The sequence below is a fragment of the Cottoperca gobio genome, chromosome 21 (assembly GCF_900634415.1).
Source record: "Cottoperca gobio chromosome 21, fCotGob3.1, whole genome shotgun sequence".
Taxonomy (NCBI): Eukaryota; Metazoa; Chordata; class Actinopteri; order Perciformes; family Bovichtidae; genus Cottoperca; species Cottoperca gobio.
The window spans coordinates 13620686-13764864 of NC_041375.1; the positions used below are offsets into that span (position 1 = coordinate 13620686).

Here is a 144179-nt window from a genome sequence, read left to right on the forward strand (position 1 = left end):
GACGTTGAATCACATCCTGTGAAGGAGTGCCGGAATAATAGTTTGGTGCATAACTTATTCCCGAGAAGATGCTTCATCCGATTGATGTCTTATACTTTCAGATTTCAGATGCTGAAGGTGTGGTATCAGGTGCTCCTTCACATGCCAGTGCCTTGGAACAGTGGTCATTGACGGCTTCAGCGAGTTGAGGTTTGTCGGCCTTCCTCAAGATCCTCAAAGAGGGATGGTGGGTATGGACTGAGCTCATACCTCATCACTTCCTCAAGTGACAAATCACCTGTCTGGGATACCACCATGAATCTTTGGAACAGCAAGCTGTGATCGATGGTTGTCAGGAGCAACCTGGACAGCAGATGAATTTCCCAGGGTCTTCGCTTTCTCTTTCCTCTTAATGCAGAAGGAAAACACAGGTTTGCCAATCATTCTCTCGATGATTTTGTTCCCAACAGATTCATATTCATGCACGTTGATGTCTTTGTTTGCCACGATACCATTGATGACATTTCTTAATGCAGGATCCGAGGAGAAGGGTGAAAATGCGCTCAGCTTCGTGCTTACCTTCGAGAGGTCGAATGTGTCTCTTTCAATTCTGGCACCCGTTGCTTCTTTATGCTGTTCGCTTGTTGTGTATGTGAGGTCGTTAAAGTCCTGCATGGCGATGTTGACCTCAGATGTTATGGGGGCTGACATTGTCCACAATGCTGTTCCTCTGTCATCTTACTGCCATGAGTCAAGCCACCGGTGCTTTTTAGTGATCTCATGAGTGTTTGTTCAATGACTAGATCACAGCTGAGGCCTGCCCAAAACTGGTTTGTTTGCCACATACTACTACTAGGTCGTCCTCAGACGGGCCCTCCATCGGTGCTTCCAGTCATCCCGATCCTCCATGCATCTGGCTAGCTCGCCAGTATTTTCTGCTCCCGCATCTTTCCTGAGTACATCCACGTATGTTATTGAGTGACGCCCTCGTGATCGGTGCCCGTGTGTTGGCTCCCACAGCACAAGTTTGCTGGCTGGCAGCTCTTGGTGTCTCTGGCAGTGACCTCATTCTCCTGACCGCTGTTTTCTCACCCACCCTTAGTGCCCCCCTATACAAGTGCGTGTTGGTGACATGCTCATCCTTGTTGATGTCAAGTACCACACGCAGCATTCTCGTGTAGCACCCATCTAGAGATTTCTGCAGGGTGGGCTTCAGGGTCCAGCATTCACTGCCATACAGGAGAACAGACTCCACTGTTACATGGAAGAAGCTGAGTTTCATTTGTCAGGGGAGGTTGGAGTTCCACACACAGGTCATGCTGTTCAGGGCCCTCCATGCAAGCGCCTTCCTCACTTTAAGGTCTTGCTCGGACGAGTTGACCCACGAGCCCAGGTATTTGAAATCATTGACTTCCTTTAGAGCAGTGCCTCCTGTTGTTTTTAGAGGTGGATGGTCCGGGGGGATGTTATATGTTATGAACTCAGTTTTCTTGGCATTTAGGTGAAGGCCAACCTTGGCGCACTCTGTCTCCACTCTGCCCAGGAGTTCCTGTGCTTGCTCTACGCGGTCAGAGAGCAGACTGATGTCATCCACATAGTCCAGGTCCGTTAGGACTAGAGCGGGGTGTCGTCTCGATTTCCTAGGTGTTATTGTGAGGCCAAGTTCTAGCTCCCGTGCACTGATGGCCTTCCTGAGCGCATAGTCTAGGACTATGACGAAGAGGAAGGGGGAAAGGGTGTCCCCTTGCAACACCCCAGCCAGGATGTCAAACTCTTCACTGTTGCCATCTGGGGTTACCACCTTTCCTCTTGTACCCTTATACATGGTCTCTATGGGTATAGGTAGGTAGGTATCGAAAAGAAGCTGTTTGGCCATATTCAATACCATGCAATTCTCTAAAGTCGGCTCGTGCCCAAAGCCTCGGTGTGCCATCTTGAAACTTCTCATACACATCTGGGTGGTTTTTCTCCAGTTTAGCCATTGTGGATTGTGCACCAAGTTGAGACTTCTTTGTATCAAGTTTATCAGTGATCTGTACAATTGCAGCTGATGCTTCAAGACTTTCAAGGGAGATGTCACCCTTCAACAAGGACGAATATATTTTCTCGATCTCGTCGACTTGGATCGCGAACTCAGGATTGTCATCCACTACAGATGCCCCAATCATTTGATGCAGACACTTGTCCACCAGTAGATGGCCATGGAATGCCCTCTGAACAGATTTTCCGGACATCATATTAACTACAGCATTTTCACGGTACACCAGTTCCAGGATATTTTTGAGTCCTGTACCCGCCATCAACGTGCCTATTGCTCCAAGTAGATTCATGAACGTATGAAAAGTACCCAGCCTAAGTACATGTACTTAATTAGATCATTGCCTTTCGAGATAGGGGATATATTATATATGGGCAATTTATTGATTTTACGCCCCTAATTTTTTTCCTCCATCTTGGATTTCAGGTTAAATACTGCCCAGATCTGAAATTAAATGACACCAGAGGATTGCCCACCCCTTAGAACCATGGACTAGAACCAATAATTATGTTTCCAACACAATTATTGAAAAAGTTATAGCTGTTTTAGTGATTTTGAAGCCTGGCGTCGGCCATCTTGGAAATTACCCAGTTTTAACCCATTTCCGGAGGTCTGATTTTGGTAGACTTTTTTTTCTGTTCATCAGTATATCCAGTGGGAATGAAAACCACTGAGAAACCTTTTGTTGCAATTTGTTGTGGGTCAGGTGGTATGTCGACCTGTCATATTAGTTTAGCAGGTAGCACAAAAGTATGTTGTAGTAGTAAGATGAAAATTTCATTGCAATTGGAATAGGTGTCGGTAGATATTTCACTAAAAACTACAATGTCAATCTCACAGTGGCAGAAGCAAAAAGGTCAGGGGATCACCAAAGTCATTAGGACTCTGGGCACCGTGGCGATCTGTTATGCTATTGAGCTATTTCAGTCCGTGGTGGACCGACATTAACCTCCATAAAGCCAGAAATAAATCATACGACTCCATTGCAAACCTCAAAAGAAAAAAATAATATTTCACTTTGGACATTTGTTTATAAAAAATACTCTAAATGTCATCATCACTTCACTTCCAGTGCTCTAAGGACTCCTTTGTTGAACAAATTAACTCCAGACAAGTATTCGATCACTGTTCCCTTTTAAAGGGATGCGTAACAGCACATTTAAAAGGATTTGCAGGCACCTCATGTCTTGAATAATGAGAGCACTTACTATAATGATGAGGATGCTGCTTACACTAGTGCACACTGATAGCTACTACAGTGGATTCCTTGAAGCTGTTGACGACGGCGTGTCTGTTTGAAGCCAGCGGGAGAGGGCAGGCTCACTCTGTGAGGTACAGCCCTGAAGGAACTCTTTATGGCACCTCCAGGGGGACCGCATGTTGGGAAACGCTGAGAGCCTGTGTCATTTACCAGAGCTGACTTCCTTCAGGCCCCTTCTTCTCTGTCTGTTAACACCTTTCGGCCCCTAATTGCTAAATCTAAGTCTCTCCATTTCAGAGTATGTTTCATCTCTACAGAATTCATGCATTGAGAATTACAATGGTGATGTGGTATAATGTGAAATCCTATTCTTTCCCCTGCAGTATGTTAAGCAAGTCTTGATCAATGTGACAGGAGTTGGATTTGCTCAAACTTGTCCTAAGGGGAGTGGGAGGGGGATAATGAGGGGTCTTAAACATCACTTGCATATGACCCAGGGAAGAAGAAGTGAAAGACAATGCTGCAGAGCATTTTTCTGTATTTGAAAGGGAAAAAAGGAGAAAGATTTCAAAGTTGCATTAGTGTCAGAAGCAATACGTACATCCTTTGCCATCTGCGCAGCTTGCTGGTTACGGCGGTAAAAGATCTCCTTGTAGTCGTCCATCCAGACCTCCGCCAGTCGAACCTGGTTACGAGCAATCACTTGTGTGCCCTTGGGAAAAGTGTGGGGGCTCTTGGTGCGGAAAACATGACCGACAATGGAGCAAGGGAGGATCTCCAGCTGTCCACCACACTGCCACACCTGCATGTTAATGGGAGGCAGCACAAACAGATGTACATGCAGTCAGACACGCCTATGCAGACGTTTGGATACTGGAATAACTCAACAGGTAACAATAACAAACCTTCTCCACATCATGGACTTACCCTAAATGACATTTCAATATTCTCACCGCCCCAGATTTCCATTTCTTCATCATAGCTTCCAATATGGTAAAAATATTCTTTTGAGATCGAGAAGAGCCCACCAGCAAATGTGGGAGTCCTACAGAGAAATTAGGTGTTTGATGATTTCCAAAAAGAAACAAGTTTATAGACATTTTGGTATTCTATGTTCGTGTACACTTTTTGCTTACTTGATAGGGTACGTTTCATCCTTCCTCCTTTGTCTCTCGTGATCAGGTAGACTCTCCCAGCCGAATGAAAGGGACCAGTCAAAGTTGCCCCGGTTGTGATTCTGCCCATATGGGGACGGTTTCATGAACTCAAAAGTATTGAGATCAATGGTGGTTATATCAGGACTCACTACTACGGTGTAGTTCTCTGCTATCCTGGCCAGCAGGGGTTCCAGCCATCCATTAAAGCATTCACCTGTTTACACACGCAAATCACACATTACATCACAACATCTTTTTTAACAATAACCAATGAATGGCTAATTTTGGAATGCCAAGGATTTCCTAAAAAAAAGTGTAAAGATTAGGTGGTTGAGCTCTGGGTGTGTAAGTCAGGGTGGTTCTGGCATACAACGGGTTTTAATGTGCGTGTAATGTCAGCGGTGTTGACTCACAGTGGGCATCCAGAAAGGTGAGAGTGTCACCGGTGGCCACGGAGGCACCCAGCAGCCGAGCAGTGATGAGACCTTTCCTTTTTTGCTGGCGCACAACTCGAACAATGCTCAGCCGCTTTAAATACTCATCCAGCTTGTCCTTCAGCGCATCTAAAAGTATAGAACATACATTAGTGATAGTGAAGTTAGAGGTTGAGAAATACATTAATAATAATCAATTAATAATATGAGTGAATCTTTTACAAACAGTCTCAAGAATTGCATGAATGATAAGTAGATACTATTCCCAGCCTTTAGCCTGGAAGGTAAAACAGATGAAAAAGGACAAAGCTGTTCCTTTCATCTTCAACATGGCTGGCTGTCAGGAGGTCTGCTGTACATCTGTGGCCTGATCCCTTCAAATAACTCGGCTTAGAGAGTCAGATGGATTGCATTTCCCCGAGACCTCTCTCCTCACAGCATTTTGTTTCCTTCCTACATCAGACCTGTTTACAAGTTAATGCCGACTCATTTCTAGGAACAACCACTTCTAATGCCTCTTAGGAAAGTATTCACTAGCAGCTCCTCGCTTCCTGTTGTAACCCAGTTCATGGGCCAGAGAAGTACGTTTCATGACACACCAAAAGAGCTGCCCACCCAACATGCTGCATGTAATCGAACCCAAAAAAGAGAGCAGGGCGGTCCTGAAGGGGCCTATTGAATTTTACCATCCACACTGGCGTCGTCCACCAGGATGATCTCCTTGAGGAGAATGGTAGGGGAGGTGTGGAGGACACTGTATACCGTCCTTAGCAGGGTGCTCCAACCTTCATTGTGAAACACAATTATCACACTGGTGGTCGGTAAGGGGGGGCATCGCTTGAAGGTTTGCTCAATACATCTGCAGCGAGAAGGAGAAAGAGCACAAAGATCTGACTGTCCTGTACAGATCCTGAGTGGCACAATAGTGTGGTTATTACATCGGCAGACTCTCCCCTGTGGGGTGTGCATTTCAGCCACGACACTGCATGTGTGGTAGCCTTTGAAATAACTACCATATCAGAGCGGGAGGGACTTGACTTTGTAATTTGCTCTAATAAGATAGGCAGTACATGGACAGGCTTTATGTCTGTGTCATGTACTGACTGTCTACTGACATTTACTTGGACTTGCATGCACTTGGATGTACTGTAATTTGCCAAACACAACTGTGCTTCTCTCTGAACTGGCCACAGTAACTGGGCAGGCGTGCTGAAACAAAGTCCCAGTCTGAGCAAATCATCTCTGTGGTTTCTGCATAAGATTTTTCCCAGTTGCAAAAAGCAAATATGATGAATGTGTTTGGATTAGACCCCGTCTTTATTACACTGATCTGTTTGAGTGTTTCTTAGTGTGTGACTTTAAAAAAGGTACATTCTGGGCCAGCGCATAAAGTAGTTAAGAGTACTTCTTGTACAGCACCAAAGCTGTGTATACACCCACTGTGGTGGGATTACAGGTTTTTTCTTAATTAAAAATAATTTCGAAAATCAACATTATTTTATCTACCATGTTCACTAACACAAGGTTTCTTGCACATTTGGAGTAAAACATTTTTAAGTAACAGCTGTATCAAAAGCGACATACTCTGGTGGTCTCGTGTCTGCGCCCAGGTCTCTGCTCAAGGAGATGCGGTCACTGGCATATAGGTTAAAGCAGTGTTTTTCATCACCCCTTTCCTTCTCTTTCTGCTCCTCAGGGCTCAGTGAGTCTGTGTGGAAAGGTTTCCCAGCTGCTCCAGGAGCAATAGGGTTCTGAGGTGGCCGCTCCAGAGCTGGCCTGAGCTCAGCGGCAGTGTAGTGACCCTGCAGACAGGACACCCTGTCTGTGCTGTCCGGCTTACGAACAGGGGCTCTGATCTGCATTTTTGGAATCACATCCCTGAAGTTATTGACAGCTCCAATCACCATGCCCATCATAGCATCCCGCTTCACTGCCATCTCCCTTAGCCACGGGTCCTCCTGCTGGTTTTGACTCCCAACTTCCCATTGTATGAAGAACAAGAATGTGACAAAGACAAGGGCCACTATCACCAGTTTTACTGGGTGTAGTCGCCTTCGGAGCACTCTGCGGAGAGCTATCATTCTTCTTGAATGGAGAACAGGCAGGCTTTGGACTGATATGCAGCTGTAAACAATATATTCAGATGTTTAATGACGATTAACCAGCATTTATGTCAAATTTGTCAAATTTAAGATATTGGGGTTACTTTTAGTCTCTGAAATAAACAAATCAAGTGTGTAGCAGTTCCTGGAGAAGCTTAAAGTAGCATACTACCATCTACAAATCACACATTTAATATCAGTTTATGAAATCAGCAGCCACAGTTCTGGATTCCTTCAGAGAGAAAAAAAAAACACTTACCATGAGTCGCTGAACTACAGACGTAGGATAGAAAAGCCCTTTAAAATATTCTTTAAAATGTCAACCAATGACATCCTGCTTCGACTGGAGATCCTCTATGTGCTGATTGAACTTTCAAAGAAACCTTTCGCGGAGACAAAAAGATTTGTTCTGTGTTCTGCCTTCACAAAACTTCCGTCTCGTTGGATCCAGGTGCGCTCCTCTCAGGTAGAGGGAGGAGACATGCTTGCGCGCTTGCGCAGAGAGAACTTCTGCGTGTCACAATCCATACCTGGAATACATAATGAGAAACTATCCCGTTAAACAAGTTTGGCGATGTTTGTAGTTTGACGTATGTCCTTTAAGAAAAATATATAACCTATTATTTGACAAAACCACTGCTGAATGAAACATGTATCGTGGCAACTCTCTTGGTATATAGCCTACGCTAAAGTGGACGGCAGTCACTTTGACTTCAGGAGTATAGCAGACTGTGTTCTCCACTGAGTTCCTCCGATTCAATAATGGTGCCATTAATAGGATTTGTTCAACTGGTCATTCACTGGGACAGTTGCTGGGTTACAAATAACAGAGGAACGCGCTACGCCACACACATCCCACCGCATCCAATCAGGTTCTCTGAGAAAACACCACATCTTGCACACAGAGCTTAAATGCATGAACGTGAACACAAACTATAAACGCACATGGTCTGACGCGCATTCGGAAAAGTTATGCGTCCTTTCGCGCGGAGGCGAATCTGCTTAGATTATTAATCACATCTGAGATTCCGTTGATAAAAGTTGTAAAAGTGACACTCACCAGCTGACTCTGTAAAGTTAATCCTTTAATATCCCTGGTTCCCCCCCAGCGGATGTTCCTCACAAAGAGTCGGTTGCTTAAAAAAGGAGTAAAGACGCGGATCCCAGCCGCAGGGAGCCTGCTCTAGTGCCCAGTTTGAGTTCTTTCTGCCTTTGACTTGCACAGTGACTCCATCTGTAGTGACTGTGTTCCCCAGCACTTCCCATCCACGGCAGGCATCCAGTTTATTATGTCCATTAAAATGTACACTGTGTGTCCTACTTTTTTCCAGTTACGCTTGTGAATGTTTGTCTATGTGGCAATTGTTTGATAATGTAAATTGTCTATTTAGAATCTTAATCAGGAGGGTACATGCACTTATTAACGCTTCAGTTAGATCTTAAATAGAAAAGAGACAAAAGAAGCCAACATCATGTATCTAAATAATTTTATTTTTAAACAAATATCCACACGTCCTGACGATATTCATCACAGAATAAAAACAGTTCAATATTGATTGTTAGAAACATTTCGAACAATATGAATATGTAGCTCTGAAGAAACAATACAAATAGGTTGTCTAACAATACATTTTTCAAAAACAAAGCTTGAATGTTGTTTTTATGCTCCAAAATATGTGAGGAGAGAGAATGTTTCAGCTTAAACCCCTCTGCACTGTGTTTTCTCTCAGAATTGCCAGCAACCAACTATTCATGTGTCAGATTTACATAGCAATTTGTTTTAGCAGGTTTTCCCACAAATACATTTATAGAAATAACTGCACATTATTTTAACTTGAATGGATGGATTCAGTCAAAACATATTATTACAGAAACAGTGGTTTTTAATCACTCTCTCTCTCTCACATGTGTTTTAACACTAGGATCTCAGGGCAGCACGAGCTTTGTCCAGGATGTCCTTTCTCATTCTTGGATAAGTTGGATGAGCAGCCAGAACCTGTGGACGGAAACAAAGATTATTCACAGTATAAAAACAGATCTAATCTCTCAAACTGTAAACAACCACAGCTGTCTCACCTTGTGACACACATCTATGGCATCAACATGCCTCTTTGCTTTTAGGTAGTTGAAAGCAAGCTTGTAACCTGAAATGAAAACAGACATTACATGTTAGAAATATAATTATTTTAATCCCTTTTTCCCTCTAAATTAGAACTGGACACGTGATTTTGGTGCACAAACCAATAGTTGGGTTAGTCCGATTTCCATATTTCCAAGCCAGTTCATAGTTGAGTGCTGCATCACGGAACGCCTGCTCTTTTTCCATTATGTAGCCCAAATATTCATAAGCTTTACAGCATGACTGTGGAAAAAATGCAATTATTATCACAAAGAAATTTACATAAAAGAGAGCCTCGGCATTATTACAAAGTAGGATAATTCTCCAAAATAAGGGGAAGAGGTTGTGTGTGAATTGGACTGCCTGTAAACCACATAATATTCAAGTAGTGGCAGGAATTTTAGACAGACCTTATTATGATTATGACATCTCTTTAGGAGGTCCGCAGCCATGTCATACTTCCCCGAATGGATGTAGATGTCTGCCAAGAGCAGCCAGCTCTTCTCAAACTCATCAGCGTCAACAATGCTCCAGTTCATCTTAGCTATGCGTTTAAGCTGGTTCCTGGCTCTTGGAGTCTGCTTAGCATCATATAAGCTGTCGCCATGGCCAACAGTGCCGGCACGTGGTCTTTCTGAATTCAACCAGAGAATCCTGGTTAGACAGGATGAACCTGACAACACATCCCCCCCCACCCCCCTTTCATTTGTTTACACCAAAACCATGGTGACTTCACTTCAGTACGTAAAGTTAAATGTCTTTTTAACAAATCAAATTCACTAAACTACAACAAGCAATGACACATACTGTATGTACTCCATTAAAAGTCCATCCGCCTGATACAGTGTAATGTGCAGTTAACAACCTAAAGGAATGACTGACATTAAGAGGGAATTAATGCACAGCTCCTGGTGTGCGTATATTTACACAAGAGAGAGTGATGTAACTCGTGCGCACAGTCTGGGGCTTACTTACCTCATTGTTTGCAATCTCTGTGAAAACATTGAGGGCTTTCTCTACATTGGCCTTCTGTTTAGTGGCCAGAAAGCAGTAGTTCTCCAGGATGCGGAGCTGCATGTGTCCTCCTGGCGTCTGAGGCTTTAACTCCTTCAGCAGCTTCTCGGCTGTTCTCACAGAAAGCTGCTCCGACTCCTGCTTCTCTGTGGAGTTCCTGGTGAGGGACAAAGGTGAGCATTAGATGTAAGTCTGTGGGTTTCAAACTAAAGAATATATACTGTATTAAGTCTCGAGTATGCTCCTACTGCCACTTACCCAACTTCACCATCTAAATTTTCAAATACTTCTCCTCCCATGGTGTCATTGTCAGGGTTTAGGTAGATTTCAATCATGTTATACACAGCATTTTGACCCCAATCATTGTCTTTCCGTGCTTTGTTGAAGTGCCACAGAGCTTCATTAGGTTCTCCTGTGAACCTGAGCAGCAAGCACAAGTTTAGTCACTAATCTTAAAACAGATGTCGCCATATATTCCAAGGAAACACTCCTCTAAGCTTACCAAAGATAAAGTCCTTTGCAGTAATTGAACCCAGGGTCAAACTTAGTCCTGGAAGAATGTTTTTCTGCCATATCAAGAAATCTGGAAACTTCTTCCAACTTCCCGGCCCTCCTCAACAACTCAATGAGACGTGACAGTGTTGGGTAGTTGTCTGAAAGCAACAGGTGCAAGTTATTATGCTTTCCATTCAGAAAAGTCACATTTACATTCACTGCAAATGTTTTGAATACGTGGCTCTATTGCACCTGGTTTGCGCTCCAGGAGTTGTTGAAAGCGGAAAACTGCCTGTTCATAATCTTGCTTCCTAAACATAATGTCAGCCATCATCTAAGGACAAGCACATGTGAGAAATAACTTCTGTGAACTAGTTCCAACAAACACGGTCATGATCAAAACTGTGGCGAAGGACAGACAGAACAAACCAGAGTTGCATCTTCGTTCAACTGGTCATTCTTCAGAATGATGCTGCATTGCTCCAGGCACGCATCAACATCATCCAGAGTAAGGTACAGCCGTGCCAGCTCCAGCATCACCTAGAAACAAGGAGCGCATTCATTTGAAGTCATTTGACAACATTCTTTGGTAGAATAATGTAGGCTAAATAAATCAGAATCAAACTATCAACTAAGATCACAAAATTTCACAAACACAAGCTCCAGACTCTAAAAGATACCCGTGCTTGTAAACCACAGCTGCAGTGAGTACACAGGACGTTTTTGATTCGGCTGCACTGACCTTGCGATCGGTCTCACAATACACAAGAGCTTCTTTGTAGAATTTGACTGCTCTCTCATAGCCCCTCTGACTTGTGTAGTGTTTAGCGATCTCAGCGCAGATCTCGGCAGCAAGCTGCTTCTGCATGGGGACGGCGTCAGGTTGCTCCAACTGCACCCGCTTCAGCACCTTGGCCTGCACATCCCGGGCCTATACTCAGCAAAAAGGACAACCGTGTTTGTTTTGAAAACAGCAATAAACATCATCCTAAATCATGTTAACTCAATGTATGTCTTTTTAGACGGACCAGCAAGTTCTAATTGGAAATAATCACGCAGAACATTTGATACAAAATGTGAAAAGAGGACACAATCTCAGAGAGCAGACATAGCTGCCACCGCTTACTCTTTGTAGTGAAAGTAGAGCTTCCTCATTTTTGTCAACTTTGTTTTGGATCTTTGCCAACAGGACCAGATAACGGCAGTTATCCGAGAGCGCCTGCAGTTCATTCACTGGGGAGGTCCCGGAGAAAAAAAGTGAAGTTAGTTTACAAATATAAACCCGTTTATTAGCATTTCCATAAACAATATTTGCTTATATTGTCTCTCCATATTTACATCAAGTTGTTTATACTCGTCATCACTAGATGCTCTTGTGTTGCACTTGACGTCAGGAGTGTGCCGTGTGTGAAATACTGTGACGTCTTCAGTACCTGACTCATGGACCAGAGCTTCAAGCAGGACCCTCTCACAGCGCTGGTATTGCTTCATCTTCATCAGCAGCTCGGCCAGGTCGTAGCGCAGCAAGTTCTGCTGCTCCGTCTTCAGGCCTGCTTCGTAGTAATTTATTGCCTGTGCAACAGCAGCCTTGTGTCAACACAGATTGTCTTCCTGTGAGGGAATCATGTTTATGTTTGAATGAGTGTACGACACAAACCTTGACGTAGTTATGAGTCTTGACCAGGGCTTTTCCAATCTTGCTGGCTAAAGCACCAGCTTTAGGGTTTTTCAACAGAGCCTGCTCATAAACCTCAATGGCTTTCTCCGGCTGAGGATAAACAAAACGCAGAGTAAGTAGTGTCGCGTCGTGTTGTTGGTTTGAAGTTTTTGTAAATATTATATTATTATATATATCATTAAGCTTAATACATTTCATTATTTACAAAGTGTTGCAAACATGCGTTAAACACCTTAACCCTTGTGCTGCCTTCACGTTCTGTATACTCCCCTCGTCCTAAGGGTCAGAAATGACCCGCCTCCACTAAACCTCTTATATAAAGCAGCTTCATTGAATTTTCAACGCAAAATCTATTTTGCATTAAGAAACAACCTGTAATTAACCACACACTTTATGAATGTCTTAGTTTTCCCCTTTTCACATTGCAAAAAGACTACATTTTAATAGTGGACACCACTGTTAAAATTTAGTTTTTCTTTAACAGCACACTTGTTATCATGGTTTTCTTTACTAAAGTAGAGGAATATTATTGTCATTTCATTTTCTAGCTTTAGATAGTACTTATGTAGCATACATACAACATGTTGCAATCAAACAGAAACAACAGAAGTGAAATTCTTATATACTGTAAAATAACAATTTAACTGCAAAATAGTTGTTTAAGAATTTAAAAGCTTAGATTGATCTCAGAAAAACAACACCCTTGGCCACACCCTTGACATGAATAAGTTGTTCCTTTTCTGAGATCAATCAGTGGCAGGAATAATCTTTTTGCTTGTGTGTGTGTGTGTGTGTGTGTGTGTGTGTGTGTGTGTGTGTGTGTGCGTGTGTGTGTGTGTGTGTGTGTGTGTGTGTGTGTGTGTGTATAACTGACTGTGACTGTAATTTTAACTGCCGGGTCTGTGATTGTAAAGCTTCCATGAAGTTATAAACGAAAACAATTTTTGGGCTCATTTTAGGAAAAGTAATCACATTTCAAGGTCGTTTAGAGTTTTTTCTCTGCTCCTAAACATCACGGCGGGTCATTTTTGACCCTAAGACAACACAAGGGTTAAGGCTAGGATTGTTGGGAATGTTGGATAAACATACGATTTCTGATTGTCGAGTTGGGAAGATCTATTTTAGCCTTGAATGATGCCACCTTACCTATCATCACAACCAGAGTATGTGTCAACATGTCCCTCCGTCGGACGGCAGTCTCGCCTCCCATAAAATCATGAGGTGACATAACCGCCTCCTCTTTGACTTCCTGCTTAATCTAAAACCAACTCTAGTCACTTAGGTACCATGTCTCCGTTTCCATTGTAAACCATTATTGAACAACTTTCTTTTGTTTGTTTATTACAAATATACAGATGAGACAATTATATAATAATTTAAGAAAATAAGCTAAATGTATTCTTCCCTAACATTCTGGGTTGTGTATGAATGAGAATTATTTCTCCAGTATTGTTGAAGAACCATTAATCCTGTTTCCTCCTTTATACAGCCTACAGTATATTAAATCGTGTCACAATCCGCTGTAGTTCCCTCTGACCTAGTAATAAGCTGGTGGTGTGCTGTTAATGATCCCTTGTGAACTGCCGTGCAGTGAGTCATTTTAAAATACTTATTCTTACCAAGTCCTAAACATAGCTGTAAACATAACTTAGCAGCTTGCCGTTTCAGGATCTTTAATAGTTTGCTCCCCCTCTTTCCTCTCAACACGTTATTTTACAGGACATTTAACTTCTTCTCTAATATTTGAGATGACAACTTGAAAACAAGTGTGCAATTTTCCGGGTATTAAACTCACAAATGATTGAGATAAATGTATTTTAGCGCTGCCAAGAGCGACGGAAGATTTGAGGGTGCCGACAACTTGCGTCTCCGAAATGAAACTGATTATAAAAGATGGGGACACTCTGTGTGTAAACAGTGTTTAGTGAGTTATAGATAATGTTTCATGACATAACCTCTCGAGTTTGATAGCTCACTCCATCAGATATGTGGTCAATTCCTGGCCTGTCTTAAATGGGTTAATATGTTCAGTAGCATTGTGGAGGTACGTTTTCTATATTTTACAGAAAAGCATCCCCTAAACCAGGGGTGTCAAACTCATTTTAGTTCAGGGGCCACATGCAGCACAATTTGATCTCAAGTGGGCCGGACCAGTAAAATCAGAACATAATAACCTATAAATAACGACAACTCCAAATGTTTCCCTTCGTTTTTGGTGCAAAAAAGTAAAAGTACCTTCTGAAAATGTTCAAACTTAATCTTTTTACAAAACATTATGAACAACCTGAAATTTCTTAAGAAAAAAAGGTGCAATTTCAACAATAGTATTAATTTATCATTTACACATGTGTGTTACAACTTACAGATCACAGTGTATCTACAAAGGCTTTTACTTTATGATCAAAACAACTCATTTTCAAAGTCATCCCGCGGGCCACATGTTTGACACCCCTGCCCTAAACTATTCACTATTTCATTATACTGCTTTAAACTGCCGGGCGAGGATTGGAAGAGGGACATACGGTGTTCCTTTCAGAAAGTAATCATCCAAGGTAAGACCTTGGTGCTGAACTTCATTACAGCTCCAAAACAGCTCAGCAGAGGGGAACAGGCCAAAGAAACTGCGAGGCTCCTTTACATGAATTTTAAGAACAGGAATGTAGAAGCATAATGAAACTCAGAACGGTAGTGATTACACTACACGGAGGCTTCACATTTGTTTAACACTTCTATTTAAGATCTCTCTATGAAGGACAGCTTTTCATAACACCTTTGACTTTTTGGAAAAGGTATAAAAGACCCAAATATAACTGGAATTAGACAACACATCAAAAGGAATGTGCTTAATTAAAGCACGTCGCCCCTTTAAACCTATTCGAAGTAAGCCAATATCCAAACACATCAGCTGTTATGGAATAAAAAAAGATCTTATAAAAGACACCGATGAATCACATCACTTACTTCCTGAATGTTCATGTAGGCGTCACCTAGTAAGAGGTATGTGTGAGGGCTGGGCAGCTTCTCCACTATTTCTCTGGAGAAAAGAGAAGAGATATTACATCACATATGGCGGACTTCATTATGTAGACCAGTGGTTCCAAAACTTTTCATGCAGAGCCCCCCTTTTGTAGATAAGACCATATTCGAGCCCCCCTGGGAGCCCTGTCACAAACTTGTCCATGTTATGCTAGCAGGGCTCAAGCCCCTGCAATAGCTCTGCGCCCCCACTAGGGGGCACGCCCCCCACTTTGGGAACGACTGATGTAGACACACAGTATGTCTCTGCTAATCTGAGGTTCAGTCATGCTTTACTACGTCTCCACTGTTGATCCAAGTAGCCAATCAGAGAACAGCAGAAGATCGAAGGCAACTGTGCATATTTCATGTGGTCTTCTAAAACCCTACTAAAAAGACACAGCTGGATGAAAAGTGCACCTTCTTATACTAATGGCCTATGTCACATTTGAAAGTGAAACTGAACCAAATATAAAATATATATTTATTAATAATTTCACACAAAAAGGTTCTGACACTATATGACTATTGACATACCAATAACACTGTCTGTCAATTATGTAGCATAAGAGGATTAGATTACTTAGGTCATTAGTTTAAGACGGTGACGTTATTTAATTAAGTTTCATCCATTCCTGTTCAGACAAACATTTATTCAATGCATTAGGCTTCAGATGGAGTAAAGTCGCTCACATGTTCAGCTGCTCTCTTACATCAATATTTCAGCTGCTCATTTGGGTCTGACATTACTGCTCACCTGTAACAGCTCGCATACAGACGTTTCTCTTTTCTGTGGTTCAGATATATGTCTGCCATTTTCTCCTTGGCTTGGATGTAGTAGGGCTGCTCAGGGGTAATGTTTCTGAGCATGGTCAGTGCCAGCTCGGTGTCACCACGCAGCAGGGCCAGGTCCGCATTGGCAATAGTGACACGTAGCTCCTCCGGGGTTCCCGAGAACTCGTTGATGGCATCTTGCATCACCTTTGCTGCTTCATGCTGATATATACAAATCCATTCATAAGTGTATTTATTTTTTTGTGGAAATCTAAGAACACTACTGGGATGAACACCTTAACAAATACTCACAGCAGAGTACACTGCTTCACTTCTACACTTGAAAACAGGATCATGTACAAGAGTTCATACATCAAAACTCAAAATGTTACCTGTTCTCCGTTGAGCCACAGGGCCTCAGCTAACTCCAAGAAGACGGAGAGACAGTCAGCAGGACTCAGTTCAATCTTCTTGTTCTTGGACTTGGACGAGGATCCAGCTCTGCGAACACCTGGGAGACTCATGGCCATCTGCAGTGTCTGAATAGCCTCCGTCAGCTCACCCATTTTCTTCTTAGCCTGAGCCTTGATCAGGTGGTACAACGGATGTTCGCGAATCTGGAATGGACAAGAAGTCCCGACTTATACACGCGATCCTCGCAGTAAACCAATATCACGTGGTGTAATAGTTCTGTGGTTGAGTTCCTGATTGTAGCAAGATATAACATTCGCCACAGAATTAATTTGAATCATCACAACCCAGCTGAACTCTCACAGAAGACATTGTTTCTGTATTAACATGTACGCTCAAGCCACTGATGCTTGTAATGAGCCCAAACCAGAGCAAGTAAACATTTCTGAACGGTTGGCATTTAACAATACACACTGTTATCTTGTCACTGCTGTCAATATCTTCAATGTTTCTCTCTGTGTTACAGTTAATGTTACAGATAAAAAGGCGACAGAGCTACAATATATTTGCACATTTTGCCATTTTTATTTGACAAATAAGAGCCTGAACACACACTTTCTCTTAGACATTTAGCAGCTAATAATACTTTCCATGTTGATGGTGATCTTACCTCAAAGTTATGGCTGAGGCAGAGCTCAAGAGACTGGGAACACAAGGAGAAGTTGCCCTGCAGCAGATGAATCTGTGCCATTAGCAGATGAGCATCTGCATGAGAAGGACACTGGTCCAGACAGTGTTCTAGACTGCTCTGAGCAGCGTCAACGTCACCTGAATCAAGGAAGCAGTGGTGTTTAAAATAGCATTTGTAGAAAGAAATTAAACCAAAAATATATTTTAAATGCAGTGCTCACCAGACTGATATCTGACTTTGGCTAGCAGGAAGACCCCTTGAGGGAGACCTGGCACAATCTTGACCACAGTATCCAACAATGTGGCACAGTGCTGGAGCTGAGGAACTGGAGGCTGGCCCTGGATTGGAGGCTGAAGCAAGAAAGGTTTTATTTTTTTTATTCTTTATTTTCTTATGATGAGTCTCAATACAACAGGATGCATATTCCTATCATAGTATTACGACGGCGTATAAAGGCCATTGTAGATATATAAAAGGAACCGCATCGCTTCACTTTGCAAGATTGGATCAACCTCATCACATCAAAGACAGCACCACTTGCTGAATATTATGCCTGCAGTGGATGCCCTACTCAAATTATACTTCGCAATCGCATTAAGCAATAAGGAAATACTTGTGTTTTCAGCCCAGAATCACCATCTTATCGAGAGCATCCGGACTTTGAAGAGACATCGCCGTGAATGAATTGGGCCTATTCAGAAGAAAACAACCTACTGATTTGGATGATACCGCCATGTTTGTTCCATACTGTTGCACGTCCTTACTCGTGTGCATGCGGCATTTGTGAATTTTGTGACTTTAACCTCAGAGAGTTTCAGATTTGAGAGTTTTTCTCTCAAATTAATGAATTTATTTATTATTTTAGAGAATATTTGAGTTTTTTTCTCTGAAATTCTGAGATTTTTCTCAAAATATTAACCCCCCCTCCACGGGCTATGTCATTTTATTTTATTTGTTTGGCCTACAATGGCCCCAAAACGCCATTGTATACCATCCCCAAATGTGTGAAATAAAAACACAATCATCAGTGGCAAAATAAATACATAACTGACTGAGGCGTTCTCAGTACTGCCCAAATTCAGGTCTCAGAATTTACATCGACATTTTAAGGACCAACGGACACCGTGTCATTGATGAGTCTCCCAGTCGTACCTTAGGGGGACACAGCGCAAGATACTCTTTGACAATCTCCAACAGGAAGTCGGGGTTCAGCTTCTCAAAGTACTCCACTCCCAGAGGCAGACCCTGCAGAGTGGAGAAGTGTGTGTCCACTGCATCGTTCAACAGATTGGTAACCTCTTCCTGGGGGCGGCGTTTTTTCCCTGCCAGGACAGCACGTAGGTAGAGTAGCTCCTGAGGGCGGACAAAAACAAATACTTATAGAAGGAGAAATGCGAAGATCGTTGGATACAAGAAAAGATGAAAGTAGCAGACATATCCATATGGATCCAAAAACGCAAGCATAAAAACAGAAACTCCCCCAGAAAGAATAACTAAAAGAGGTAAACACTGCAGAACTAATGCAGCAGCTGCTGTCTCTCCTGGTAGGTGCTCTTGCTAATTAATATTCAAACAGTTTATAAAGAATAATACATTATTCTAAACCACAAGAAGCCTCTTTCTCTATGACACTCTTACTAGTGTGAAAGACATTTGTCAGCATTTATAAAAAAGACCGTACCCCTGATTTTCCAATAGATTGTTGAATCTCTGTCAGAAATTCCAACTGTTGTTCTGCGTCTTCAAGGTGGCCGTCTATCAGCTGGCAACGAATTATACCTGCGTAGCAAAAATAAAGTTATATCTTCAGAAATATTTGTTTTTTTAAGTATGGCCCCCGAATGTCACGAAGACAACAGATCAATAACCGTTACACATTACCAGTCAAAGCAGAAACACTCGTCTCATCCAAAGTCATGGCCGTCTTGTACCACTTCATAGCCTCCTTGATTTTGCCCTGAAGCACCATCTGGTAGCCCAACTCTGTGGCTAAATCGGAGTCCCCCGATGCCACAGAGAAGGCCCGTTCCACCATCCTGAATGTTTGCTCAATCAATTTCTCATTTCGGCCACACTATGACAAAAAGAAAACTGTAAATGTCGAAACAAACAACTCACTATTAATGAGAACCAAAACTGTAGCATTAAGAATTTAGAAAGAATACGGAAAAATGTCTCACAACACGGGTGAAGGCTAGAGACATCCTGTAGAGAAGCTCTGGGTTGTGTGGTTCCAGAATCTCCAAGCTGCTGATGAGGTTTGAAAGCAGCTTTACCGACTGCCAAGGAAGATGTAAAAAATTGTTTCCGTAAATTGACCAGCACTGTGCCACAGCTCCATCACACGTGCCAGTGTTTAAAATGTTATTTTATGTCCTGCTGATTTGCATCCCATCCAGATCTTAGTATGAACATGTGACACTTTACCTCAGTAATATCTCCATCTCTACATAAAGAGTGTAGAGCTAGCATCCGTTGTGCCTCCAGATTATTTGCATCCTTCTGTAAAAGCCTGAAATATGACACAAGGTGCTGTGAATGAAGTCCATTTCCTAGATTTATTTGATTAAAAGTAATAGAATATATGATACTTCTGCAGTAGTCTATTTAGCTCCCAGACGTGAACACATTAAAACTAAAAAGGAACTGTGAAAGGCTGTACTATATGCTGCCTGCACCAGTCCCACTTTACAACTTCACAGTGAGGGCACCACAGCGGCTCTAAGCTTGGTGTAACTTGAGAAATCACTCTTCTTCCTGTTCAGCAAACCTGCAGCAGCAAATCTTTAGGAATTGTGTTAGACTTCTGCACTTTGGCTCAAAGTTCCTTCTATGCTGTCTGACACTGGCCAGGGTCCAGAGGTGCGAGCACAAACAATAGCTTAATCAGTATGCGCTGCTTTGAGGCTTTACGCTAGTGTTTCATGTGCACTTGAATGCTGAGCCGTTCGTAAAGGCAACCTGGGTTACTTCTTACATCTCTGGCCGTGATTACGGATGTTTTTGCGCTTTATGATCTCACCAGAGACATAGTAACTAAGAAAAGACGTGACCTGTGCATGATCTGGGAGAAACATTGCAAACCATCATTTTACCTGTGTGCTGCGTCTGTGGTTTGCTCCCAGTCTTGAAGGCTGAGCAACAGCTTCATCTTCTTGATGAGGGCAGGCGAGAACGCAGGGAAACTAACAATGACCTGGTTAACCATCTCCAATGCTCCGGAGTAGTTCTGACGATATTCATAGTATTGTGCCTAGGACAGATGAAATGTCACTTAGGGATGTATCATAAACCGAGGCTAGTAGAACATATGACGTCTAAAAGGTAATAAACCTATCAAGAACCCCAATTGAAGCAATATTACCAAAGTTACAGAGGAATAATCCAAATAATGTACTGTCCAAAAGAACTCAAATATATTTCATATGGTGAATTGAATAGCTGAAATACACCGACCACAGGGTCGGCAGGGGACACATTCAATAAACCACAGTCAATCACAAAGTCAAAGAAACACTATAAGAGACATAGGAAATATGACAAATGATAGCATCGTAACATATTCAGCTGTGACTAAAGAAGACTATTCAATATGGATTTGTAATTCCCATCTCACCTTTCCCATCAGGGCGAAAACATCTGCTTTCTCTTTAAGTCCCTCATCAAAGTACTTTCCAGCCTTTCTGGCGTAGGTGTCTTTACCAGATGTCACATCTATCCAGGCTTTTAAGATTATCCCCTGAACAACAAATAGGTGAGAATGCCCCTCGTATTACATACACTTCAAATTGTATAAAAATGTTAAAGTAATACTGATTTATTTCTCAAACATAGGGCATCAATGCCAATCTCACCTCTCTAGAGCCACTGGAGAGTTTGATCATTCTCTCTGTGTACTCCCTTGCTTTATCATTGCGCCCTAATAGCCAGAGAAACATCCCAGCATAGTACAGACTCTTGGGAGATGCACTTTTACGATCATCTTTGACCTTAGCATCAAGTTCTTGAATTACTTCTCTGTCTGTGAATACAAAGACACTTATTAGAATATTACCAACAAGTATGTCCAGTCCTTTAACATAGTCCGGGCAAACATCTGTGACATAAATAAAAAAAAGGATTATGTTGACTTACCTGGATTTGTCTTTTTTTTCTCAGCATAGACAAGGGCCATTAATGTACAGAGAGACACATCTCGACTCTCTCTTATTGTGTCCAACTCTATTGAGGCTTCTTGAATTTGATCTGTAGTAAAATAATGAAATAAGTGTATGACATATGGCAAAGAGACACAAGTTTAACCAGAAATGGCCCATGATGTTATATTCTAATATTATTTTAAGCGTACCTTGCATAAGGGTACCATATGCATGGAAGAAAATGTAGATGGGATCATTGCTGAACTTCCTCTGAGCAGCTGCTGCAGCGTTTACAGCGTGATTGAAATACTTGTCATAGCAATAGCACCTGATCAAAGACTGTGGGGGGAAACAGAAAGGAGGCACTGCGTTTGTAGGAGTTGTAGGTGGTGATAGCTTGCAGCAAAAGAGCCTACTGCAAGAAACCAATGTTGTTTTCATAACAGAACAAAGTGGAAAAGAAGATGAACCCTTTCATTAGCTTCAGTATGTCGTTAACTTACGTTATTGACGTTAACAAGAATCATTATTTGCCACGACAAACAGCTAGTAGTTACTTTTAGACGTTTTAAAAGGACTGACGAAAAGTCCCCTCTTGTTTGTGGCTAACTAGGTTACTTCTATGTATGATTTGGCTACAGTCCGGACTGGTTTAGCGTTAGCTTTATATCTGGAGCCTTGGGTTGCTACAATATGTTCGCTCACCAAGGTTGTCTCTTCATCCTCCATCTTGGCTGAGACGCTTCGTGCTTGAATAGTAACTGACGTGAAAATGACCAATACAATTTAACCTGTCTGCATTGTACTTTTAAGCATAAAGACAACATGATTGCAGTTTTCCCTGTATTTTCGCCATCTTGCACTAACTCCTTTAGCGTTGCCCGGTAACTTAGTAACAGCCATGTCCATGAAAGTGTTTTTCCCTGGGTGTTAACTTACAGGCACAACATCCTCGCGGGGTGCTTGTATATTATGCCTCTTTTAGTATGATTAGGACATCCAAACCCCAAATATCATTTATATTATTTCTATATCCTTAAGAGTTTTATTTAAAAGTTTTTTGGGCAATTCTTTTGATAAACAGTGTTGGTCTCTCAGCCTGGAAATAAGCCTGAGAGACTAAACCCAGGAAGCCTGATACTTGGACTCATCCTAGCTAGTGTCGCCTTTATATCTCCAGGTGGCGCTGTCATCCTTTTATAAAATGTGATACTACTACTACTACTACTACTACTACTACTACTACTACTACTACTAATAATAATAATAATAATAATAATAATAATAACAATAATAATAATAATAATAATAATAATAATAATAATAATAATAATAATAATAATAAAAATAATAATTATAATAATAGTAGTACTGATGTAGAAGTCGATAAAGCAAGGAAGTTGGAATTAATTGGTGAATTTTACAATACGCCATGATGTATAAGATAGCAAGGCAAACATTTTCTAGGGCATTTGAAGTTTTGAATATTATGGAAATGATTTCAGGCAGCGCTTGGGTCACACGCACCGAGTTTGGATTAATGTGATGAGTAGGCTTGTTGTTGGCATGGTCTTCTGTTTGCCAGACCTACACAATTTACCATCCTCAGTTTCGGAAAAACTTAAAGATAATGTCTAATCGTATCTCACTTTTGTCATTTTGTAATATAAACTATTGTTCAGCCTATCCAAACAAGAACGTTTTTGCACACAGTCTCACCTATGAACACAGCTTTACATAGTTTACCATGTGCAGTGGAAGGCATCCAGCCATTGGTAATTGGAGGCCAGTGTTATGCAACACCATGCATTGACTGTTAAGTTATGAACTCTTGATGTCTACAGTGTTGAGTCCATGACAGGAGCAGCCAGTGTACAGCATGGGTGCAACTGTTCCAAGAGAAACCTTTCCATGCCTTGTCAAATACTATTTAGCACTAACTCTGGCACATAATCATTACTCTCTGCAGCACACATCAATGGAAGAGTAAATCAGGTTGGTATCGAGCTCATGTGCAGCAATGGGAAAAGTCTGTGTAGGCCTACTGTACCCATAGCTTTGAACCCATATTGTTATATAAATATAAAATGAAACATTTTATTATCTATTTAATATGAACTATTTTGTATAGATGAATTCACTAATCCAAATTAAATTAATTGTATTTTACATAATAGGAATAGTAGTTACATGGTAGATATTATAATCAAGGTGTTGTACTTAGCAAAGAGCAATAAATATGCTACTGCATGTGTTGTAGCACTTACAAAGGATGCATTTGAAAACCTATTAGAGGAAAGACAGTGGAATATGTATCCCCTGGGATATAGTGCTATAGCATTCTAATGGCTATCCATTGAGGTTTGTACAGACCATTATTGATCAAAGAGCCATGTCCAATAATACAAGCAGCTCACTTGCAAACTAACTCTTTTATTTATTTCCATATAGTTTGCTTGACATGTATCTTATACATGAATGTACTAATTCAACATTGTAAACATGTATTATGGTATTATGTTGATTGTCAAGGATTTCTATTTTCTTACACATTTTCAGTATTGTTGTAATATGCTACCACATTAAACAGAAGTAGAAAAGGAGGAAGGATTTGTACAATCCTCTGTTGTATTTGACAAGCTGTTGCCTGTAAACTGCTGCATTTGTGTTTGCGTGTGTAGTTTGAGTTACTGAGGGAGTGGCTCACTTGAAACAGTGAGTGTGTGGGATTTAGCAGTTGAGGTAAAAAATGAGTGTGTGAGTGTCTGTTTGTGAGTCTGTGTGTCTGTCTATTAGCACATAGGGAAGGTAGAAGGGTACTCATCACTACCTAATATAATGGGATTCTCCTCCCATCCATCTACAGCAAATTAAATTACAGAGCTGTTATGGCAGCATTCTCAGATTTCTCTTTGACTCGCTTTTCCCCATTCCCCTTCTTGCATGCCAGTGGCGAGATCACAAGCCAAATAGAAATCGTTTCACATATAACATGTCCACATATTATTGCCCAGCTTGCGAGACTGCCGGGGCGGGGACGGCAGACCAACTTCCGACCTTCCACCCTAATGCAGTCTAACAAAGGAGCTTGATGTCATGTTGCTGGGCAACCGGAAAGGAGAATCTGCAGAATCACTCTTGATTTACTGGTCATTAAAATAGGCCCACTGTAACCCCACCTGTTGTCATCAGTGGAGATGTGTGCTGGTTTCAGTCATAGGCTACATTTCACAGTATATTGGCTCTCTTACATCAGTTGAAATTACAAGCAAATACTTTATTTATTTTTTTACAGAATAAGAATATTTTGACAATTACCTTAATAATTGCTTGTTTGTTTCTGATATAATGCCTTGAGTTTTGCTGGCAAACATTTATTCAGAAACAGCTCAACTGTTCTTCTGACTGGCTTCTAAAGAAAACCACATGTGAGCCATAAAGTACTGTGAGTGGGTGTGGCGCACACTGATAATCACATCATTGTGAGACAGTATGGCAGGAATAATCAGCACTTTGCCATCAGCCTCTTGTTTACTGCCCTCAGGATTCAGCAGCCATAATAGGGAAAAGCGATGTAATGAATATTTGGACTGTTATTAATAATTAATAAAAATGTTCTACCCACTTAAGATGCTAATAGTTTCCGGCAGGAGCCACAAAGCACACTCAGAAACCAGATTAAAGCTTCTTGCATAGATGTTTGCTAAAACATAGTGCACACTGAAATGAAAATAACACAAACCTATACACAGTTTCAGTTCTGAAGCTCCCTTCTTGGCCAGGAGCAACTAAAATATTTGGAAGAAAGTTTTTGGCATAAAATGTATTGTTATGTCACGCACGATGATTTGCTTAAAGTGAGACATTCATCGGTGCTTTCTATATCCCAAGAGATTCAATAGATCAATATAAGTTGAATAATTTACAGTTTGACAGCTCATTTGCACGTGAAACAGACACTCATAACTTAAACGTTCACAGGTTCTGAAAGGACACTAGTGCTGATTGCTGTTTTGCAGCATTGTAACAGTCATAAAGCTCTTAACTGTAAAAGATGAGGCTTAATGCCTCTGAGGTTAGCCCTCTACATCAATTAAAAAATGGAAAGTCATCACAACAGTCTGATGATTACTCATCAATTTCATTCAACATGATTATGAACCCTTGCCTGCATGATATCAATGACTTCAGTTTACAAGTCAAAAAAGATGAAGTGCAGTTGAAGTAGAGGGCATTGACTCCTAAAAATGCTGCTATATAAAATCTCAACATAGTGTAAGCATAAGTGTTTGTTAATTCTATTGTTAAGAAAATTAACAGGTGAGCTCTGAGCTCTGAAAAAAAAAACCTCTTAGTGAGAGAAACAGAAATGACCAGACACATTTGTATTCATGCACAGGGAGGGAGAGGTCGTTTTAAGCAGTATCTTTTGAATGTGTGTAGATCTATGTGCTTCATCTGTCATCTACACGTTAAATATGTTTATTACTTCACATTTAGAATTGTCAGAATAAGCTAGACAGGCTAACTCATGTTTACGTAGAATATGTGAACGCAGAATACCTCTGTTCTTGGAAATATAAGAAGAAGGCTATCCGTAAAGGAAGATATTATTTCACACCAGTTCAGTTGGTTTCCTGCATGTGAATATACTGTAAGTGTGCATATCACATTATATTATTTATATTACACACATTTAGTGTTTGAGCAAGAAAATAAATGAAAACGTCAAGATATGTGAGCACTTGTGTAAACAAGGCATATAATGTACCTGCACATAGCAAAAGGACAAATTAGCACGCAATTACCGAGAAGCAATCACACATTTACTACATGTTAAAGCAAAATATATACATGTATACATATATATATATATACAGTATATATGTATATATCTATACAAATATATATGTGTATATATATATATATATATATATATATATATATATACATGATATGACATGATAAAAACAGAGACGTTATTACTGTAACAGAAGACTTAAAGAGACAGAAGGACAGACATAAATGAATACACAGTTTTAACAGAAAACTGATGATAACAGGGTAAATTTTACTGAAGAAAGAAGACAAAACAGCATCATTAAAGCCCAACCTCACTCTGGGAGAATATTTGACGTATAATCAACCTCTTACCCCTCTCACAGTCAGCTCACAAAGAAAGACACAGTACTTACATGAAGGTCCTTACATACACAAAACAATTTATGAATGTTTTTTATATTTAAAGAAATGGATCTTTTAGGCATACTTGAGGTAAATGTAATCTTTATTTTTTGGGCGTTTCAGTGAAATGGGTTATAGCAGTGTCTTGCATGCAGTTTATTTATACACTACAAGCATTATGCATATGAATGATGGGAGATGTTAAATTCTATGTAATCAAAACATTCTTACATTATGCATAAAGTACAGTGTAAGTACTGAACGTTTTAATAACATGCAAAATATACTTACATGAATGGAAATATACTTTTATAACATGGAACAACAGATGTAGTTGTGACACAGTTTAGGGTGGTTTTCATAGCCATGGGAAGAACTGACAAAAATAACATAACTGCAACTAAAAAATGTAAAGAGAAGAAGGAAACATGAGATGTTTGATGCCATGTCCTTGAGACAATCATTCAGAATATTCTGAGCCGTCTTTCATCCAACTGATATTTTATCATGATAAAGATTGAGAGGTAAACTGTGAAAAAACAGTTTACAAAGTACACAAAACATAAACGTCAACTACCATTTTTCCTGTCACCATTTCCAAATACAAATATGCAGTTAAAGGTTGAAGATCAGACTAAAGCTTGTAGTCATATATCAACACTAGTAAAACAGGGCTTTGCCTTCTGGGAAAAAAATGACCGTCCATATAACAATTTTCATTGACATTTTTCACCTCACAGTTCTTGCCAAACGTAAGGTATCCCTGTCTGGCTGACTACAGCAGATCATGGAGAATATACTTGGTTTCATATCACATGTGATAAACAGTAATTGTTCCAAAAATTCCATAATTTAATAATTATCACATTGAGGTCCATCATCAAAAACAAGTAGTAAGAAAACAGACACATTTGGGAAAAGGTAGACACATGAAGGTAGCCTGTGTTTTAGAGAAATAAAAAAATGTGCCGTGATGCTCTTGTCCTGAAAATAGACAATATCACAGATAATCTCCTCCTGGAGCAAAATGCCAGAGATTTGTGGTAGAGCGAGGTCATTTATAACGGTATCATTTACTGCGTGCAAACAACGTTGGCTTTTTATTAAATTTCCGTCTTTGAAAAGCAAAGCTTGGTTTGTAAACTCTGTTTTTAGCACAGGTTTGTGATACAATCTATACATAATTAGCAGTATTGTAAATGGTGCATAGGTACCACATAGCAGGTTGAGATGAAGAATGTGAATGATTTTGATGATTTAACAAAACTGAACGTGCAAAATATTTCTGCCAAGTGTTACTGCTCTGACACTGATAATCAAACGTAATCAATACACTCGGCCGGATTTGTTTGGACTGTAGGCTAAACTCACATATAAAAAAACAGCCAAGTCGTTGACTGTATACTTTGCATCAAGCATGATGGACAGGGAGAGAGCATGATAACAATAGTACACTATAGCATGCATAATCATGGAGAAACAATTCATGCAGGTCTACATTTCTAGTTAACTGCAGCAACTCCAATGCGGTCTCTTCGATTTGTCAAGTGGCGCTATCAGTGAGACTAGCCTTAAAGCAATGCTGCTCACTGTAAAGACTACCCCTGAAGGAACAACCCTTTTAAAAAATGAAAAAAAGTGTATCAAAAATCAACTAAGCAAACTATGAATTCTAAAAAGTAATAAGATTTTAAAAAAATTCTCTGCTTGAAAAAAAAGTAAGTAAAGTAATACAACTGTTAGTGATATAACAATAATTCAAGACACTGGATAGCAGAACTAGCTGCAATAGAAGTTAAGCATTAACTAATTTGTCTTTCAGAACACATCCCCACAACAGCCAAAAGGCATCCTTACTCCTAACACAGCCACAATTGTCCCACTACAGCCTGAATGAGCCAATGTACACCAACCTTCAGTTTGGCATAGATATATATATACTAAGGAAGAGAGTTCAATGGATGTCTAAGTCACTTTCAAAGATTGTAAACATGTTTGTCATTAATTAAAATGTCTTTGTTGCATCTCCAGCATTCTTTCTACTATTGCTCTCTGACATCTTTGCCCTCAACCTCCTTTTCGCTTTTGTCTTTTTCATATTTGTTTTTTCCATTTGTGGTCACACTGTTACATGAGGGTTGAGGGGCCGTTGAAGGTGTCAGTTCAATCTTATCGGCGCTAGAAATGTCTTGGAGTTTGTCTGTGACAAGATCGTCTTTGTCAATGTTTGTTTCATCCTTTTGAATGTTAACACTTGATGTGTCCGATGGCTTCATGGCAGCATGTTTCCTCGCATACTCTCTGAATGCCCTCTGGATGACAACGGCTGATGTGTCCTCCTGTTTGCGGCGGAGAGTGGTAGTGATAGGTTCGTAGGACATTTTGGAAGGATTGGAAGCCGTGAAGCGGTCCTCCATCTGCCCCCTTAGGATGTCCATCTCCCCACCCTCGCCCAGAACACGTTTTGTGAATGCAAACAGGATGTCCAGGCAGTGAATGCGTTCACCATTCACCATGGGTAGATCCATAGAGATCAGTTCCATCTTGTTAGGCATGGCTATGCGTAACGGGGGGTCCAAAGCATCTGCAAATTCTGACAGCTTATTATACTCCATGAACTGTGTTGCATGAGAATCAAACCTTTCCCAGACCTCATAAAACGTTTCAAAATCATCCTCACTTAGTGGATCCGCACTCTCCTCAGTGGCCACACTGAAGTTTTCTAGGATAACAGCAATGTACATATTTATCACAATCAGGAAACAGATGATGATGTAACTCACAAAGAAGGCAATCCCCACAGGGGGATTTCCACAGTCTCCCTTAAAAGGACTGCCAGGATGCTCAGTCTTATTGTTACAATCATCTTCATGTTTGTTGAGAATGGGAGCAAGAAGGCGATCCCACCCTCCAGAGGTGGTGATCTGGAACAAACAGATCATGCTGTTGCCAAATGTCTCAAAATTGAAAAGGTCATCAATGCCTGATTCCCTCTTGACGTAAGCGAAGTTTGACATGGCAAAGATGGCATAGATAAACATCACCAAGAAGAGCAAGAGACCGATGTTGAACAAGGCAGGAAGTGACATCATCAAGGCAAATAGGAGTGTGCGGATTCCTTTTGCACTTTTAATAAGGCGAAGGACACGGCCAATCCGGGCCAATCGAATGACTCTGAACAAGGTTGGTGAAACAAAATATTTCTCTATCAGTTTTGAGAGACTGATGCCTGAGGAAAGAAAGCAAAACATATTAAACATACTGTAAACAATGCACACATATACTCACACAATGAATTATTTAAATTTATTTGAGCACCACTGTGAACAGAGGCGAGTCATACCAATGATTGACAGGATGACGACGATGAAATCAAATACATTCCAACCATTTGTGAAAAAGTAATGGCGAAGCGCAATCATCTTCAGCAAACACTCTCCAGTAAAGATGATAATGAATACGCAATTAATCCAGTAGAGAATTTCGGTCTTTTCAGGTGTCTGGTCTTCAGTTTCCACCATCATGGTCACCATATTAAGCCATATTAGAACCATGATTACAATATCGAATGCTTGTTTTGAGATGAAGTCAAAAATATATCCTTGAATTTTGTTCTGAAATAGGCACAAGGTAGAGAAACAAATACATTTTAGTTACTATGAAACAATCAGATTTTCAATACAGATTAGATGCAGTCTGGATAAAGTTACATACTGATGGTCTAGGAATAGGTTTTTGTGGTTTCTTTGACCCCAGCTTTTTCATGGCATTGTAATATTTCTTCTGTTCTTCAGTCATGAAGATGTCTTGACCTCCGAAGTAAACAAAGAACATGAGGAATGTTAAATTGCAGCAAAGTTGATGAGGAGGAAGAAAAACTGAAAGTAATGTTTTTAAATAAATCAGAATATCAGATCATATCAAAGTTCGTTTTGATACTCATCTTTTTCTTTTGCTGATTGAAATTGTCTATGATGACACCAATGAAGAGATTGAGTGTGAAGAAGGCTCCAAATATGATGAAAACAACAAAATATGAGTACATCTTCAGGTTGCGCTCATATTCTGGTTGTCCTTCTTGCTATAATAGTGACGGGAAATTGAGACATTAGTACGTTAAAGCTATAATCCTTAACATTGAAGTCCTGGTTGATTTGGCAAATGGTGCTAATAGCAAATCTGATTTAATACAACAGCTAACACTCATTTACCAGACCTTTGGACCTCAGTTTTTCAAGTTACTCAATGATAATTGCAACTGTGCAAATCTGTTTTTTTTGCTGTAAGTAGTTTTCAAAACAACAACAAACAATGTTAAAAACAAAAATAGAACAAATAAAACGAAATACAATACACATTGTATTACGTTGATTGTTTTTCAATTTTGCATGGACAATGTATCTCCATCTCAAAAAATGAAAAAGCTCTGTTGTAACTATGTCATGAAAACGAATGAAAGTGCTTTGCATTTAGTATCAGCAGCTTGAAGTTGCCCTCTGTTGGACAACTCTAAAATGCAATACATTTCTTTGTTTCCTGAGTTGGCATGCAACATGAATGTCACAATGAAAAATTATTAATTCACTAATACAAGACAATATGCTAAGGCCTAGTCCACACGTACACAGGTTTTCTTTTTTGACGTAGCTTTTTCCATAGAATTTTGTCGACACCCAAATGGCGTTTTCGGTCACTGAAACAGAGCTTTTGTAACACTCCTTCTAGGTTGAAGATTTTCCAAAACTCTTTTCAACAACTTTTCCATGTTGATGTGTAAACAGGGAAACAGAGTTTTTTGCTTGTAACGTCAAAGTGTGGGTCGTTATCTCTTTTGTGAGGCGGCACAAATGAGGCGACATGGCGGATGTGGCATAAATAGAAGTGGTTTTAACTTTGCTAACAGGACTTTTTTTTTACATGTTTACACATAAATATACAGTTACTCTTCCACTATATTGAGTAACATAATTGACTACAGAGGTCACTTACTAGTACATTATCTAAAACTCCCACAACTGTAGACCCCCCTGCCAACTTGTCTGGTTCTACAGTGTGTGTGTGTGTGTGTGTGTGTGTGTGTGTGTGTGTGTGTGTGTGTGTGTGTGTGTGTGTGTGTGTGTGTGTGTGTGTGTGTGTGTGTGTGTAATACTCATGTACGTGTGGACCAGGCCAAAATACTTTCTTGTCATCCAGCAACATTGTGTATTGTAATTCTTTTGAAATCTTTGTTTGATTTGTTTGTATTTAGCCATTATTACCTTTCCATACATTTTGATAATTATGTGATAATTGATTTATTTCATAAACATCTTAAGGATTATAACTGAAAGTATTGTGATATTTGGAGGGACAATTTATAAGAGAGATTATAAAATGGAACAAACAGTATGAGCGAAACATTAAAATGTGATTACCTTGCTTGCAGAGTCCACAGCAGCATACATGATGTCCGTCCATCCCTTGAATGTAGCCTTTATAGAAATGAAAGATATCCACAAAAAATGTTGTCCATCAATAAAGCATTTTAAATTTTTAATTCACATTTACAAGCTTAAGTCAGTTATTTTATAATGTTACTTACCACTTGCAGCAGTGCAAGGTAACCCAAGCCTACATTGTCAAAGTTGACTTTGAAGTTCTTCCAGCGAGCATTTTTTTTGTCCATGCTGTCACACTGTGTCTTGTTTATCACTTCTGATGGAGGGAAATCTTTATTTGTGAATCTGTTGACACAATGGCCGTACTTCCCCGCAAATAAATTCACTCCCATGATGCTGAAGATGAGCCAGAAGATGAGACAGACCAGCAGGACATTGAAGATGGAAGGAATGGCTCCAAGCAGGGCATTGACAACCACCTGCACACCAACATATACACATAACCCATCTGTACAGCAGAGATCACAGGATGCAGAATTGATGCACAACACTGTATACGCTGGTAATGGTAAGAATAGAAAAACACAAGAGTGAATGTTTCAGCACCAACATATAGACCAGCATGAGGTCATCACAGCTATGAGTAACACAAAAAAAGCTAAAAAAACAACAATGATAACTCCATGGTAAAGGTGGGAAAATAATTAGGCAGTAGATTTATGCTATGAAATGTATCTGAAAGTTGTTTTAGTGGGTTACGACTAAGTTTTAGAGAAACAGAACACCTTGTGGAGGCATGATGATGCCACATAATTAACAATAATTAGCTTACTGTTAACAAAACATCACGTGATGAAATCATTTTAAAGAACCTAGCAAACAATATCAACAACACTGAGATTATAATGGAAACTAATGCAGATCTACTGACGCACATCAACAGCTGATCATGCAAATGAGGGAATTCACTAGCTGCCACGGAGCGGAGACCATCATCTTAACAGTGCTGTAAAGAGCTAGAACACTACGACATGAAAGCAACTGATCAATACATGCTACATTGATTTCAGCAGCCGACAACCCTCCCCCTTTGGTTACATAAATTGTCAAACACTGTTTAGACCATACTTGGACAGTAAAATATTGTAATGGTGTGAGATGTCAGAACAGACACGGCGAGATGGGTAATTGCTTAATTGTGTAAATGTTTTAAGCTACTGGATGCCTGAATTTCTCTCTGGATAAATAAAGTATCTATCTATCTACTCCCAGCCAAAAAATAGTACCACGAGTTCCAATAAAACCAAAACCTTTTGTTTTTACACTTTTGTGTTACTTAGCGAGTTGTAGAGGTGATGGTAGGCACATTGGTTTTACCTTTGGACAAAGACAGGCCAGCTGTTTTACCCTGTTACAACTTGTTATGCTAAGCTAAAATAAACGGACCATCTACTGGCTCATAGCGTCATATCTTATTAAGAGAAATGAGAGGGGTATCAATCTTCTCTAGCTTTCTACCTCTCAGCAAGAACGTGAACGACCACATTCCCCAATATGCCAAACTATTCCTTTAATCAAAATTCTGTTTCACTGGTATATAATTAGAAAGTAATTTAATCAACTTTGTCATTGGAATATTTATGTCACCCTGAGGACAAATAACAGCTAGAGAAAGAGAATTAGGGAAGGACAGGAATTAATATGCATTACAATTTAGAGAGGTATCCGCTCTCTAGGTTTTGAAAACATATGAGATCTTTATTTTTGCTCTGTGCCAGACTGCAAAGTGCCTCTAGTCTGTGCCTGTGCAGTGAGCTGGTGACAGACAGGAAATCAAGTAAATCTTACCCTCATGCCTTCGAATCGAGACAGGGCTCTCAGTGGCCTCAGAGCTCGCAGGGTTCTCAGTGACTTGATAGCACCAATTTCAGAATATCCTATAGCATTGGCTATCATACTAATCACTGAGACCTAGAACACACACAGATGTCATTAAAAATAAGAATAAGTGAGGTAAGTGTGTGGGTCATTCTGTGTAAGCTAAGCTGTTTCAACTTACATCAACAATGAGGAAGTCCAGCCAGCACCAGGCATTTGTAAAATACTTGGCATATCCATACGCCACCCACTTCAGTAACATCTCCAGAATGAAGATGTAGGTAAACATTTTGTCTGCGAACTCCAACATTATTTTAATGGTCTTCCTCTTCTCAATGTAGATGTCCTCAAATGCCTGATTGTGAAGAAAATGACAGTGAGTAACTCAAGTAACTTGTATATATGAATACAAAAACAATAAATATATATTATTCTAAATCTTCACCTCACTTTACAGAACATGAGAAATGTTCTATATGTGTAAGGTTAGACTCAATAAAATTAAACTCAATGCTCTTAAAGCACAGCAGTTTGAAAATCTACTGCCTGACGAGAGATGCCAATATGTAAAAGAAAAAGACCTGTAATGTAATGCAAACACACAAAAGCCACTAAATCAAAACAACTCTATCAAACATGTTTCTTTCTGCACAGGCTCTTACCAGTGCTCCACTGCTAAGCAGGATCATGAAGATGATGAAGCTCTCAAACCAATTGTGCTCTACGATCCGGAAACAGGTCTTTCTAAGTGTCCACCACACCTTCCACCAGCCCACTTCAGCATTTACTTGACAACACTGGAACCTTTGCACACAGCCTGAGCAGAGACAAGGGACGATGATTGTGATTTACCATTGTAATATGGAGTATTAGATTAACAACCAAGGCTGTAGTAGGTTAAGTGGTGGTTGTAGTAGTATTCACCTTCAGAAAAGCAGGCATCAGGTTCTATATATTCTTCCGATTCAAAAACTACAGAATCTCCTTCTCCGCCTGGCACACCGTCTATTGTGCTTCCCTCTGAGGAGCTGGACTGGCCATCGTCATCTACAATCTGCGGATAGGGCGGAGTAAAAACAGTTTAAGATTAGCAAACACAATAGAGGGCTGACATACTGAGCACCTGTCTGTCCACACAATTCGTGCACTCCATATCTATTTTCATACAAAAATGAAATAGTCATAAAATACCTAGAGACTTGAACAAGATGTGTAATTGGTATGTTTTAACTGCCTCTGAAACTGGTTGTTGGTAAGGGGAATCACTGGCATGGATTCAGTTACAGTTTCATCAAATGAATGATGATTTTAAATTGTTTTTAAAACATATAGTTTCTCTTTTTAATTTTAGATTAAGAGTAAAAATATATGAGCATACTACCACCGTCTGCCCGGCATGACTTGTTTATGAAATATAAAAACAAGGTACATTTAAATAAGGCTGAAATATATAAAAATCTTTGGAGATTTGCGTCTGTGTTGTACAGTTGCCACATGGTCTCTTCTTCAGCCTGCTGTTGTATGTCTTTCCACAGGGTGTGTCTCCTAATAGCTGGTAGATGAGAACAGCTTGGATGCCTTCCTGGAGAAAGCAGAAGCACTGGCTGTCCTGGGAGCAGCTAATGCAGTGCAGGGAATGATGTAAGCATGCAGCAGCGAAATACTGTGAGCACTAACTTCAATGCGTTGATGGTTTGTGCTTCAATCCTTCCATTCTATTTCTGTCAAAAGCTCACACATATCCTGCTTGTGTAATGCATCATTTTGTCACGATTCAAAATCCATTTACAATTTTGTCAAAACCCCAACAAATGAAAAAAAGACGAAAATTAAGTTAACCGAAGAAACAAGTCAAAGAGGGTGGATGAAGTAAGGTCAAAAAAGGATGGGTGGTCTGGTGGATGGTTATTGTAAATGATGCAGGCAATCTCCATGATGAATGTAATAAAGTGTTATTAAGAGTCTTCTAAAACCTTGAGAGCATCTGTAAAGCAGCAACAAGCAAGCAGTAGCGACTTTGCGTACAGATCAAAAGCCCCCTTAAGAAGAGGATTCAGCTTCTAAGCACTCAAGGCTTAAATGGCACATAATGTAATCTACACACTGGTATTGTCCTGTCTATACGGCCTCTCCCCGTTAAAGGGTTGTGGGATATCAGGAAAAACAGCACGTCACGTGTACATACCTTATCGCCATGGACTGAGGGCAAAGTGCTTCAATGTGACCACTGTGATGTATCATACCACTTAACTACAACAACAGATATGTTTGCCAAGAACCACAACCAACACGGAAATCATCTGTCATCCATTAGACATCATAAACATTAGTCATATAGCCTTGGTTTTAAAGGAGCAACGTATTGCTAACAGTAAAGGCACCTTGACTGACCAATCGCACCAATCCACACGAGCATCCTTACCACAGTGCATCCCACAACATCAGACGAGAGACTGCTGAAGTCTTCCGTGTTGAGGTTTTCAAAGTCAGACTCACCCACAGCAATAGGAACAGTGATAGTCAGACTAGGATTGTTGATGAAAGACATTATGGAATCATCACTCTTACTATTGACTATGTACTTGTCTCCATTTTTGTCCACTCCGGTCACATCCCCATTTCCATTCTTAGAAAAGTCTTTGATGGTATGGTTGGGGACGCCATTCGGCCCTAAAGGTTTGTGGAGCTCATCCAGGCATTTGTCTTCCCCCTTTCCTTTTTTCTTTCTCCTGAGACAGACACTGTTGCAGCTGCTTTGAAGCAGGGACTTGACGAAGGCAATGCCTTTGTGAATCCGTTCAATGGCAACCTGCAAATTGTTCATGTCGTCGTCCTCCATCCCCGCCAGGTTTTCAGCACTGAATGAACTTAGCAGCAGGGCCAGGAACAGGTTCAGCACCTATCAGATAATGACATAACTTCATGTAAGATTGCAGTCTCTATTAGCTATTGTACTTTATGATGACAACAAAACATGAGTAGCTATAAAACTGCATCATGGGTGGTTATTCTTTACATCCATCAGCTAAATCTATTAGGGTTGATTGACAAGTTGGGCTCATGAATTGACCATAAGAGATGGTAATGTACCACAAGGTTTCCAACAACCATGACCATCATGTAGACAGTGATGCACATGGGCGGCCCAGCCACCTCCATACAGTCCCACATGGTTTCTATCCACTCTCCACAAAGCACTCGGAACACAATGAGGAATGAATGGAGGAAGTCGTTCATGTGCCAACGGGGCAGAGTGCATTCTTCAGAGATTTTACACACACAGTCCTTGTAGTGTTTTCCAAACAGTTGCATGCCCACTACAGCAAAGATGAAGACGATAATGGCCAGCACGAGCGTCAGGTTGCCCAAAGCCCCCACTGAATTGCCAATTATTTTGATCAGTGTGTTAAGAGTGGGCCATGATTTCGCCAACTTGAATACTCTCATCTGAAAAAACAAAAAGTAATTTCACATCTTTCGGCACATAAAATGCAACTGAACATATTAACTATTGCAAATATACAGTATATATAGACTTACCAATCTGAATGATCTCAGAACAGACATGGCACCCACAGATGAAAAGCAAAACTCCATTAAGCTTATACTGACAATGACTCCATCAAAAATATTCCATCTCTCCTGGAAGTAATAGTATGGGTCCAAAGCAATGATCTTGAGAACCATTTCACCCGTGAAGATGGCAGTAAAAACCTTTTTAAAAGCAGAAATGCTGACCATTAATAAATATGAAACCTATTTTGCAAGAAATACTTTTCTGTACACTGCACGATTTACTCACCACATTTCCCACCCACAGCGAATTATTGAAAGTTGGGGACATTGGATAATGCTCCATGGCCATAAACAATGTGTTGAGTACAATGCAGATAGTGATGGCTAGGTCCACGAATGGATCCATCACAATTAGTTTAACCACCATCTTGATCTTCAGCCATGCTGGACAACATTCCCAGATGAGGAAGGTGTGGGCAAAATCGTTCCAGCAAGGAGTACACTTCTGCCTCGACTCTTCAAGCTCTGATGCACGCAAGTAATAGCAAAACAAAACAAGATATTTTTGTCTGAAAGTATCATTTATCTTTTTGATATCAAAGATATGATCAAGCTAGGATACTCATGTGGTGTACACTACTTACCCTCCATTGTGCTGGTTATGACACTAGCTGTACTAAGAGCTCTCTGTCTGGCCTCTGGGCCCTCGAGGTAGTCCATAAACTCCTGGTTTGTTCCTCCAACGGCCTGTCTGTACTCTGTGTCAGTGGTGTCAGCCTGGAGATAGAAATGATTGTTAAAGAAGCAACTGTCTTACCAAAAATATGTTACCTTTGGTTATACAGTGGCTACAACAATTTTAAATAAATGAAAAGTGAATAAAAGTGTCAGTATTTTTACATCACAGGGCAAAGCTGCAAAAGAAAAAGGAAGTAACAATCAAAGGGAATTGTTCATTAGAAAGTTATTATATATTTCTACACCATGTTGACTCCAATAACGAAAGCTAACAGTAAAGCTCTATGTGATAACTTGGCACAACAATGGCACAACATATGGTCAGAAGACGCAGTTATGCTCGCCAATCTTAGTGTATCAAGAAACAAAAACGTAACGGTAAGAACATTGTTTTTGTCATTCTTGACCACTGAAAACAGCATTATCAGGTCAAAGTTAGCTTTAGTATCCACCAAGGCTCCCGGGTCTAACAAGGGTGGTGGGAAGCCTTGTGAACTGCTTCCCCCTCCTGTGCACCACAACTGTGCTAGTGTAACAACATGCACAATGTAAGCCTGCCAGGAAAAGGACAAAGAAAAACCAAAAAAACGAAATAGATGGAGCTATGGACTATATGTTATAGGCAAATGAAATAGGGCTATCTGGGCTAGACAACCCTTTCTTACATTGTCTCCGGTGGAGGCCATATCCACCGTCACTTTAGGCAGAAGGAGCCCCACAGGTGACGGTGGGTGTGCATTCCCACCCACCAGAGACACAACCCCATTGCAGTCTACAGAGCTGTGCTTGATCCCATTAGGTGGAAGGAGGAGATGCGACAAGAAGCTGCACTGGCTCATACTGCTGCTGCGTCGATCAGTACCTCGGGGAAAACACAACGAGCCCCTCCGACTCAGGGTGTCCTCAAAAATGCTGTTCTCATCGTCCGCAAACTCATTTTCTGAGCTCACGTCCTGCACTTGGCTTCGAAAACTGAAAATGCTGTTCCTGCTGTTCCGTCTGGATGAGAACAGGGGTCCACGAAAACTCAGAAAGGACTAGAAGAGAAAGATATTCTTCAGTGGATACATGATATATTCTGATCGTAAAGAGGAGAGATGACAAGAAATTGCCTGATGATGACGATGATAACAATGATGACTGACATGGTGATGTCGATGAGGACTTAAAGGTAACTGCAAAATTAAAAATACATGTTGGAGATGACTAAGAAAGGTAAGGTTGATGATCATGATGATGATGAAGAAGAAAAAGATGCTGATGATGGTCATGATGCTGATGATGGTCATGATGCTGATGATGGCCATGATAATGATAAGCATTGTAAGAAGGAAAATTGCAAAATAAAAAATGCATCTTGATGATGATTGACAATAACAAGAATATAAGAAGTTGATGAAGCCAAAGAAGAAGATGATTATGATGATGAAAATGACGATACTGATGATGATAAAAAGAAATGAAAAGTCATTGTGATAGCAGTGGATGAAACGGCTTTAGAGTTGAGAAGGGACATAATAAGCTGAAAGCAGGGCAACAGTTCACGATACAAAGGTAGCTGAATATGGCTGTTTTCATAGACAAATCATGCAGACAGATCATACTAAACCTGATATGCGGGTGAGCATTTCATGTCAGAGAGCTTTCTTGATACTGTCCTGTGACTCAGATTTAGGTACCTTCTCGTCATCCCCTTTGGTCTCCTCCCTTTTTTTCCGTCTGTTGCGTCTCTCTTTGGCACTTTTGGAGCTGAGCTTGGACTTGTCAGAGGAGCTCTCGGGGCCTCTGGCTTTATTATCGGCCTCCCCGCTCTCTACACCAGCTACTGTTACTGCTGCCTAGAAGACGAAAGAGAGGACAATGCGGGTGGAATACATCTTTGTGATTCTTATTTTGTTGAGTTTTGAAAAACGGACACTGTGTCACAGAGGTTTTCAACTGCATGGAGAAGTTTGCCATTAAAAGTGAGAACCAAAGATATTACCATCATACACAGACATGCACTGTATAACTGGTTTGCTGTTAGTTCCATTGTATGGAAAACTCATAATCGTTATACTGGTGAACTACATTTGCTATGAAGCAACCTTGACCCCCTGATTTCTTTTAGTAAAAATAATCTAATTTCTAGTACAAAAAGCAAGATGCATCCCAACTTCATGTTATTAAATTGCAATCAGTCCTTGACATTGAGTTTTACTGGGATATTCGATTGCCTTGTACCTGAGCGTCTTCTTGCTGCCGTTTGAGCAGCTCAATCATGGCCTCAAACTCTTCCTTCTTCTCCTTCGCTTCTTTCATGTTGGCCTGGCTCTGCTCCTCATAGGCCATAGCTACTACAGCCAAGATCAGGTTTATCAGGTAGAAGGAACCGAGGAATATCACCAGCACAAAAAAGAGCATGTAGGGCTTCCCAGCTGCCCGCAAAGTCTGGAAGAAAAAGAAAAGTAGTGCGATACATAATTAATATACTTATTCCAATTAATTAACCTTTTTTTATCTTGTATTGTATTGTATCTTTTCTGCCTTGTGATGCTCCGTAAGTTAAGTAATGTTTATCATTATGATGTTGTGGCTGTATATGTAGATGTCTCTGTTGCTCCATTTATTTGTGTGTGACCAATATGTTTTCAGAAATAATAATGATGATAATAATGATTCAAATGACAAGCTCATTCACTGTCTCAAGAGTAAAACATCTACATGCAATTTTGATAACATTTAATACATTAGAATTAATACCCTGTGAAATTTGCTGTAGTGACACCATCAGGCCAAAAGATTTAAAAAAAGGAAAATATGAACTATCACTGTTCCATATCGTGACCGAGAGACACTGACATAAAATAGCTTGTTGATACGACCAAACAGGTAATGTTACCCAACTACACACAGCGCAGTGTCGTATTACTGTTTGCTCTACAATTGTTAAGCCTATTCAGTGGACACCTATTTACCTTCAGGGCCATTCAAGTTGTGTTTGCCTGAGTCACAGCGGGGCTCATCTTTGTTCCTTCTGACCAAGATGCACCTGCACTGCATTTAGAGGTTTGTTTACACTTTTAATACCAATATTGTATGTAATGGTAGAATGCTTTGTGTTTGACAGTGCCCCTCCTTAACACAGCAAGCACTGCCTGTTTATGTATTTCAAGAAGCAGACCTGTACAAATACAGCGTTCTCCACCACACATGAGATCAAACAGTTTATCAACCTGCCCCCGAGACAGCCACCGTGCTTCTCACAGGGGCACTGAGCAACCAAAGGACCAAACAAGACTAAATCTAGACTAAATGTACAGTTCACCTTGATGATATCACAAAATGTAAGCAATTTAACACAGCTGTTAAAAATACCTGGGCTCAATATTTTTACGATAAGTGACAAAAGTATTATCACTTATTTAATTACAGATGTTTTTATAGACTTTACTGTTAGACTTCTTTAATACATTTTCTTTTAACCTGTAGTGTTTGTATTACATGGGATATGAGTTTTAATTGGAAATGAAGTATCATATTTCATATCATATTTTTTTGTGTTTATATTTTCTTATATTTTCATTTTTGTGTAAAACATTTAGAAATGTTTATTTGAAGCTTGATCAAAAAAGTGAAAATCATCTGTACATGCGTGTATTGTATTATATGCCTGAAAAAAAGTTCATCCAGTCGTTCTAAATCCACTGCCTACCTGCTGGTAAAGGTTTTCCCAGTAATCCTGTGTCATCAGTCTAAACAGAGAGAGGAAGGCCCAACCAAATGAGTCAAAACTGGTGTAATTATAGTCTGGGTTCTTTCCCCCTCTGAGGCAACGGAAGCCCTCTGGACACTGTCTGCAAAAAACAGAGAATCTGTGAAGCTCAGAAGGAATCGTTCCCTCACCCTATTCCCATTATTCACAGTAATGCAGAAACAGATGCATCATACAAGGATTATATACATTCTATGTTGCATCCAGTCTAGTTGGGGTATAAACTTACCCAGCTTCACTGCCGTTTCCACAAAGCAATGGATCTCGTTTGTCTGGAAGGAAATAATAATTGTCTGATGGAGAAAGAAGGAAAATTATACTTTTCTGTCAGCCGTGGTTGCAAAGAAGTTAGACAAAGCATTACATTATATTATATGAATGGTTAAACCTCTACAATCTAAAGCAATCTAGTACAAGAGTGCTGCAATAAGTAATATCTGTGTACATTTTGTACTGTTAAGTTTTGGTTGACACTGGGTCAGAGAGGTGTCAATTCAACTCTATGGCCATTTTTAAGGCTGCAAGTAGCCAACGTTATACTGAATGGAGTTTCTAGTGTTTTTCCCACCTCAATGAGGAAGACACAATGATACATCTCATAATGTAATGCAGTCCAATACTGTACAACAGCATCATTAAATATAGCCTCATAAATTACAATTACAATGTCAAGACAAACTATATATGAAAAGACTGAATAAATATAGATTTAATATATTGCAGGGTTCTTTCATTTGATTGCATAGATTGTAGAGGTGTGGTGAATTTTGATAGACATAAATAATTATTAGATAACATAAATATAATTAGACAAGGAAGAACAAAGGAAAGTTAAATACTCACCCTTATCGTTCACGTACTTATCCCAGTCAAATGTGACATTTGTCCCTGTTACATTTATGTAGGTCCCATTATATGATGTACCATTCGAAGTGAAATTTACTTGTTCTATTGTCCGTAAACACTTTTGTTTTAAATGGCCCTTAAACAGTTGTAATCCTATGAGGGCGAAGACGCTCAAGCAGAAGACGGTGAGAATCATAACATTGGCAAGCTTCTTCACTGACTGGAACAGCGCACCAACAATGGTCTTCAGGCCTGCCAGGAACAATATCAAGTGATGTCAGTGAGTTATTTCTTTAAAAGAGTTCTCCGCCAATTTAGCACTGCCCTTCTGTTGTTGGACTAACATTTAAATAAAAACGGTCATTGCAACAGAACCAGAGATATCATCTTTTTTTTTTTTATTCCTGGCATCTTCAAAATCTGGTGCCTACATCTGTTCTGTTGGAGACTCAGATGTGTAATGCTAGTAGTGGCTAATGTAGCATCAAACTGCCAGTCTCAGGCAGAGATGAGGACATACACAGAGGTCTGGTAAGTTCTCTTTTTTGGAACTGCACGCCCAATTTTCTTTTTCATTTTCAAACTTGTAGTCGTCAGCCCAGTGCTGACTCAACTGACATCTCTTGAGGCAACTTTTTCGGTAGCCACTAAAGGCTTTATATTACTTTTTCACATATTGTGTATTCGTCCTCAAGACCTTGATAACATTTTGCTCTCAATGTTTATGACAAGATGGAGGCTGTTTATGAGTCAAAACTCAATGTGGCGATCAGACAGAAGAAAAAAAAAACAGGAAATTAGGATCATGCATGTTGGTGACAATGTACATGCAACAATATTGGGACACACCCACACCACATACTTCATGCCTTCATTAACCACTAGCATAGAGGAGCAAATGACTGTCAAAGAATAGTGCGAGAGGAGCAGATCTTTCATAACACATTAAATCTTTCATTGTGTTAAGATTTCTGATTTCAGTAGCCAGTTATACTGTGCATGAGACTCAAATAGCTGGACTCAGAAAATGATCCATTAAACACCTGCAGACACACCCATGTGAACTAGCTCTCACCTGGGATGCCCAAGATTGTTTTTAGGATTGTGGATGTTCAGATTGCTGAAACAACTCTGTGACACAACTGTGATAAGCAGGTGGACAGGTGAGGTATCCGGCATACATGTCATGACAGTCGCAGGAGGGGAGGTAATTCGAAGAGAGAAGGTTAAGGGGCAGTGGGAGAAAATCGTGCAAGAGGTTAATTAACATGCACTTGCTCCTGCTGCTTACCTGGGATAACTGAAATAGCTTTAAAAGCTCTCAGCACTCTGAATGTGCGAAGAGCTGAAAAATTGCCTCCTAGATTTATAGACGCTGTTATATACCTGCAGGGAAACTTAGAATTAAAATGGCATATTGACTGAGACAACAACACATATAATATAGATTGAAGCCCACAATGTTAAATAGATAAACTACATGATCATATTTTTGTTAATACAGTATCAGGTGAAGCAGTCAAACAGTATCAATTGCGGCATGCATATTAGTGAAGATAAAATGATAATGAAGTCAGTGTGATGATGATTAAAGGATAAGTCTGGTGATATTCTATATTGTTATTATTGTCAACAAATCACATAAAAAGACCAAAACTATCTATTGTTGCACTGGTGAGTTGTTCCTTTATTACAATAATCATCGGCAATGCCGCCATTAAATTCAATAGAACACCAAACGTGTGTTACTCCACGGCTGTAAAAAGTGCCTAACAAATGCACTATTCACTCCTGTGAAAAAAATAGATATTTGGGAGCCTTTTTAAAAGATTTACATCTTCAGAAGGAATGAATGGGCTTTTGGTTGAGTGCAACAGACAAGGTAGTGAAATCAAAAGGTATCGAAAGATGCTCTAATGCATAATTGGTTTACAATTTGTTGAACGTAAGAAAAATATTAAATAACACCAGCCTCACATTTAAGTCCTAAAAAAAGGGCTTTTGAACTAAATGATAATGGTATTATACATAAAACATAAAACATGTTTGTTGTCCCTTTGGGGGGAAACACTGTATGTAACAACTTTTCAAGCATTATTGTAATTGACTGAAAGTGTAGCAAGTACTCACGCCAAGACAATGACACTGAAATCCAGCCAGTTCCAGGGATCTCTTAGAAACGTGAACTTTCCTATGCAAAACCCTCGAGCTAAAATTTTAATGACGCATTCAAGCGTATAGATTGCAGTAAATATGTGTCTGTTGGAAACAAAATGTAGTTGTTAAACTAAACGGCCTTTTCATATTTATATAACCTGAGCATGTGATTTGTGTGTAATTCGTGGGAAACTTACTCTACATTCTTCGTCCAGTCAGGCGGTCCACTCAGTGTCATAAATGCACAGTTGGTGAGGATAGTGCACATGATCACCATACTGAACAATTTGCAGGCATGTTGTCAAGGAAGTTACATATTTTATTGGGAAATTAACACATTCTTTTGTATAATTCATCATAATCTCATGCAAGGATGTATTTTAGTAACCACATATTTAGGCTCAACATAAACCTCATTCATGCGTATCAGAATAATATCTTGATGAAAGGATATGAATGTACCAAAATCCTAATTGATATTCTTCTAAGAAGGTTGAAGGGGCTCAGGAGGTACAAGGCAGGAGCGGCATTGAAGCGGAAGATGACATTTCCTTTGTTTACTACTATGAAAGTCTGAGAGAAAAAAAGAGATGTGAATAAAACTCTTAGCTGACTTGTTACATCTCAATATAGTTTACAAAAGTAATACATGATAGTATCATAATATGGTTACTTACAACTACTAATCAAAGAGTACTTATGATTTACAGCACACATGATGAACCTCCTATCAATCTTTTTCTTTCATCTGAGATACAAAGCTTCTGGCTCGATGACAACATGCCATGATAACAACTGCAGGCAGTGCTGGATGAGAGAATCCTCAATTCAGTGCAACTCTTCTCTAGTCTCGATATTAAACCACAACTAATACCTACGTCTTTACACAGCTAAGAAAACATCTAAATGTGTGACTTTAGACGTCACGCTCAAGTTTGAAATCAAGCCGACCTACTCTCTGATTACAGTAGCAGGGATCCAGGTCCTCCAGCGGTGTCGACACCATGCCTTTAGGAGCGTCCCCATACAGAAGAGGGAGTGATTTGCCCGCCTCCAGGTCACGGCTGGGCTTGAGCTCATTCTCATCATTGCGTTTTTTCTTCTCTCCCTTGGGCTTCTTGGCGTTCTCCTCAGAGATACGTCTCTCGATGGCTGTGAGGGACTCACGAGTAAAGGGGCGGAAACTGTCTGGACCTGGTGGTACAAGCAGCTGTGCCATCTTTTCATCCTGCACCTTCAGAGTAAACAGCTAGCCTCCAACATGAGAAAGGCCTGACGGGTCAGAAAAGATAGAGAGCTCTGATTAGAGGTTGGCAACAGAGTAATATCTAACATGAAATGTTATTTTATTGGAAACAAATTGAAAGTATTTTTGGCAGTGAATTTGTATTGGCAGGTTAGAACTGCTTTAACTGGAGAGGAGAGGAAGGAGGGTGTGGTTCTGTTCTTTGGCCAGAGATCATCATTTCAGGAAGTGGCAGGCTATAATGAGCCTAGAGATGGCTGACATATACATACATTCCTGCCAGCTGTGGTAAAATTAGATCTAATTATCTTGTCTTCTGTAGATAAAATGAAGATTTGACTTGACAATGATCAATTCCAGGTGAGATTCTTGCTCCTCTCCTTCATCGCTCAAATTAAAAAGAGTCCACTTTTCCCTTAGAGCACTGAGAGCGGTGGGAGGAATAGATTCATATCCTACTAATAGGCCTGACTGGTATGATGTGTTAGGCAGACCTATGCAGTATTAAATATGAATGCACTACGGGCTGCACTGCATCTCTCTGGGTGATTTTGCCTGTTCTGAATGTAATAGTGTAATAGAATATATCCACACTCTGTGACGCAAGAAATCAATCACAAACACACAGGTCAATCAAACGCCCACAGGGTTGTTTGTGTGATGTAATTGAAACAATAAAGGAAGGTCTACTTTAACGACTAAACAAAAGCTTCGACTTCTAATATTTGTCTGCACGGGGTAGAGACTGATTTAAATTGGATTTTGGTATTGTACAATATCAGCATTGTGTGCACAAAGCACAACAAATCAACAGCATCAACATGGAGTCTGATAGGCGATAGATTTGCTGTTCATTTGCACATGTGCATCAGTTAAGCTGTCATCTCTGGACAGAAAGACGACCATTGACTGAACTGCTGAGACAAATGCATTGCAGAGGCCCTTTGTGTTTGTTACACTTATATACACGTACTGTGTTATGTATATTATCTCTTATGTCATCGTCACAGTCCAATAGAATTCAACTTGTGGAATTAATTCCAAAATGTTAGTCGTTGTCATTATGGACAAATACCTACAGACCTGGTACCATTTCTTTCTTTATACACACTTTAAAAGACTTGTACTGTATCTGTGCAATAAACCAAGCTCGAAAGCAAACACACTGCAGCAATGACAAATTAGCTTTCTAACTTTCAAACTAAAAGTGAATCCTTTAGGACAGGGGTGGGGAACCTCTGGCCTTTGATCCGGCCCTCGAGGTCATTCGTAAAGCGCATGCAAATAAAAATCCACAAGCAAAAACAACTAGACGGCAATATTTTAAACGGGCGACTGATTGTTTTTCCTGGCCAAGGTCGGGGTCCTTGAACACAACACAAGCGGAACGTGTCATCACGTGGTCACGTCATGTCAAAAAACTTCAATATTAAACGAGACGGTCGTTGACATCAGTAAACGCAACGTGGCGAGTGTAAAACAGAGAAAGCTGGATGCAGAATGTCGCACTTTCCAGGAGAAATGGATGAACGATTATTTATTTGTGGAAGTAAAAGGCCAGTGTGTCTAGTTTGTGCGGACGTACTTGCGGTGATGAAAAATAATCTCGAGCGTCATTACTGCACGAAACATGCCGATCTGCACGAGCTGAAAGGACGAGTACGTTTGGATAAAGTTAACGCTCTTCGGCGGAGTTTGGCCCAACAAGCAGCTCTCTGCAGAGCGGAACATACAAACATGGACAGATAGAGAGGTAGACCACCACACCAAGAACAGACTGTTCCACCACTGCTGTGCAATTATCACTGCCATTTACAATACTCACTTTATTTTCTATCAACCTCTTGGTACTTATATTATTTTTTATTCTATTTAATTATTGTGTACTGCCTTTTTACTTCATATGTTCTTTTGCTGTGACAAGATACATTTCCCCGTTGTGGGACTAATAAAGGATTTCTGATAAAACAGAAAGATACATGGAGAAAAAAGTTGCTTTTTTGCACAGCATAAAAGAAAGGTGAAATGAATGGGCTGTGTCTTTAAAAAAATGTGCAGAGGTTATGAGTTCAATAATTAGTATGGCCCTTGAAGGATGTTGTAAAAAAAACAAAAGGCCCTTGATAGGAAAAAGGTTCCCCCCCCCCTGCTCTAGGACCAGAGTTCCATATCATTTTCTGTTAATATTAAAATACTGGTTAATGTTTTTCATGAAACACCATGAAAGCTGAGTGCAAATATAGTATAATAGAGCTATAGGTGAGACAAATAATCAGCAACTATTTTGATTATCAATTTATTGTTAATGTTTCCTACTTTTCTCTGCTTTATATCATATTAAACTGGATGGCTTTTGGTTTTAGACTGACAAAACAAGACATTTAAAAACATCGACTTGGACTTGGACATTTTTCACTGTTTTCTGATATTTTATTTACCAAACGATTAATGACTAATCAGCAGATTAATAGATAATGAAAACAATCGTTAGTTGCTGCCCTGAATGATAAAATACAGGTTCACTGTCTTTGTATGAGTTTTGGTAAGTGGTTCATACTTTAATGGGTGATTTTTTCCATGGTGCAACTTGATCCAATCTGCTGTGCTGTGGTCTTTATGAGTGAAACAAATACATAAATGTAATGTGTTTTAACAATAATAGTTTGGAGTAAGAAGTGACCTTTGTTTCAGTGAACCACATTGTTTACATCCTGTACTGTATGGTACAGTAAGTACTGAGTCCTTAGCTTTCTTCTGAATCAAGTGCACTTAACGTACCACTGACTATCTTAAAAAGACATCAGACCCCGCATATAACTATAACTAAAGCATAAAAGTATTTAGAGGAATACAATATATTCTTGGTTAAAAGGAGCACTTGAGGAACACCAAGAAGACAACCTTCCTATAACTTCTCATAATAATAAAATAAACTTTGTTTTGATGTTCACACAACAAGGTCAACCTGCAGTGACTAACCTCTAAAGAAGGTATGCATCATTCTGTCAATCTGTTCCCAACTCAATACACGCAACTTGAGATATGAGCTGCCACTTTGAAGCTTCAAATAGGCCCACTTCAATTTATCTGCAACCTGTCGGCATCATGACCTTGTGCCGACAAACCTAAAATGGAGACATTGGTTTCCCTCAACTCTGGCTGGAACAGAATGTCAACACATAAGTTTGGTGTTTGCTATTCACCATACATTTAACTGTGTCCTGCTGATGAGCTTTAAGTCATGACTTACCTTGGCCTTCAGCCACCTGATATACCTACAAGTGTATTAAACACTCACACATTGACAAACTGAAGCTCAACTTGAATATTGAATTTCTCATTTCAAAACTTAATTTAATTGACCTCAAAATGGTTCTTAGTACTTAGATCAAGTAAGAGATTGATTGTGACGGACTTCTTGAAATTGATTATTGAAAGCAGACTTTATACCAGCCTGTGAGCTACAAGCATGAGACAAGTAGACCTTTACTAAGGTAAAAAAAACAAACATACACCAGTATCTCAGCATTTTCAAATCGCACAGTCACAGCGCTGTCCACAAGACCTTTCTCACAACAAAAACCTGTGCGGCTGGGGGTCTTAGGATGACAGTGACACATTTTCTCTCTCAAGACAAAACCCATATGGCCAGATGTCTATTTAAAGAGTTATTGATGATGTAATCATCTATCCTCTATATACTGGCTGTGAACATATCCTATCCTTGCTGAGCTGCAGTGGGGGGGATAATAACATGATATAATCTATTTAATATGTATATCACTTTACACTAAAAAAGACCATAACCATAAGTCCATAAGACGATGGAGTTTGTCCGCCATGACTTACACTGGAATCACATAAACAAGAGATCTCTACACGGAGAGGAGGAACATTACAGCTACCAATGAGTCTGTCAATGTCCATATGGACATGTTACTGTCTTTAAATTAGACTGTTGTACTCTGATAAAAGACAGGTATATTGACCACCTCAACAGGCCTACAACTGAGCTGCAGAACTGCAACAAAGACGACTTGAGTGACTAAAGCAGACTCAATGAGTATTAGGATACCTAACCTGCAACATACCTGTATACTGAGTGATCACAGTTCTGTGGGCTCCTAAGGGACCAACACACTCACAGCTCTTGAGTGCTCACAACTAATGCTTGCTGCTGCCTCTTACAGACTACAGTATCAGGGTTTAGATCTCGCTCATTCAGGGCGTTGGCGAAATAGCTGATGATGAGGAGCCGTTAAAATAGTTATTTGGAATAAATTCACGTTTTTTACGTACAAGCTGAAAGGCTACGCTGTGGTGTGTGTGTGCGTGTATGTGTGTGTTTGTGTGTGTGTGTGTGTGTGTGTGTGTGTGTGTGTGTGTGTGTGTGTGTGTGTGTGTGTGTGTTTGTGTGTTTGTACAGTCTGGATAGAAAAAAAACAGGACAGTCTAATCTCTAATTGACAGCAATCTAATAATGATATTGACAGTCATGCAAGCAGGAAGTCGTCTAAGATGCAGTGTGTGGGCTAATAGTTGCTGCCATGCCCATTAACTTCTGCAACATATTGTAGCCCATAATTTGCACTCTAGGATTTGTCCATAAAGTACAAGAGATCAATCACTTTTCTTTCTTTTCCGTACAGGCCTTCAAAACATTATACAATTATTTGATAGAACGTAATATACAGAGGCTGCATCATATTGTCAAGTCGGAAACCCCTCAGACACAGCTCTTTAAATATAAAGATATTAAAACAAAACTAAATATAAAAAGCAAAACAGCTCTATTCTGAGCAGATAATATACTATGTACAGCAAATAGATAGATAGATAGATAGATAGAGAGAGAGAGAGAGAGAGAGAGAGAGAGAGAGAGAGAGAGAGAGAGAGAGAGAGAGAGAGAGAGAGAGATAGATAGATAGATAGATAGATAGATAGACAGACAGACAGACAGACAGACAGATAGATAGATAGATAGATAGATAGATAGATAGATAGATAGATAGACAGACAGATAGATAGATAGATAGATAGACAGATAGATAGATAGAGAGAGAGAGAGAGAGAGAGAGAGAGAGAGAGAGAGCGAGAGAGAGAGATAGATAGAGAGTCTAAAAAACCTCAAAGTTATTTTTTAAGCTACCGACTTCCATAAAATCATTCACAGCAATACGAACTTTTCAGTCGATTTCCACCCAGTTTCTATTGAGAAAAAGCACTTTAGATACAACTTTAACATATTTCGTTAACTCACCATCAGTTTTCCATCCTCGACAGGTGAACAATAAAAACAGCGTGGAAGAGCTTCAGTGTATAAAATGTTGTTAAAAATAAACCTGTCCGACCGTTTAAGGTGTTTTGAAGCTTCTCCCAGCGCAGAACTGGTCATTTCCACGAAAACCCAGAGAGAGAGAGAGAGAGAGAGAGAGAGAGAGAGAGAGAGAGAGAGAGAGAGAGAGAGAGAGGGAGAGAGCGTAGGCTTTTTCATACGCCCCTCCGTGCGGCAGAGTCTGAGTACTGTGCTGGTGTGCTTCCGGATGTTCCTGGGTACCAAGTGAGGGCAGATATGACAGAATGGCTGTGGGTATGATGTTGTGGTGGACATTATCGTGCGTAATTGTCGGGAATACAGGTGTTTGCAATCTGGCGTGAATCTAGAACTATCTGAAACTAAAAGCTTTAACCACAACTATGAATCTGATTGTGTTGTAAAACTATCTCTCTCTTTGTGTGTATGTGTGGAATAGGGTGTGTGTGTGCGTGTGATTGGGTTGCGGGGGTCGGTAGCTGGTGCCTACAGTTATTCAAACATCATTCTGGGCAAGTATTCAATGATTAGACAACACCAACTGCCTGTTGTCGACAGTCAGTGAGAACACAAGCAACATAACACAAGCAGATCGCAGAGGTATATCTGTATCTGCCTTTTATGTTTTGCATATGAGTAATAATTTTTTTTTTAAGTTTGGTGGATGACTTGACTGTGAGTTTGATTCCACCTGGTGGATACAAACAGCATCGTCAGGATTTGTAGCGCAAAGTATCACAAAGTTTCCAGAATGGAAAAACACACCTCCTAATCTGCAAACGACAACATATACATAGCCTAAACAATTTACAGGAAATATTTAAACTATTAAAAACAATGATAATTGAAAGTTTCAATTGCTAAAAGTGCATCGAAAAATATATATATTTTAAATTATACAAAAAATACAAATAATAAACAGGAACAGATTATTTGTATGACAGTTTAAATTATTTTAAGAAAACAGAATATAACGGTTTGGTCCGAGAAAATGTGCACCTGTGTACAATGTGTACAATGTGTACATGATATAAGGCAAATAATTATCATTCATTATATTATTAAAGTCTGTGAGAAGTATCAAAACAAATAAATATATATGTCTATATATGCCTATATACACCTGTTTACATACAGCCCATACATGATGCATAGAACGATGATGCTTTATCAATGTCTGCTTGTATATCTTGCTTATTTTCATTCCTTTATGTGTGGAAAAGTAGGCTTATTAAAATATCTATTTGCTGTCATTTTTTTGTCCACCACTGTTTTCTCTAAAACATGAACATGTTTTATTTTATTTTTTAAATCAGAAGAAACCTCTGGCCTAAATTCATAACATTTCTTATCATGAGAAATAGTTTTTTTTTCTATGCATTATATTTCTTATTCCTTCCTTTATCTTTAATCGTTTCCGTCCTTGAACAAAGAGCTCTTTTCAACAGTCAGTAAAATCCTTAAATCTTTTAATTCCTAATTTCCACGTATGTGTCAAGACATATTTTGGCATCAAGTGTCAAAGTGCAACCAGTTTCTCAGTATTTAGTTGAATTAACAGCTGTCTGCTGCAGTGTTAGAATTATAGGGTATAGTTTCAAAAGACAGTATTTATTACACCACTGCTGATTTGCATCACGTTACAATGCACAGGTTTGACGGGTGGAAAGTGCTCTGTGAATGTGGATTTTTAGAGTAGCCTAACAATGGCTCTGTTTTTGGAAAGATGTGTTGAATGTTTTGAATGTCATGTTTAATGCTGTGTCTCAAATTTAATCTAACTAAATTACCATTGAGGAATAAATTGGTATTAGGGTTGATATATATATATATATATATATATATATATATATATATATATATATATATATATATATATATATATATATATATATATACACATATATATATACATATATATATATATATATATATACACACAAATACACTGCCAGTGCTAGTGTCTTTTTCTTCATTGATTTGAATGTATGGTTCATGAAACACACTGAAATGCATGTCCATGCATACAAGTAGACACATCTTTGCACTGTGGCAATCACAGTATCTACAGTCATTTATAAGCTGAGTACAATCAATTGTGTTTTCATTATTAGGCCTTCTATCTGTTGCCTTATTTTTATTTTTTCATAAATGATGAGTCATGTTCCAGGCTTGCAGTGTGTAGTTCAACTTCGGGTGTTCTGGCCCAATTTAACCGCAGAAAATATCTGACCAGGGGCGCTATTGAGACGATTTAAGGCTTTCGTTGAGGAGGTTAGTTGAGAAAAATTGACAGGCTTTCTTTTTAAGTTTTTAAACTTCGGAGGAGACGTTGACAAAGAAGAACCACATCCGCGACCAGCAGGTGCTTAAAATGACCCCGCAGGTAAGTGATGCTATTGTTGGAGGGCACGAACAACAGGCGGATAACGGATAGTTTCTGTTGTTTCTAATTACTGCTCTGTGTCATTCTTTTCTAGCTAAACAATGAAGAAGGGACCATATTAATTGCTCCGCAAAAGGCTGCTGGACAACCAAGGGGTTCAATGATATCTGCGTCTTTTAATTTTATCAATTCCATTATAGGATCTGGAATAATAGGTTAATACTCACGCCATAATCGAAGTAGTTTATATTGTCTAACAAAACCTAATCATTGAATTAAATGCAATCGATTAAATGAATGATAGACTGTAGCCTTCACACTTTTAACACTAATATGACTCAGTTATATAATTAAAGAACGTTTGTTTTCATACCATTCAAGCCTTGCAGTGGTAAACTCTCCGTATCATATGACTGGCGCCTGTTGCCCTCCCCCCCCCTTATCCCCTTTAAGTCTTTCATCCTCAAAAAAAGCCTGAGTCATTATGCAGTATCACAAAGTAACTAAAAAAAACAGCATATAATCTGCATGCCATTTTTGATTGTAACAAACACTTTTTGCTTAACTATACAAAAAAACTATTTGAAATAAATTATCCAGTTGCAGTTATATATAGGCTATATATATATATATATATATACATATCTTTTAAAACATTTATTTTTTACCAGGTTTACCATATGCATTGAACCAGGCAGGGCTCCCCTTTGGCCTGCTGCTGCTGGTAGTTGTTGCGCTTATCACAGGTGGGTATATATTGAAGGCCTCATTATGAACAAGACATGAATTTATCATATGAGTAAAGTACTAACATTATGTTTTTATGTCATGGCAGACTACTCAATCATCTTACTAATTAAAGGAGGCAACCTGTCGGGGACAAACAGTTATCAGTCACTGGTGCAAAGAACATTTGGTTTCCCTGGATTTCTGATTTTATCTGGACTGCAGTTCTTTTATCCTTTTATTGGTGAGTCATTTATATATTATTATCATGTTGTATCACAATTTATAAGGTCTGACAAATTTTATTTTATTTGAACTATTTCTATTACATTCCTTTAGACTTTTGATTCAGCCTAAATAATACTACAGATATGAATAATAGAGTGATGCTTCACCTTTGTTTTCTTCCTCAGCAATGGTTAGCTACAACATCACCACTGGTGACACACTGACCAAAGTATTTCAGAGAATACCAGGAGGTATGCTGCATGCAGTATATTCCACCTCAAATACAAGACAAACAACTGCACTCATGCAATTCATCATACATTTGAACATGTACAGTGCATTTAGAATATTTGAATGTTTCATCGAGGCTGTATGCTATCATGTATTGTGTTTGCAGTTGGTCCAGATCACATACTTGCAGAGCGTCACTTTGTGATCTTGATATCAACCCTTGCATTCACACTGCCTCTCTCACTTTATCGAAACATAGAAAAACTTGGCAAGGTAAATCCGATTATTACACAGCTGTCAGTGTCATTTAGTGGTTTTAAAGCTGCCTGTAAAATAATCATGTGTGTTACCAGGTGTCCTTAATGTCAATGGTGCTGACATGTATCATCCTCATCATTGTAATCATCCAAGCAGCTACCTTTGGACCCCAAATGTATGAATGAATATTCTGCAATTTGCTAATCTAGTGTTTTTTTATTTAACTGTTCACCGTGGTGTTTGTTTTGTTATGAATACAAACTAAAATGCTATTATACAAACATAGTCATGTGTTCCTTGATGACTGAATATAAATATCACTCTCTAGTCCCCCTACAGAGAATTCATGGGCATTTGCAAAGTGGAATGCAATTCAGGCAGTTGGTGTGATGTCTTTTGGTGAGTTTGTCTGCATGATGCTGATGATGGAGCTGCATAGAATATGTCTAAAGTATACTGCATACACACATAAAAGCCAAGACGGCTGCTAGACGCATTATAATGATATAAAACAAATTGTGTAAATGAAGACAGATTATACACAAAACCCAGAAAACAGGATGAAATATGTATCCCCTCACCTGGGAATAGAGATCAAAGGCACCACCGTGGTGTGTCGTATATACATACTTCATACACTAGTACAGAAAGGGTGTATTGGGTGTATGAAGCTTTGTGGATAAAATCATGTTTCCAGCTGTTTTTTAAGAGATAAGACAACATCTGATCAAACCCATGTTTTCTACATGGTCAGCACCAAAGGCCTGACAAAGTACCTGGTGAAGAAAGTCAAACATCTCGCAAGCTAAACTATGTTTTTCTCAGAAGTTGGTGAAGACCAAAACAGAACAAAAATATCCGTCAATATTGGACTTACATTTGTAAGGAGGCCAAAAACCTGATTCAAATAGGATGATAATGTTGCTCTGTGTTTGCAAATTGTTCAAGTAGACAATTGTTAGTCATAACTAGTGAGCAAATGGCAGAGCTGTGAGTCTACTAGCTTGTTTTGGACTTGTTCTGCCCTCTAGTGGCCACACAATTGATGAACGCAGCTTTGATTTAATGTCATTAATGCATCTTATCAAGGGCTAAGTAAGGTGTGCCCATTCAGCACAAGACATGCATACACCTGAAATAAAAGCAGATTGAGGCTATTATACAGTACAACCCTGTCTATATATCGCTCTGTATATTACACAAAAAAATATGTGTTGTCTTATCCTTCTGAGTGAGACTCTGTCCTCCCTGTGAGTCCAGTCCACCAAGGCCTTTACACACATTGTGGTGGAACTGATGGCCTTAAGTCAAGTGCCTTGATGATAATATCTACTACTGCTACAAAGGAGGCAATTTAAATGGGGCTGTGCATTCTCTTAGGAAAATAGAGTGCTGTGTAGCTTAAACTAACAGGTGAAGTAGGAAGTTTCCCAGTCTTTAAGGGTATGGGCATGCTTAATTGCCCATCTATTCTACTCTTAAAATAGGAGCCAGACCCTCTTGGTTCAGACAAGGTAAAGAAGAGACAATACAACTAGTTCAAGTTCAAGCAAATAAGTAAAAACGCTTCAAACTGTTAATATTTGTCAGTGTTTTCCTTCTGTATGTTAATGGTACTCTGATGTTTTGTCCCTGTGTGTCTGTTCAGCGTTTATATGCCACCACAACAGCTTTCTTATCTATGGTTCTCTGGAGCAGCCCACGCTAGCTAACTGGACCCGGATCACCCACGTGTCTGTCGGCTCAGCGCTAATAATCAGTGCTGCATTTGCTGTGGCTGGCTATACCACCTTCACTGGCTACACACAAGGTGTCGATATATGAGAGATAATGATCTACACACCTCAATTGGAATTTCTTTGTCATATGACAAATGTGTTTAATGATCTCATATTTCCACTTCTTTTTAGGAGACATATTTGAGAACTACTGCAGAAATGATAACCTGGCAACATTTGGTCGCTTCTGTTTTGGCGTCAGCATAATAACCACATTTCCACTGGAGTGTTTTGTTACACGAGAGGTAAGTGATACTTTCTCTTACGCCGACCTAAAAGTTTAACAGTTAAACGTTTACATATGTGAGGGAAAGTGGAATTCTGAGGGTTTGAGCCGAGGACGTGGCTTTGTGACTAAATGAACAAAAGGAAAGTTTGGCACGTTACACCCAGCCACTCCTGCAGAGCTGCTCAGTAGGTAACAGTAAAACAATGTCAGCTGCAGAGGCTTGTCACTAAGTCCTCCTCAGGTGTGTGTGTGTGTGTGTGTGTGTGTGTGTGTGTGTGTGTGCGTGCGTGTGCGTGTGTGTGTGTTACCCACTCTCAACTCCAGAAAACTCCATGAAATGCGTAATTAAATCATTTCCAATATATAAATACTCTCTGTTGTTTTTCTTCTCAGGTGTTATCCAACGTCATTTGCAGTAGGGATCTTTCAAAAGTTGAATATGTGGCAATAACGTTTCTCATAGTTGGAGCTTGCGCATCAATATCTTTGGCCTATGACTGTCTTGGAGTTGTTTTAGAGCTGAATGTAAGTCATATCAAGTCTGAAGCAACATTTAATTTAGCTTTTTTCTTTAGCTTAATGGTATTCTCTTCTACCCTCCAGGGTGTTCTGAGCGCCACACCTCTGATCTTCATCATTCCATCTGCGTGCTTCCTCAAACTCTCCCCCGGCCGCTGGTTCCAGGGTGAAAACTTGTTACCCACTATCTTGATATTAATTGGCTTCTTTGTCATGATCACCGGTTTGACGATGACGGTCCTCTACCCTCAAGACTGTTCCCACGGCGTGGAGATGTTCTACTGTGCAGACGCCAATGTTTCTGGCACTGTACCACCTGTATGAAATCCACCAAATATTGAATTCACTTCTTTTTTTTTAAACACATGGCAAACAGATATGTAACTTTATGATCTGGTGCTCTTTTTTATGGTTTGGGCTATAGTCTCCTTAGTTCCACTCAAGAGAAATCTTAATGTTATACGATGCAATGATATTTTTGAAAACACCATGCAATATTACTTTATTTGCTTATATTGTATTATAGCAGCATATCATGGTTTTGAATTGAAATATTAAACAGTCACATACAGGCATAATGTTGAGGTGTTCACATACTTTTGGCTATATATTTTACGTGTTTTGTTTTCCCCTTTGGAATTAATAGTCTGTGTTTTTCATAATTATTTGTATTATTATTTGGAAGTGGTCGGTTCCATATCCAGCCACACGATGTCACTATAGACAAAGAAAACACATTTATTAAAAGGAAGTTCAAAACAACAACGCTGATGTGTTTTGATACAGCTTATTTCAAACTAAATGAATGGCTTTACTTGAGTTGTTTTTCCAGACACGGTTGTGTTTGGTTGTTTCTTTTTGTGTTCTCGTCAAGATGTAAACTTAGATACGATGCCGTTATGCCAGTCGCTTCATTCTGGATCCTGGAGGGAAGGTAAACTGGATCTGAGAGACGCCCCACTTTTGCAGCTCAATGTTGCGATGTGGTGTTTTGGATGTGCAGAGAAAAGTTGGCAGAGTTGTCTACGGTGTCGGGGCCAAAATGATTTAGATATACTAGACTTTGTAGTTTAAAGGGAAGGGGAACACATTTTACCACACTGGAATGGTTTGCGTAAAAAGGCGCAAAATACGGAACTCCAGAGCGGAATTATGGATCATTTTCCCCAACAAAGTCTAATTGTAGCAGTCTACAACTAACTTTACCTTTTTGAAGACTGATGGAAGTTGACAACTGCTTCGAAAACCAAGTACTTTCATGGTAAGACATGATACGTTAGCTACTAATGTTTAATCGTTTGCACTATTTCCCAGTAGAAATTAAGAAAACGGTTCATATGACTGAACAAACTGATGACCTCATGTGGGATTCGCCCATAGTTCAGTATTTGCCAGTTTGCATCACTTGAAAGAAGCAGGTTAGCCATTTTAACATTTAGTATGTAAACTTTTACGAAAAAATGAATTGTGCTTTTTGTTTTTGTTTGACTAGTCCGAGGGATTTAGTTAAACCAATGAGTTTAGTCATGGATGATCATGGATCCCAGCCCCATCCAAGGAGCTCTGGTCTGAGGTATGTAGAACTGTCATTTGGATTACCAGCTGTCATATCTGTGAATTTCATCCATCAGATTTAAGCAGATCACATCCAGTAGCATTCTTTTTTTACTGGAATCTTTAGAAATATTAGTCATAATTCATCTTTAACTGAGACAATCCTGCATTTTACTAACATTATTGTTTGGAAAATAGAATTATAAAATGATAAACAACAACAAAATGAAACAAATGCCTTTTATGCATTATGCACAAATATAGTGCCACCAAAATTAAGTCAGCATGACACCCTGTGGTGCTGACAACAATAATTGCTGCTAGCATGCAACCAGCTGTTTTCTGAACAATCTGTTTAAGGTATGAGTGTAATTGCATCTCTGTAAAATAATGCAACTTTCAAACAACATTCCTAACTCTGTGCATCTCACAGACGTTTCAACCTTTGAACTCTCCTCATTTCCTGCTCTCAGGGTTTTACTGAGAAATTGCCTTGACCATATGTAGAGGTCATGGGAAGTATTTTGTAGGCAAAACATTCGGCCTCCTCCGTGATGAGCCTGATGATGGCTTTTCTTGTGGAAATCATGCGTTTCCTGGGCTCGAAATTGATATTCTATAAAATACTGATTCGTCATGTACAACAGTCAGAGAAAATCACATTAAAAAGCGTTGTGAGTTATGACATTATGGAATCATGGTTTTGGTTCAGGGACTCGGAGATGATGTCAGCTTCTTGTATGGAATCATTAAAAGAAAAGGGGGAGTGAGTTTCCAGAGCTTTTTTTTTTACAGTCACCACTCACTCCTTTGGCATTCAGAGTCTTTTAGATTTAAATTAGAGGTGAGATGGAGAATTTGACATATTATATTACTAATCCAGTATTCCATGCGATGCAAAGTTTCCAGTCCTTCCCTGCTGTAGCTTCCCATTTGTAAAAAATAGCATTCAGGCACATCATATGTAGTTTACAAAAAAATAAAACACTCTCTCTTGATGTGACCTGTAATCATATTTCATAAGCATTGTGTAATCTGGGATCACAGCCACACTCGCTGGCAATAGAGAGCAGCAGACAACATAAATCTCTCTGTGGTTTGACTATTATTTGGAAAAGTAAACCGCACTCTGCCATAATCTGCCAGGGTGTGGGTGGGGGACGCACATGTTCTCTGTCTTATTTGTGGCTTCTTATGTGTGCAGCCAATAAACTTGTTGCTTCTCGCAATTTCAAATGCAGTCATTTGTAAACATTTCATGTGACCCCCCCCCCCCCCCAAAGCTATGCTACATTTGTTATCCAAGTACCGGGATCTGCCAGAATCACTGAGCTGCTTCTCCAGCACAGATGCCGCTAGCACACAAGACATACATATTTAACATAAGGTAGCCTTAAAAAAAATCGGAGAGCTTTTTTTTCTTTACTGTGTTCATTGTGAAAGTAATTTTAAGAAGCTTTTATTTTTAAATGCAATAATCAGAAAAACTAACAATCATTTAAATATAACAGTTTTTTCTCTTCTTAATTGTATATCTTCAAGAGGCATATTAATGCAATCAAACTCATTCTAACGGTGCGTTGCTTGGAGCTGGCCCTGCTAATTGGACACACCTTAAACCATGATCTCACGTGGCTGGCTTTCCTCAGGGCAGAATGTGGAATTAGTTAAGGTATCGTGAATCCCCACAGCTGTTTCCCGATATGCAGGCAGCCCAAGGGCACAGCTGCTCACATGAGTCTACAGATGAAAATTATGTCTGGCGAAACGTAGACACTTGAAGCAAAGGGGGCATGGCGAGTTGAAACACAGTGACAATCACTCGCTGTGTCTTAACATTTCACAACAATGTGATAACTTTTAGGCTTCCAGTCGACACCAAAGGCCAGACAGACAAATCACAAGGCCTCCGAGAACACTGAAGCATAACACAACGTTTTCTCCTCAAGAGACAACAAGGCTTTCTTCCTTCAGCAAAACATATCATTTGGTGTAGAGCATGCTGCCCTCAGAGAGCCCACTCAGATCTTCTGTGCTCCAAAAGCAAGATAAAGGATGTCTTTCAAAGACGTCCACCCACTAGATGTAATAAAGCAAGAGGAAAATCAGCATTAATGCCCTGCAAGCTTGTCCTTGCAATGAGCTGGTTTGTCTTTGTTTTATCTCTTGGATGCTTTCTGCCTCACAGGGCTAAAACAGACAATATGGCTAACATCCAGGGGACAGGGAATAATGGGCTGCCTTTGTTACCACATTGACGCCAACGCACTGACCGTGAATACCAGTGAATACTTCTCACTTGACATTTCTAAACATTAAAAAACACAGTTTTGTTTGTTATTATAGCTAATTTTTCTTTTTATCCCTAAAGTAGGCATGATTATGTATTTATATAATATTGATGTTGTTCACAGCAGCCTGTTTGAATAGATTTGCTGCCTGAACTGGAGGACCTCTTTCTTTCTGTTATGCACTCTTCCAGGGCATAACAGTTGGCTGCCTCCCACTTTCGGCCTGTGTAACATTCAGAATGACCTAACATGAATTAGTCCTTTGTATGCTCTCAATCGGAACTTTTACTTATCTCCAATAACATTCAGATGCTGTATGCGACAAAGGAACAAATTGCTTTGATTTGCTTGACCTTCATTATCAGTGTTTTGTCTCGTTTAGATGAGATATCTAACAAAAAGGCCTCGACAGTCATGAATGGCATTGCTTGAGTTTACTGCAGGTGTGTTTAACAAGACCTTGACAAGCTGTCTCGCACTCATCCAATCAATGAAACATCATAAATCCAAGCTTAAACCAATACTGGGTATACAATGGAAAATAAAAGAATTGCACACCTTGATATGGTTCTCTAGATGGCACTATCACTGTGCACATGTTCACACGGTTGTATCCACTCAGATGTGTGAGCGTACGGGTAAACTACTTTCTGTTTTGAATGTTGCATGATATCAGATTGGCAATGAACAGTTATGCTCAACCTTATCAGCTCCTGACATTCACTTGAGCAAGCTAATGGACCAGGGCATGACACAAACAAACAGCAAGCAGCTGTTTCAGTGAGGATCTTCACACTAACATAGAGCATACAGTAAGTAAAGCAAGCAGAGCTACTTTGTATGAAAGATCCGCTCACTTTACTTGTTTTCCAGCTGTATGCATCATTATGCGCGGTGCTTCACAGATCATGCGGTGTATATAGAGGAACAGAAGTTGGAAAGGCCGCTCATTTTATTTTTTTAGGGTGAAAGTTTAAAGAAAGGTGCAAAAGTTCCTCTTCGAACCATGACCTTGAATTAGGACGGTTGTGTTGTGCTTTGCCTTGAGATTGCATGCGCTGAAAATTCAGTTTACACTATTAGCAATGCAATAACATACTGAATTTGTCTGTTTTAGTGCAGAATTACTGTATGCAAAGTGAAGAAACCTCAGTTCGTGTGATGAGCAAATGAGGGCACGCATGCTGCTGGGCCTTTTTGAAAGATGCCTCACTGCAGACAACGCTGTATTCTTTCACTTGAAAGGATGCAGTGTGATAGTTATAATTATGACTCAAGGGGAAGCTTTCTCTCTCTCATCAAGTTATTTTTTGCTAAATGTTGGTCTGTCTTTAAAAAAACAACAACACACATTTGGTCAAGTCACCAGAAGTGAAACTATGTTAATTACTTTATCTTTTCTCTGCATGTTTTCTTTTCTTTGCAGAACCATAGCTTTGTTTCAGTGCAAAGTTTAGAGTGAAAATATGTGAGCTGCTCTGAGATAAGATGAGGGTAATGTACCATAGTAGATCGCAGTTCACTGAGGAGAAGGACATCTGCTGTTTGGGGGCATTTGTATGGGGAACTGAGAGATCATGTAATCTCAAATCTCATTACCTAACTGGCTGTCAGACCTGCAAGTTTACTCTCGCTCTATTGTAGTATTATGCAGTGTACTACACGTAGTGCAAGAGTGAGCACCAAGGGAGTAATAATCCTGAGTGAAAATGAGGCGGATCACGACAAACGGATATTACACTCTGCATTGAAAAGCTAATAATGTCACAAGGTGGGTCCTTAAATATTTATCAGACTTCTACATAAGGATGTTAAGGACGCCGTGAGAGTTTGAGTGTTACCAGGCCTGTGCTGTGGGAAAAAAAAGTTTTTGTTTTTCCCTGCAATAATTAACGATTCCATCCACTGCTTATGAAGTAATGGCCTTTCCAGACCTTCTTTAAAAAGCTTGTGTTTACTGTGAGTGACCTCTCACCAAATTACCAGCTGTGGCTCTGGCTCTGTGTTTTGTCTTTCCTCAGGGACCCACCTCCCCCCCTCCACCCTCCTTCCTCCTTCTGTGAGAGTCTTTAACTCCACCCCTCCAGCCTGCTCCTACACACCAACATCTCCATTCACCACCTCGACCTCCTTATCGCCTGATGATGGTATTCAGAGGTGGTGTTTGTAAAATGGGCCGCACATTCTTAAGTGAAAGCGTTGGGCTACTGATAATGGACTGGCAATGAGCACTTATTTCACAATGGAAAGTCAAATGTATTGCTTCCGTACCAGACGGTGTACAGTTTGCTTAACTTTGCTATTTTAGATTGAAAGCTTTTTCATTTTAATCTATTGTGAAGTGTTGATTAATTTAACAATGACAACATCAGAAAAAAACGTCCAAAGGCGGTGCTTTCTCTGGCTGCAGCTGTTGAGTGCAAGGTGCCGACAGCCTCTTTTGACAGCTTCTACTAACAATTGCACCCGAATGCTCTCATGAGTATGTGTATTGACTTCAGAATATTGTGTAAGTCCCCTCTTTTCACATTTATGTTTTTAAGTCAAAGCATGTTGTCTGAAATGATGTGCAATTATTGAAGGGTTTTACCTATTTTGGGAGTTTTATGTCCCACACAATCGAAATGTGAGGCTCTTCAGAGTTTTAGATGGCGGGACTGAATATATGTTCTTTCATGCCTTTGTCTGTCTATCATTGTCGTCACGCTCAACTTTTGTCTTCTCGCATGCTTTTCTAATGAGTCACCTATGAAAAAGTAAGGTGTGTTTTTGAAAAGTTGCCAGTGTTTTTTTGTGATGACAAGCAAACACAGGCGAAGCACTTGATTAAATTAGGGTGTGGGGAGGATTCCGAGTCCCTTTTAGTCCTTCTGACTCCTCTTGTTGTTTAACTCTGATAATCACATTATCAACAGCATGATTAGAATTATCATTCATGATTAAAATACATCATGCTAGTATATTTACTCTGGTCTTTGTCTAAGTTCCTGAGCTACTAAAGCGAGCGCATGTGTTTCAGTGCACTGTTGCTCCACTGGCCCCGCCCACAGGTTCATGTCTGCACAGGGAGGCAAAGCTGCTTACCTTTCTGCCCATGACCGTGGGGGGAGTGCCACTTACACACTGAGCTTGAGCTTTCAGAAACGCAGCGCGGGGGCAGACAGGATTTAGGTAGAGGGGACACATTTCTGATGTCACTGCTTGGGCGTGGCATTAAGGTGGGCCTTGTGAAGCCGTGCTGATAGAGTTTAGTCTGTCTGACTACTCATGGGACATACACTGCAGAATGGACATTATTTAAGCAGCGAAGAGGTAAGAGTGTGGAATGAAATGTTGGCACCTGCTCTCCAAATGTGTGGTTCTTTCCCCTGTTTTGTTTATGGTATTATCAGCTGTGCTGTCACTGTTGGAGTTGAGTTGGAAAGGACCTAGTTTTGTGTACTAGATGATTCAGACGTTAACAATATCTCTGTTTTGACTTGAAGTGCAGGGTGTGTTGGGCATGTTTGAGCCTGTACATTTGACTGTACTGCTAACTGCTGCTGAGTTCTGGGAGTGTTTTATTCATCTGAGCTTTAAATTGTTGCTCTTGTTTCTTAAAATAATTGGGGTGTTGTCTGAAAGTGTGAATTAGCATAAGGTCTTCTTTCAAAACTTTGTTTGTCTTTTTTGTATGAACCCACAATTCCCCAAGGGCCTATCATGCTACTCAGCAGCTGCTAACATACCACATTAGGCATTTGTGCTAATCCTCCACCTTTTTCAGAACCTCAAAGGACATTTCTACCAATGCTTTGGTCTGGTTTCTTCTCTGGGCCGCTTCCACATTGCTACATTTGATTCAGGGTTTGCCTTTTAGAAATTTAATTGATCGGGTGGAAAAAATTCATAGAAGTGACTGAAATGTTTCTGGTAAAAGTCCTGCCAGCTGGCACAAAGTGTAATGGAATGTGGGGAATTTGGATATTACTTTGTTCAGCTGGTTGCTGCTAATATTACGGTTATTTTTTCTTTTTTGACTACTCACAACGAACGACAGATTCGTATTTCCACCATTCTTCTAACGTCCTCTCCTGTGTGTGTGTGTGTGTGTGTGTGTGTCTCTCTCTCTCTCTCTCTCTCTCTCTCGCTCCATCTTTTTCACACATCAGCACAAAAGTATTTGAAGTATTTTTACATGAGGAGCAGCATCTGGATATTAGACTGGTCATTCCTATTCCTTTATCAGCCTGAGGTTTGTCAGTTAAATGATCCTTTCACATCACAGATCAATTGATGGCTGCAGTTAAACCAAGACAAGTCTGTTCAACACGACATAATATTATGCAGTACTTATTTAACACAGTCCATATTGTTTTCAGAGTCCATTTGTTTGCACTACTGAACCTCACAAGATCGCCGTATGATTAAACGAAACAAATGGCACAACGACAACAGGCCTGTTATTTCCTGGTAGTCTGTGATCACCCCTCTCAAAGCATGTCCTCTGGTATTGAATGGGCTTGTTTGTGAGTGTCAGACCTCCCAGGGAAACCCTGTGAATGAGGCATCGGAGCAGTCAAGCTCCAACACGTCTCCTCTTATTCAGCAACACATCCTGGGCTTCTGAAAAAACACAGGCCTGGATGGCACAAACAAACCGGCCTGTGTGTTCGTGTCTGTCACCTGCTCGAGGTGTCTTGATAAAATCACTGATGACACAGCTGCATAAACTGGGCTGACCCTGACCCTGAACCTGAAGCATGGCTTTTGTGTATATTATTTCCATACTCATTTATTCAAATATCACATGGCATTTTTCTTCTATTGAAAAGCACATGAGTCATGAGAGCTGTATCACTTGAATAAATCAACTTACAAGGCTCAGTTTTAAAGCATTTGTAAAAATGTGTGGAAAAGGAAAACACTGTTTAGACACGGTGCTGCTAAAGAATTATAATCCTATTGCCAAATAAACAGCCAGAGCCTTGAAATCAGGACTTTGTACCCAGTCACAGACCACAGTGTGAATGCCTGTTTTAGCTAGTCTGTCTGTTGACCTACAGTATGTGGAGGGAATTAATGGCTACTCATCTTCGGTGCTTCCATACACCTACAATGTGTAATCTGTATATTAGTATTCATTAGTATTCATCCAACATTACTGTCATTACTTCTCTACACTACTTTTCAACACATCAGTAACAATAAAAGCGCCGCTGCTGCTGGTCCCTTAAGTTGGCAGTGATACAATCACAGTGGTGAGTTAAATGCCAAACTACTTCATGATCCTGTTGGAATAAATGAACAACATGCTGACGATTTAGCTGTCTTTAGAGCATTCAGGGGATTAACAATTAAATGTTTGGCTTCAGGGTGCTGTTATCAGCCTGTTGCATTGTGCAATTCCATGTGTTTTTTTGTTTGCTAATATCAATGAGTTGTATCCATTGGGGACAATGAATTTCAACAGAAAATGTCAAGGCCTTTCTGCAATGTGTGAGTTTTTTTCTCGTGGTGGTGGACACAATTGCGGCATTCAGATTGAACTTGAAACACAAGACAAACACGCAGAAGCAGATGCAGATTTGCTCCAGGTGGTGCACGTGGAGTCACAGCGTGTAAGCGCTCACACACGAGTATCAGTTTGGAAATACGGACAGTGACCAAAACGCAGGCAAAAAGAGAATCAGTCTTACACTTCGTGGTTGGGACTGAAGAAAACCGAAATGGAAGCATGAGGGAGCATGTTTAGAAAGTTTTATGAAAACATTGTGTCAATGTTTCGACATGAAGCTCAGCTATCAACGGACTATAACAGCAAGACTTTGGACTGCATTGATTTGTTGAGCAAAAGGCCAAACAATTGAAGATCAAAATGGTTTAGAAACGTTAAGAGTTTTATTCTAATAATTATTATAGTAGATTGTAATACAAGTCTTATCACCGGCTCTAAAATGTCAACATAACCGTAGGAATAATTATTGTTGCATTATTCAGTAAAAAATGGACTTGGGTGCTCCCTATGTTGCACATGCAGCTGGAGACCTACAGTCTGCACATGTGAATGTATCGATATTGCATCAGGGTCGTGAGTGTTCAGTCATCCAGATCTGTCAAATCGAAAAAGAAAAATGTTCACTTATCAAATTTCATCCACTAGAAAGCAGATGCACTCTGAAACAAGCCGACACAAGCCGACAGACACAAACAGCCCTGAAAATGGATGTATCAGGAGAACCTGACCTTATAACGTTGTTATGGCTCATCTATCCACAAACAGTTGCCTTCTCACTTCTAACTCCAGTCCAGTGGCTCTACAGCAGCTCCTTTAGAAAAATGGCTTGCATTTGCTTACTAGATGTTTGCCTGTCTTGACCAGCTGGTTGTTAACTTTGTCTGCTGTCGATCGGCTGTGGATTTATTTTGCTATAGTGCTTTTTTCCCGACACAATTGATTGCTGTTGTTTGGAAGGTGCAACATACAATTCACTTAAGTCTTTGTAACATTTCCTAAATTTTACTAGCACAATCCGATTTTGTAAATCCCTAGTTTTAAACTAGCTAGTAGTTACTAAGAAGGGATTTGCTCAAAAAACTATTGGATTACGTATTGGATTTAAGAAAAGCTGGCACAACCCAGTGTAGGGGGTCTCTTGGAGAGAGGTCTCCATTTGCACTTGGTTCACTTGTTCCTTTCAGTTTATTTTTTTAAAGAAAGTTTCAAGTTGTTACTTTCACACACACACACACACACACACACACACACACACACACACACACACACACACACACACACACACACACACACACACACACACACACACACACAAGAACAAAATCAGCAAGAAATATACAGTTCATAGGATATTATTTGGGCTTGCTCATTGTCTGTGCTAGATTGTGTGGCTTTATCATCCTGGCTATGGAATTATTTGCACAAAGATGAACAGATAAACAAGTGTGTTTATGTTGTGTCCTTCTGCTTACCGCTTGTTTGTTTTCATTTGGCTTCTTCAGCTTTTCTTGCAATTTCTCAAATTGTTGTACTGCCTGTTTGTTTGGCTGACTTAATACAAAATAAAACAGTACACATTGCTCAGACACATGATTGGATTTCAAAGTATGCCATGTAGTTGCTTCAGCAAAAGCAGACAATAATGCAGGAGAAAGATATTTCCGACATTGTGTCTGTGTCTGAAATTCTTAAACGTGTTCACTCTTCACGGGAAAGCCATTGTCAGTTGTCAGAAAAACAACACTGCATTTCAGGTCATGAACCGTGACATGGTAGTTGTTAGTGACCATCACATTGCATTGCGGCCCATTGTATTTCTTTATAAGATAAGTAATACATCTTAATGGGTCATTTTAGGAAAGTACAGTATAATGTCAATGAGCACATCCTGAGTCTTGGAGGTCTTGGCTAGCGGTAGCATTAGCTGCAATAGCATGCTAAAATATTAGCTACCTGATTCTGTGGGTGCAGCTAGCTTGCAACACTCACTACTTTCAAACTCCACAAACTAAGAAGTCTTGTAGTCTTCATTGTTATCTCAGTGACATCACTCAAGTAATGTTTCCCAGCACACTACACAGTAGAACCAGAGAATGCTAAAGTGTGTGTGTGTGTGTGTGTGTGTGTGTGTGTGTGTGTGTGTGTGTGTGTGTGTGTGTGTGTGTGTGTGTGTGTGTGTGTGTGTGTGTGTGTGTGCATTTTCAAATACATGTAGGCTATATATATGTCATAGTCTTATTGTTTAAGGAAGGCAGCCCCCATAGCAAGACTAATAATCCTTTGCTAGACGTGCCTCACTAGAGCCTGTGACCTTGCATTGCTCGGATTCCTCTGTTTGAATAAGCAGTGCCCCCACCAGAGACTTTACAGGCTGTAATTCAAGGCATTGGGTCTGCAAATGCCTGTTTTATCTATGTGCTGAATGAATGATGTGACACTTAAATGTCTCTAAAGTTATTGATTCCATGGCCCACTGAACAACTTGATAACATTGCAGTACAATAATGTGACCTTAGCTGACTTGATTTTGTGACCTTCTGCAGCTTATAATTTCAAGCAAACAACAACACGAAAAAACATGCGTTACTGCTAGTCTTAAAAACAAAGACTGTATAGAATATAAGAAGTTGACGTAGTCACGTGACATCACCCATTGGTTTATGGACTACTGCTTTGAAGCCTTGAGTTTGGCATTTTGGCCTTCGCCATCTTTGTTTATTGGAACCAAAAGTGATACGAGAGGGTGAAGCAATGTTCAACCAAACACTGAAAAATACATTTTAGGCAACAAATATTTACAATGAACTTTTCTGTACTGTAACACACTGAAAAGGTTAAAGCTCTAAAACGAAAACAAAACAACACCCAAACCGGAAAAACACTTTGGCCGAGGCCTGTCAATCACAAGGTAGCACCGCCCTAAAGCATGCCCTGCTTTATCGTCTATTTTATTCCAAAGGGGGCCATCATTTACAAAATGAACTGTATTGATGAAGACTTGAAACTAGCGATTGAGACCATAAACTCATTAGGAAAATATTTACTGAGGTAATAAATGAAGTTTCCCAAAGACTTCTATGCAATCAACACTTCTTTTTGCAACCAGCAGACTCATCCCTTTAGGCCATTTGAAAGAATGCAAGTCTAAGGCACTTCCGCATTGGCTTCACTTTTCAGCCCTGGAGGTTGCCGCTTGCTTAAAACCTTATAATGATGACCCCGTTCAAATCAAACAAATTATTTTGTTTACGGACAGCAGGTTTTCATTGTTCACCACCTCTCGGGGGCATTACGAGAATGGTGTAATTATCTGAAATACGTCATAGATTTACTATGTATGACTGTCCAACAGATGGCAAGCTGACAGAAAAATAAAAAAATGAAATTCGTGGCATATGAAATATATTGGCCTGTAGCATACCTGGTCAGTCAGTAACCCTCCCATGACTGCTGTCACCCCTGTATTGACACAGTTTCCAAGAATGTTAAACCAAGACAAACACTCAAAAACGCCCTTCAAAACAGAAATGTGTGTGTCATAGTTGGTCCTCAAATTGAAAACAACTCCCAGCACAGCAAGGGATTTTTACCAATGCATGGGGTGTTGCCCCTCTACACTAAACACTACACTATAAATCCATTGTTCCCACAACATGCACTATAAAACACAGTGTCTACAGTTTACAGAAACTGTGGTCTCCATCTTGCGCCTTATTATCTCTCACATGTCTGTAAATTCACAGCCATTTCTTCAGGCTCAATGAGTAAATCTGTCCACTTGGTTGTCTTGTGACTTGTTTGCAAAGTGGACTTGAGCTCTTTCATGTAATAGCCTCACTACTTTCTAAGACCTGAGGAAGAAAGGATTCCTTTCATGCTGTCTGCTGCACTTTGATTTTCAATCAGATTATTGTCTGAGATAGCAGAAACAATTTCAATGGCATAAAAGAAAACGCACTCATATGCACGTAAGTGGAAAGCCATTCCTAGTCATCTCTCAAGTATTCAATTGTTTTGCTTGTGTCAAAGCAAAACAGGTTTTTCTTCTTTCTTTTTTTACAAATGTTGATGCAACTCTGAGAATAATTTACACTTTCTTGTCCAACTACAGGGTGTCGACCAAAAGCAAAGCACCATCGCCGCCAGGACTAAATAACCTGGATTCCCCAGGTTTCTCCCAGTGGTACCCAGGAAACATTCATTTAACCATGGACAAGAAAGAGAACCTTATTGATAAAGACCTCTCTCTGGTCGTGGTTCTGCCTGACGGAGTAGAAGAAATGACCACAGTCCATGGAAGGTACAGTTGAGAGCACTGCAATGCAATTTGAGCAAGAACACTGTGTGTGTGTGTGTGTGTGTGTGTGTGTGTGTGTGTGTGTGTGTGTGTGTGTGTGTGTGTGTGTGTGTGTGTGTGTGTGTGTGTGTGTGTGTGTGTGTACATTTGATCATGATGTCATCAAATAAAGTACAGTTCCAGACAGATTGAGTCAGATAGGTGGAGTAGTTCAATGTGTGGTTCTAGTTACTATTTGTACAAGGAGCAAACGTGATTGCACTTCGTTATTTCCGTTCTCTTACCAAATGATGTGAGCAAGGATTAAAGAGCTTTTGCATCTCAAACTCAGAAGATTATGTCTTGATTGCATGCTATGGTGCAATAAGGACACGCAGATCGTACTCTTTAAATCTAGGCCTGCACCACCTACAGATCAACATGTGTCAACAAACCTTTAAAACAAGGTCTGCGTGTCCTTCTGAGAGTCGACTCACTCACACAGCTCGGAATTTCCATCAATAGAGTTTGCTTAAGATATCATTATCTTTCTGACAATGCAAAAACTTTCTTTCCTGACTGGTTGTCTTTTGCACCTTGGCCTCTTGAGAAATGACTGAGACCAATACAATATGAAAGGTTTAAGCTTTACATGCTTTACTGTCTTTTCTTCCTCTAAACCCCTTCTGAGTACCTACACAACAGAGTTAACGCTTTATTTTGAGGATAAACTTTAAGGCATTATGTTTAAACTGTATTATCAGTGTCAGGAAAGCTCCATGCGACTACTGTACATTTGCTTTTTATTATTTTTACATATTCTGCAATGCTTTTTAAATTCAAACTTTTATTCTATATTTATATGAAATCTTTTTTTCCTCTAAACACTAAGAGCTGCGATGCTTCATGAGTCAATTCATCTAATAAACATGTCCAATCATACATATTTTTCCTTGATTTCAACATTCAACATTCGGTCATAATGTTCTAATTTGAATTGTGTAACTGCAGTCTCCCCTCTAATGCCAAACAAATGATGTAGGTTTTGTTTTGTTGTGTCCTCCATGTCTTTCAGCAAACCCATAATGGATCTATTAGTGACGCTTTGTGCAAAGTACCACCTGAACCCATCGAGCCACACCTTAGAGCTGGTCAGCGCCAAGAAGAACAACGCCAAACTCAAACCCAATGCTCTCGTAGGAACTTTGGATGCAGAGAAGATCATACTTAAACCTAAAGGGGAGGATAAGAATAAGAAGACAGGTCCTCAGATGCCTGAGGTACATTAAACACATGATACCATGCACTATTTGCTGTTCATGTTGAGTAAACAGATTTGATCAAATCAAGTGGCACATTTTGTATTCTCCAGGCAACTGTTCGGATGGTGATAAACTACAGAAAGACCCAGAAAACTATACTACGAGTCAATCCTCGAGTTCCCCTGTCTGATCACTTACCAGCCATCTGTGAGAAATGTGAATTTGACATGGAGACTACAGTTCTGTTGAGAGACGTCCAATCACTGGCCCCTTTGGACTTGTCCACCTCTCTTAATGACTATGGAATAAGGGAGGTGTATGCAAGAGACACTAATGGTAAGTACTTATCTTAAAAAATGTAATCTTGCTGCATTTGGCATTAGATTTTAGCATATCAACCATTCACTTTAACTTTCCCTCATCAGCTTACTTGTTGCATATTGTTGTCGTATATATTACTTGTTCTGCGCTAAATGTCATGCGTGTTGGCTCTGCAGGACAACCTGCTTCTCCTGTGTGTCCAGCCTCACCAGTGCATGCAGGTATTTGTTTGTAAACTGTGTGATTTATATCCACAGAGCTGTCATATTTCTGCCCAATGATATCTTACAACTGTGATTTTTTTTTTTTTTCTGGAACAGTCACGCCGGGCAAAGATAAAAATCAGAAAGAGAAAGAAAACAAAGGCCTCTTCAGCAAGTTTAGAAAAAGCAAGAAAAAATCTGACCAGGTAAGGCAGATTTTGTAATGTACTGACTATGCAAATATAAAGCTGTATCAAAAAGCAACTTTAAATGTTCAGAGGGAGGTTTGTTGACTTTGACCTATCATTGGTCATTCACTATGTTGTTTGGGAACAGGCCTCTTATCATGTTCTGATTGGATGTTTGTTCTTTAAAGGCAACGGCAGCCAGTGCACCAGCTTCTCCTGTGCTTGTGAACAAGCCTCGACCTCTCAGCATGGCCTTACCTAGCTACAATTCCTCTCCGTTTAGCTCCCCTACACTACTTGTCGATGTGCCAAAGAAGAGACGCGCACCCCAACCCCCAATCCTCGTGTCTCAGAGCTGCCCGTCGGACCTCAGCACTCGCCGGAGACTCAACTCTGAACCTATTGCCCAACTGGACAATGACCAGGTGAGTGAATATTAAGGCCAGAAGCTCTGACAGGTCAGCACCTTTTGGTGGAATGACAGCCATGTGATTTCTGTGTTTCGGTGCAATGATTATATAACTTGATTAAATCTTGTTCTGTACCATAGATGACTGGTTTAAGTCGTGGCTCCTCAGCAGAGTCTTCACTGAAGAGAACCAAACGCAAAGCTCCGCCACCCCCCACATCCCCCAGTGCTGTTGTCCAAGAAACATTTCCTCTGGATGAAAATTTGCACGGTTAGTTTTCGCTTACATTTGTACATTTTTTTATCCTACATTTTAGATTGTTTTCATTGCTGCGTTGGAAATATGTGTACTTTGGCCTCAAACTTTGCAGCCAGAGTCTACCGTTTTTATTTAATTTGACTCTTGTGCCTCCTAGTGGTCATTATTGAACAGTGGCTCATTTTAAACACTTTGTACATCCCTCTTTGGATTCATGATCATCATGTTTAACTGCAGATTCTGCTTCACTTGTGAACGTTTGCTTCATTTAAGAATGTGTGCTGAACTAGTTCTGCTTGCATGTTCTCTATACTACATTTTTTTATTCAGTCAGTGTTTTAGCTCTTCAGCTTCGTTGGCTGTTTTTCCGGTCTCTATTTACTCTCTACCTCTTTTATCTTCATATGTTTACACCCTCGAGGCATGCGTTTTAGTATTTCATCTCCTCTTTCTCAGTGCGTAGACTTGCTTTATCTAGTGAGGAATCAAGTTGCTTATTCCCGTTGCTCTGTACCTGTATGAATTTCAACAAACAAATGTGTTGAGTATAATTAACTTTCTTTGAAATACTTTCCTGTGATTGTCCTGTGAGGGAAGCTCCACCCGTCCTGTATATGAAACGATTTAGAGCAAAAACAAAGAATATTTTTCTGATCAACAAACATTAGGAATTTATTTTTGGCTTACATTACTAAAACTACAAAAACCAAATTCACTTCACTCCATCAAGTGTATTCTGATTTAAACATAGCATCAACAATTGTCCTATATATTCCACAACCCATAAAGAGAGCCGTTTTTCTTCCCTGCTCTTCTTTAAATCACTGTATCCTCTGTGTCTTTATTGTTCTTTACTCCTGTGTTACCCATAGTGCCTTGACTAGCGGCATATCTCCCAGACCTCATTAATAGAAAGTGTAATCACATTTTTTTTTTTTTTTTTTACCACTGCTGTCTACATGTTTACACCACCATTTCCGTTCTCCTTATTGCTCCTAATATTTCCAACGCTTAGGTTCACAGAGAAAGATCACTTCCTCTGCTGTTTCCCCAACAACCAGAGGCTGAGAACAGTGAGAAGCTGCAGTTTTGTTTAAGTAGCCTTGAAATTCCCTTTGCTCTCTGCTCTGTGATGCACTTCCTCACAGTGCTAAATTAAGAACTAGACAGGGGATACTGAGATGTGAAAGATAATTAAGTTGAATTCATTCACTAGAACAACCGTTTTTACTGGAAAGGGTGAATGTCTGTACAGATGAGCATTGTGTGAAAGCCTTTCATACCATTTACAAAAGTCATATTAACAATTGTGTATATACATTACAGCGAACACATGCCCGCAAACATGACTTTACATGACTTCTCTATGGTGATGTTTTACAGGGGGTGCCGCTGCTAACACACTGGAGGAGATCATGGAGCAAGAGGAGACCACTGCCTCTGTAATGTCTGCAACTGCTAGTGATACCCAGGGGCAGGACAGCAGCCTCAACATGTCTGCTGATGTTTCATTGCATTCCCCGTCCCCATCCCCAGAGACACTGAACGCAATGTCAACAGAGAGAAATGGGGAAGATCAGTCTTGTGATCTGTCCTCAGATGGCAAGTACGAACTCTAGTATGACTTTTCCAACCTCAGCTATGTCTTAACATTAGTATTGGCAATACCTTTTAATTTCCTCTCTTTGCATGACTTTTACAGTCAACTGCAGATCACAGTGAATGAGTCTGCAACTCTGAGTGATGTGAGGACAACTGATGGCACAGAACTGGCAGATACTAGTGGGTTTGCATTTGGATTATAACGGTAGTGTTCTTATCTGTGCTGCAGATATCTTGAACCTACTGGTGTATGTCTTGAACTTTTCCTTACTATGCCAAAGTGTTTTTTGCTTCTCAAAGAAAGTCAACCCAACATTCTCACATTACACATTTCCTTTTTCTGTACAGGTAGTGGTCCATGTCCAGTTGAAAACGTTAGCCAACACGCAATCTGTGTAGATTCTACACCTCAAAGTGTCGGAGGGGATTGCAGCACTGTACCCAGCAGCCTCCCTTCGCCTATGATGCAAGATGCAGAAGCACAGGCCTCTGTTCAGGCAAACACTGAAACCCTCAGGGAGCAGACTGACAGCACATCACGCACCATTAGAGAGGATGATCAAGTGCAAACAGAGTTCACACCACTACCTGAGCCTTCACAACAACACATGGACGAAATCCCTTCCTCAACTAATGCGCCTGCCTTTGAATCAGCGGGGAAGAAAGATATGGCCACTGTAACGGCGGAACTAGACGCGCCTGATCTCAAACATGCCTTATCCCACACCTCAGAGACCTCATCATGCCAAGACTCAACACCAAGTGCTCCCGCCACAACAAAATCTATTTATGCCACAAACTCTGAGCCAAAGCCCAAGCCTTCCAACGAACTGACAAGGGACTACATCCCCAAGATGGGGATGACAACATATACTATCGTGCCTCAGAAATCTCTGGAGAAACTGAGATATTTTGAAGTTGCACTGACACTGGAGCCGCCTCCTGAAGCTCCAGAAGAGAGACTCAATATTGGTGCTCTTCAGTTGGAAGAGAGCACAGTGCCGAGGGGACAGACAGAGGTCTCAAAGGATAAAAGTGAGCTGCACTCTACTATACCCAGGGAAGACTTACTGACTAGCACTACTACTACTACTACTACTACTACTACTACTACTACCCAAGACACTGTTAATGGAAGTATACCTGAATCCATTCATTCCTCGTCACCAACAAGTTTACCTAACGCAGATGACAGCATCTCATCCTCGGCTCATGGGGCATCTGAAGCAGGTTCACCAGCAGAGGTCAAGGAGATGAAAATTCCACCCGCAACTAAACCTAAGCCTGGTTCTTTCCGCTTGGCACAGCACAAAAAAACACCTGGGTATTATGTAACCTCAGCAGCAGAAAAGAAACTCAGTGCCAGTCCTGGCTCTGGCCAGAAGGAGGCTCAAGCAAGCTCAGAGAGAGCAAAGTTACCGCCCCCTCCTCTTCCACCTCCTGTGCCGTGTCAAGAGGAGACAACAGGGGGCGCTAATGTTGAGCTTAGCCCAAAAGGGGATGACAAGAATGCAGCCTTCATACGAATGACTAGGCAAAGTAGTTTGTCATCTAAAGAGCCAAGCACAGGGTTAAGCTTGGAAAAATTTAGGAGCTTTGCAGCCCCCAGGCCCTATTCTCCTGCGACCCCATCCCGCTTCGCCCAGGCAGTGTCCTCCGCTGTGAAAAGGAGCCAGTCCTTATCTCATGGGCCAAATTCCCCTCAGTCGCCTGTTTCACCATCCTTCTCGCCGATCCGAAGTCGCTCGTCAGTCATAGAGTCAGACGGATTATTTGAGCTCAAGGTGAGTTCTGATAGCATAGCAAACTTACATTTAAATATGTAAATAAAGAGGAAAGCAGCAAAGGACTAATTTCCACTCATAGGACCACTGCAGCTGCATTGCCTTTTTAACTCATTCACTGAAATATTAATGCTTGAGTAGAAGGGCACTTTGCACTGGTCAGCAAAGCACTTTTTTAGGTTTTCCCTTAAAACAGTTGCATACTGTGGAAGTGGACAAGAGTGTGACTTATCCCCACTACTGCTTTAGTTTGTTTGAAACTAAAACCACTTTTGCAACTGTTGTGGTGCTTCCTTTTGGTGTTTTATCAGCCATTTACACTGACCAGTGGTGAGTTATTGACTCTCATGGACATTAGAAAATCTTATAAGTAGCAGAATACTTCATGCGACCCATTGACTTGAATCAGCCCTTTAATTAAAGGCTTATGTTTTCATCTAAATGGTTTTTCATCATATTTAGTTCCTTTTGAAATCAAGGATCAAGAGTGTTTATCGGCTTTTTCAGAAAAAGAAGAAGAAGAAGAGGGTTAGGAGTGGCAGTTGAAACAAAGAGGAAATGAGGCGCACAATCCACTGACTGATGATAGACAACAATTAAATTTGCTTAAATTATTTCTGCAGCCTAGAATTAGATTTTCTAGTATGACTTCTTAAATTATGGGATGTATATGTGTGTATATCACACCTGGTATACTTTCTACATTCATTATACAAACCGACATCAAACATTAATAATAGACCAACATACATTCCTGCGCTAAAGAGGTGCTCCTCCTTACAGCGGAGGCATCATGGGCTTATCGTATTATATTTGTGTCGGGAAAATCCTTTTACTTTATTTACTTTTAAATTAGTTGGACTCAATATAGTTGTTTTATAGGCTCTTAAAATACCTATAAAAATACACGGAATACTTTCTTCCCTCCTTTATGTTGTAAGTCTTCTTCAGCGATCGCATACATTGTCTCTTTTTCAATCTCACAGGATGGTGAAAATAGAGAGGTGGATGGTGACAAAGGCTCCACTCTGCACGGAGTAGAGGAGGAACCACCATCTTTTAGTGGGATTGTTCAAATGGAAGGAGAGAGCAGTCCATAGCAGTGCCTTAATTCTTCTGACAATACATCATCTACTGTAAGCAAAATCCAACACACACATTGCAATATGATCTCATACAAGTGTTTCCACAACACATGCCTGAAGCATTTTTTTCTTCTTCCAGGAGGAGCTTATCCTGTCTACTTTGAGTTCTCCAGAACCCTTTAACCCATGACACAGAAGCAGGAGCTGTCTTTTGTTTTACCTCTTTTGGTAGTCTCCAACAGTGTACATAAGATGATGTATTTTGATAATTAATAATTGCTGTATTTTGGTTTATTTTCTCACATGTCATTAAGTAATACCCCTGGCTCTGACCTGCATATTGTAATGCTTCTCTTTTGTTTTGTGTGATGACTATCTTGCATTTAATGCATTACTGTTGTGAGTGAGCAAGAACGTTAAATGAGAACAATTCTATAAATTATTAGAAAATATATTATCTAAATAATACTGGATGTGTAGGACAGACCAGGTCTGACCTATGGTACTTAAATGTTCCTTATAATATACATCTATTTAAGTATTGCAGAGTTTTGATTAAACTATATGCAGAAATACACAGATGTTCTTGTCAAGCAGTGTTGTTATGAATAAAGCTTTTATCGTTGACATTTCCTTTATTAAATTAACTGCCTTCAGTGACTGCGTAAATTATGTTTTTTGTTTGTGTTTGTGTTGCATAAACTGCTGAACTCACATCCCGTTGAATACGGCCTGTTATTCACAACAGGTAAAACGTGATCAGTGTGTGACGTCCTGTTGGGCACGTTACAGTAGAGCACCTGTGCTACACGTGTGAACAGTGAGCTTCGTTTCTCACAGGAGAAGCGATATGAAGAACAGCTTTCAAGGTTTGAATTGGAGACTCCACTTGAAGAGGCACAAGGTAGGAACAGCTGGAGGAAAAAGAGAGAAGGGAGGGGGGGAAAGTCCACATTTCAAACGGGTTATTTAGTCGGTTCTAGCTGGTGTACAAGGGAGCAGCAGTAGTCTAAGGACTGCGACGCTTCGCTTTGCACCGTGCGTTTTCCGTCTTTGTTGTTGAACGTTTGCAGGTTTATTGAATTGTAATGAAAACCAGTCACTTTGAAGAATTCTAGCAAAATGTAGCGTTAAGTTACAGCAAGAAAGTCGTCGTTCTCGAAATAGTTGGACACCGGGACAGTAACTTTCCCTGACTTTGGCATTTCTCAACGGTTAGTAGTAAAAACTTAGCAATGATATCTAACAGTTCATATCACGGTCGTGCTTTATCCCACACGTTTCTTATTAAAATATACGAGTATGCAAACCTCCCCGATGCAATAATTTAGTTAACATCGTCCCAACTGTTCTCTATAGGCTACTTCCTAACAATACCATGACATATCTCATAACGGCGTCAAATAAAGTATTGAATTCTGTATGTTTTATACAGTACAACGTCTGCTAACGTTTGTTTTCCATGTGCTTAAACTTAAACGAAAAAAGGACAAACAATGTGAGCAAAATATATTACGTTTGACTTTTCACATTTCATTCTTTTTAATTTAAATAGCATGCATATTTTTTCATTATGTACAATTAATTTAACATGCGTAGTTTTAAAACATTTCCTCATTACTGTTATAAAGACATGTTTGAAAATGGCATTGACTGAAACTATTAACTTTTTATATCACATCCTGTGGTCCTCAGTGACATTAGGACATTTTGACCTTAGACGGTATGTAATTAGATTTTCATATTAGATGCCATGTCACCAAAGGGCCTACATCAACATTGCTGTTCTCAAAACAAGAAGGGAAAATGACATGTGTACTGTATCACATCTAGTTTATACCGTCTAAGATCAACATAGCTTATCTTTGGACATTTTCAGCATTTTAAAATCAGGACCACTCACTGGAAAACATTCAGTTGTCCTAGCTTGTCCTGATAAATGGCAGCCACTTAGCAAGTCAGAATACACAATTTGAATTCTTGCAAGTGGTGTCTCGCAATATAAATGGGCTATCGTGGGTTTTGTGTGTAAAGAAGCTGCTGCAGCACAAGTGTTAACCCAACCACCCTCTCCCTGTAGTTTCCAACAGCTGCTTTCACTCCATTGCATTCCACATAAGCCAGCTGAAAGAGTGCACAAATGTAGTAACCTTGCATTAGATGGACCGAGTGCATCGAGCTGAATTGGACAGCTGTAGCTTGACTTAAACTCATAATGTTCTTTAGCATGAAATATTTTGTCTGAGGTATACTACTATAATAGTAGAGCACACACCTTTTTTACTCTCTCAAAGCCACAGAAACAACATAAACCATGCCTATCAACAATCATGTGTTTGACAGTACTTCCTTGTACTGAAAAAACTGTCTAGAGTCAGACATCTCCGCTTACAATTATGATTTTGGCAGCCAGAATGATCAGAACCATACAAGAATCTCGCAAGGCACGTTTATTTATGTAGGGCATTTCATCAAGGCATTTCAAAGTGCTTTACACAACATGTTTAAAGAATCGAGACAACATGACAACTGCAGCATGAGTCCCTGTCAGCAGTTCCACTTTCCTCCACTGTTCGGCTCATGATGTCAAGGAGAGGGGAGGGGAGCCACACATGAGTCAACCCCTCCTGCTGTGACTCAGTCCTCCTTATTTGTGGGTTGAGAACATCCCCAGTAGGAGACAAGGTGGTAATGAGATCCTCTAGATTGGGGGGGAGCTGGCTGAACTATGGTAGGGATAGATTGGAAGCAAAAAAATGCTGACAGATTGCTTTGGGAAATGGATGATCAAAACAGTCACTTATGGTACTAATGGAGCACCCATCTTCAATGTTTTTGTGGTGGACGGCAGGTATGCAGCATGTGCCATAACATAGCCTATGGCTGTTGAGATTGTTTCTTTTTCACCAGATATAACCGCTTGGCTGATACAGAGGTCTTACCTGTTTTTACAGCTGTGATCAGGACACACCCAGCAGCCGCAGGTGGTTGGCCACTATTGCCAACTGGATAGCAAGCTGGAATATCCGGTGTCCACCATCTCCTTGTCCCTGCTCTGCTGAGGGGAGGCCTGCAGGATGGCCTTAGCAGAAGTGAGGCGGTGACGAGTAGAGTAGAGTGCTTCCCCATTTTTCTTTTCTTTAAAGGAAAAATATCTGAATCATATTTATAAACGGCTGTGGGAATACTGTCTTTACTACAAAAACCTTATAAACCTGGCAATCAGCACTTTGGCAGCCCAGCAAACTAAGTGGATGCACTCTTGTTGCTGTGGCACTGAAAGCTGAGCTGATAAGGGGTCATTGGCAGCAACCAGGGCCTCATTAGACCAATTAGTCTGTGTCCATGATGTCATTTCTGGCGCTTAGCAAAACTACCATGGAGCCAAAACTGCCCCCACTCATTTAATGATGATTTAATGAAAAAAAAAATACAATGTGCAAAATACTAATACCAAAATGCAATACAGTACAAAATAAAAACATATCCAGTTGGTCCATATACATTATTTTAGCCATGACCTGACATCTTTCAAGGTTTTTTTTTTTTAATTTGTTTTCGTTTTACTGCATAATACTATAGCATGCTTGCACAAGAGCAAACAAGGAGGCAGAAACAATGTTGCAAGTAAATGAGGGTGTTAAGTTGACAAGGACAATCAATCATCAGTCCAACTTATATGAGAGGATAATAATTAATAAAATAATAATTTTACTTTATTACAGTAATACAAAGACATCTGCCTGTTTGATAGGTCAAGCTAAACATTTTTTTTTTAAGTTCCCTTAGCAGTAATTCTGCTAAAAAACAACAACAACCTGTGTCTTAAAGTTATGTGAAACGCTGTTATTAAGTCCCTGAAATAGATTTGGCATTCATCCTACACCAATGTAATTAGCATTTGCATTGACTGATACCAAAAGAATGTGTTCCAGGCTATGGGTTATTTCTGGCCCTCTCATGCTGCCTGGGGTTTCTTGTCCTTGTGTCAGTCCACCGTTGGACCTCAGCAGAACCATTTACCTCCCCCATCTCCTACTGCTCTCTGCTCTCCAACACATAATACTGACTGGTCTGGTTTTTACCTCTTAAGCCGGAGAACCACTTGCACATCGATGTGCAGAGTTGTCTGGGGATCAGCTGTTTCTCTCATGTTCATGGTATGCTTTTTAAGTACACATAATAGTACTTGGGTTTAAAGGCAACCCAAGCGATGTAGAGCGTTGTAATTGTGACAGATGCATGGATTGGATCAGAGAGAGTGGATTAATGTAGACAGAAAGACACAGGTCATGCAGATCAGTCTGATTTCCATCTCCTAGCAAAACATTTCCCAGTAGCAAACGTCTTCCTATGAGAATAAAGCTAAACCACACAAAAGACACACATTCAGAAATATGAAATTCAGGATCATTCTGAAATGCAACATTGAACTGTTTCCTTACTCTATTTCTTCCCTTTTTGAAGGTAAAAACAACTGGGATTCGACCACTGCATCAGCTTGTCATATTTACCAAAGTAATTAAGTTAGCCGTGTCGTCTGTTAATGTAGTGAGGTATTGCTTTAACCCTATGCTGCCTGTTGGTCTGTATCTCCAGTAGCCTGTCCTCCCCTGGTCAGACTCTGTTACACATTACCTTTCCGAAAGATGCTATCATCCAAACCATCCCCCACATGGAGCCTGTCACTGAATGACACAGCCCACAACACAACCAATCTGCTGGCCTGGCTACTCTGTACAACCACATGCATTCTACAGTGCTCTAAGTTTAAAGTGCAGTTTGGATCACAGTGCGAAGTCCATGACAAAAGAACAGTTTGTTTTATAGTACTGGCAGCCCTCACAGACTCATTACTGAGCTAAAGACACCCCCTTCGTGTACAGTAAGAGTGCTTTGTGTGCACATGCTCTGCCTTCCAGGTTGTAAACGGAGCTATATCAAAAACAAAAGCAGGGAAATTTAAGCAACAATATTAACAAAAGACTTGAGGCTGAACAAATTAGGAGATTATTAGTACACTACTGTGTCAGAGCAAGGATGGCTGCTTTGGGAGTCATTGTGTTAAAAATATCTTTATTGTGGTGGATCATGTTTGGGTAGGAGGGATCGTTTTGCCCCACTGGGTCAACCTCGTGGGCAGCAGATGAGCCAGAGAGACTTTGGTGTGTGTGTGTGTGTGTGTGTGTGTGTGTGTGTGTGTGTGTGCTCTGCTGAGCTGTGAGCAGAGGAGCCCCGCCAGCCAGCTTGCTCTTAACTGTGCTCTGCACCGATCCAGTCCAACAGCTTGTCTCTTCTCTCTGCTCTAGATGCCTTGGATTTAGCCGGCCCACATGAGTGATATGAATAACACACTGGACGGAATACACACTTCTGGAAGCCTCGGAGACAAAGCAGAGATTTATCAGAGTGGCAAGGGTAATGTGAGTGGCTTTCCCAGCCCAGCCCTCATCCCTTTGCGAGCTCCAACACCAAATGCTCAGAAGATCAGGACTACGCTCTGCAAGGGGAACAGGTATGACTCATTAATTTTGCACTTTCCATGAATGAAACCAGTCTGTTTTATAGGATTCAATTAAAAAAAATATGTAGTTGCACTAAAACTAAAAGTAGTGTTTTCTACTCTGCACGTTGGCTGCCCTGCAGAAGAATAGTACACTCTTTGTATTAGCTGGAGTGAGTGAGACATGGAGGTCTATTTGAAAGCTGTTGTGTAGACTTTGTACCTGTAAACACAATTGGCTCGACCCAAACGCAGCTGTCAATGGAGAGTAATGTACTATTTCAACAGTGCAGTTAAAGACCTGGAATCAAATCAAGCACCTGTTAGTTTGTGGGAGATAATTAGTAACTCAGTAACTGCTGTGTTTACAGAGCAGTAAAGAAAGCGTCAGTCAGAGAACGGCACCTTTCAGAAACTTAGGCCCTTTCTTCTGCAAGTGTGCTGCAATCTAATTCTTTCTTCCCATATCCTGATGATAATTGAATATGGTATTGTAGATTATCTGTTAACAGTTTGTTTCTGATTGATTCAGATGTTAGTTCACTATAAGGACATGTTAAATGCCTCATGACTCATGGATCATTCTTCTTTTTGATTTGTAATATAGCTTACTTTCTTCTATTAAGCAGTTCAAGCGATTACTTGTTTCTGTTAGCGACTATTGTAGTGGTAAAATCAGGGGGAAGCTCACATGTGCAGTGCATTATCTTATCAAATGTCTGATGGTGAGTAGGGTGTGTCGTCTTGTAATTGAGAGCAGGAGGAGTCCATGCAGAGACAGCCTTGTGTTTCTGTCAGTTTATCACCTGCGTCATTTATACTCAGAATTCCTCTACATGGGACACGCGCTACACAGAAACCAGCACTGTGGTGTAACATCTTTCTAAGCTCCACGTTCTAAAATCAGTCGAGCATAAAGTCAAATTATTATGATGTTACAGTCTGAACTCTTACACTCATTACATTATTCATTATTTGTATTAAGTTTCTTGCAATACCACACAATAAATGATGTATCTGCTTGATCTAACATTTCACTGAAGCTTCTGCATGAATATAACTGATACTTTAAGTGAGTGATGTTCAACCCAAAAGGCACTATGGAAGCATGGTTTTTTTTATTGCTTTAACATAAAAGCTAATAGAATATTGTAAATGTGTGCATCATTTCTACACATTGCCCAAAAAATCTGCCTGCCATACTTTTGACTTTTGAAAACTGGTATATCATATAAAATTCAAGACAAGCAAGTCAATTTTATTTATACAATATCACAAATTTGCCTCAGGGGGCTTTGCAATATGTACAGCATACGATCCTCTGTCCCTTTGACCCTCAAATTTGAAATTAGATTTGACCAATGTTTGCCACATTTTATGCAGCATCTGTTTCTTTCTCTCTCTCTGTGTTTTGTCCTTTAGGAGCAATAAAGAGGGAGAGGAGTCAGTCTCTTCCCCTGTTCCAAACCCTTTCCCTGAGCTTATTGCCTCAACCCTCTCCCCCCTTGTTTCTGAATGTTTATTACCATGGACCAAAAGTAGTGCAACTCAGGTGAGTGTTCCATTTACAGTACTAGGGGGGTGTTGGTGCCACAAAGAGGCATATTATTTGAAGAAATATAAAAGGCCTCTATTGTAACTGTTTCCATGTGCTACCTCAAGCTAACATACTGTTAGTCATGCTAACTTTAATTGGAACAAGTGCCAGAAAAACAACTGCAGGACATACTTAGATTTACATAAATGCATTGTTACATGTTGGCCTATGGATGGTAGAAGCAGTTGTGTGAGTATGTAGATTAGTTGCAGTGATGAGATAAAAATGCTGTCGGCACACTCAGATAATCCCCCACACACAATGTTGCTACTTTAGAGAACCTAGGTTTGTAACTACATACAGGGGCAACTAAACGACGTAGAAATGGTTAAAATGCATGTGATGTCTGACACCACCTGTAGATATTGCATTTAAAATTTGATTGGAAAGTTTACCCAGGAAATACCTGACTTGGCGCCCAACAGTAGCTCTTGTACATTTGTTTTAGCACAGGGTGTGTGGTGTGTAATGCTCTTAATGTGGGGAAGTACCTGCTGTTGCTGGAAAAGCATTCACTCCTATCTAGATCTCCAGTTAAGTTTTCTTTTTTTCCTTCTTCTTACTTTTGTCACCACCTGACCGTTTGCTAAGCCCCGCCCTTCTTAATTACTCTGTCTAGCATGGGCAAAGATGCAGTTGAAAATGATAACCGTGACAGATTTATCACTCAAATATAATTTTATAGTAGCTGTGGAAACAATGGGTCTTTGATTTCGCACAGAAGTAGTTAAAAGGTTTCTCATTGCTAACACATGACTGTTGTCGGCTGAAATTACAATTGACGCCAGCAGACTTTATTGTTGGCGGACTCGTTTATAAACCAGAAACCTGTAAAGGGTTCTTGGCTCCCACACGGCGGATATGTTGGTCCTGAATGGTTAATGATGTGTTCATTGGCTTTGGAAGTTATCACTGTTGGTAGTAAGCTGGTAAGCTGGGCATATTAACGTTTGCAGCTTATGTTCGAGCAGACAAACGCATTGCTTCATGCATTCCTTGTACTTTTGGAAAGTTTTCTCCAGTTTTTGTTGTTTGGCCCTACAATCTAACAATTTCTTAATTTTAATAAACGCATTGCACAGACATACTGCAGGTGATGCACAACTTTATTATATTTACTTCTCTCTCTCTCTCAACCAATGAGTTTGAATCAGGATGAAAATTAATTATTATGCACGGCAAAATATTACTTAATATGACCCTGTGATCTGTTGTTGATTTGTGCGTTTATACAAAATTTACTGCCAACTTCTAAAAAGGGAGCACATTCATTATGTTGGAAAGCTAACAATTATGGGTCTGCTTCAAAAGTGCATGGGTTTCAAAATGGATTTTGTCTATACATTTTCCAGGGCTGTTAAATTTGTCTGGTTTGTCAACCACTAGATATTTCCTGGATGTGGGTCCCTACAGTACACTGTATGCTGAAGTTGATTTCAGGTTTTTCAGTATCTTTGTGGTATGTGTGTATTTGTGTGTGTGTGTGTATGTGTAGCAGCAGGGGGCAGCTAAAAGCAATGACTCATAGGAAAGCTTGAAATTATAGAGCTCAGCAGTTACCAAGGACTATCAGCAGTATTAGACCTCTCTGTGCTCATGTGTTGCTTTCATGCTGAGAATGAAAAAATACAGAATACATAAAGTTGTGAGTTTTTGTCATTGTTTTTTTCAGATGCTTTCATTGTACTAGTAGTATATGGGGCACAAGAGTATACTTAAATTGGTTTGTGTTCCTCTGCACACATTGGGGTAGGTGTACTTTGATTATCGAACACTGAAGTGTCTCCACTTGATATACAAATTCTCACATGAGCCCTTCTACTCTATTCCATCCTTACTCAATTCAAGGTTTCGCATCAGAAAATTACGGCGTGATTGCCAATTCTCCAGTGCTCTCACCAGCCTATTGTGAATTCAGGTCAGGGATCTGCACAGATTTGGCATTTTCTTTGATAAATGCATGACTAATCCTCAAGTTTCTCAGTAAAGGAGCAATATGACACCCTGTTGACCTCACTCTGCAACAATGTGGCGTCCTTGTAAGCAAATCTTAAAGTGCTCCTTATGTATCTCGCTGATGAGGCCTGTGCCTGCACCTCATGGGCCTGACAGCCTCTCACTTTGTCTTTTCAGCAGCGGGATTGGTCAGACAAAGGGAGTATGTCGGAGTGAACAGCTGTTTTTGTGTCACAATCCTCATGTCACAGGGTTATGACCTTCTTTCAGTAGCACTCAAGAAACCAATGACATCATTGTGCAGTTGCAAGTCCTTCCCCTCACCCATCCTTCTAACTTTTCTATGAAGGAAAATTGTCTATTGAGCTTCCCAGTGTGTCTTTTTGGGTAGTCATTTTCCCATCAGTTACAATTATCTGGAAATGATAATCTTATACTAAGGACAGGCTTAGATTATATAAAGAGCAGGCTAGAAAAATGGCAGTGGCGTCTGTCGATGTGGCATATCAAAAAAAGTCAGTGTTTAGCTGGCCATGTTTTTTGCAGCAGTGGATTTGAATGACTTCGCTAAGTTTACATCGCTTTGCTTTACGCAGGCTTTAAAGCTATTTCACTCGTGAGAAACTGGTTTATCAGATCCGCCTATTAGCATTGCGTTTCAGTTTCATGCTACATTTCAATAACGACATGAGCAAGTTATGACTGCCACATTATGTCAATAAGAAACCTAACAGCCTCCAAATAAATACATTTTTAAAAGCCTATAAAGTCAATGTGTTGTCAGTTACATGAAAATGCATTGTTATACGTAAAGTAGACAACTCGGATCGGTTTGCATGATGAATAAGTCAGAATGTTTCCTAAACTACCTCAGATGTTTGAGACGTACAACTATTTTGTAAAAATCCTTCACCTTAAGAAAAAGTTCCCATTTGTAATCGCAAGAGTTAAAAATTAAGCACGGCATGATGATGCTGTAAATATGTGTAGGATTGAGAAGTCTGCCATGCTACAATTCCATGTTGATGTTGTTAAAAAGGGCAGTGTAAGATGACTTTTAGCGTCACTTCTAGAGTTGCAGCGATTAGTTGGTCAACTGAAAAATAATTGCCAACTATGGTGATAATCCATTTAATCGTTAAAGTAATTTTTCATGCCAAAATTGCAGAAAATGCTGTTTTCGGCCTCTCAAATCGCATAATTCCTGCTTTTCTCTGATTTATATAATTTTAAACTAAGTATATTTGGCTTTTGGACTGACAAAACAAGGCATTAAAAGATGTCACCTTGGAGTTTGAGAAACTGGGATGGACATTTTCTTACTGTTATCTGACATTTTATAGACCCAAAGATTAATCAATAATCGATAAAATAATCGGCAGATTAATCGATGGTGAGAATAATTGTTAGTTGCAGCCCTGGTAACATCATGGAAGAACTGGCGTATCTTTATGATACAATGGCAACATAAACAGTTTTTGAAGCACACGGGCAGTCTGCGTCCAGACGGTGTTGAGTGTTCAGTTCAGCCATATGTCGCAGAGGAAATGCCTGCCCCTATATAGATGTTATTTCAGATGCAACATGCATGTCGATGTTCTTCACTCTGAGTTTCAGCCTCTCCACTACAGCAGATGTAATGTAGTCCTCAGGGTCACACTTAATACATATAAAACATTTATTCTTGTTCTCTCCCTTCAGCTACTTAATAATTGATCAGAAAGCTGCTTACTGAACAAACAGAGCAATGCTGAAGCCATACCTTTTTATGAATCAATTGTATTTTATAAACTTAAATCAGCATGTGTTATATCATTGAACACTGACAAGAACATTATAAACAATAGTATATTGCGAGTATCTGATGAGTTAGGATTAGGAGTCATGCTGTGTAACGTCAGCACATAGTCTTCATTCCTTTGCCTAAAAATATCTTAGTCAGCTTTAAGTCATGCTTAGCTCCGCCCTCTCGTGTAACTTCTGGTTCCAGAGATCCAAGATGGCGACGGCCAAAATGGCAAACTCAAAGCTTCAAAACCGTAGTCCACAAACCGATGGGTGCGTCACGGTAACTATGTCCGCTCCTTGTATACAGTCTGTGGACATGAGGTTGCGTATTTTCTCTGCAAGATTGATACTTGTATACAGTTCTCTAAATCAGTATCTCTGCCTGTTTTTTTAGATATACTATAACGTGAATCCCCCTGCCCAGAGGTGGGCATACACTCCATACCTTCATATACGCACCACTGCACCTCTGGTTGCTGTCTTGTTACTTTGACAGAGCCTGCAAAAGGGTCTTGATTGAACCAACCCGTGATCAAGGACAATCTGTCTGGGGCTGGCTTTGTTATGGGAGTTGTGGAGACTCTGTTATCATTCTGGCTCCATTAATTCCAATTCATTTTAGCTGTGTGATAACTAGCAGCGTCTACTTGTCTGCACTCTCGCAAGTCATTGGGCCATGTTTCCAGATAAACATGAAGCCTGTTGTGGGAGGTTCTTCTCCTCCTGTCTGTTTTAGTGAGTTAAACTAGAGGACAATGATTGGTGCTGGTGAGGAGACTAAAGCAATATAGTCCCATGCACATATAGAAACGCAGTTTACAGGCTTTTTACGATAGCTTTGCAAGGTTTCGGTGACAGAGAAGTTTTGCAACATTGCTGCTCTACCTCTTTGGGTTCCAGGGTTTTTTTTAATTGCCATTTTATGCTGTTATTTGATAGGGATAGTGGAGAGAGTCAGGACATGTGGGGAAAGACAGTAGGTGAATGACATGCAGCAAACAGTCCAGCCAGCCAGGAATCTAACCGTGGACTCGCTGCTCAGGGCATTTGCACCCATGTGGTATGCGCCCTAGTCACTCAACTATCAGGTCGCCTCTAGGACTCACTTCTGGCTTACTGAGTGACCCAAAAATATTCACATTAAGCAGCTTTCACACCATGATTAATATATATATATATATATATATATATATATATATATATATATATATATATATATATATATATATATATATATATATATATATATATATATATATATATATATATATATATATATATATATATATATATATATATATATATATATACACACACACACACACAATACTAATAAGGAAAAGTGTTGATACTTGTGCTTACTGTAATTTCTCAAATGACTACTCTAACTCTAGTATAGCTCCATGTAGTACCAGTGGAAAGTTAGGTGCATTTTAATATGTTAAACTAGAGGAAAACACTTTAAAAGTGTCTTTGGCCTAATTATAATTCAACCTTTTAAAATTTGTTTTACTTGACATTGATTTTGAATTTTTAATACTCTAATGGTAAAGACTTGAGGCTTGAAAATAGGCGTGTCTTATAAAGATGGCACACTCATATTCACAAAGCCTCTTTGTCTAGTCGAACAGTAAAACAGATGTGGGTTATGAATTGAGGCTGTGGGGGTAAGACCTAATTCTCTCTCTTTCTCTCAAAGCACTTAAATGGCATTGCGTGGCATTGTCGAGACTAAAAGACTAAAATAATATTGAATGAATGCAAAGTTATAAGGATACATTAATAATCTGAGGCCTGATGTAGATCTAACGCGTCCGTTTTAATGAGGTGCAGGAAGAGACAGTCCCGCAAGAACACACCATTTTTCCTTACCCCTGTACACTCTGTAGTTTTTCAGTATTTAAAAGGTTATTAAACTGTGGGTTGTTTAAAGGTCAGTTTGCCCATATTCACTTCTAATATCAGCACGCCTAAAATTATACATTAATACAACATTTTCATGAATATGCTTATGAATGTTAAGTGAGGTGTATTTTATGTCTGAGACTAAACATAGCTGTGTTGTGTCTGGCTTCAAATTAAGCAACAACAATCATACATGGACTTTCTGGGAAAGCTTCTCATTATTGTTGGGTAAAATGTGTTACTTTGAGTCCAACACAGTACACTGATACAGTAGCATTTTTTTAGGCCTTGCCTTTTTAAAAAAAAAGAAAATCTTCCTTTTTTTCCAGTTGGGTTTATTGGAACTGCCTTTCTAAAAGGAGAGAAAAGGAAACGGCCTTTACAACCCCAAGGACAAAGGAGGAGTTTGTGTTGTGGGGAGGCAACAGGACTTAGTTTCTCACACTTTGAGGGATGTCACCTTAAAAGTTTTTCTATAGCTTTCAGAAAGGTTACCATGTAGTAAAAGCTTTTCTGTATTAAGTGCTATATTATTAATTATTACTAGAACTACCATTTGTTCATTATCCCTAATTTCAGTTACTATAAACGGCTATTTGTCACACAATTAAAAACGTTAATTGTGCACCTAAGGCAGAAGCATGAATTTCCATGCGAGAAGAGTCACCTTGCCTGCCATCACACCACTTTGTCTGCAGAAGCGGGTAGGAATTCTTACATGGATCTCCTCTGTACTGTCTTTTAAACATGTTTCCTCTGTATTAGTGAAGCGCTACTTTCTGTTCATGTTTGCCGATCGTTCTATATTCAAGCCGTCTTTTTTAGATACGGCTGGATGAGCTCCAACCTCGTGAGCATTCTTTAGTGCTCACTATGTGTGCAACTTGCCAGAGTTTTTTATCTCCATAAACATGTTCATATTCTGTTCTCAATAGTTTGCCTGTTCCATCAGAATCAGAATCTGATTTATTGCCAAGTTATTCACTTACAAGAAATTTGCCTTGGGGTTTGGTGCAGACAAGAAACATATTGAGAGGAAATAAAATGTACTGCAAGAGTCAAAAACATTAATAAAGAATAGAAAGATTACAATAAAAATCTATAAAAGATGCTATAAAAAATACTAAAACGCATACGTACAACTGTGTTCTGTGCTATTGCTACTTGTTTGAACTGAATTTTCTCTGGGATTCACACTGGGTTCTTCAAAAATGCTAGCACACGTTCTTGTGGAGCACTTTTCTTGGAATGAATCTTTTGTCATTTGATGGTAAAATATTATGTTTTAAACCCAGAGAGTAGACGGCTCTCAGTCTGAAATGTAAAATGTTTAGTTAACTTTGATACGGAATATAAATGCTGAAGAAGTCTGATTGTGGCGTTGCTTCTTTGACTTCCAAGAGTGGGTTCGTTCTCATGCAAACATCGGTCCAACAACAATATAATGTTAATTCTTGTACTCCTGCTCCCCTTTGAAACTGCTCCATTGTTTCTTATGGATTTATAGATTCTTACCTTCCATCTTTTGATAGCTTGCTCTTATAGTTTACTTTGACATGGGGGTGGGGGGGTTAAACTGCATATCATACTAACAATGTAATTGCTTGTTACAGACAGGGGCCACCTGGAATGTAAACCATCGGGCAGGCTGAAATGTCCAATGAATTGTGGACCTGTGTGACGAATATGGCACCTTCTTGTGAACCATATAGATAGCGTGAGATAAATATGGTGTTATGAAGGCACACAGCTGCATAGGTGCAATGTTCTAATGATAACACGGGTTTCAGAGGGATCGAGACACATCAAGTATCTTTTCTATCTCTTAGTCAAATATGTTGTGCAGATCCAATCGCAACAAACTGTGGAAAATAAATTTGGCCCCATAATTTGTATTTATTTTTAGGTAAGACCGCAGCAGCTCAACGGAATCATGTTTACTGTGTAAAGTAGCTACTAGCTTTCCAGCATGCTTATCTGTGTTGCCTGATAACATTTGTCTGCTGTTGTAATTAATCTCCTCATTGCTGAACGCTCTGGAAAGCAAATAGCATTCTCCATATTACTTTGCATTTTCAGTTGGTCCCGTTCTGTCTCCCAGAGCATTAGCTAATATTTGGGAGCCATTAGCTGTAGGTGTGAATAGCACCTGGTTGGCACTGTCAGTTGTTTGAGTGTTGTTACATTGAGGAGATGGGAGGACATTTCTCAATGGTTTCTTTAGACGAGGCTGGAGGCCACTTCTTCACCAGCGCTGCGTGATAGAGCTGCAGCTGTGGGAGTGCAGTTCAAGGTTAAACCGGAGCAGTCTAATTGGCAAAGTGGCTCACACTGTCCTGTCCTTGAGATAAGAAGGTCTAATAGAGGAGTTTATGTTCAACACGACTATATGTAGTTCTGCATAGTCAATGTCTGGATTTACTCTGCCTTTTCCAAACAGTTTTTTTTTTCTGCTTTTCATTGAAAGGTCTTTGTAACACAGCACATTATGTTCTGTTGCTTTAACCCCCCGCTTTACTCCTCACCTCTGAGATGCAGCCCTGCAAATCAACTGTGTCGTTGCACTCGCTTGCAGCAACAGAGCCTGACTGATAAATTGGTATGATTGGCCAATATCAGCCAATCGCATACAGTGTATATGAGTATACGTAAGTATACTGTACTGTATAATGCTGGAGGAGTAAATCCCAAAGTTTAGATTTTGTTAATTTCAAAACATTTAACTGTTTTTCCACCAAGTTTATTTCTTCCCACTTGAAAATGTCTCTTTTTCGTGAATGTTTTTTCGTTCATGTCAGCCCATATGTTGTTATGAGATTGTTTTAAACTCATGAATACTGATATCATTTGATTTGAGGATATTCTGCTACTAGCTGACCGGGTCCTTTCCTCCACAACTGTTTTTAAACAGTTTCTGGCTACAGCAGGATACATTGTAGCACCAAGCAGTTTCACTATTTGCTGCGTCTGCGAGTTGGAGGAGGCAAACATTTTCATATGTTTGCTCTGCTGTTTTTACTAAGCTAACAGTACTGTATTGTGTGGGAGCTGTGATAATAATTTGATGTTGACTGTGTCACCAGTGCTGAAAGTGGTCTGAGCAGATTTCATCTGGGTGGTGAGCTTTAAAGTACCTTAGAATAAAGTTAAAGACTAAAATCAAGCTCAACCAAGTACCAAACAGAAGCAAACACGGTGCTCCTTATGGTGCTTATATAATATAGGTTGTCATAATCTGATAAAAATGAACCTTTCCACACATTCTAGATGCACTTTTGAGAAAATGAATTGCTGTCCAATGTGTCTCCCAGTGAGGTTGGCTTTTATACCATCACTTAGTTCATGTAGCAGTCACATTTCAAAAGACTTCACTAAAATAACTCAGATCTTTACAGCTGAAGCCCATTTGCTTTGCTTTTTTGTCCTTTTTTTTTTAAATAAGCTCACAGAGAAGTAACTCTCCAGGAAGCATTCTTTATTTTGGCATGTTGCAACAGAAAAGGTGTACTTGATTGACATAACGTAGGCGGACATGAATGCTGTTCAGGTGAAAGTACAGTGTGTGTACATTTGGATCAGGGATACTTGTGGATGAATGCAGCTCTGTGTTCACTGATAAAGACGGCAGACATTTACACAACATGCTACCTTGCCTGGCCACTCATTAAAACTCTTTACCAATGATTAACAATACCTTCCACTCAATGTTTTCAATTAACTAGAGTGAAAATGTGTGCATAATGATGCAATGATTAGTTTGTGGTAATTACAGCTGTGTAATTCTAATTATTAGACCTATCTATATTGTAAACAGTATGCACTGTGTAAATATGTCATTTTCATTATATTTTGAAGTTCAAATGCCTACATACATTACATAATATGTAAAATCCTGTATGTTTTATATACAAAACAGTGTTTTGTGATTTCAGAATGAATTATTTTCTATGTTTGAAAACAACCTGTGGTACGTGTGTGCATGACTCGGGCTTCTCCGGAGTTAGTGAATCTAAAACAAAGTGCCGAGCAGGATTCAAATTTAAAAGACTCACTTTTAAATTGAGCTTTTGATGGCAAACCCCGAGAGCACCATTTTGGTGCCTTAGGACCAACACCCATTGTTTCACATCAAATAATTGGTGATAATTATGCAAATGTTCCAAAAACAAAATACTATCATAGTAACCATGGAGACGGCACACAGGAAACTGCTCTGCGTGTGTGGCTCTGGTGTCGATCCTCTCCAGCAGAGGTAACATGGTGGTAAAGCACAAGGAGCATGTGTTACACTCCACCATGCCCCTAACTCACTCCATCTGTCTATGTTCACTTCACGTGGACGTCATTTAAATAGTTAAATACAGTGTAAATATTTAGTAAGTAGACAGTAAACAATGCTTTATTATTGGGAATGTAGCCGACTGCAGGTTTTCTTCTAGGTCTACTGCGGAGACACAACCCCACAGCATGATGCTGGGATGGTGTGTTTCTGCTCATGTGTTATATAACGGTGACACAAGTTAAAGTTTTTGGCCATAGAAGCTACATGCCTTTATGTGAAGCCCTGAAGCTGGGACTGGTGAAGCACCTGGGGAACAGTTTGCATGCACAGTGTCTTCGTCTCAGCACATTTGCTCCCTCAGAGTTGCCATAGGTCTTTATGAAACACTCAATATAATCAATAACATAAAATCTTGCTGACTAACACTGTGCAGCCTCCCTGTCTCCTCCTCCTGTAACATGTTCGTGTGTGTGTGTGTGTGTGTGTGTGTGTGTGTGTGGAAGAGTTTACAGGCTATAGTCTGAGTGGAATCATTTCAAGGTTCGGATACAATTTAAAATGTTCATTCATTGTCCACGCGTATATTCTCAACATCCAAACTAAAACTTGCACGAAACTAACTCTTCTATTCTCAGTCGGTCCGTGCTAAGTAATGCAAACATAAAGTACATCTGCAATGCTAATGCACCAAAAAGGTTTCTTCACCCTCTGACAAACCCTGCCCTGTTCCTGGTGAAATGTGATGCCTGAATGATTTGATTGGGCCAACTCTCAGGAACCCACTTCCTCACAGCTCAACAGAAGCCCAGGCTAGGTCGTTACAGCACAGCAGCAAATACTAAACCCTTTTTTATGATCTAGGGTCTGTTTATTTTAAATGATTTTATTTTTTTCTTCCCAGAGTTCCCAGCTGTTGTTGTTTTTGTCTCTGGTTTGGTTCAAATAGATTTTTTGATAATTATTAGTTAACTACAGTGTATTAAAACACTGGATGCTGAAGTAACGTGTTTATTGTAGGCTCTTGTCTTTTACGAGACTTCCACAAGCGAGGTATTTGTCTTGTAAGGCTCCAAATGGGCTGATTTAAACACTAAATGGTTCACACTGAGAGATGGTGCCGTTGCTGGAGGCTCCCATTTGCTGATGGCTCCTTGAGGACTCAAACCTCAGCCCTGCTGGAGAGCGCTGACCTCCTTTCTCTCCACAAAAGGAATCGGACTCGCCCTCCCCGGCTTTAAACTACTAATGGCACTCATTGAAAGAAAAGAAAAGAGACTCATTCGGTCTTTACTGTGCCCCTTTCTCCGCACCCGCCTCTGTCAACTTTAGGCAGAGTTGACCCAACTAGCATTACATTTAACCAGCACCTTTTGTGATTGCTCTGTGGGCTCTTGCAGAGCATTATGCTGGGAGCTCTGCTTGCCATGGGCGTGTGAATGTGAATGGAGAGGGGGTTGGAGCCTTGTGACTCTCTCCTTCCCTTAAGCCCTTTTCAGACATGAGGAGTATACATAGCATTGCTGTCTTCATCCCTCTGTTAAAGTGATGGCATTTAGTCATTCAGACATAGGTGAGTTTTACATTAATGTTCCTTACGCTAAGAAACCATAACAAATGTTTTTGATATGATAAGATCGCTCTCCTCAACAACTTAAAATGGGCTCTTTCACGCTTTATTAAACCTCTCTTTGTACATAAGAGATAGATGACGATTGAGATCATTTATTTACAGGGATCTTAGAAGGCCATACATGACGTTCAAGTAAACGTACACTCTCAATTCAGAGTAGTGCTGCGTTTAAAGTGATACAGGGATGTTACTAGGTCACAAGGTGCAGGTCTGAAATGGGCTCTAGTGATTTAGCAGATTGATCTCCGGCTTCTTGACGCTTAGTGGTGGAAAAAGGTTGCAGGTGATGTGGTATTAAGCCCCAGCAATACAGATATATGGTGTCAGTGCTGTGCCAGTTTTGTTTAATTGCCTCCTTTTGAGAGAGAGAGAGACCAGCTGACGCTCGCAGTGCTGTGAGATGCAGGTTTTTATGTTACTTACAAAAGCTGTCTTTTGCAATGCTGTGTTTAATCCTGTGCATGGCTGAGTAGCCAACTCAGAATTCTGCTTGGCTCCAAACAGGGGGAGGGGGGGGGGGGGGTAAGTTGCACTTTCAGATGAATTCATTAGTGTTTTGATTTCTACACAGTTTTTCTTCACAAGCTCAAATATTTACATCCTGGAACATGCGTTGCACATTGTTTGCAGGGCTTTCATCACCTCTAATTTTCAGAATGTTGTCCGTTGCATTACTTCAAGCCAACTCTCAACACCTTGAACAAAAGAGTTTCATTCTGCTGAGAGGTTGAAATTGTTGTTAATGTATAGTTTCTGTTGCAGGTAATCAAAGTGTATAATGAAGATAACACCAGCAGAGCAGTAGAGGTTCCCAGTGACATCACTGCCCGGGACATATGCCAGCTGTTTGTCTTGAAGAACCACTGCATTGATGACCACAGCTGGACTCTTTTTGAACACGTCTCTCATCTGGGAATAGGTAAAATATTGTTTTCTGTAATATTAGCATCTTTTTTTAATTTATTTTTTAGAGAATATAAATATTAGCGGGGTCGATATCCTAATGAAATCTGAAAACGTTGAGAGTCTAAGATAATATGTGGAGACAGTTCAGTTTAAGTTTATATTCTCTGTATGTTATGGCTTTAACCATGTGACAGTAAGGTTGTTAGTCTTCTGGGCGAGGTTTGCTTGATTTGATGGGAGGAGTGGTAGTAGATAGTGGGGTGGTGACGTGTAGATACTGCGTACGCGAGTGATACAGAGCCCTGTTTAAATAAGAGAAATCATAAACCAAATTTCCCAAACACGTCCTGTAAAATATTAGGGGGACTAATGTTTGTGCTGATTGTGTCTTAATCACTGTGAGACATCAATTATATATCTTCCTTGCATAGATCATTATTTCCCATCCTCCATTGGTAATGCATTAGGAGATGGGCAGTGCATGAAGATAATTACTTCTACATTAGCGTTTATAGATTTTCTCTCACTTGAATATAATATCTTTTCCACCCTACGAGTATTGTCTGAATGGCTTTTGCCGGGCAGCGTGAGAGGTTGCTGTGAGGTGTACATTTCTAAGCCCAAATACCTGATGATGTTGATTTGATTATTCTAAAGCACCACCAGCCTAGCGTCTTTGACCGTTGCCATGGTAATGGACTTTCAATTGGGTATTCGAATGCTTTGATTTTTTGTTTTAAATTATTCAGTATGTATGTAATATTAATGTATAAATCCCAAATAGCCCATGAAATAAGGAATAGTAATCCCACTTTATCAACATGAATTGGCATTAAGGGGTTTACTTTTCTTACAAAATGAGCTTGCTTTGCAAACTGTTAGGGAACATTTGAATTGATCGTCAATTATCCATCAAATAATGTGCCTGTTAGCTGTACCTATGTAACATATACTGTAACGCAAGTATTTGCATATTAAAGGCACATTACTATTTACATTCAAGAATGGAGGATGAATGACGTAACGTGTAGTTCTTATTGAACAGAGATGGATTAAAACTGATCTGGGGACAGTAGGATTGCATTAAAGATGTCACATTGCATAATTCCTCCATCTGTTCTGTTCCAGTCATTAATGTATTTTTCATTGTTGTCTTTTGCTTTCCAGTGAAAACAACATGTAATTTAGATATTTGTTGTTTTACTATTTCAGATAAACTGACGGATCAGATGCTCCTTTGTGGTTTGACAAAATTCTCCTGAGCTAATATAACCCTTTTTAAAAACCCATTAATTCAGAAGAAAGTTTAGCATTTAGAGATGCATGCTTTTCACAGTATGTAGCCTGGAGACTGAAGTTTGCTTTTTTTACACAACGCTCAAAGAGTTTATATCTATAAATGTTTGTTTAATTCAATTAAATGATTTACAAAGCAGCGCTGTTATTTCTCAGAATTATGTTATCAGCCAGTTACAGTAAATCATGAATAGTTACTTGTTTTATGACGTATTTTCCCTGAAGTTGTTGAAACGGCTTCACGTGGCCGTCTGTTGAATTTATGGAAACAATTTTCTTTTTTTTTTCTCTTTTCAAGTTTTGGGAAATAATGAATGTTCATGTTGTACTGATTCACTTGAGAGCCACGCTGTCATTCAGATCCAGTTACACATTGATATAAGGTTAATAATCAACCTCTGTGCCTCGAAGTAAAGCAATACAACTCTTGTCAGGAAATATTTTACAGACATCTTTGCAATATGCCTTTCACTTTGGTTTGGCATTACAGCTGATTCTATTTGGCCTCCATCTTTTATCCATCGAGAACTAAGACACAAGTTATCCTGTCATTTATGTTATTTCCTTCTGGTCTCACTAGAGAGAACCATTGAAGACCATGAGTCTGTTATGGAGGTGCTGTCAGGCTGGGGAATGGACTCAGACTGCCGGCTGTATTTTAGGAAGAATTTCGCTAAATATGAATTCTTCAGGAAACCCCTGGTGAGTTTATGATAACTTTATATTGTGTAGATATATATGGTGATGGGTTTATACACACGATTTATGCCTATCTTTTCTGTGAACCAACCCACCAGTATTCCCACAACTGTGTGGCGTTAGGAGTTTAATGAGTGGTGTTATGTGTGGTTTCATATTTGGTAGGACTTTTTCCCGGATCACATGGTCTCCATATCCAGCGAAACCAATGGGCAGGTGGATCACTCTCAGCTTATACAGGTATCACGTTTCTTTCTGTTTACACTGCTCACTCTGTGCCGTTGAGTGCCAATTGTCTAAATGTGCTGTGTACCTTAAGATTCTACTGCACACACCCATCTATGGACACACATTTCTCTACCCAACACAGACTTTTCTCAACTCCAGCACTTGTCCAGAGATACATGGACACCTCCATGCCAAAGAGCAAAGCAGGAAGTCTTGGAAGAAGTTTTATTTTGTCCTGCGGAGGTCGGGGCTTTATTTCTCCAATAAAGGAACTTCCAAGGTCAGTAAAACAAAATGACACTTGGTGTTATTTGTTGCACACAATTAAAACCATTCTGTTACATGCAAATCCTATTATGTACTATATGTGTTTATTGCATTACTTTTGTCCATCACTTACTTAATTCTAATCTATGAAGATACACCTTTAGTCTACTGTTGGTACACTATGGGGTCACCAGTTCATCCTCTGCGTATATATATATATCACTCATGTTGTGCAGTGCAACAGGTCAGCAGGCACATCAGGCAGGAACGGGACTCTGAAAGTCGCTGACAAGTGAAGCTTATACCTAGGCACCAGTCGTGCCAACGCAACCACTTCTCAACTGCTTTCATTTCCTACAACAGTAGACCTTTTGTTGTCGAGTGCAGGGAGGTTTTGGTATGGCGCCCACTTTTACTCTAGCAGGTTTACCATTCATCTTTGGTCTGACATATTGCTCAGTCAGAACAGACACTAACAGCTGTGGCATTACTTTAAATAAGAAAGTGGGATCGGTGCGTTACATGAGAGCTGAACAATGGCAATCTTTGTGCTTTTTTTTTTTTCATCTTGGAAATGTATCTTTGGCACAATGTGAGTGTTGATACTCTCAATACATCCCCCATCAATATGTGTAATTGTATCCATATTTCCGTTATTGCATGTATAGCTTAGCCACAGCCAGAATGTCTGATAACACTGCTCTTTATTGATACATATGTTTAGATGAAGTGTGCTCCACCTCTGTCTTAAATACACTATTGTGTACCTCCTGCCCAAAAGATTAGACTGTAAAATGGTTTTGATTCAACTATACAGTATGTGGCATTTATCCACTGTTAATAGTTTTAGATTTGTAACAGAAGCATGCCCCTCATTTCTAAAAGTAAATGCCTCTCTTGCTTACTGTGTTCTTCATATTAGTGACCTACATCATACAATAAATTGAAGAGGCATGACTGACACAAACACAGACCATCCATCCCTCACATGCAACATATTTACAGATGTGTTGCTGTATTTTTGTTTCACTGTGACCCGTCTTTGTTTTACACAGGAACCAAGGCACCTCCAGTTCATTGCCGACTTCAGTGACTGTGATGTATACACAGTGTTGTCAGCCAAAAAACTACATGGAGCACCCACAGATTATGGCTTCTGTGTCAAGGTACCATCACTTTCTAGAAATGCCCAAACTGTACAAAAGGCGTAGAAGTAGAGTATTGATTCTCAGCGTGCTGAACTCCTTTTGTCTTCTTGTAACTTCTTTCTCCAGTCCACAAAGTGTAGTTCATCCCGGGACTTGAAGCTGCTTTGTGCGGATGATGAGCAGACCAGGACCTGCTGGATCACAGCCATGCGCTTGTTAAAGGTTGGCTTGCTGATCACTAACTGGTGATGTCTAAGAAGAGGAATGCTGAGTCAGTGCTAGAATCAGATTTAGCTTTGGGAGGAGGTCAGATGAAACTATTGAGCGATGCTGGATTAGCACTCCTACTCTATATAGAAGCAGCATGTGTTCATTGTCTAGATATCTGCTGGATACACCTCAGTGCATCCGTCACTCTCCTGCTAGTCTATAAATAATATACAGTAAAGTGCAACAGACTGGGATTTATTTGTAGCTGCCACTTTTCATCACTGCACTCCAGGTCTACTGAAAGTGTTTTAAAGTTAACATGTAACAAATATTTGGGATTTAGAATGAAATATTCTGCCATTTTTCTGTGTTGCAGTATGGGATGGAACTGTACCAAAACTTCATTCAGCCACACCAGAAACAAAAAGCTTCACCAATGGTAAACTGAAGGTCTTATTTGCGTGTCATGTAACTCACTTAAAAATGCATTAAAAGGTTTTATCCTCTTAGGGATGTCGCAATATCCTGGTATTGACATGATCATATTGTGTAAATTATCCAGTGCCTCTTTAGTCGCTTTCTTTGTATCCCTCCTGTTCACTCCACAAACAAATGAGCGTATTAGTTTGCCAAAAAAGAAACCCAAGAGCATAATAAATCGAAGTTCTATAGATATTGCGATAATATCGTTATTGAGAATTATTTTGGCCGATGTAATCATGTCGTGAATCTGATATTGTGACAGCTCTATATCCTAAAAATGTACATTTGTAAGCTTTTTACTAACGATGGCTCAACAGAGGGTGGTAAAGGCCCCTCGTGACAACATTTTACACCAACTTGGCAGTTTGGCTCAACTTTAGCGCGTGGGCCTTCTAGCTTCTTTTGACATTAGCTCAGTGTTTTGGTGTTTCAGCCCCAAATGACAGACTGATAACATTAGCAACTAGCTGGATAACATGGTAAATAATATAGCAGCTAAGAAGCCAGATATTTTACTCAAGAGATAGTTGAGATTATATATATATATATATATATTGTATAATAATAATAAGCTTTATTTGTATAGCACCTTTCATACAAGAATTGCAGCCCAAAGTGCTTCACAGCAGAAACATAACAATTAGTACAAGGACAGAATAAGAGCATTTACAGTACAATAATCACAGTGTTGATGTAAATGAGTCTGAAGTACCATTATAAAAATATCAGAATTAAAATAGTGTGAAATAACATTGGCACACCATTCTTGTAAATGTTTTAAACTATCAGGGCCATATTTTGAAAGTATGAGATCAACAATGGGCCCCTGTGGCCCTTCAACTGGTTTACTCCCTTTGCTACCCATTATTTACGTTTACAGCGTCAACCTCTTTATTGACCTTTTTAAAGTATAAAACACAGACGTCTCCGTGAGTCCAGATTCTTTTGGTAAAATCTTGGTTAAAGCCCGCTTCATATATTCTCCAATATATTGTATGTATAGGTAAATGCTATAAAGTTTGCCATTACAACTCTAAAAGGCGGTATTATATCAATGTTGTTTGTCTAGCTTGTACTACTGCTCCTAGGTGACCAAAAGAAAATCAATTAATGCAGCATTTTGATGCGTCAAACATGTGTTGGAGCCAACACAGGCCAACACATAGCAGTGTAGTAATATAATTGCATAGGACAAATGAGGCACCTTCAGTGTGTTAATGCAGGTTTGGTGTCTCAGAATAGCCTCAGACTCTACTGGGAATATTTTCACAGCAGTGAACACAATCTATTTATGGCTTTTGGACATGTTCGTGAACCCTCCGCTTTCTAAAAATACACAGTGATCTGCTGCTCTCAGATTTAACAACTCATCACCTCTTCTCTGCTGTCAGAGGGTCATATGTGACCAACAGCCTCGCCAAGAGGATTAGCGAGATGGATAGGAGAGTACGTAAATCTGCCAATAGGCGGGTCAAGCCGCTGGATTTTCTGTGATTTACTTCACAGATTTAGCAAAGCATGCTTCCTCGAAAAAACTGCTTTATAGGATCACTAACGCTTTATATTAACCATAAGGAATACACGGTAAAGTGATAGTTAATCAAACTTTAGTTAATAGTTATTTAAGATTTGTAAATCGTCTCTAAACATGCATAGATAGATGGAGCAGATATTAGTAACACTTTGTTAATGGTTAATAATTGGTTTGTAAATATACACATGAATTGGATGGCAAGTATAAAGTTGCAACAGATGGTTATAAAACTTTGTAAATGGTTCATAAATATTGTGTGTTGCATCTTTAAACTTCACCTGGGTGGCCATCATAATCATCAGCTGCAACTTTATAATAGCCATCCAAATAATGTTCATAGATGTTTTACACACAATGTTTTAAAGGCTTACAAATAATTGTAATGATCATTAACAAATACTTAATATAGTGTATATAAAATGTTATGAAGTGTGCAACAATACACTGTTAATAAATAGTGTACTTGTAATTATTATCAGCTATGATACAATATATAATTTACAGTATGAACAAAATATAGTTTTCCTAACAATTAGTAAACATTATTAATTATCATTTGTTTGATAACAGTAAAATAACTATATACCCTTTTAATAATGTTTATTATAAAGTGTTACCTGCTATCTTTACATCATTGTAAATGGGACATGGGGAATAAGACGGGGATGCCTCTATTCTCAAAATAAACACGGCTCACTTTGTTTTCAACACTCGTTTAAATTGAAAGCTTAGTAGGTGGCAGAGGAACCAATGTTGTAATTTAAAAGCTTCTTTGTAATCCCGATAAGGAGAATTTTCTTGAGTGTGTGCAGTGAGCCACTCACTATATGGCAGCTTAAAGGGCTAAAATGTGTTGTTCTTTTTTAAAGCCACTTTAATCCCTTTTCAATAAACTTTTCTGTCTGGAATCATTCAGAAATTATGAAGATGGAGTCACATTACTCAGACACTAGATGGCAATACAATACCATAAGACGGCAAAAGTCAGTCTGCTTCCCTTCCACAGCATACAAAGGAAATCAACTCCAGAGTACAATACATCTTTTAATACAGTATGAGAAAATAAAGCAAAAAAACAACAACTGGAGAATCATTAAAACATTTAACTTATTCAGTCAATACAAAAGTAAATGTTCAATGTTTGTGTGCAATTTCAGAGAAGCATCTCAGAGAATTCACTGGTGGCCATGGACTTTTCTGGCCAAAAGAGCCGGGTGATCGAGAACCCGTCTGAGGCGCTGTCCGTGGCCGTAGAGGAAGGCCTGTCATGGAGGGTAAGTCAGGGTATCACCAATGAAAACATGTGCTCTTGACATTATATGAACTTAATGAAATCTCTGAAATAAATGTTGCTAACAAAGCTGAGAATCTAGGAACAAATTATTAAAAAGTCATCCTGTGCTCCTACAATTTACAACCTTATCATATCTGTTAATATCCAGTGTAACAAGAGTTATTAAGAATGTACACACTATTTTTGATATACAACAGTATATTCTTACAAACAGTGGGCTTAACAACAAAATAAAGCTTATAAGGTCAACAGTTGTAAGCACCTCCATAAATTGTGATTACCTTTTCTTTAGAATACAAAGGCAAGGGAAATGACATACATTAACTCTGTATTAACGTTACTTCAACTAATACTGTGACTGTGACTCCCGTAGAGGAAGAGCTGCCACCGGCTGAGCGGCCATGGGAGCCCGTCCACATCACAGAGCTCAGTGTCAAACATAGGTTTGTGGATTTTTTTTTTTGTTTGCCTTTTTTCTTTTTTACAATTCAAATAGATAATTTACAATTTATTATTTCTCTTTGTGCTTCAGCCCTCCACTTGTCTCAGTCTTGGTTCCACGGCAAACTGTCTCGGGATGAGGCTCAGCGTCTAATCACTCAACAGGGTCTAATCGATGGGTAAGCAGTCATACTCCTTGTTTGTAGTTCTGTCATTAAATACATTAGTTTGATTGGTTATAGGTAGACCACCTGGTGCATGATCCTTAACCTTTTTCTTTTATGGACAAGCCTGGAAGTACTGTTAATAAAGGGTCATTCCCTGTTAAATACATTTCAAGCGCGTAACATTTAAATTGAACAAACACAGTATTTAATTTGACGATACAGTAGTGCAATTACCAAATATACTACATATATATAATCATTGTAGAGTGTGACAAGTATTTTAAGACGTAAGAAACATTAGAATTATTGTATTATCTCAACATTGCAGCTTTACATATTTACATCTGTCAAGATAATGGAAGCAGATCTCCAAAAAGCAACAGCAAGGGAGCTAAAGCAATATTCTCTGGTGGTCCATAACAGACTGCACTTACGTCTGTCTTTCTTTAAATACTGGCAAATGCCGCAAAATGTGTTCAAAAAATGTTCTGTATATTTTTAGGAAATTAGAAGTAATGTTAAAGTGAGAGTAACATTTAAAAAGCTTTCTTTTTGTTTTCAGAGTATTTCTTCTGAGGGACAGCCAAAGCAACCCTAAGACATTTGTGCTGTCGCTGTGCCACGTGCAGAAAATCAAACACTTTCAGATCTTACCTGTGAGTACAATTCACTGTTCGAATACACAATGTTTTCTTTATAAATCTTCCAAAAGCAACCTCCAAATGTGAGCCTCATGTTCAGTAGAGATGCACTGATTGCAGTTTCCGTGGCTGATTCCAACTTCTGTCTGACCTGCCGATTTTAAAGATTTATTTTATAAGAACTAGAATTGACAGCATACACAACCATTTTTGTAACTTTTCTTTAATGGAAAATTCAATTGTATGTCATACATATCAGACATATTATTCTATAGTGTGTATGTAGGCCTATTATAGAGTCAACTATTTATTAGGCTATCTATCTAAAACTATTTATACTAAACTATTCATGAATCAGTAAGTATTTACAACAATGTAAAGCTGTGTATTATATTAACTCCCAGCATGCATGGTAATGAACTACTATATAATATATTACGTTAGTTGTTCCAAATGTTCTAAGGCTGTTCCTCTACGGCTTATTGTGGACTTGCAGATGTTACAAAGTGCGAGCTTTATGTCTTCTTCTCTGAAGAACTTCCTTAAAACCGCCATGCGGCACATGAGTGTAAGGTAATAATTATGAGACTGATCGGCCGGTCGTCGGTCATTTGGATCAGCGACCAATCGATCGGTGCATCTCTAAAGTTCAGCAAGTCATACACCTCTTGTGTGTCATTCTTTTGTGTGTGTGTGTGTGTGTGTGTGTGTGTGTGTGCGTGTGTGTGTGTGTGTGTGTGTGTGTGTGTGAAATGTATGCTTATGTATGTGTGCATACTCCACTGCAGGTGGATGATGAAGGGGAGTTATTCTACAGTCTGGATGACGGCCACACACGGTTCACTGACTTGATCCAGTTGGTGGAGTTTTACCAGCTAAACCGAGGGGTGTTACCCTGCAAGCTCAAACACCACTGAGCCCGCATCACCCTGTGAATAAGGGACCCAAGAGACCCACGAGGGCCCACATGCACCTTAACTCCAGGGCCTTTCTGGACAAACACTCCCAGTGTTCTTGTGCCTTGAAGAAGAAGAAGAAGAAGAATAAGAAGAAAGATATACAGACTAAACAGCCATGCTAACTGAAACCACTGTTATCAAACTCAATTTGAAAATAGACTATAATAACTGAAGTGATAAAGATGATGTGCAGTTTCCTTCTGGTGACGTCTTTGGTCCTGTAATGTGCTCATGTGTGTGGCGGTGAATCCATTGTGCAAAGTCCAAACATGACTTGTTGTACTCTGCATGGTAGAGCTCAACGTGCACTGCAAACAGCTTGTGATTCTAACAACATCACGACACCAGTAAAATAAAGTAGTTATTTTTCTTAAGGACATGCAGTAGCTGGAATTTGAGTTTTTACGGGAAACATTTCAATAGAATGTCTTCTGCAGCACTTATATATACTTTTTTTTTTTTACTCTATCATGCTGGGAATTGTAGTACACAACACCTCTGTCTTCTTTAATTTGAGTAAAACTAAGCTATCTTACTTTTCATTGTCATTGTATTTCTAAGTAATCAGGTACTTTTTAAAAAAGATAATTACTGTTGTTTTCTATTTGAGAGCAAAAATACCCTCTCAGGAAGTGTCACTGTGCAAGCCCTGCAAGCTGGATTGCGACTGCTGTAGAGACAAAAGGAGAAGTAATGTACAGGTTGAGAGAAATGGCACACAATCTCACTGCACTGCACATTCATTTTAAATGTATGTGATTAAATGAAATGTTTGTATTACATGAAATAGTTGTGAGCTTGCTCTAGAGCGAGAGGAGTGAAATATATTTCACCAATTTTAGATACGGTATAAGCCATTAAGATGGAAATCAGAAATGCTGTGTGACTGATTTGAATCATATCTGAATTAAGGTATGTAGTTTGCAAACACCTGGGTTGGTTGTATTTTTGATGTTATTGCCACTGATGTGGATGCATCGGATATTGTTTTGTTTTCAAAAAGCAAATTATGCATCAGCTTTTAAGACATGATTGAAATCACCATCTTTTGCTAGTTTCATTTTTTTTCACCTGTGCATTGAACAATGAATGTCATGGACTGCATAGTTTTATATATAAACAAAGTCTGTTTCTAATGTATTATTTCTATGATTTATTGTCATATTGAACAATAAGCTGCAAGGTAAAACGCATTCTACGTTAAAACCACATTACAGTAGGTTCAGAGTGATGTTTAAAAACTGCCAGCAATTGCTGTAGTTCAGTGCGCCGCACAGTAAACCCTTAAAGCCCAGATCTGGGACAGTGTGACGCAATCGATCACAAGGCTGATAAAGCTCAGCCTTTATTATATTATTATACATTATTGTCTTTGTATGGTAAATGGGGCATACAGGGTTGTGATACAAATGCAATGACAGATGCTAAATCTCACTATAAAGTGAAACGTCCACCTGAGCCATCTCATCAGCACACAGTGGGGCGCTTCTCTGCTCAGAAAGATTTTCATAGTGAATACATAAGTCATGATTTTCTAATGAGATCCAGCACATAGTTAAATTTAGTCGCACTATATAGCGTGTGTATGGGACACATTAGCCTAACATCTTGTATGATTTACTGGATTCTGTGGGCAGCATATGTACATACATGCTGTATACACGCAGTATGTGTTCTCCACCTACAACATGTTTGTAACCACTAGATGGTACTAGAAGCATTTTGCTTTTTATTGTCCTTGTTTGAAATCCTAATGTGTCTATTCTAGTGCAATTTAAATTACATAATAGATATAAAATGTGTCAAAGATGCAAGTTAGGTTGATCTTGACTTATAAAAAGTTAAGTTACGTAAAAGTTGTGCAGCTAAAACTTAATTGCTATTAAAGGGCTTATCTGGGAATACAGCAACAAACCTATACATATCTAGCAGTCATGCATTTAAGGTAATCTTGGTTTCATTTACAACTGACGTTCTAGGCTCTAAATAATATGAAAAAAAATAGTAATGGCTATGATTGTTACCTCCACAACAGTAAACTGCAGAATGCATTGTCGCGAAGCATTTGTGTTAAACAATCTTCTCTGTTGTGAAACAAACACATTGGCCCTATACCTCCCCTGCTCTACTTCCATAGCACATTTTGAAACCGTGCTCACATCGAGGGGAGATGAGCGCACACAGAGAAGTCTTAAATGCACCCCTGCTTCCGAGGTCTTGTGCTAAATGTTGTTTTGGATGTATTCCTGCCATTGATCGGAGTCTGGCTGCAGGGGGAGAGATGGCAGCTGGGAGAGACTGCGCTTACTTTAATGAATTCATCCAGCTCTATCCTGCCCAAACGGCCTGTGGATACAGCATTTCTCCCAGTAAATAAAGACCCTCTCTCCGCTCTGTCTCTGGCCCTCATGGACAACCACCACTGTTCCTAACACTTCTCACCACTACACTGGATTTACTCCTGCCTGCACTCTCACTCTCATGACTTCAGGTTTTGCACTTCAGAGTTGTCAACTTCACTCTGTTCTTAAAAGCCCCTCTCGTTGTATTCCCCTAGTCTGTATTCAATTATCTAGCTTCGCTGTCTTCGAGCAATTACTGATTATCTCCAATGTAGTGAAGACCTTGGTGTTTGCTCTGCTCTTGATCCACAAAAGGGCATTATCTGGGCCTGGGTATGAGTCAAGGCAGAGCGTATGAGAAAATGAGGCTCGGTTTGTTTAGGGGATGCGCTATAGTGAAGGTTAGAGGCTTTAACTGTTCCTTTGCAAAGGGCTCTCCCATCAGGGGTATCAAACGCAAATCCAACAGCTCTTTACTTTAACAACCTTAAGTAGATGAAGTGGACTGTAGCGAAGATAATCATAGTCCATGAAGAACATTTACTTTTCCACACATAATACAGACACCTGGTTGAGCTAATTATTATAACGATATTAAATCAAACTTTGATTGGGCTGCATTGCACATTGTTTTTACTTTGACTTTATAAAATGTTTCAGAAATGAACATTTAGTTTTAGTTGCACCACACTATAGCAAGTATTTTGTTTTAATAGAGTATACATCCGAAGCTGCAGGGAGGGGAAGTCCCCTCACTGTTCTTCATAAAGCAATAAATAAGAGGGATGATTTTCTCCCTGCTATTAAAATATTGATACCACTTTACCACCAGATTAATGCAAAGCCAGCCCGTGATTATTTATTATGTATAATGTAAATCTGTATTTAATATCTAATAATAAAAGAAAACACAAGAACAGTGACATATTGTTTTGGAGGTTTACTTCACGGATCAAAGAAATGTTATATTTCTACATTCGTACTTTCTATTTGTAACGTGAAGGCATTGTGGGTATTGGTTGGTTATTCCAAAATGCCCCCCAGATATGTTTTAATGCCCTACAGAGTATTCTGTATGTTTTGTTTAAAATGTAGAAAAATGTCCGCTTTTGTGATTAATAACAAAAATAAGCAGTTGCACATTGCGAGATATTTTCAAAACAATTAAATATGTAAACTTACTGTTTTTTACGGGCTGAAATCTCTATGCAGTTAGAAAATACTTCTCTGCTTTATAATTGAGTGTCATTTTTCTGCAGATAATGGGGTTATAATAATAGTGAACACATGACATGACCAAATCTAAAGGTACCATACAATTAATGCCTTTCATATCTTTTCACACAGTGCATTACATTTTCTGAGACCATTGTTGTGCCGTGGTGTGTGATGGGGTATGTTCTTGGTGTATTGAGCATCTTTGGTAATGTGGCTCAGATAATTGCCCAAACGGTGCTTGCTCAATAAATCGCCTTTTCTAACCTCTGATATATTTTTCTGGGGGTCTTGGAACTGGCAAACGGTAAGTGCCAAGCTTTGTTAATTACAAGGATAACACATGCACTCGTCAAATAATGGATGTGGTTTGCAATTTCAAGTTTTAATAATCAATTACTGGCATTAATTCTCTGTGGAGTCACAGGATAGTCATTAAATCTCAAAAGGAGCACACAATATAGCTTTTTCCAAAGCCCTATTTTTAAATACATAAGGGAACAGGGTCTGCTTTAATCCGATGCATTTTGTTGCCTTGTTACAATGTAAAGCAGCTCAATTAGACCTAGACAGCAGCGCTTGTAAAATAAGTGTTTGAGACAGTGAGTGATAAATGATCATATTAATGCTTATTCCTACAGGGACTGAGCCAACAAGGACAAGACTAGAAATATGTTGCAGTAATACTGCATATCAGCTTGTTTTTTTCTTTTATATGAGTTACTGCTTTTATTATGTTGAAGCCAGAAGTTTCATTTAACACCAAGTCTTGTATGAACTCCATAAAGCAGACGTATCTGTCTGTCTGAAACATCTCTGTAACTGGCCTCTTTGATCTTAGCAAACAGGTAGATGTAGTGCTATCGAATCAGTGTGCTCTTTTTCTCCCCCTATACAGCAGGGTTCCTGTTATTGTATTTTCAAGTCCACCTTCAAAGCTGAAACATTGCAGAGGTTCTTTTTGACCTTGAGAAATTAACATGGGAGGACTGGCTTTGCTCTGAGGGAGCCCTATAGAGGCCACGTCCCCTCCTAATCCCCAGTTGAAAGGCATACCTCTACTGCTCAGACAAAATAGTAACATCCCAGCAGGCTAAGTGTTTACACCATAGAAATAATAATATTGTATTTCTATGGTTTACACGCTATCAGACGATATATCAAAACATCATTTCTTTTAGGTTATTTAATACGGACATTTTGTCTTTGTGAGATAGGTTGTGAGGTTGTGCTTGTGTGTATAATGTGTGTGAGAGGTAGTGAGACGGAGACAGAGAGGAATGGCCCTGCACAGATGAACAAACAGTGAATCTGAAGTGCAGCGCCCTGTGTGGCTGCCCACCAACTGAACAACATTAAGGCAGTCCTCCATGTAAAACCTGCTCACTTCTCCCACAAACACTCGAGTTTGGCAAATGGGCAGCGACTCAGCGGGGAGGAGCTCTCACTGGATGGCAGACAGTGAGCTATGGACAGCAGGGAGACATAAACCACAGCTTCTGGTGGTGATGGACTGATGTTTTAGGTGATCAAAAGGATGGATAAGAAAAGGAAAACGACAGGGGTAGCATCGGGAGGGGGTCTTGGAGAGGAAAACATTTTGGACTTTAAAGCTAGAAAGACATGAAAAGCAAAGTGAAGCTGAGATGTTTGACAGTGCAGCACTTGGGGTGAATATTATTGTACACTAGTAAAAGTAGACCAAAACTCTCAGATTCACTTTCCTGTGATCGCTATCATTCACACCATAACATGTAGTTGGGCCTCCAAAACAACATGATATACTGTATATCGTGGGCAATTTTCTTCAAGGTTGCAGAAAAGAACTTAGGATGATATATTGTCTTTGCGTTCTTCTGCAAAATAGGTCAACAATGTTCACCGTGGCACACACTGATACACATGCGCATGTGCACGAACACTTTTACACACGTATTGGATCAATTTACATTCCTGCCTACTTTTTTCCCTCATTTGCATGGTGTGCGAGTGACTCCTGAACAGGGTGGGAAGCCTTGTGGATGAATTAGGAAATGGTCCATTTCTGAGAACACAGTGGAATAGAAGCAGAGCAGCATATGTTGGGATTTCAATGGTCAATCGATGAATAACCCAGAGCGATGTTTTTCAGTGCAGATTGGCAGGCATTGTGCAGTGGTATCTGTGTGTATGTGTGTAAGAGAGAGGGAATTCATCCTTCCCCAAAGTATTACGCAGTGGTCAAAAATATTTGCAATGCCAGGAGGTATTTTGAAAAATATTTGAAAAGATTCAATACCGTGCTGACCTTTTGCTGGGCATTTGTGAACAGATTCACTCTACGTCTAATCTGGCTCAGAGTCAGGGAGGATCTGTGTTGCTCTACCATGCAGTCGATTCTAAATTATGTTAATCTATTCTGCTTGTGCATTTACTTTGATGTCTTTATTAAAATCTTTCATTTTATTGTACAAGTCGAGGTGGTTTACTACAAATTTAACTAAACAAAAACTTAAACATTTAATTGCATGCACAAGAATTTACATACTATGAAACTGTTGCCTGTATAATTAAAAATGGAAATACATTATATGCGATCTAAAAGTATTTCTCTTTAATGCAGAGGCACATTATTTGCATCAAAATCTTTATTATGTTTATTTTACTCCCACATCTACTGTACATGATATATGACTATATATATATATATATATATATATATATATATATATATATATATATATATATATAGTCATATATAATTACTGCAAATCATTTCATTTCTGGTCACTTGGATTTTGATTGGAGCTGATGTGAAATGTTCCTCATTCTACAAAGCACCACCACAAGAGGGCAGAAAATAACCTAACACTCGATCCAATGAATTTATAATTCCTTATATTTTATGCCTGCAGCATTTTATACTAAAGATGTATTCCTTTTTAAGAATGTGGCGTTGTAGTACAGACAGATGGCAGAGGCATTTAGTATTTTCTATCAGTGTTTTCATTAGTTTTCATGGTGATGGAGAGGATGCCTTCACAGAGTCTGTTACTGTAAATAACAACTGTATGCATCACACATATTACAAATTATGAAAAATGTAGTAAATCAAGCTTTCAAATAAATCTAAAATTCAGTTGTATAACAGCATAAATAAAAACAAATAGGAAGTAAAGCATCTAAACAATTGTAAGTGTAGCTTTAAATGAGAAACAGTGAGTGGACAATATTTTCAGTGATTTATACAGAACACAATTACCTAAAGTTTTCATGGTTAGTTATTTCTAAACAAATTTCAATGCTTTGTTTGTCCTATGCACAGAGCATGTGTTATACAATACAATGACATCCAAAGTCCTCTTTAACTGCCATCTATAGAGCAAAAATTTTGTTTTTACTTATAGTTACAACAGCACAATAGGAACACAGTGGCAGTGAGACATGTATACAAGTGAAATAGAATGAAACACGTATAATGATTCTAAAACTTCAGAGCCGAGACTTTGCTGACTAATCAGCCATCTAATGCTGATCAATATTTGTTGGGTGGATACTGTCCCGCAAGTTCTACCTGCAACATGGAGTAATGAAAGTAGCACACTCCTACTGTACATTACACATAGGGGCCACGGACATGGGCCTGCTGGCAGCAGAAAAGAGGATGATTTCAGTGGTATTGAGTAACTGAGAAATCAATATAGTTCTGGATTAATGCATGACATAATAAATCCTTAGTTGCTGCAGTTATTGATAATTATTCTACAATTTAAGGTCATTGTCTAGGTATAATAGTTTTAAAATGGTGTTTTTAATGTGCTTGGTCGCTAAATAGCCCCACGTTGAAATGTCAAGTGCCCCGAGTGTGGCAAAAGAACAATGCGCATCCCCAGATCCTTTGGCAGCGAAAACGGATAGCACAAATGTGATGCCAAGTAGGGCTGATTCCCTGTTGCCCCGCTGCGATTTGATTGGCTATGTGCCAAGTGCTGTTGTCATCGTTTGCTCGTAGCTGGCAGAAGTTAGTATTTATTTTAAAGAAGATAGTAATTGTGGTCACTATGATCGATGGTGATTATCTTCTACTGCGCGAATTTCAAAGTCTGCCTTTTAAATAATTTAAGATTAAACACCTCTTTGCCCACCAGCTGCGGGATATTGATACAAACCAAATCAGTGGTAAAAAAATAATCAGATTCCATGTCTAATGGTTCCCCATGGAAAGAATGGCTAGCTTGTCAGAGAAAATGTTTTATTTTGCTTCCTGTGTGTGTTATTCGGAGGGGATAGTCAAGAACCGGCTTTCAGGATCTCAAGCATGGTTATAATAGTTCATGCAAATGCAGTGCAATGAGAATATAGTCTTCATCTGCCAAATCTTTAAACACAATTTACATTTAAGAGCATGTACTCCAGATATACACTCAGGAGTGGTGCTGACAAACTCCCTCATGAGAGCTTGAATATCATCATCATATATAATCCTATCATCCATAATGTCGCTGTGGACATGCAGCTATGCCAGATGAGTTCATCTCCTCAGAGTGTGAGTGTTACGCAGCCAAGTTTTCAGTCGACAAGTCCTGAGTTCTGTAAGGATGCATTAAACGCAGGTGCCCACAAATGCAGCTTGATCAGCTTTTACACTAACGAGTCCCCTTGTTTGTGGATGTGTGTTTGACATAAATCCTCCAATGCCATGGACTGTGTGGAACTTTTCAGGTCTAGTGAGGTTACGCAGCATCATCAGATGGAGGTGTAAAGATGCTCCATCAATGTTGCTTGGAAGCTGAAGAGAGCTCAGGTTGACTTCGGCTACAGCTGTGCCCCTCATGGAATCCACAAAGATTTGTTCCCCCTGTGCTACGGTTATCAAATCCCACTTTGATCCAACTTGGGCTTAATTTCTGATGCCTCCACGCTGATTCACCTGTTTCTGCTACAACATTTTCCGTTGCTGTAGTGTTGCAAAAACAAGATGGTGTCCTGAATATTCTACTAGTGTCAGGCCGCTTGAGGTTGTGTCCAGATGCACATTCCCTAGTGTTCGGCAAAAGAAAAAATACAGTTTTCTCCAATTGCAGTGCGTATGGCTTGCTTCATAAGCTCTGATATTATTTATGTTGTCACACCAAAAGACACCTTCGTTCTACTTACGTTTTTTCAGCATCTCCAAAACAAGGCCATAGGCATGGGACATCCTTGAAATGTCCTTTGTCCAGCATCTGACTGACTGACCGACTGGCTTAAAGCTAAAAGCATGGGGCTATATGATATAGATACAGTCCATGATCAGTAGGAGCATATGTTTCAGTGGTTTCATTGCACTCTGCAACTGGTACAGGCAATACTGTTTTGACAGTAGGGATTTAAATTGAAATCAAATAGGTGATGCCCTAAAAGGTTTGCATTATATTGGTGAACATGTTGCAGTGAACATGGCATGCCTCTTAACAGTGTTTGCCTCTTTAATTAGGTGTGTATTTAGTTTACACTACATGTACGTCTCCCAAACACAACCAAGCAGCACAGCAACAAGACTAATATATTCTGCGGCTGTTGCAAGGAAAGAGAAAGACTGTGAAATGTGCAGTGAAGTGAGACATAAATGGTTCAAGACGGGATCTGACACTGTCATTCATTCAGCACAAATAAAAACCCATTTATCACTGGAACTTACATTATTATCTGCAAAGAACTACACTAACACAAGGACAGTACAATGCTACTAAAGCCCAACACCACCATTGAGTACTTGCCGCCATTTGATATAAATAACAAGAAATTAAACAAAAAAAAAGCAAAGGCAACAAAGACAATGTTCAAAATAAGATTACCAATTGTCCCTTCACTGTCCCCTCTACATCTCTATCATTGCCCAAAGGCTTTCTCTCCCCTCAGATGGAGGCCAGCAAAAGATACAGCTCGTCCTTCAACCGAGAGATTTACAGCACTGCTCACATACTTATTCAATTAATCAACAAGCCACAATGCATACGCATTCCAACACTAGACAGCAATGGTACCTTATAACCGCATTCAAACTCCATTTCATGTTATAAAAAAAAAAAGAGGGTTTTGGACAATTTAATACACAGAGAATGTTTTGAGAGCATGCTATTTGTTTACTTAGCGCTTCCTTTCAGGCTGAGGTTGAATGGAGGCTAACGTCAATCATACCTCTGGACCATAGTTGTGTGCTGTTAACTGCCAGTCTTTGCCCCTTATTATAACATAAGTTAATTGAATCCCAGTCCAGTATTGCCGTCCAGATGCTTCTGTGTGTATAAAGGTACAAAAGTGATGGAGCAGGTGTAGCAATATTTGCACTTAGTGTATTTCCACTGAATATCAGTTTGCTCTGGTCAGACATTTAAAAGAATAGTTCTAGCTTTGTAAACCCCTTTCATTTAGTGCTGGGCAGTATTCCTATCTTCCTGTTTTCAAAAGAGTCCTCTTTGACCCACATATACCAACAACAGAGAAATACTTCAGTCTGAGCTACCGCACATGGATTGGTTGGCTTGCTAAAGATACACCAAGAAATGGGATATGGACAAAATGGCCATGACCTCAGACATGACTGCACACTAAAAGGAAATGAATGCATCTTTGTCCATAACAGACTGTTGAACACAGGGACCACAACATATTTATGTGTAATGGTTTGCAGAGGTGGTCAACTCACATGGTGGTGGATTAATTGCTATCATATTTCTTCAACGACTGAAACATGGCAATAGGAATTTACTAGCTATGGAACGCCTCTGTAGCCGAATGGTTACAGAGCATGCCATATAACTCCAACGTCTCCGGTTCAATTCTGACCTTGAAACCTTTGTTGCATGTCACACCCCTCACTCTCTCCCCCCCCCCCCCCCCCCCATTACCAGTCTGACTCTACACTGTCATCTCTCTAATAAAGGCCAAAAATATAAACTTAGAGAAAAAGAGATTTTACTAGCTGTAGTCTCTGTGTGTGCACACATGTGTGTCCCTCTGTGTAAATGATGGTTGGATCTAGACCTTTTGTTCCAGATGATCACCTATCACCACACAAAATACACACAAACTTAGCACCTATAGATGAACATAGTGTTCATAGCATTTAGCAGTTAAAGGTCCAGATATTTCTGAACAAAAGCTAAAAGCTTTTTCTGCAGCTTTTAATCATATCTCAGTCTTCTCAGTCATCATGAAAAGTTCTATTGTCATCACATGACAATCACCTGTCCAAGGTTCCTTACTTCTGACATGTGATGATACCTCCATGACAGCTGTGCAAACTCCATTGAGGAAGACCAGTTGCTGCCTTTTGTAAACTGATATACAAATTTCGCCAATAGCAAGACATCTTGAGAGTGTTGACCTTTAAGCAAACATATGGACGTGGATGTGGACTGTTAGCTGGGGAAATGTCAGTTTGTCTCCTTGGTCACTTCCAAGGTTCCCTTGAGCAAGGCACCAACCCCCAAATTTCTCCCTGGGCGCTGTATAGTAGCTGCCCACTGATCCTACAACTGGGATGGGTTAAATGTAGGTGCTAGATGTCACTGTGTGTAATGGTCTGTCCACATGTGACAATAAAGTTAATTATATTCTAGTCTTTTGTAAACTCTGATATACAAATGTGCATTGTTGACCAATAGCAAGACATCATGACAGTTATGACCTTTAAGAAAACAGGTCCAAAGACCTCATTTCAGTGTCCAAAACTGAAGGAGTTATTGTAGCGTATTAGCGTAGTGATAGAATATCCACTGATATATTAATGAATAGTTACACATTTTGGGAAATATGCTTAAATTGTCTTTCGTTCAGAAAGTTAGATGAGATGATTGAAACCTCTCTCATGTATTAATCTCATGTCATGTTAAATATAAAGCTACATCTGTCAGCTGGTTAGCTTAGCTTAGCAAAAAGACAGGAAACAGGTGGAAACAGCTAGCTGGCTCAGTATAAAGGTGACAAAATCTGCCTACCAGCATCCTAAAGGCTCACTAATTAGCCTTCCCTTGTTTGTTTTTAAAACGCAAAAATCTCAACCGAAGAGGGGTCCTGAGGAAGACTTCTTCTGCTGAGCCAAATGTGCCAAAGATAGACAATGACAAGAGCCAAGACATGGCCTGTGGTGGTGCTGCAGCAGCCAAAACATTTGAACTGACCATGTGTAAAGTCAGCTAGTTTAATTATGTAATCTGATACACAACCTGCTGTGTCTCAAATTAGCCTTCACTATCATCTTATAAATTGCGTTTCCAAAAATCAGGGTCTAATTTGTGTTATATTTGACACTTTTTACACTCAAACAGCTTGATGAATCTTTGTTTTCATTTCAAATGAACTTTAAACATTGGTTTATTTCAAACCAACGCTGCTACTGAATACTTTTTTCCCAGACTGAGGTGCACAGTCTCTGGTACATATTATATAAAACAAATGAAAACTGTGATGATAGTGTCTAATTTGCTCAGGTGTCCACATACTTTTAGCCACACAGAACAGTGCAATCTTGTCAATAGTGTATACTCAATGTGTCAATAAGTAAATATAACTTTGGACAAAAAGGTGCTATAAAAGATGAGCTAAAGTGTGTAATCATGATGTACAGTATACATCATGATTACACACTATAGCTCATCTTCTAAAGCACCTTTTGCAATTGTTACAGTGTACACTGTACACTGTAACAATTGCATCTTGAGGATGTGTGTTGTGTAAGTTATTCAACACATATTTGAGGGTGTTATAAACATAACTGCATACACTTGTATATTTCTCTTCTGTATGGGTACTTCATATCTGCACCCCCCCCCCCCCCCCCCTTTCTTTATGGATTGCAGAGCCATGTCACAGGAAATTGAAATTGCAAAGATTTGACATCTTCTTTTCTTTTTTTGCAAAGCATGCTGCTCCTCCTATCTGTGAAGCAGTACTTGAGATAAGGATTGCCCAATTTCAGCACAATTGGCAGAGGACTATTCCCCCAAAGTAAAAGCATGTATTTCACTTACCGTGTTGAGCACAGATTTCCACAACAGTTCTGAATATGTTGACCGTTGTCAGGGAGTATACCGTCTTCACTGAGTCTCACTTGACTCATTCAACATATAAGCAGTTATTTACTGCTAAGGGACCTCTGAGTGGTGGTTTATATGAAAAGAGGCACGTCAAGACATTGATGTTTTACAGAAATAAGCAGTTTTCAAACCAAATAAATGGGTATATTGTGCATGTGCACACCTAATTTGAACAAAGATTATAATTAATCTACAGCTGCCATAATCCAAACTGTCAGAGCGGTGAAGCCATTGTGGAGGAGCTTTATGATGCTGTTTCTCTGATGACCCTACCTTCTCCTCATTAACAAAAGAAAGTCAGTACATTTATTTCATAATAAGGGGCTCAATATCTAATTTCATTCCTTGTAATGTGGATTAGCTTCCAATTAAAATCAAGTTGATGTAGCTACAGAGAAAAGATGAGCAATCTATATGAACTCTTTCATATGAACAAACCGGTCATCAAGGAACATGTTTATTTACATATTAAACAATTACAGCTTGGCCAAAACCTATACTTAATACACCTGACTGTAAATATTTGTGTTTATTTTTTTACCTAGCACAAAGACACATCTAATATGAGCATGTAAACTAGATGTAGTAATAGCCCAAATCAGGCAGTGCTAAATTGTTCAGTTGTGTGTAGGGCCAAGCCGAATAAAGGCAAGCCCAGCAGTTCCCATTATTATATACACAGCCAGAGGAGCAAATGATAGGTTGTGTTGTGCAGCTGTAGTAGCAGGTTGCTGCTAATGGCTTGAGCTGTCACACTCTTAAACTAAATTTAGATAATGGTTGATTCTCTGAAAAAGAATGACGGATGTATAGTAAGTGTTCAATGTTGCTTCTTATTTATTTTCTCTCAATGAATGCACTGTAACCCGTACCCTCGGCTAACTTAACATTTTGGCAGATACAGTAGAGGCAGTATTGGCTATCTGATCTTTTGGTAAAATCTTTGCTAATTAGTTATTGTGATTAGTTTTAATGAGCTATATCAAAATGATTGACTGATGGTAATAATTAACGTCTAATAAACTCTACAGTCTCACCCTCATTGATCCCCCAAACAGCAGCCTATGTTCATATTTGAATCAACATTACGGGCACACATTTCATTGCATCAGTGAATTATGCTGTGCACTGCTCCTGACTGACTTGTGTTTTATTGCTAATCTGTTTGAATATGCATTTGGTTCACTGTTTGAGGAGGGGAAGCAGGTATTAAGTCTTCATCCTGACTCTGATTTGTCATGTGGTTATTTTACACGGCGAGCCTTTTGAGTTAAATGTTCCTGTAAAGGCTGTTGAGATTGTTTAATGTTTAACAATGAGCTGATCAGGCCGCAGGTCACCATGACAGAAAGGCAGCATTGAGTATTCATTTTCTTTCTGTGAAGGTAAAACGTTTGAAAGACGAATCAGAGGCACAGGACGATACAAAACTGAAGGCCCACAGGCTTTTGAGTTGATTTATACTTGTGATGCGTGCTGTAATATTGACACAGAAGTGGTTGTCTTCTGAGAAAACAACTGTCAATTAAACACTGCCTGCCTCTTTTTGTCAATAAACATATCTGAGGAAGATCAGGGACATATTTGTCTAAAGAGCACCATTGATCTGATACACATACTTAAGAATCAATGGCAGATTATACACAATGCTACTGTACTGTATACTCAAATGTCTGGCCTTGTTCTAGTCTGTCTACACATATTCCCATATACATGTAATCATCACATCAAATGGCATTACCTATTGAGGTCACCTTTACTATGTCATCATGTCAAGCGATATGGCACCAGTCTGTCTCTTTCCAGCCTTCATATGACCGTACACATGTCGCTAAAGATTTGACCTAAAATTATTTAACTTTTTGACATTTTAATGTGACATAAGAGATAGGGAATGGACATGCAAATGTATTTTTCTAAAAACGATTTGAAGAATGACTTTAAGACGTATTTAAATATACAAGCTAAACCAAGAAACTTCTAAATATTTAATATATTTTGCCTGCCCTATTCTTCAAAGTCCTCCATGTGATTAATAGTATTTATCCTCATCAAACACCAATTCACAAATAAAGCATTGTGACAAATAAAAATATTAATTGGACAAAGAAGTGTTAGCGGTAAATGAATGGCTTTTACGGGGGTATAAGTACCACACAAAGGAAAGATATTCCACACTCAGACCCACTAATGTCACTCATACCTTTTTCAGAGCGTCCCTGTCCCTCTCTCAGCTCTCAGGGTCCCCTGATGTTGAAGAAATGGAAATACATGCAATCAGGATTCAACACATGAGGTCTCTGATATAAATTCAGGACCATAGAGGTGACTGAATAATACCATTAATGACATTTTTACATTGACTAAAAGTCAGAGTTCCCCTTCATTAATTTTACACTCACTCTTTAGCACAAGATTTCTGCTCCTCAGCCTGTGTTGGCAACAACTGTGTCCACACAGGTAATTTTCAATAAATTATATAAACTTTAAGTGCTAGTTTGGGCTAATGTTAACATTGTGTGAAAGAATGCACATCATCAGGTAGATAAGAACTGATAAGTGCAATCAATGGCTTTGAAAAAGAGAAGACAAAGCCGCAGGAAAACCCAGAACCCTGATTATCTCCAAAAATTGCCACTGGCTGTCCAGCCAACTGTCGAATAGCTAATCTTCTCAGATCTGATGGCTTTGTATTTCAGTAAAACATACAATCGTATAACTAATATCCTTATCTTCTGTTCCCTCTTTGTGGCTAAATGTGGGTTTTCATTTCGATGTTGTTCTGCTATGATTAGGATTTTGGATAAAGATGGACTTGAGCTGCCCGTAAGAGAAAAGAAGATCCGGGTTTTCTTCTTGCCTGTAAGACTACATACGGTACATGTCATTTTAAATGTATGATATACACAGTAGATTTACATCATCTAACTAAATTACTTTTACACAAATCTGGAATGATGCATGTGTCGATTGAAACATTCAAATATCTCTTTTTCTCTCTGTGAGAAGCATATGTCTTTATTTCTATAAGGGACACAGTGTTTAAATCCAAACCTGAGAACTTTCTATTTGACCATGAATAGTACTTTCCTCTGGAGCCTTAGATTGTTATTGTACAGGATGGCCTTATTCCTGTTAAAGGCCAGGAGCCCAAGCTGGGACATCTCTCCTTTAAATCAGCTTTGGGATCTCATAGACTGCACTGATTTCCTTGTAGGCCTTTGTGCTCTTAAGAAGTGATCACCCTCCTTCAATGCCCCGTGGATTAAACAGGGCAGGCTGGTTCACTCCTCTCTTATTCAGCTTCACAACGACTCTACCTTTGTAGCCAATAAAAGGCTAACTAGAAAAGAATGAAGCGATGGGAGAATCAATCTACTGGAAGCCTCCCCACAGTTTTCTCATCATTTCTCGTGTCGTATGTCATCTTGGATTGTAACACAAAAAGCTAAAACTCAGTGTGAGTGATGGTTTCTCAGCTATTCAATGTTCAGAGAAAGCAGAGCGTGAAAGGGTTTGAGAAGAAGTGTGAGATAAGTTGTGTTTAGGAGTTAAGTGGAGTGTGTGGTTGTTTGTGGATCAGAAATGACAGCTGTATCCCTATTCAAGCTACATGTCCATGGTCATTTTCTATTTGTGCTCTATCTTTTTAATCCATATTCTTTACTTTGAAGGCACCAGAGAACTTTATTGTTATATACGATTAGGCTAATCTTGTCGGATAAAACGATGAAATGTTTAAAAAAACAGCATCTATACTATATACTTCTATACATCTAAGTTTTGCTGTGACCCTAATACTGCTCATTAGATTCTTAGCTATAAAATGCATTTCACTATAATTCATTCTTCTACATTCACACACCAACAGGTCAAATTGCTTTCTGAATATTTGTAATTAGCGTTAGAATGATAGTCTTATATATTATATATTCAAAAAAGGTGCAATAGAAAACGGAGATTTTATACATATTCGTTTCAAATATGTATATCTGTTACACGTTCATATTCATGCGCATGTTTTATGTGAGTAAACATGCATTCCTCTGTCCGCATATTGCCGTATATTAAAAATGTGGTACGGGACAAGACTTTGCTTTCGAATAAAAGATAATTGAATGAACAAAAAATGTAATAGCAAAATAAATCTCCTAAAAGCAGATTTTGGTTTCCAAAAGTCTCTAAGAAAATACATAAAAATATGAATTTATCAGGCTTTCCCACTGTAATGTAAATATGAACACTTTTATAACAAAGCTATAAATAATCATTTATGTGGCATTAAAGAGCTTTCTTTATTATTTCCCATATAACTGCCACGGTAAAGCACTATTGTATTTCCTTTGGTCTGCTTGGCTCTACTCAGTGACTACTCCATATCAGGGGATGAAGCTGTCTGTTCAGGTGATTGACACAAGCCTACATTAAGAGGTGGTTTTGGAAATTAGTCCGTGGAGACCCTTTGGAGCCGAGCTGGAGATGAGGGCTGTCTCTGAGAGGAGCCGTGCCTTTTTAACCCCACTCATTGGTATGCCGATGCGCGAGTGGCAAGCTGCTCTCTAAATGGCTGAGGCATCCTGGCTGGTACCCCCTCGACACGTTCCTGCACAGACATACCCCGTGGAGAGCCGGCAACAATATGCAGCCCGGAATCCTCAAATTACAATGGGCCCAATTAATAATCACATAGTTAGTTCATATTTTATATGAGAGCTCAGAAGAAGAAAGCCTCCATTAGACATTTATAGCCTGTTACTTTTTTTCTAACCATGACCAAGCTTTACCTTACCACTGTGAACTTTGTGTTTTCTTTACCCCCGAATGTTAGAATTTGGAGATTTCTTTTTAATGATGTGGTAGCTTGACTATTTTTTCACCCTGCTTTTAATTCACTATTATGGGCAGGATATGTAAAAAATACATAATAATGGGACCACTAAGGGATGGTCATGAAATTTGAATGAGTCTGTCTTGGAAGATTACACCATGAAATAAGACGTATACCTAAATCAGTAAAGCATTGCTTTAGAGCCGGTTTTCAACCAGCCTTTTCCAAGCATGGAATAGTTTAGATGCCCGAGGAAGCAGTATATTATTTTTCTAACAATACATTCTTCTCTTTTGCCCATGTAAATCTGTAATTAATAAGATGTTTTAATTCAACGTAACCCTATGAAGCATGTGTATGCGTTAGCCAATATTAATTCACTCTAATCACAGTTTGTGTTCAGCCTTTTTGCTACGTTACACGTGTTATGGTACGGAATCAGCGCGGTTATCTCTTTGCCAGTGATGAACAATTTTTGCCATGTTAATTTAAAGTTGTTAATCAGATGTAAATATGTAAAGTGGCTTCCCGGGGGCTCCCTTTGAAATGCAAATTCTGGGTGCAAACAAAAGTGGGGTGGAGATGCAACACAATCATGGAGGTGTAATACTGTTCATCTATCTATCTATCTATCCATCTATCTATCTATCTATCTATCTATCTATCTATCTATCTATCTATCTATCTATCTATCTATCTATCTATCTATCAATCTATCTATCTATCTATCTATCTATCTATCTATCTATCTATCTATCTCTATCTATCTATATATCTATCTATCTATCTATCTATCTATCTATCTATCTATCTATCTATCTATCTATCAATCTATCTATCTATCTATCTATCTATCTATCTATCTATCTCTATCTATCTATATATCTATATATATATATATATCTATCTATCTATCTATCTATCTATCTATCTATCTATCTATCTATCTATCTATCTATCTATCTATCTATCTATCTATCTATCTATCTATCTATCTATCTATCTATCTATCTATCTATCTATCTATCTATCTATCTATCTATCTATCTATCTATCTATCTATCTATCTATCTATCTATCTATCTATCTATCTATCTATCTATCTATCTATCTATCTATCTATCTATCTATCTATCTATCTATCTATCTATCTATCTATCTATCTATCTATCTATCTATCTATCTATCTATCTATCTATCTATCTATCTATCTATCTATAATGTGGAGGTAAGCACTACCTTACATTTTAAATAGCAAATATTATAAATGTGCCACTGAGAAGCATTTGAAATTGGGTGGGAGGTTGGTGGGAGGCTTTAAGTGATTGTATAAACGCAATTTATGAAAAGTGCCCCATTATGCGTTATGAATTATATTAACCTGTTTTTACTTGTATCGTTTCTATTTCTTCTAGTGGCATTAAGTTAAATAAATACTCTCTTGGACATGTTCTCTGTCCACAAACAGTGGGAAGTCTTTGAGGGGGGAGACCTCTTCACAGCCTAAACGTCTCAGGTTTCTCTTTTGCAGGACTGCTTTGGTTTGTTGTTTGATGTTATAGGTGTCCTCTTCCAGTCTTTAACACACATCTACTTAACAGCATGAGGTGCTTGAACTAATCCTTCACTTTTTTCTCAAATGGACCTGCTGCATAAAGAAGGTCACTTGAGGCAACATCATACAAAAAGTCTGAAAATGAAAAAAGAAATGTGGAGGGTAAGGAGTAAGGAAGAATTGAGCTCCTTCTGATCTCTGCTTGAGGCTCGCGGCTACATTAGCCGCTACTAGCATAACACACGTGAATCTCAAACGTTCAAACTCCACCATCAAAAAGAAAGGTTTGAACCAGGAAGAAGAATGCGTGGAATGAAAAAGACGATTTCTCTGGTTCTGCTGCGTCGATTCTTTTTAATATTTCCATTGTGCAATGCTAAATCGGTAGAGTCCTCTTTTAAAGAACCTAAGCTGCACTGACATTTCTATTTCATACAGAGAAAAATAAAATGCTTTATGTGGCATAATTTGTTGCATACAGTAGTGCTAGACAGAGTGAGATCTGTGGACAGTAGTGAATCCGGCACTGCACTCTGCTACCGGTCAGCCAAAACTTTGTAGATGATTTGCACCTCACTCTCACATTTCCAATTTCAGGAGGAAAATTGGGATTCCTGAGTGTCTGAAGTACCATTTTCTGACTCTATGGAGTGGAAAATAGGATTCAATTCCTGTTCAACACCTCTTCATTAACTAACCACCAAATGCTAGCCACAGAAAGTGCTTGTATCAAAGAACTTTGATAACTGCATTTCCAATGCTTCTTAAAAACAGTTTGGGGGGGGTATTTCACAGATGTTTTAATGCTTTGTAAAAAGTGCACTGAAACACTAGAGAAGTCAAGTTTTGTGTAATTATTCATTGGGCCTTTGCAAAGACTGGTGAATGCAATTTTGTTTAAACAGAATAACCCTGACCAATCCCTCTAGAGAGATGTTCCAGCTCCTGGTGTGTACAGCCACTTAACCAGACTCACAGACATTAGCCACCCATGACTTTGCTGCCAATCCAGATTTGACACCCACTGTACTCCCCATTAAAATTTTACAGGTCAAAAATTTAAAAGGCAGTTAAAGAAATGTTCTTTTTCATTACATGTGACAAAAAAGGAGTAGGTCAGCCTGTGGCATAATGGCACAGTAATTAGAGCCTCACGCTTTGATAAAGTGTGACTGTAAATCAATGTAAGACTAATTAATCAATATTTTAATTATTAGACCTTTTAATGAGCATTTTTGTTGAATTCCCCTGGATCGTGGCCGCCATATTGGCCTCCTCTGTCATCATTAGGAGGAACATTGAGGTTTTTTACTGTGCTGAATGTGCCATCATCTTGCAATGAATAGTGACATCAAAGAGCTTTAATTCTTGGCTTTCTTACCCTTGATGCTTAAGCTAAGAATTAAAGCTGTACCCAGATGTCTCGGTTCTTTGGACTCTGCTTTCTAACCCGTTCATCTGTGTCATTATGATTTTCTCCAAAAACGTCTTTCTCAAATCAGCACTTACTACTAATTGCATTCTTTTGTGCCATCACCCACTCAAGTCATTTAACTGTACATTTCAAAAAAGAAAACTGGTACTACACGACAATAACACTGGTCACACATTTTGAAGTCTTTCTTTTGGGTACTTTTAGATCAACTGTGTACAAGAGTTTGAGGTTATTTAGAGCAGTGTGACACCAGCATGTTTGTTGGATATACAGTCAGGACGTTGACTATACGTGAGACCTTAATGACTATATATACTGCTGCTGCTGCTGCTGCTGCTGCTTCATAGTCAACTTTCTGGACATCCTAAAGTAAGATATGTATTTATAGAGAGAACAAATGCCAGTAGATTGGCTGAAGAGTGGAACTTCACAAATGCAGGTATCAAAAAACAGGTGCTATTTGGATCCAATACCCTATATTTGTTCTACCAGATTGTTTCTTATATAGAGTTGAACACAGCTCCTCTCTTCCGCACACATTAAACACATTGTTTATTAGTTTATATAGACCACATGCAATAAATAAATGATTTACAAAATCACCAAAACCCAATAAAGTAAAATACAATACACAAACATTAAAAAGAAAAGCTGAGAATAAAACATACAAACGGTCTTAAATCATTTGCATATATATACTGCAAAGTAAAAAAAACAAACACTTACTTTGTTTAATTATACTGTAAAAATTAACTTCTTTAGTTTTTTCTTAAAATCGTTTTACTAGATTATTGTAATATGAATTATGGCAGACTATTCCATTGAGCTATGGTTCTGTACATAACCTTACACCTAACCTAATGTTTCAATGCAGTTTTTATTATTGTGTTTCCAAAACAACATTAGTAGACAACTTCCTAAAGGACAGGTTCACAATTTTCCCAGTCTTGAATATCAGTCTTAAAACAATAAACAGGTTTTGCTTCCTGTTATCATTCCTCATGTTCATACGAGCCATTAAGATATCTCTTCTTCCTGATGCACTTCCAATGTAAGTGATGGGAGACCAAATCCACAGTCCTTGTTTTGTGCAAAAATGTATTCAAAAGGTTATCTGAAGTGTATTAGCAGAAGATAAACAACTCTTGGTGAACAGAAACAATATCTATATGCTAAAATATACGGGCGAAATCTTTGAAAGAAAAGTAAAGAACTGTAGCATGGAGGAAGCAGCTTTACACTTCAAAAGCAAAGGGGGCATTCGCAGTATACACCAGTGTAAAAAGTATTTTTTTTATACCTGGGCTCTGTCAATATTGGACTATACAAAACAATGTGTCATCATAATTGAATTCAATTCGGGTCCCATAAAAGTGAATAATGTTTCAATAATTATTTACATCTATTTTCTGAATTGCACTGGTTCCAGCAGTGGCTCCGGGGTTGTAAGGTGGAAATGAAGTTTAATAGTAATAATTATGACCGTATTGCATCTCATTGTACAAATCAAACATCTCTGACACATTTCTTATTCATTGTTCTTTCACTCACTCAGCACAAATCAAATCATGTTGAGCTGTAGTTGTAGTCGTGTCAACCATCAAATCAATGGTTCTGATCGCTCAACAGCAGCAAGTCGCAACAAGTCTTGTTCTGTCTGTCCGTCTTCACAGTTTTTCTCGACAATTGTTTATCCATAGATGTTGTTTGCAAACATCAATACCGGAGGCCAAACAATCATCTGAACGGCACTACTGTACTAAACCAAGACAGTAACACAACACAAGAAGATACATTCAAACGTGCGTAGGGTGAAAGGTCTCTGTCTGATTGCGCAACCAGGACTAGTTTTAACGCTAAAAGTCAGAAGGGGTTAATTGTAATGGCAGTACCGGTATCTAGTTTGTTTGGTTGCTATGGTAACTGACGTAGAGTTTTTCTTTCTTTTTCTCCTTCGCGTGGATCATGCACGGCCTGTTCTCTGTACCAGCCAAACAATCGGGCTTTTGAAGAACTCTTTGTCTCTCAGTAGGTGTCACTCTGTGTCAAATTGTGGCTCACGCTAACAAACTGGCACATTCTTTCTGTATAGAAGATACTGGATCATTGGAGCAGTTGCATCCCTATCGCATTGTTTGTTTTTTTCATTAAGCTTCAAGCTCGTTCATTTCACTTTTGTTATCTTTGGATTCTCGTTAGTTTTCACAACAGCATGGTTTGAAGAACAGGGCAGGCAGGGAGAGCAGGTTTCACCTGAAAGTCTTCTGCCCCGATATTCTCAGTCTTCTTCCTGATGAAGAGAAATCTGTCTCTGCGGTGTCTGCTCATGTGAACATATTCAAAAGTACAAAACTTTTGATTCCTTAATAATTAGTAGGAAGTCAAGTAATGTAAAAGGGCACACAGTTTGTTACTTTGTCCAAAGCACAGAAAGTGCAACAAGCAGCTGTGACATGGAGGCAACAGTTGCCCCATTTTGTAAAAGGGAAAATGTGTGATGTCCAATCAGTCTCGATGGTAAAATGACATCGATTGAAGCAATACATTCCTAAGTGCAAGCTATGTTGACCTAGAAGCTGAGTTCACAGCTGCAAAAGCTGATTTTCCTGCATCCATCGCCTTCATTTGACGTGGACGCTACATGGTTGGATGCAAGGAAGAACTACACGCTATTTCAGCTTGGATTTCTAGTCACCATCTCTGAGTAGCCAGGGGGCGAGCATTCTCTAGATGCCGATCTAACTAAACTAAACTAAACTAAACTTCCTTGTTGTCTTTAACTGTATTGCGTTTCCAAAAGCCAAAATGCTATCCCAAAATATGAGTGCAAAGGATGTTATGGATGATTTTATTGGATATTCAGCCATATTTACTGCATTTGACTCAGAGTATACCGCCGAAGAAGTGCAGTGGAGAGCGGCCAAGGCTGCGAATGCATTAGTCTTGCAAAATGCAATGCATCCTGGTACATGTAGGCACTGCTGGCACGGCTATGTGAGCATGAGAACTCAGCTTTCTCTGTATAGCTCAATCTAAGGAAATGATTGCTTTAATTGACTACACTTACATCAACACTGATTGGACATCCACATAAAAGGTGGTGAGTTTGTATATACAATGTGAAGTTTGTTCAGATGAAGAGAGGTTTTAACCATACTGATCTCAATAGTTTGTCAATTGTATTGTATTTTTTGTTTATCACTACTGACAATGAACTTGTGTCGACAAAGATGAGTGTTTCTTTGTGACAACGTTACGTTTTTAGACATCACCCGTGTGTGGTTTCATAGTTCATTATGAAGAGTTGTTGGAAAAAATGCATTTACTGGAACACATTTTTGGTGTCACCTCTTCTTAAAATGGGGCAATTTGTTTTTAGGGTCCAGTGTGGAGCATTTAGTGGCATCTAGCGGAGAGGTTGCACATTGCAACCAACTAAATACCCCTCCTCTCAGCCCACTCAGCTCAGCTTGTTGGAGAACTATGGTGGCCAAAAGGTCCTCCATAGATACAGTGTTGGGATTGACCGTTCTGGGCTATCTTTAAAGACATGACGGTGCATCCTGGCAGACTCTGTGGAAGAAGACTTACTTCCTATGTAGACATGAAGGGCTCATTCTAAGTAAAGCAAAAATGCTCTATCTATCAAATCAAATCAATTTGACATTAACATATCCTTGCACATGGTTTTAGCTGAGGTTGTCCTGTTAAGTGATTTCTGCTGAAAGCCAATCACTGTGCAGTTACATTGCAATAACTACCTCTTTCCCTTTGGTTATTCAAAGGGTTTTAGAGTCTTCTCAGAGTCGGAGGGGTCATATTAGCAGGGCTTTGAGGTGGAAGAACAAGCAAGGTTAATGAGCAAGAGTAGACAGAGCAGTGCTGACACCAGTGAAAGAAGAAGGCAAAGAGAGGTGCAAAGGGAAGGCCTTTGTTTTTGATGGTTAAAACAAAGATCATGCATATATATAAATAAAAAAACTCACCAATTTACCTACTGCATATCTTAAATGTAGTGTTAACATTTAACGTATTTAACATGCTGACTCACACTTATATCACTTTGTGGGAATTGTGATGTGCACCTCTAAATGGTATTATACAACTAATCTGAGTGTGGCCTGTGAGTGTCAAGCTACATCTTAACCACGACTGGCAAAACAGTGTGGAGCTCATCTCCGCTGAGGCAGAACTAAAATCTGGAAATAATCAGCTATTGGGGAACATGAGAAATTCTCCAGAAAACACTTTAACGCCACTGGAGCCCACTGCTCCTCAAGATTGGATTCAGGTACCTAATCCCAGGCGGCAGCTGCCCCCCCCCCCCCCCCCCCCCTCCCTCCCTCCACCCCTTGCTTTTCTTTCATACGGTGGAGCAGAGCAGCCATGGGGTGTCAAAGGGGGCAGAGAGACTGCTGTGGCTGACACCTGCTGGGCGCTATAAATATAAAAAAAACTGGAGCTGCCATTGTTAGTTTGTACTGTAGTTCTCTCTCTCGGGCCTCTCTCTCTCTCTCTCTCTCTCTCTCTCTCTCTCTCTCTCTCTCTCTCTCTCTCTCTCTCTCTTGTGGGCTGATGTCTACTTTAATGCAAGCTGAAGGCTTCTGCCATCACCAAACCATTAGATAAGCAAGGCATCCAAATGACTCAACTGATTCTACCCAACAGCAGTGATCTCCGCCTAGTTCTCAGTGAAGAGCTGTCGCTGTCGCTGGTGTTCCACAAGACAAGGGGAATAAAACCAAAAAACACAATCTTGCCATAAACGTAAACGTAGACTGTTGCAATATCGGAGCAAAATGCAACAATTTTCAATTGAAAAGGCTAGTTGTAGTTAATGGCAAAGCATTTCAATTTCCTCTTCTTTGCATTATAGCAATCACAAATCTGATATGCAACCCATTGCTGTGATGTTATCAAGTGTGTTACTGACCCACAAAACATGCAACAATTTTGATCCTTTTATCTATACTCAAGCCAACAAGCTTTAAAGTATGTAAGAGAATGAAATAATAGCCTTGAAATCCCAAGATATTGGTCAGTGATGGAATGAACTCATAACGAGGTTTTCCTGCTAGGAAGTCAATATGTTCCAAAGAAAAGTATTACTTTAATACATGTAGTTAATCTTTGCATCTGACCTGGTCAAATTCCTTCAGGTAATGCAATTTGCCCCACATGTTCTAATAAATACCCGGGGAACCTGGTAAAACTCAACATCGCAGCAGATGTCAGAGAGATGGAGAGTTTTTGTTTGAAGATCAGCGAGATGTGAACCACACAGTCGCTGAATGCCCACACATGACACAATATGTTACCTGTATTATGTTACATTCTTCTGGTAATGTCTCATGGGGAAATTATAAGCAGAATGTGCGTGCTGTTTGGAATTGTTTGCTCTAGAAATGTCTTGGTTATATTCTGCTTGAATGACCGTAAAGCTTTTATTCGTCTGTTTGCATTCTGGATTTTTTTTTTTATCTCTGACTCGGTTGTATCCAGCGCCACTGGTAGACGTGTTCTTTACAGATAATATCCCCAGGATTTCCAATTTGCAGTGCTCTGACTGATACAGGGAGCAGCAGTGCTTTAGCAGGGCCGTCAAAACCCAACTGCCCCCTGCACTGCCTGAAAGTGTGACACCTCCATTCCATGCTCTTGTCAGTCTACAGAAGAAAAAGTGGATTAATGTCAGTTTCAGGGAGCCTCACAAAGCAAAGTGTAGCTTCGAACATGAGAGTGATTCTTGTTGAGACGGTCATCTGCAGCATCTGTCAAGGGGGGGTGGGGAGGGGGAGAAGGGGGATAGAGGGAGAGAGACGGGGAGAGCTAGCACTACAACACATTGGACACACACACCAGCAGGGTCATCAGACGTAGCCTGTTTAGAAGCAGAGGCTTAATCACATGTAAGCAGCGTCAGATAACCGACACCTCGATGTGTTTTGGAGATGTGATGCCTAGGTGTGTGTGTGTGTGTGTGTGTGTGTGTGTGTGTGTGTGTGTGTGTGTGCGTGTGGTGTGTTCTTGTGTGTGCGTGTGTGTGTGTTTTCTGCCAGACCCTCCCCCCATGGCCTTCCCCTCTGCTTGATTTTCCCAAGAGACACCCTGCTGAGAAAACGACAGGGCAGCAAAAATGTACAAAACCAGCTCTCTGCTGGCTTACACCTCCTTTTTCTGCTCATAGAAAAAACACATGGACCAAGTCACAGGAATAAACAACTGAAAAGCAATCCTCTTCACTGTCATGCACATAATCTGAGCTCTATTACCCCAAAACATGACAATGCATCAATTTGATCTTTAGTTCTTTCTGATAATACTGTTACAGTTTAATTGCTTTCCAGTAATATTTATTACAAATCATACAAATCAAAATGAGTGTACATTTGGACAGATTGTACTGTTGGGACAAAAGAAAACATGGCATACAGTATATTATTATTAGTAAACATCCAGCTATCAACATTTTAAATTCTAGATATAATATGCTTTACACAAATGACTTTGAACACAAACATAACACAGAAATGTATGCAAAATATCACCAGAAAACGTTCATGTAAAATATATTTAAGTGCATCAGTAATATTTAAAAACACAGGTTACATTTTCAATTATGATCAATTGATAAGCATGGAAAGGCTTTTTAATTATCAAAAATACATTGATTGGGCCTTTGAATATCAGCAGACTTGATATGAGACTCATATTAAGCAGGAGTGGAGGTGAAATGTGCCAATAAATATGTATTAGACTTTGCTGCTCTCTAATAGGTCATATGTGTGCTTGTGTTTTGGCCCTCTCCTTGACAGTGTGCCACATGTGTGACATCAGTGACAGCTGTGTAAAGATGACGATTAATCTGTAATTGATAAAAATACAATTAAAAAAAGATCCAGGCTGCTGTGCTCTAGGTATGTTTCTGCTGTATGAGTTTCCTCTCTTATTTACTTCTTGTACTTTATCATTAAAGATTACACTTTAACACTGCAACACTTTTTGGGTACTTTACATACATACTACATTTGAGAAATGCATTGTCTATTTGCAAGGATATGTACTGTACACTTGTCATTTTTTCCCCAAGACTTAAGTGACCTGTTTTCACCGACACCGAGGTCCTAGAGCATGCCCACCTGTCCATTATGCCTGACCATTAGGACAGATAGCCTGTGCTGCAATTATTCTTATTATACATTTTCTTACAACAATAAATAAATAAAGATGATCATATGGTTGTACAGTAGGATTTCCTGCAAGTTATTATTGTTTTTAAGCAAGACCAAGAGCAGGAGGAGCATCCTGCATAATGATCACCACACAGTGTATGAAACCATTAGAAGTGGTCGATTTAAAGTTGTGACAGTTCAAGGGAACCGGGAGCTATAACATATTCAGAATGGTCCAGAGCAAGGTCAGTGTTTTAGTACCTCTCCATGTCTATGCACTGAAGCAGACAAGGATGCAACACATTTCATTTGGGACCGCCGGGGAAGACAATGTAGAGCCATGACTTGTCTAGACGCCTGGTGCTCGTCCTTAGCGCGGCGGCTTAGTAACAGCCCTGTGTTGAAATAAATCTGTGACCCAGTCTCCGCCTTGTATCAAAGAAGCAGCCGATTCTTTGCACCCAGACTAAGCAATGCACTCTGTCTACTTTGTAATGCATGCACTTTACATTTCGATATATAACATTGGCTCTGACTTGCCTGATTGACCTGCATTCCAGAGCCAGCTCGCTCTCTGCTCACCACACCTGGGGCCCCAGAGCTGGCGTGCTGTCACCGGCCATCGCCACGCCATGCGATTGATGACAGCTATTCACTGATGAAGCTGTATTCATCATTCCTGTCCAGGGCTGCACTGACCAGATGGACCCTGACCATCCATCCACTGTCAGGGACACATCTGTTCCCGTTGTTGCTTAGAGTACTAACAAGTCACCTGCTCCCTGAAAGGCTGGTGTCAGCCACAGAGGGATGGATGCTGCTACATGCTGCCTGTTAAAGACAGAGAAACGTATCCAACACAAAACTAGGGAATCTTTGTTTTGTGTTTGTCTTGCAGGGATCTTTATTCAGCATGATGGTGAAATCAAGGTGCAGAGTTATACCTCTCTATGGGCATCATTCACTAGCATGTCCGCAGACATCTTCTTACGTTGCACACACAATAAGTGGGAACGCATATATATTGTCGGTTTCATGCAAACTGGCAAAATTTAGTTTTTACCATCTTGTGTTTTTACTGAATCAAGTTCATTCTAAATTGACAGGTTAGCTTGCTATTTGCAATTAGCATTCTGCCACGCCCATATTTCTCTATATAAGGAAATACATTTGCCTAATTTCACGACTGAACATATGCGCCTTTTCATCACTATAGGCCAACTCAATTTAGTAAGATTCTACAATAGTCCATCTTCCGAAATAGCTCTGTATTTATTCTGCCATCTTTAAATCCGTTCATTTACTTTAAGTAGAGCACATGCTTTCAGCTGAATTCCTTCCTCCTGTTCTTTGACAAGTGGAAATTAGAAGAAAAGAAAATCATGACAATCTCGCATTATCATTTAATTGTTTTCTAGAAGACAAAGATTGTCTTAATTTTCTTCAGAGATCGTGTTTAGAAAATGATTCAACACTGCCTGGAAGCATTTAATCCACTGCTGAAAGATATTAAAACACGTCTGCTATAAGTTTGAAATAGTGTGTACAAAAACACACTCTCCTTGTCAACTTATCCATTCGTCAATAAGAAGAAAAAGCAGTGGTTGCTTTGACTGTGCTCGATACATACCAAAGGAAAAGTCATCACTCTGTCAGGTTTCCCTGCTGTTTCTGACCATCTAACCTCCTGCCAGTGCATGGCTTCCCACACCTAACTCCACACACGAGTAAGAATGATTTGTATGGGGGCTCCACGCGAGGTTTTGGTGGTCATCAGTGCTCTGTATTTTATTATTAAAGGTTACAATTGTGCTGCTCCTGGCCCCACAGGTGAGAGCTGGTGATGGCAGCGATGCAACAGGGACATTCTCTAAGGATCTGCGCTGAAGTGGTTCGGATGCCTATTTAGCAGGTCTGAGTTCATTAGACTCCCTGCAAGGAGGCTGAGTGTGCCTGAGGAAGCCCCGTGAAGTTCTTCATTGTCTTAAGACTCAATTGTAATCACCTTACTCAGCGTGACTGACAGAAGAGCTCTCTGGCGTGATTGAAAGTATTGATCTTTTGGCAGGTCTCTCTCTCTAGACAAGTTGGAGATGCACAATCACAGCTCTCACTTTAAAAGAAAAAAAATCTCTTCATCTGCCTTAATCACCTGATCAATAATTAGCATGGGGACAGTGGGGGCTGTGGCCACGTGCTTGGTAAGGCTGCTTTCAGCCGCCTGCCGCCTCTCCTCTGTTTCCCACCGGGGAGGAATCTGCTGAGTAAAGCTGATCTGGTGGACTGGGGCAGTAAGGGCAGGGTGGAGGCCCAAACAGCAATGACTTTCAGATTCACAAGCTCCACCCAGCCGCCTCTGTCCATCCCCCTTCACTGTCGTGCAAGATCGGCAAGATTTCTGTCACCTTCAGCGATGGCAAACAGCCAAGTGCTCTTGGAACCAAAATTCATTCTCACAGCATCCTGTCGTAGCAGCATGAACTTGTTAATCTTCTGATAATTGCAGCTTTAAAGGAATATCACAACTCAGGCGGTGGGAGAACGGAGGGTGTACTTGATCACAGTGTGTCATGTTAATAAACATCTTTCTGCATATAATTACCAGTAGCCTTTATATGAACACATAATGATGACAATGTTTTACTACTTTTTTGTGTATTGAGGACAGGCAGGGATATTTTGTTTCATTTAAACAAGCCATGGAGCAGTGCTGCAATGTGGCCCAGTTACAGTAGCTCAGTCGATACTTTACTGAGCTGTACACCCTCGTTAAAACAGTTTGTGACACATCTTTTCTATAGTAACGCAATAATGACTGCCTCACTTGCTGACCAAGACCACAACAGTGTTTTTTGGTGCTGCCGCCCCCCAATGGGGTAGTCCTCAAAGTGGGCCTAAGCTAGTGCCTGGTGATAGTGTGTGTCATTGTCCAGAACCACAAAGAGGAAATCTGGAAGCCATTATCACTAACATTCTACTGCCAAACCTTTGATTTAAATAAAGCTGGTCAACTCTATCGCTGTACCAACACCTAATTTCTGGTTTAGACAATAATGAGTACAGCCTGTTGTCTGTTAGTCTGTTGTTCTCTCTCCCTCTCTATTTCTGCCCAGGGGACAGTTCAGTGGCCTTAGAGTGCTCAACACTGGACAAAGCAAAAAATAAATGCAATGAAAAAACATCACAGAACACATTACCTAATCAGACAATATAACAATGAATCAGAAAACACAATCCCATTTCAAATAACAACAATTCCTACCTCTGAGAATTTACATTTTTAATGAATGTATCAGCATAGTTGGAAAATGTTCTTTGATTTTCTGTACAATATCAACTCTTAGCAATTAAAGCGTGACAAGTGGTTTTACATTATGGTTATTTTAAACATAACTGCAAAGCAGTTAGGGAAAGGTGCTCGTCTTTTGGTTAAATACTGAAAACGGAAATGTTGGCTTGAAGCATGACATCGGGTCTTTTTACTTTTTAGTCACATTAGAGGCATGGCAATGTCCAGTCCACCAATTGCCATGACATTTTGTACACATGTTCACATTTCCTAGATGATGTTTCCTAATGACTTTAAAGGTTCCCTGTCTTTTCCTTTATTGCCATCATTAGGTCAATATGTTTTTTGTTTTCCAATGCTTTGGTTTGTGATCAAACACGTGCAAAACTGATGACAGTTAGCTCAAAGCACCAACATGCCTCCGTCAAGCCTCACAGAGCTTAGCATTTCTAAAAAAGAAAGAAAGAAATTATATTCAAACCCACAAACATTTTTCTTCTTGAGACAAATTCCTGCAGGAGGAAAGGAGCAAATGATGATGGAATGTGATGTAGACTAAAAGATGAATAAGTAATACAATATGCAATAATGGCAGTAGTCTAATATGTTTTCCTCTTTCTTTTTTCTGTTTTTTTTTTTTTTCTAAAGGTTTTCAACCTGACAAACTTTGAAAACCTTAATATACAAAGGTTTTGTTATGTGTCTTGTCCAATGCCGTTGCTCTTTGCACCTTAGAGCCACCGTACAGGCATCTGGAAGTTGAATGCATGAGCTAATTCTTTGGGAGGAAAACCAAAGAGCCTCATGGCTCCTGATGTGAACATATCTGGCTCTTGGCAACAGCTGGAAAATGTGATTTTTTTTTGTACCCAGCAAGTCTCTTACTACAAGGCTGGTGGGAAAAGGAATATATTGCTGCATACTTGATGTAACCCTCATTAACAGCCTTAGTGGCAAATAATTACAGGGATGAAAATCTTCCATCTAGGGTTCACTCTGATGATTCTGCTGTGCTTCTTGTATACTGCATCCAGGTTAACATTTGTTATGTGCCTTCCGTTCATCAGACACCATTTGATTATTGTTTTGTAATTAATAAAACCCTTAGAAAGGTGAGGGTCCTTGAATACCAAGCGAAGCTCTTCTCAAAAGCCTCTTTGTGTTTGTGTTGATTACAACCCAACGACACTGACCTACAGCACAGACAAACTCATCAGCTAATTGTTGAGGGTATATAAAAAGGTCACTGAACCATTGAACCTGCGTAATTACAGTGACATCAATTGCTGAAACCTAAATCTGAGTTATCTCTCTTTTTTTTAGGGATACAACAGTATCAGAGCACCCCATGTTTCCTGTGATATTCTATTCTAAGAGTTACAAGTTCTTTGAGCTGATTCATGTCTATAGAAAGGACAGACAAGCACATAACATAATCATAAAATAGAGAGCTCGCTCCCCTGGAAGCTGCGGTCACACATCTTCTCTGCAACAATAGATTTGTAAAATGTTTCTGGTTTGGATTAAGCTATGCAGAACCTTTTGTTAATCATTATCTGCTCTGCAGTACAAAAGCATGTCATTTTGTAGTGTGTATCGAGATCGTGAATCACCTTCCCACAGGGCTAGTCGGCACCGTATTGTCAGTACAGCGATAAAGCTATTGATGATAAGAATGTAAAAGAAAAACATCCCTCTTTTAAACCAACCTTGAGTATTTTCCACACTCAGGATTTCTCTCCCACTATCATGGAAATTACTTTGCAAACAGGAGGAGATTCATTCTGCAGTTTGTCAGCATGGATGTGTAGTGCTCTGCTCATTGCACCTATGAAAGAAAGCAAAACATACATTTGTCTGCATTAGGAAAAAATTATATTTTTACACTTCTTCATTGTCCATATATATTAGTTCAAAACAATCAAGTATGACAGAAAATCATATGGTTGTTTGATGAGCATCTTACTTTTTTTGTTCTAATCATTCCTTTATAGTAATACAGCACCAGCGGGAAATGCTCAAAATTGAAATGTTTAGGCAGGCAGGTAAGCTTTTTTCTCGTTCTGGCTATGGCTAAGAGCTTTGAGTAGTCAGCCGAAGCAATCCTACATTGTTGATGATAACAAACAACAGGTAAGGGAACCAATTAGTGTTTTTCGCATCAAGAAATAATTAAAAGAATTTCCACTCGGAAGCATTTAGCTATGATGCCTAGATGTATCTTTTTCTTTTGCGTAATTGCAAAGCTACTGTAGCATTGCCTTCCTCTGGCTGTGTGTTGTTGGAGATATGCCAATATTGCTTCACTTGTTGAACGCATTACTGTGCTAGCTCAAAAGTAAGCAAGAGCACACAGATGGAGTAGCCCCAGCACACACAGTGAGGTCTCAGAGGCCCAGAGGGCTGCATTGTTAGTACCTGCTATTCAGGAACTACAGATGACTGACTACCATATAGCACTCAGTAAGGTACTGCACACTTTCCTTACATTGTTAAAACCGGCTTCTGTCATTCTGCATTCTTGTGTATGCTTATAATTACAATTCTGCAAGTCTAAGGATGTTCAGCCGATTACAATATTCATAGTAGATTTGATATATTATGTAAAACAGAAAAGACAGCTGTTTGTCCTATTTTATGTGGATTAATGCCTTTTATTAGTGATTTGTAAAATCCCTTGTTAGTGTAATCTGTGCAAGTTATAGAGGTCATTAAAATATTTCCTAATTATGTTGATGAAATAATTCAGATGGCATTACATTTCTATCAAAATGTATTAGCTGTTGCATATTAATAGGATATAAACATGATTTGTAGGAGACATGGTTGAGAAATAAGAACTAAGACGATGTTGTCTGTGAAGAAATATTTGTGTGTTTTAGGTCTGAGTATGTTCCATGCATGTCTGTGTATCCTTGTGCCTACATGTCAATGCCCGTGTACATGTGTGAAGGGGGGGATTGTGTGCATGAGCTTGAATATATCTGTTTGTGTGTGTATATGTGTGCGCGCGCGGCTGTGTTAGTTGATGCCTATTCTGTGCTCTTCTGCTCATGCACAGGCACTCCAGAGATGTCGAGGCTAATGGAAGCTGAAGCTGTCGTTGATGTATTGATTGCTCAGACCTGCAGATTATTGCTCTGAAGAGTGACCAACAGCAACCCACAAAGGTAAAAACTTCTCTAACCAACAGGAGTACGGCTGCTCTACCCGGAGAAGCAACATGTTTAATTGTTTGTGGTGTTCTCCGGCCCCTACTGCTGAGGGCCCTGGGGGGAAAAGGCAAGTCCAGGGCCTGACCTTTACCTTCCATAGCCAACCTCATGCACACATAGACTGGGAAATGTATCAGTGCTCCTCACTTCAACATTGCTCCAATTACCAGACACAAACAAAATTGGAGGCCTTATCAACTGGAATAGGAACACTGTATCCTTTGGAGACTGTGAGGCAGCTTATACACTGAATTCTACAAAAGTGAAATACTCTGCGTGTAACGCATTTTATTGGTCATATTTCTATATTTATATCTTAGCGATGTTTGTACTGTTACTGTAATGTTATTACTGTTGTATGTTAATCTCTACTTCCCACAAGGGTGTCATGAGCTTACTGATTGAGTGGGAAAATGAGTATAAGTCCCAACCTGTCACAGACACCCTCCTAAACACCTACATTTATTGCTGCACAGATGCAATGAATAGATACATTAGAAAAGGCAGGCCAGTGCTGGCGTCCGAACCCACTCCATCAGCATTCAGCTCAGTAGTTTGCAATTATAATGAATATTAATGACTGTTTTCTCATACATAATATTCTCATAATGACTCTACAAAGTAAATGCAGCCCTCTTAAAACAACCATTTATCATAACTATGCACCAAAGCAGTAACACTGTCAACCGCACTGGAAAGATAAAGCCATCAGCTACGCTCTTTAAACTATCACATGTAAGCGTATGACAGAGTAAGTGTCTATTGTTTTTGAGAAGAAATTACATTTTATATCACAACATAATTTACATTAAAATTATCTACTGAAATATGAATATCCACCCGCTTTTTTCACCAGGTTATTAACTGGAGGAGTTGTATCAATTGTGTCATTAAAGCTGAATGAGAAAATATAGATTGTTTTAGTGCACCCACTATAACGTTAAATCATTCACACACTATTATTAACATCCTTTTCTGTCCAATGAACAAATGCATTACAGCAACTAAAACAAAATGAAATTCAGTGCTGTGTATGTGCTTAAGAGTACTTCTTTACCTTCGTCAAATACCTTTTCCCGTGGGCCATTAAAACAGCAGAGGAGCCTAGCTCAATCCTCACAGACGTTACCTGTGAGCGACTGAACCCTATTTGGGAATTGGTAAAGCGTACAGAGAAATAGACTTGGGATAGAACAGCCTGGCAAATTCCATTTCACATCTGAAGTGGTCTACTTGTGAAAGATCATTTGGTTTGGAGTGAGTAAACAGAGGGGACTCCATCGCTCTCAATGACTTATGTGTGAAAGCTGGGGATTACAGCCGATCAGGAAGTCTTGGAGCCGTTTGGAAAAGCATTGCCTTGCAAAATGAATCCTACCGCAGACGGTGTGTTCACAAACCTCTGCCTGCCTGACATGTGTCTGTGTTGTACCAGGCTGCTGTGAATGTAGCTCAGCACATACATGGGGATGTTTCCCATGTAGAGTCGGAATGTTTTATTCAAAGATTATCGGTTATTTTTCATTTAACAGTTTTTGGCACCCTTTAAAAGAAGAATACAAATAATTCAGATCTTTTGTGCAATTTGCATCTTATTTTAATTTCTATTCTAATTCCATGTCTGAGATATGGGGATGTCAAACAGCGTTTAACCCTTACAGTAATATGCATGACTGTTTTGCCAAACATTCATACATAACTCAGATCTTGGAGACCTGTCTTCAACATAGATTATGCTACAAAGTAAATATTGTATAATGTTAGCAGTGGTCTGCTATTTGACAGTCGGGCTCATGACCTCTGAGCCGGCATAGCTATACTCATACTCCAATTCTACTTCTTCACTTGCTCACTTTGCACAAACATATAATCTTTGCCATTATTTGCTTCAGGCATCTTTTCATTTTTAGAGTTAATGTCATTAGACCCCTCCAGCGTCACAGGAAGAGCTGCTCTGCCGTAAACCTGAAACTCCAAAGCGACACGACAAATGATGTGACAGTAACCCAACAAAAAGAAACGTCCTCATTGTGTCTGCATTCATTGCAGGGGCAGTACATTAAGCTGGAGAAGAAAACACAACTGTACCGTCTATTACCTGCTACCTGCATACCTTGGAGGGGAAAATATATTAATATCTTGGGTTTCTTTAGACTTTTTAGAGAAACCCACAAACAGGAAAACAATGATTTTGACATTCTGACCCCAGAGAATTGTTAAAAACAAACAAATATTGTGAGGACTAGATGGCACCTGAGGGCTTAATTTACTAAGATGAGTGAATTCGACAAATTGTGATATGGACCGATGTCTCTAAAGACCCATGGTGTATACATTTCAGAGTTTAAAAAGTCACCAGTTCAACCACAACATTTTGTTTAACCACTTGAGTTTGGATTTGAAAACATCCATTTTATTGTAAACCTATATGTACGCAGCTCTGACAAGTCCACCGGGTCACAGTTAAACCACACTCATATCTTCAAAGCTGAAATAAACAGATTATTATAGTAAAACTTAGAAACGTCAGAAAGCTGTATGCAGGCTGTGACCCATTATCTCTATAGTTCACCTGGTAATTAAAATCATATCTTAACTGTTACTAATAATGACCGTACCTATTAATATAATATTCACTTTGTACAAAAGAAATAAACTATCTTTTAAATAGCTTCACTATTTCTCTTTATTTTCATCAACCAGAAGTTTAAAAATGACATTGTGTGATCATAGTGGGTTTCAGTCTTGGGCACAAAAGCACTTGAGTGTGATGGGCAAAGTGGCACTCAGT

At 39.4% G+C, this 144179-nt stretch overlaps 6 protein-coding genes across 14 annotated transcripts in view; 3 read left to right on the forward strand and 3 right to left on the reverse strand.

Annotated features, from left to right (window-relative positions):
- The window catches only part of galnt3 (UDP-N-acetyl-alpha-D-galactosamine:polypeptide N-acetylgalactosaminyltransferase 3 (GalNAc-T3)), an 11238-nt gene extending 3133 nt beyond the window's left edge, over positions 1–8105 (reverse strand). The window contains exons 1-8 of one of the 2 annotated variants that reach the window (XM_029458923.1): positions 7972–8105; positions 7171–7441; positions 6394–6933; positions 5496–5668; positions 4789–4938; positions 4355–4589; positions 4146–4263; positions 3820–4020 (exon numbers count right to left, since the gene is read on the reverse strand). In XM_029458923.1, the coding sequence (XP_029314783.1) occupies positions 3820–4020; positions 4146–4263; positions 4355–4589; positions 4789–4938; positions 5496–5668; positions 6394–6890 (1374 nt within the window). In that variant the 5' untranslated portion in view covers positions 6891–6933; positions 7171–7441; positions 7972–8105. Of the gene's footprint in view, positions 1–3819; positions 4021–4145; positions 4264–4354; positions 4590–4788; positions 4939–5495; positions 5669–6393; positions 6934–7170; positions 7773–7971 lie in introns of those variants that run through there. The other variant, XM_029458924.1, reaches the window with a different exon arrangement.
- A 276-nt stretch (positions 8106–8381) lies between these two features.
- Positions 8382–22127, reverse strand: ttc21b (tetratricopeptide repeat domain 21B). Its single transcript, XM_029459619.1, is given in 30 exon segments — positions 8382–8907; positions 8988–9055; positions 9153–9273; positions 9441–9616; positions 9619–9664; positions 10006–10201; positions 10303–10464; positions 10547–10697; positions 10792–10873; positions 10969–11079; positions 11282–11470; positions 11666–11772; positions 11973–12111; positions 12197–12307; positions 15179–15251; positions 15990–16228; positions 16399–16623; positions 17088–17245; positions 17329–17458; positions 18261–18461; positions 18790–18887; positions 18990–19182; positions 19289–19387; positions 19536–19620; positions 20204–20361; positions 20725–20847; positions 20963–21129; positions 21243–21353; positions 21457–21586; positions 21953–22127. Coding segments are annotated over 30 exon segments (3951 nt in total). The 5' UTR covers positions 21977–22127; the 3' UTR covers positions 8382–8829.
- A 6346-nt stretch (positions 22128–28473) lies between these two features.
- Positions 28474–45917, reverse strand: scn1laa (sodium channel, voltage-gated, type I-like, alpha). The gene is made up of 27 exons (XM_029459381.1): positions 45654–45917; positions 45151–45271; positions 44896–44971; positions 44672–44800; positions 43833–43927; positions 42539–42793; positions 41925–41988; positions 41636–41777; positions 40142–40371; positions 40029–40044; positions 39621–39779; positions 38607–38978; positions 37848–37980; positions 37490–37728; positions 37228–37401; positions 36778–37134; positions 36110–36586; positions 34612–34741; positions 34350–34504; positions 33869–34042; positions 33658–33780; positions 32013–32288; positions 31846–31902; positions 30375–30512; positions 30146–30250; positions 29775–30045; positions 28474–29660 (listed from the first exon to the last, which is right to left on the reverse strand). The coding sequence occupies exons 1-27, from the start codon at positions 45915–45917 to the stop codon at positions 28474–28476; spliced, it is 5919 nt and encodes a 1972-aa protein (XP_029315241.1).
- A 7715-nt stretch (positions 45918–53632) lies between these two features.
- On the forward strand, positions 53633–58367 carry slc38a11 (solute carrier family 38 member 11). Its single transcript, XM_029459382.1, has 12 exons — positions 53633–53644; positions 53739–53859; positions 54316–54390; positions 54480–54614; positions 54784–54849; positions 54996–55102; positions 55183–55262; positions 55416–55486; positions 56736–56897; positions 56998–57110; positions 57488–57619; positions 57698–58367. The coding sequence occupies exons 1-12, from the start codon at positions 53633–53635 to the stop codon at positions 57935–57937; spliced, it is 1314 nt and encodes a 437-aa protein (XP_029315242.1). The 3' UTR covers positions 57938–58367.
- Positions 58368–58600: 233 nt separating this feature from the next.
- On the forward strand, positions 58601–78969 carry cobll1b (cordon-bleu WH2 repeat protein-like 1b). 8 transcript variants are annotated; one of them, XM_029458579.1, is made up of 14 exons: positions 58601–58874; positions 59106–59186; positions 71067–71255; positions 72307–72511; positions 72604–72829; positions 72991–73035; positions 73135–73223; positions 73394–73630; positions 73756–73885; positions 75257–75479; positions 75576–75655; positions 75824–77259; positions 78246–78395; positions 78484–78969. In XM_029458579.1, the coding sequence occupies exons 1-13, from the start codon at positions 58834–58836 to the stop codon at positions 78357–78359; spliced, it is 3096 nt and encodes a 1031-aa protein (XP_029314439.1). In that variant the 5' UTR covers positions 58601–58833; the 3' UTR covers positions 78360–78395; positions 78484–78969. The 8 variants fall into 8 exon arrangements, with proteins under 8 accessions (XP_029314439.1, XP_029314440.1, XP_029314441.1 ...); XM_029458584.1 differs by lacking the exons at positions 58601–58874; positions 59106–59186 and adding exons at positions 62184–62270; positions 62885–63229; XM_029458586.1 differs by lacking the exons at positions 58601–58874; positions 59106–59186 and adding exons at positions 62207–62270; positions 63480–63605.
- A 124-nt stretch (positions 78970–79093) lies between these two features.
- On the forward strand, positions 79094–108418 carry grb14 (growth factor receptor-bound protein 14). The gene is made up of 15 exons (XM_029458588.1): positions 79094–79248; positions 83654–83859; positions 85270–85399; positions 97768–97924; positions 99788–99909; positions 100072–100146; positions 100277–100414; positions 101457–101567; positions 101676–101771; positions 102136–102198; positions 104934–105050; positions 105444–105513; positions 105603–105690; positions 106241–106334; positions 107108–108418. Exons 2-15 carry the CDS (start codon positions 83678–83680, stop codon positions 107234–107236), a joined length of 1572 nt encoding a protein of 523 aa, XP_029314448.1. The 5' UTR covers positions 79094–79248; positions 83654–83677; the 3' UTR covers positions 107237–108418.
- Positions 108419–144179: the final 35761 nt, after the last annotated feature.

Coding starts and splice junctions, on each gene's coding strand:
- scn1laa (XM_029459381.1), bottom strand. CDS start 45,917: ATGGCACAGCTGCTTGTACCACCAGGTCCAGACAGTTTCCGCCCCTTT. Junction 36,587..36,777: donor TGGTTGTTGGAAACCTTGTG/GTACATTACCAT, acceptor ATTATCTGATAG/GTGCTGAACCTGTTCCTGGC. Junction 34,742..36,109: donor ATGTTGTGGGATGCACTGTG/GTAAGGATGCTC, acceptor CCCTATCCGCAG/ATTGTAGATGACGATGGCCA.
- slc38a11 (XM_029459382.1), top strand. Junction 54,850..54,995: donor ATTTCAGAGAATACCAGGAG/GTATGCTGCATG, acceptor TTGTGTTTGCAG/TTGGTCCAGATCACATACTT. Junction 55,487..56,735: donor AGTTGGTGTGATGTCTTTTG/GTGAGTTTGTCT, acceptor GTGTCTGTTCAG/CGTTTATATGCCACCACAAC.
- cobll1b (XM_029458579.1), top strand. CDS start 58,834: ATGGAAGTTGACAACTGCTTCGAAAACCAAGTACTTTCATG. Junction 73,631..73,755: donor CCCAACTGGACAATGACCAG/GTGAGTGAATAT, acceptor TCTGTACCATAG/ATGACTGGTTTAAGTCGTGG. Junction 73,886..75,256: donor TCTGGATGAAAATTTGCACG/GTTAGTTTTCGC, acceptor GATGTTTTACAG/GGGGTGCCGCTGCTAACACA.
- grb14 (XM_029458588.1), top strand. CDS start 83,678: ATGAGTGATATGAATAACACACTGGACGGAATACACACTTCTGGAAGC. Junction 83,860..85,269: donor ACGCTCTGCAAGGGGAACAG/GTATGACTCATT, acceptor TTTGTCCTTTAG/GAGCAATAAAGAGGGAGAGG. Junction 106,335..107,107: donor AACACTTTCAGATCTTACCT/GTGAGTACAATT, acceptor ACTCCACTGCAG/GTGGATGATGAAGGGGAGTT.